At 44.6% G+C, this 144,179-nt stretch overlaps 2 protein-coding genes across 2 annotated transcripts; one reads left to right on the top strand and one right to left on the bottom strand.

Annotated features, from left to right (window-relative positions):
- Positions 1–7,088: 7,088 nt before the first annotated feature.
- Positions 7,089–9,993, bottom strand: LOC147629677 (pentatricopeptide repeat-containing protein At3g09040, mitochondrial-like). The gene is made up of 2 exons (XM_086811202.1): positions 9,694–9,993; positions 7,089–9,593 (listed from the first exon to the last, which is right to left on the bottom strand). Exons 1-2 carry the CDS (start codon positions 9,793–9,795, stop codon positions 7,653–7,655), a joined length of 2,043 nt encoding a protein of 680 aa, XP_086667328.1. The 5' UTR covers positions 9,796–9,993; the 3' UTR covers positions 7,089–7,652.
- A 29,927-nt stretch (positions 9,994–39,920) lies between these two features.
- On the top strand, positions 39,921–131,311 carry LOC147629676 (uncharacterized). Its single transcript, XM_086811201.1, has 8 exons — positions 39,921–40,340; positions 40,410–40,565; positions 41,364–41,591; positions 71,299–71,506; positions 71,601–71,737; positions 80,617–80,697; positions 111,167–111,233; positions 130,914–131,311. Exons 1-8 carry the CDS (start codon positions 40,108–40,110, stop codon positions 131,271–131,273), a joined length of 1,470 nt encoding a protein of 489 aa, XP_086667327.1. The 5' UTR covers positions 39,921–40,107; the 3' UTR covers positions 131,274–131,311.
- Positions 131,312–144,179: the final 12,868 nt, after the last annotated feature.

The following is a 144,179-nucleotide window of genomic DNA, read 5'->3' as shown; positions in this document are numbered from 1 at the left end:
AGGTACAATCACATAAGCGAGACCCCTAGTCTATGCATTCCATGTATTAGTTCCCTAAAAGGAGGCTTCTTGGCCACTCCCACCTAGATCTAGGACAGGTGGGAAAAATATCCTGGTACCTCTTCTTGTATTCTTTCCTCGCCTCAAATAATAATTTTGTTGAGTTGAACTATCCAAGTAGACTCAACTCAAAAGGATTCAGGTAGATTCCTAGCATTAAGCATACTCCTTGTCATCTCCATGATGATAGCATGATTCTTAAGCCCTCCCTACAATACCATTTTATTGTGGAGTGTGAGCAGTATAGTGAGCTATACACTATGTAAATAGTATTAAGCTACCTCTTTCCTTGCAAAAATCCAAGGATTTGTTAGACATGAATTTTCCTCCTCAATATGTTCTTACAGAAGGAAGATTTGGGTATTTTTTCAAAGAATGGCTTGTATTGGACTACAAACACCAAAAGCTCATACAAGTTGTTTCTCCAAATGTCCTTTACAATGACCTTGTCATCATCTCCATCAAGAATGACAACACCATTCTTCTTAAATTGAACCCACAAAGTCACGGTCCTTGATGGTGAGGCAGCCATCGCTTTTTCATTGCTTCACCTTCATTCAGCTTCTCTTGTTAAGGTAATTTTTGAGATTCTAAATCCTTCAGGGATTTGTGGTCTTGTATTCTCTCTACAACAAAACCCATGCTTCTAAAGCCGTTGTGGATGTTGAACCATGGTTAGCATGCTATCTTCCACACTAGTTACGCGATGGCATAGAGAGAATTTGTGCCCCTTCATCTCTAAGCTCAAACAAGGTTGGCGTACAGGGTTTCCGTCTATAGCCCTTGGTGGTGGGGGGTGAACGAGTGAACATCAACACCAGTGGATGGTGTCCCAAAGCTCTATAGCCCTTGGTGGTGGGGGGTGAATGAGTGAGCATTGACACCAGTGGATGGTGTCCCAGAGCTCAATCATCATAGGAGGAAAGAATATCCTTAAGCTTGAACTTTAAAAGAGGATAATTGATGCTTTTAAGCTTTCCATCATCATCGGGGTGAGGTCTTACAAAAAATACCATTTCTCCTAAAGGGACTAGTACTAAGAAAACAATTAGCAAAGAAGTTTTATACTGAGTCAAAGCTCTAATACCATGTAAGAGGATACAACGTACGGTGTATACAAGAAAGCGCTCACAAGAAGTAGGATCTTTCACAATGCAATATTTTTAAAACTCAAATTGTACGATAACAAAGATAGAGAAGAACATGATGATGTTAAGAATAATGTATTATACAATACATGGAAAAGCCCCACTATCATGTAGGGAGCTTCGATTGTTAGCTGTTGGAACTCTTAAGATGGATGTTGTGTGCTAGTAGAAGCTAGGGAGGAGTAAACTCATAATGATGTGACTGATGAGTTGTGTGGAATTGGTTGTACATAGACTAGCCCCTTCTCTACATACAAATCTATATATACATGGTGACCATTGAGTAGGTCTATGGTCATATCAGTGTGCCACCATCTCTACGATGTAGACTCGACCCATAAATATGAACTAGAGACTACCACGTAATGTCAGGATATGGTTTTACTGATCATACACAATGCTCTTTGGGCTTTCCATTCACCTTTTGGTGAAGCTTAACTTTACACCTTGCTTGCTCTTCAACGGGTGTCTCTTTATCATCAATTAAAATCCCTTCTTTGTCTTCTTCTTGAGTGCCTTCCATATGGACATTGTTAGCCTTAGTTCTTTCTCTCTAGTCCTATGGTGATCTCCAATAGATCCCTCAAAACCAATAGGTTTTTCATCTTAAATTTTCATATCTTGTAATTTTACCCCATCAACTTACTATTTTTGGGCAACATTGTGTCGGAAATAGTGTAGCACATTAGGGAAAGCTACGGAGGTTTGAAGGTTTTCATGGCCTACATGTAGAGAGAGAGAGAGAGAGAGAGAGAGAGAGAGAGAGAGAGAAGACTTTGATTGATATAATTTGAAGTATACCAAGTACATGCTTTTATAGGTTGCAAACCTTATCTTTTGACTCACATAAATCACATACACATACAAGCATATGACACATGTCATACACTTATCTTATCCTGTTTTATAAGAGTGTGTTCACACCTAAGCAAGTGTTCGCACACACATATACATGAATAAGGCTACACACGCATACGTAGAAACACATAACCCTTTGGGGGCAGTATACACACATGGATACACACACACGAGACTCTAAAATACCCAACAAACCCCCCTTCAAAGTGAAGGTGGAGTGACCCGAGATAACCTTCATCATCCAGACTGTACCATGTCTCCTACTAGACGTGTTTCCCATTTCAACTTAGAGGCTTAAGCTTGAGCATGGTTCAAAGGTTGAACTGAGCACACCACAGCTTTACGTTCAAACATGACCAAAGGCTCCAAGTCTAAGCATGAATGAATGACAACCCAGAGGTCTACGGGACCAAGGCAACTACATCCAAGAACTTCCCTTCCAAGTCTAATTTGTGGGAGCTCCACCCATAGTAGCTACATACTTCAATCTATAGAAACCCCCCTTACTCTCAACAAGGTAAATGCCTTTTATACAATAAGGTGTCACGAACATATAAGAGAGAAAACACACACATGAATTTATTTAACTCAGATTTTGGGCGACATCCGGAACAAAGAACCCATGAGTCTCACACATAAAACATACAATTTTTAGGAGTTTAAAACCCCCTTCTTCGAGCATATGTAGGCGAAGAACCTCTTGTGGCAGCACTGCGATGGACACGTGGGTCACCTTTTTAGGCTCAGGAGCCAAGGCAGAGGACCTACGAGTGCACAAATTGGAAGCAGTAGAGATGAAACCCCAAACTTTTGTCAACGCAACAGCTCCAACTTGATGCAGGATACCAATTTAGGAAGAAGCCCCAGATTTTAGACTTCATGGGCTTTAATTTGATGATTTTCCAATTTTACCGATTTCTGAAAAAGCCCAAAAATTAGGCAACCAACCCTTGAATATATATTGATGTAGAAGGCAGATTTTACCTAAAATTTAGAAGAGCCGCAATTTTTGGTTATACAGGAGGTTTAATTAAATGGATTTCACCTGATTTTTGAAGAACCCCCAATTTTTGTGATGGCAGAAACCCCAATTTGATAGTGGATTGGAAAATCGCACGATTGCAGTTCGGGCCTTGCGATGTGGTAGACGTGGAGCTCGTCAGTGACTGGTGATGAGACGATCGGCTGGACGCTGCATAGACAGACGTCCAAACGAAGTTTCTGTGCTACACAAGCACTTGTGGTCAAGGTTGAATGGAGCCACACAGAGCAGCGGAGGCTGTTTGCAGAGCCGACAGAGGCAAAGGTCGTAGGTCAGTGATGTTCTGTTGTTGGTGTTGAAGTCGAGCTCAAGGAGAGGGGCTACGGTGGTGGTGGTGGTGGTGGTGGTGATGGTGGTGGTGGATGGCTCAACATCATAGGTTTGATGGGCAATAGAGTGAGTCTCAGTTTTGTTTTTGTTTTTCGAGCCGGGTCACAAACGAGCAAGTTGTGAGACTCGAACAAAGAAACACTTTTGTCATTACCTTTCGCTATTTCTAAAAGACATTATTCCGGAAGACCTATGAGCATGAGCATGAGCATGAACATGAGCATGAGTTAGAGCACGTCGCAAAGCTGAGCGTGAATAGAGCCGGTGCAAGGACAAAGGCTCTGGTACCATTTGTCTCCTAACATAGTGTAACACAACAGGGCAAGCTATGGAGTTTTGAAGGTTTTCATAGCCTGCGTGTAGAGAGAGAGAGAGAGAGGCGAACTGTGGAGAGAGACAAGATGTAACAAAGCGAGAGAGAGAGAGAGAGAGAGAGAGAGGGAAAGAGAGAGAGAGGCGAACTGTGGAGAGAGACAAGATGTAACAAAGCTCAACAAAAGGACAAATTACACAACTCAACTATTTACTTTGATTGATATGATTTGAAGTACACCAAGTACTTGCTTTTGCTCACATAAATCACATACACATATAAGCATATGGCACATGTCATACACTTATCCTGTTATAAGAGTGTGTGTTTTCTACTCAAACCTAAGGCTTTTTTGTAGGCTATACTAACAATCAAACCTCTCCTTCTCTACAATCATCCCCTCAACTATTATGCCTACTTGCTCCTTGCACTCTTCATCATAATCAACATCATCTTCATCTCAATTTATGCAACTTAACATATCAACACTCCTGCTCAAGCTAAACTCCCATCTCCAAGACTCCAAGCATAGTGCAGAGTCTGTGTCATCTGGCCTCTTTGCTACTCTTGGATGCTCCTTCAATCTCGCTTATGTGTATAGTTCCCATGCTAGACAACTTTAACAGGCGCTTGTCAAAAAGCACATTGCTAACCCTGTGATCACAAATTGCAAGATAAACATAAGTTGCACGAAGATGAAAACTTGAAGGGCTAATCTTGCTAACCTCTTCTTCTTGTGTCTATGATCATCATCTCAACTATTATGCCTACTTGATCCTTGTGCTTTGCATCATCATCATCTTCATCTCGATTTATGCACAAGGTGGCGGTTGGCCTTTGCTACTCTCGGATGCATACTAGCCACCAACAATGCTCATCAAATATCGCATAGGTGCTCCATTCATGTAAGCTTGTTGAAAAAGCATGTTGGTAACCCTAATCACATATTGCAAGATTCACATAAGTTGCAACAATGAGATGAAACCTTCAAGGTGAATCTTGAAATAAAAAAAAGTGAAGTAGCTTAGAAATAGAATGAGAGCTAAGTTTGAACTTGTTCCATTTAGAATGTGTTGTATAAAACGAATAAAAGAGTTGTAGAGAATTTGGAGTAGAAAAACCTTGTATTTTTGGTATGTTTCTATTTGGCCATCTCGATGGCCAAATATGGGCCATCTTGTGGTGTTTTCTTACTTGGATTTACATGTTAACTTTTATAGCTTGAATTTGAATGTTGAAGGGTGTCTTTTGAGTGAGAGTGAGATAAGTCTGGTGTGATTGAGAGTGAGAGTGAGACAAGTCCTCTATGGAGACAGCATTTGAGGCTTTATGAGGTACAATCAAGGTTGCTTTTTGATGCGCGTCATGCCTATTTTTGGGTATAATATCACCATTATTTTGAGTTATCTTCAAAAAATAAGGTAAATTGTGAAAAAAATAGGTTTTATTTCCTCTAAACCCATCATTTTGGAGGGTGACCAAGTGAGAGAGTGAGATATGCTTATGGATGGTTCAAGCTCTTTCAAGAGCAGTTTGTACTTTGTTCTCCATGCATTGAAACAACATGAAGGATTTGATGTGGTTTAATTAATATTTCAAATTTTGAAGTGAGTTGGAGCCTCACTCAAAGCAATATAGTATGGGGATCAACAGGAAAAGAAGAAGATTCAAGAAAAGTCAGACACCTGTCAAAGTTGCAACTGAAAAACATATAAAAGGACAAAGATGCCAGTTTGTAATTTCTTCCAGATTTTGTAATCAATAAGGAATTTGAAGCTGAGAGCATCTTTTTTAGGATTTTAGTTACCTTTTTATGTCTGAGTTTTCTTTTTTAGGATTTTGTATTACACGTGCTGTTTATCTTTTTATTGCATTTTTGGCTATGTAATTTCTGCTTTTGTTGCTGCATCTCTCTTTCGAGTGCATGCTTGCTTAAGCCCAGTAGCAAGACTAATCTAGTTACCACGAAACAACCAGGGTTTTTCATTTGCTATTCTTCATTGCATTTGCATGCAGTTGTTTAATTCTTTATCTTCATTTTTCAATGGCCAAAGAGAGAAAGCCCTCTCCACGGCCTGCGAGAATCAAGGTACACTGGAAGAATGACATACTTTAAAGAGGTTGATCCCCAAGAGCAGAGAGCTAGTGAAGCATTTCCTGGTCGTTGTTTAGGGTATACATGCCTTTTGAGTGGATAGTTTACTCACACTTCTACCTTTCCCTCTTTCACAAGAAGAATGACCTTCCTTCACTCTTAAGAGTTTTTGTTCTAGCTTCACAATTATATCCCATTTGCCATATAACTATCCCATACTTGAAATAGCATTAATTTTTCCAAATTAAAAATTTATGAATTAGCCTTGGATTGTCCATCTCCTTGCTTCAAATGTAAGGACTCCACTAGCATACTTTCTTCTTCCATTAGCCATTTTCATTGGCTTCAAGGTCTCCACTATGTTTGGAGGTATGAAACAATGGCTACTACCCCAATCCATCAAAAACATCAATTTTTTATCCAAGGTCCGCTCCTTTTGCTATGATAATCAAAGCTTGTGTATGTGCTTTACCCAATTCAAATGCTGTAAAAAGATACATAAATGAATTTCTGAGATATCTTCCTCCACATGCTCTTCAATCTAAGGTTGTAGCTTTGACTTTCATCTCAAGCTTTAAGAAGCAGCTTTATTGGTGCATTCCCATGTTCGACGCCATTGATTGCCACACCTAAAGCAAAGTCCAAATGGCCATGTGAATTTCATGAGGATAAGAATAGAGATCAAGCTATCCACATATATGCCTTTGAAAGTGGACAAATTACTCAAACCTAGACAAATTCTCTAAACGTCACCAGAGCAAACACTCCCAACACAGCCTTTACCGATTTGTAGTTGGCAAGAGGACAAACTGAGGCCATGCATATTTCTCCATAGGAAGAAAGTGACTTATTTGCTGTAGTAGCATATCTCAAGAAAACTATTGAGAGCAAAGAGCCATGTACCCGAAAAAATTAATGGAATCAAATGAGCAAACTCTAGAGGCTTGCAACAAAAGTGCCAAGGAAATGGAAGCATGTCTAAATAGACCAGAGATGATGACGGTCAACGTCGATATACAGGAGGACTTACCTCAAGATGTGGCCCCTCTTCAAAAAGTTCACACACATATTTGCATGAGATCAGAGCAATCTCAAAGATGAGAATCTAGTTTTGTGCCAACACAGATTTCCTTGATCCCAGATGCTAGACCAATTTGAATGTCAAGGTATAGGATGAACCTTGACAATGTACAAAAAGGTAAGTTGACAAGTATCTAGTACATGTGGTGGTCCCAAGAAAAATGGAAAACTCCCAAGTATTTATAAACTATAGAAGTTAGATGCACAAACCATAAAAGATTTTTTCCAATTGCCACATGTTGCACTGTACACGAGGCTGAGAGGAGCGTCGAGACAGGGAAACCTAGTGACAAGGCTTTCCACTCTCAGCAATTGATCTGTATACACCCTGACAGACGCAAGAATGTTCAGACAGCCAATGCCTCTAGGTTCTTGATAAAGTTTGGCAGCCTTCGAGTCTGGAGCCATGTTCTATAATATATATAGACCCTCCTTCCCCTTCCCTGTCCTTTTTCTGATCTCTGTGTTGCACATGGGCTGCTGGTCCAGAATCAATAACATGCTTGGCAAACCTGCAAACAAATGCTCTCAGCTCACACTGGCCACCTGCTCTTGCCTGGACGCACCACCAGGTTTGTGCCTATCTTGTCGCTAGACAGCTTCAAGCCCTTTTAACTTAGATGCTTTAATGTGTCCCCCACCCATGTATGCAAGCTTGTCTTGATGCTAGACCATCAATACTCTCTTGCTCCAAGCCAGCTATGGCTTCTTGTGTGCATATGCTCTCTAGGGCCTTTGCATCCTCCAACTCGCAAGCATGTTGGACATCAAGATGAATGCTGGGGCATTGGCTTCATCCAACCTCACTGCACATTCAAAGGCCTGCCTTCCCAGCTCCACATCACCCCACTTTTGGCAAGCACCCAACACAGTACTCCATAGTGCAAGATCAGGTTGTACAAGCATATTGTCCACCCTGTCCACAGCCTCATCCAGTCGGCCTGCGCGCCCAAGAAGATCTACCATGCAATTGTAATGCTTAACATTTGGAGTGATCTCATACTCTTTGTCCATAGCCTCAAAGAACTCGTGTCCCTTCTCCACTAGACCCACATGGCTACAAGCTGTGACGACACTAACAAATGTAACTTCATCTGGTTGTACACCTGTCTCCCTCATTCTCTCGTACAACAAGAACACAAGTTCAGTCTCTCCTTGATGGGCATATCCTGCTATCAATGCATTCCATGCCATAACGTCCCTTGTAGGCATTCCATTAAATGTATGTTGTGCATCAACCATGCTCCCACATTTTCCATACATATCAATGGTTGCAGATGCCAGATTTACTTCGGTTACTGAATCACATTCAACAAATGTGTCCACGCCACCATTGTCGTATCCCTGTCTGACAATCTGAGCATGAATTCCATGGCCCCTGTCTATTGCTCCCAAGCTCCCACAAGCTTTCAAGCTGTAAACAAGTGTGGCATGATCTGGAGACGTGCCCCCAAACTGCATTTGTTCAAAGCAATTTAGTGCCTCCTCAAAAAGTCCATGCTCGGTATATCCTGCAATCAGCACATTCCATGATACTACGCCTCGAACCGATAGTTCATCAAACACTTCCTGTGCTTCAACAAGCGAGCCACACTTGGCATACATGTCCACCAAAGTGTTTCCAACAAAAGGATCCCTTTCAAATCCCTCTTTGGCAATCTCAAAATGTATTCCTAGACCCCTACGTAAGTTTCCTGCACTGCTACAAGCTTTCAAGCAACAAACGAATGCCACAGAATCTGGTGACAGGCCATTCACTTGCATCTGTTCCAAACAATTCAGCGCTTGTTCATCAAGCCCATGTTCAGCATACCCTGTGATTAATGCAGTCCAGGACACTACATCTCTGGCTGTCAGCTTCCCAAACACTTTGCATGCTTCTGCAAGGAAGCCACATTTGGCATACATATCCACCAAAGTGCTACCAACTAGACGATCGTGTTCGTAACCCTGTTTAGCAGCATCCGCATGTATTTCTCGGCCCCTCTCTATGTCCCCACTGCTCCCACAAGCTTTCAAGCTGCATACAAGTGTTGCAGCATCTGGAGAAAACCCTTCCAGTTGCATTTGTTGAAGACAATTCAAGGCTTTCTCACTAAACCCATGCTCAGCATAGCCTGCAATTAATGAGTTCCAGCAGACTACATCTTGATCTGGCAGTCCATCAAACATGTCCTGTGCTTCTAACAGAGAGCCACATTTTGCATACATGTACATCAAAGTGCTACCAACAAGTTGATCTTCTTCATGGCCCCGCCCAACAATCTCTGCATGCAGTGTTCGGCCTCTTTCCAGGGCACATATACTGCTACAGGCTTTCAAGCTGCAAATATATGTGACAGCATTTGGAGAAAGGCCCTCTTGTTGCAGCTGCTCCAAACAATAAAGTGCTTCTTCTGCATGTTTGTGTTCAGCATAACCCGTGATTAGTGCATTCCAGGAGACCACATTTCGGTCAGGAAGCTCCTCAAACACTTGCCGCGCTTCGGCGAATGAGTTACACTTGGCATACACATCCACGAGTGTGCTACCAACAAAAACATCTGCTTCACATCCAGTTTTGACAATGTCAATATGTAGGGTAAGGCCAAGCTCCCGGAACTTGAGTCTAGCACAAGCTTTGAGTAGGCATATGTAGGTGTGTTTGCTAGGCGAAACAGATGCGTCCTGCAGGTTTGAGTACAAGTTAAAAGCATGCTCAGCTTCTCCACAGTCAACGTACCCTTGCATGATAGAAGTCCAAGAATACTCATTTCGATGAACTAACCTGTTGAAGATGTGCTGGGCATGGAATAAGCTTCCACATTCGACGAACGTTGGGATGAGGCGGTTCCCGAGGGCTGGGTGAGCTTCCAGCCCGGCGCTGCATATGTGCACATGCAGGCGCTTGATAAATGACAGATTCTTCTCTTTCCTGCAATTCTGCAAGATGCAGACAAAGCCGTCTACAGACTGCAGCTCCAGACGAGCGATTGCATCCTCTGTGCTGCCCATCGCTTCCCAAAAACTCTTCTCCTGCCCACCCGCTGCTGCCATTACCAACGCTAGCTTTTTTACCCTCGCAGCATGGTCTGGATTTATTTATTTATTTATGTATTTATTTTGATTTGGATGAACAAAATGCCAATCTAGAGTAACCCAACATTTTTGAGTGAACCTGATATCAATCTTCTCACCCATGAAGAGGAAATTTGCAATTTTGAACAAGCATTATCTTCATTATTTCATCCAATTAGTACTTTTTTTTGGAGGCAGTATTTCATCCAAGGAACACCATTAGCCACATGATATATATACTGTCATTAAAAATGATAATCCTTGTACATATGATGTCTTTGCTAATGCACTACTATTTTCTAAAAGGGACGAATTCTTGATAGCCATTCCCTAACCCTTCTCGTTGGCATTCCGGCAGCTCATGGCTTACCAAACAACTTAGATACTCCTATTAATTTGGCCTTTGGGCTAGAAGATCACTATAAGATCACTACAAGTAATACTCCTTTTAATTTGTCCTTTGGGCTAGAAGACCTCATGCGTATGGAGTGTGTTGTACCTAGTCAAAGGAGAGTTTTTCGAGAATGCCTAACTGTAAGTGCTCTTTCTAAGAGACTAGTAGCACTTGAAAAGGTAGATGAAACAAGATCAGAAGGTGTACATGAAACGATTATTAAAAAGCTAAGGAAAAAGCAATGGTTTGTTAAGAGACAAGGAAATCAATAAGCGAGACATGGTTCTTTTTTGTAATGCAAGTTGACCCTTCATATTCACTGAGTTTACACCATAGGGATAGGTCTGAATCAAGACCTTGGATGCCATATTTCAATGGGAGTAAGTTAAAGTGCTATTATGGCTCTTTAATTGAAGGTATGTTGTTCCAAACCCACAAGAAAAGGAGGAAAAGGACGAAGACCTTGAACTTAACAAGAAGTTAGAGAGTGAGGAAAGAGAGTCTTCATAAACAAACCTCTCTAGGAATCAACATGGCATTAATATAAGACCCTAAGGAAGACAATTTTGTGGTGGAACCAATCAGTATACCACAAAATGGGGAAGTCAATGAAGTACCTACACTTCTAGATACAATGGCTAGTCACAACCTCGTGTCATTTAAAACTTGATGTAAGATTGGAAAGCCATAATTGATAAAAATGCAGGCTTTTGCAACATCCTTTAGTTGAGAAGCAAAAGGTTATATAATTATTTCATGTCGCATCATTAAATCTAACTCCGTGGTGGTGGAAGGCAAGTTCTATGGCATGAATATGCAGAAATGATAAATGAAGAACTACCTCTTAGAAAGAGGGTGGATGGCAAGACATCAATACCATATCCATTGGGATAAGCAACGAATAGCTCTCCAAAAGATGACTTGGAAGGTGTAATTGCTAATGGGAGACCATGTTGCATTCCAATTCACTTCCCCACTTCCTAATCATCATTGATTCCTTAACCTCTTCTCCGACACACCAATCCATAACAAGAAGCCCAACCACGGTGACCTAAAATCCCACGGCCTAACATACTATCACTTGGAATGAATCTCAAAGCTGCTAATGATACTAAGTGGTGAAAAGATGGATACCACAGCTTAACATGCCAAATTCTACCAAAGTCAAAGATCAAGTAGCCAACATTGGGTACCTACAAAGCTAGTGAAAGCACATGGATTCTATCTTAAAAATGCAAGTGTATGGGTACCTAGGATAAATGAACACTCCGTCTAGATTAAGTTAAATAAGACACAAAAGCAGTCAAGAAAATGGGCACAAGCCACAACAAAGAAAATCATTTGGGTACCACAATGACTTTTAGAAGCCCAAGGTGTTTATGAAGGTAACACATAAATTTGATACCTAAGGCACACGAGGAGGTTAGAGAATTTGCCAAAGAACAAGTAGGATGTCTAGGAAACCAAGATAGGATGTCTAGGAAACCAAGATATGATATAACAAAAGATACAACAAGAGAATACTGAAGAAACAAGGAGGACGACTCCCTCTATCACCAAGGCAAATGAAGAACTCAATGTAAATCATGATTTACCAAGGGGAAGCAACCAATGAAGGAAGATCAACCAATCGTAATGGAAAAAGGAAGCTTCTACATCAAACCATGCGTTCCTTCAACCTTTTAACTTTGTAATTGATCTAATGAAGGTGTCTCCAACATGGGCACACAAGGCAAGTATCTCAATTCTGCTAGTACAACATCTCCTACTATAATAGGATCTCAAGCATTGTAAACATAACGATGCCAAGATGTAGCAGAATGAAGGATGTAGCCCAGTAGACACAATCACTATTAGCATTCATGGTGCCAAGATGGAGTAGAACGAAGGATCAAGCCATGACTATGGTGGATGGAGGATAGCCATGGTGAGTGTGTGTGTGTGTGTGTAGGGGGCGGGGGAGAGAGAGAGAGAGAGAGAAAGAGAGAGAGAGAGAGAGAGAGAGATGTGATAGCAAGCACAAGAGAAATACATAACACAACTCAAATGATACTCTTATAATTAGAGAATCTCTCCCAAAAGTACATGCTTATATGGGCATCAAGCCTAATCTTCTAACCTAGACTTTAATAAGGGCTGTTCACAAAACAACCATAGAGGGTGTTCACAACAACTAACTCTGAAATACACCTTCAATACCCAATATGTACTTTAATAAGGGTTGTTCACAACCATAGAGGGTGTTCACACCAACTAAAATACATAATATGTACTTTAATAATAAGGGTTGTTCACAACCATAGAGGGTTGTTCACAACCATAGAGGGTGTTCACACCAACTAAAATACATAATATGGTTGTTCACAACCATAGAGGGTTGTTCACAACCATAGAGGGTGTTCACACCAACTAACTCTAAAATACATAATATGTACTTTGGAGTGATGGAGGTGATGCCTCGCAAACCTCCAATACCCAATATGTACTTTAATAAGGGTTGTTCACAACCATAGAGGGTGTTCACACCAACTATGGTTGTTCACAACCATAGAGGGTGTTCACACCAACTATCTTTGAAATACCCAATATGTGCTTCAAAGTGATGCCAACAAACCTTCAATAGTCTCTTTACTCTAAAAGTAGCAAAGAAACAAACTTGACTCCAAGGCTCATAAGCATGGCTCAGACACATAAAAGCATTGCTCGAAGGCTCACGTGTAGCATGGCTTAGTGCAAAGGATTCAGAGGTCAAGTCTCGCCTCCTCAAGAGACAAATATAGCCTACATCAATATACTAAAACAAACTCTCCTTGTTCTAAGCAGGGTAAAGAGGAAATGATGGAGCATTATAAAAAGAAACACAAAAAAAATCAAATTTTGGGGGACTTCCCTGGCAAAGAATCCATAACTTTCAATGTTCTTTGGGTTCTAGATATGAAGAGAAACCTCTTTTATCTCTCAGCCATCGCGGGCTGTGACTTGCGGATTGTATAAAAAGTCTTTTAAATATTCTTTGAGTTTCAGATATGAGGAGAAACCTCATTTCTATCTCTGCCATCAACGGGTCATGAGTGATGACTGGCAGGTTCACTTCCACAAAAATGATGTAGTCATTCTTGTGGAGATGATAAGCTCATTGCAAAGGGCATCCAGAGGAACAACTTGTATGAGCTTTTGTGTTTGCAATAGTTTAGACCGGCTTGAGTAGCAATAAACTTTGGCATGAGAGATATGGGCATCTCAGTATATATGTAGACTCTTTTCGAGATGTAGAAAGGTAAGCAAGTTGAGCATTTGCCACCAATTTTTGAGAATGCAGATGTATGTGAAGCTTGTATAATAGGTAAGAATAGCAGCGAAAACCCTTTCCAGAAGAGGCCAATTTTAGGGCCAAGGCTCCTATTTAACTTGTATATGACGCTGATCTCTGTTGAAAGATGAGTACAATTACACTTGGAGGTTCTTTCTATTTTTTCACATTGACAAATGATTACAGAAGGAAGATTTGGGTGTATTTTCTTAAGGAAAAGTCTTGGGCTTTTGGAAAGTTTACATTGGTTGAAACTAAGACATGAACGAAATTGAAGCCATTTAGAACAAACCGAAGAGGAGAATTCATGTCTAATGAATTCTTGGGTTTCTGAAAAGAAAGAGGCATGAAGTAGCAACTCACTACTGCTCACACTCCACACCAAAATGGTGTTGCATGGCACAAGAATCATGCTATTGTTAAGATGGAAAGGTGTATGCTTAATGGGAGGAATCTACCTAAATCCTTTTGGGCTTAGGTAGTTAACACGACTGTGTACATTCTTTAATGGGAAGATGGAAAGGTGTATGCTTAATGGGAGGAATCTACCTAAACCCTTTTGGGCTAAGGTAGTTAACACAACTATGTACATTCTTAACAAGAGTGCAACAAAGGTTGTCAAAGGGATGACTCTGTGTGACAAGCCTACTCAGGTAAGAAACCTTCAACTGCACACTTGAACGTTTTTTGGTGTGAATGCTATATACATATTCCAGATGCTTAGAGAACCTAATTGGATGCCAAAAGCCAAAAATGCATCTTCTTGGGTTATAGCATGGAGTCGAAGGCATATCGGCTCTATAACCCTCAAGCAAAGATCATAGTGAGTCGTGATGTGGTATTCCAAGAGAAGCCATGTTAGATGGAGAGAGAGCTTCCTTCTTCTTCATCATGCAACAAGGAAATCACCAAAGAAACACAACCTCCACATGGCAACATAGGCTTCCTCGCATTTTGATGGAGGGTAGCCCGCCCCATTTCCTATAAACATGGATTTTGAAGATGAAGAACCACAGCATGGTCCCACAAAAAGGTAAACCATTCCCTAAGTGGTACATGCAAATTTTGGATGGAGCAGGACCTTCAGCCCTTGGGATGTGCCTCAAGATGTTCACAGATCCAAAAGGTCAGAGGAGCAAAACAAGACTCTAGAGAATCTTGTGAACTTTTCTCTTATGAACAAAGGTACTCCTCATCAATATTCAGGAGCTTGCCACCTTGTTGAAGCACATGGGGATCCAAAGTGAACAGCCATGCAAGCATAGAGTATCCGAAGTGAACAGCCATGCAAGCATAGAGTATCCTAAAAACCCACAAGGGAGTCTAAAGTGGATAGCCAACAAGCAGAGTATGACTTTATCCTAAAAAACCAAACTAATCGTCTAAGGCATAAGGTAATTTGTCACTAAGTGGGTTTACAAAGCAAAATATAGATATGATGGTGCTCAAAGTACCAAATTGGATGCCAAAAGCCAAAAATTCATCTTCTTGGGTTATAGCATGGAGTCAAAGGGATATCGGCTCTATGACCCTCAGGCAAAGATCATAGTGAGCCGTGATATGGTATTCCAAGAAAAGCCACATTAGATGGAGAAGGAGCTTCCTTCTTCTTCATCATGCAACAAGGAAATCACCAAAGCAACACAACCTCCACATGTCAACACAAGCTTCCTCACATTTTGATGGAGGATAGCCCGTCCCATTTCCTATAAACATGGATTTTAAACATGAAGAACAAGAGCATGATGTGCCACAAAAAGGTAAACCATTCCCTAAGTGGTATAAGCAATTTTTGGATGGAGCAAAACCTCCAACCATTAGAATGTGCCTTAAGATGTTCACAGATCCAAAAGGTTAGAGGAGAAAAACAAGGCTCCAAAGAATCTTATGAATTTTTCTCTTATGGTAGAGGTACTCATAAATATTTAGGAGCCTACCACCTTTGCTGAAGTACATGGGGATTCGAAGTGAATAACCCTACAAGCATAAAGTATCCTAAAAAACCACAAGGGGATCCAAAGTGGATAGCCATGTAAGCAAAGTATGATTCCATCCTTAAAAACTAGACTTGGGACTTTGTAGATCATCCTCTACTAAGGCATAAGATAAGTTGGCACTAAGTGGGTTTACAAAGCAAAATACAAATCTAATGGTACTTTGAAAAAGTACAAGGCATGGCTAGTCGCTAAAAAGGTTTTGTACAAGTTAAAGGTTTTGACTTTTAGGAAACTTTTGCTCCTACAGCTAGGTTAACCACAATCTGCACCATTCTTACATTGGCAGTACAAGGGGAATGGCATGTTCTCCAAATAGATGTAAAATTCTATTTCCTCAATGGGAATCTCAAGGAGGAGATATACGTGGAACAACCCCTTAGTTTCATGGTTTTTGATTCCCGAAAGCAAAGTTTGCAAGTTACAAAAGGCACTCTACAGACTAAAATAGGCCCCATGAGCATGGTAGCAGAGGATTGATGCTTACTTTGTGAGTACTGGTCTCTTACAAAGTCCTTCAGATGCAAATTTGTATGTTATATGGTCATTGTTTTCTATGTAGATACTCTATGTAGATAACCTACGTAGATAACCTATTACATCCTCTATAGCTACCACCTTAGCTCAAGAGGGCAAGGAGCTCTAGTCACCACCCGACCATAGAGGAGAATGTGGATAACTCCACACTCCTAGGCACTTATAGGGGCCTACCTGCCCATAAGCCTACCTAGCCGCTCAAGTGCTCCGACTTGGGTGCAAGACCTCAGATGCACTCACCATCTACACTCCAGTGCTCAAGCTCCACATCCGATCGAGCTCCCATGTGCCGTTACAGGCTACATGACATTATCCCCCCTTCTATAGAGTTTTGGTCCATGAAAACAAACTGGGGAAAGCTTTTTGTAAGCACATTTAGTTGTTTTCACTTGAGACCTTTCCTAACCTATCCTTCCACTTACCAATTGTCTATCGGTACACAGTACACCTCGTGTTCCGATCTTTGAACCTAAGAATTATCCTTGGTTCATTTGGAAGTGCGGTAACTCCAAGGACTCAACTAAAACTTTAAGACAAACTATGTTGCCTTGGTGATACATTGTTTTCACATGCCAAATTAGATATACTAAAGAGCTTTCCGGCAACTCAAGTTTGTAGACTATGCTACTAGGTTACACTACCAAAGAGTTGAATATTCTCCTTTTATAGCTCTACAACCTTAGGAGATGTAGACTAGAATCCATGCAACAACCTAAATGGAATAAATCTAGTCGATAATGTTTGAACAACAAAAACCAAATTTAACAGGTGGTGACAGGTACTTCTATCAACCTGATTATTCTCTAGAACTTGGTTGACTTTTTCAATATGACCATCAAACACCAGACGATCGGCCATATACTCAAAGTAATATCCAAATTTTAAAGATTTCCCTTCAAAAGCAACTATCAAACCTCCTATCTCTATCCAGCACTATATATGCGGGCAAGCCATATAGTTTGTAGAGATTTTTTATAAAGAGCCTAGAAAGCTCAAATGTTTTCACATCTTTTTAGTTAGAAGAAATTATGTCAATCTATTTGCTCTTTCCTTCTTCAAGAAGAGTTTACGCTTGCAAAAATGGTTCAGAAAGTTGTAAACAAGTGTCTGTGCATAGACAAATGGTCATCTATGCATGTAACTCCCTAAGTACTACGACAAGGAATGCGAGATACACAACACATATTTTCCTTAAGTACCACGACCAAGGAAACATGCAACACTCGTACACATTTCAACTAAAACACCAAAATATAGTTAGTCAATCGAACACAAACTGCTACTAAGGCATCGAATAATATCATGCCTTTAGTATACACAATAAGAAGTTCTCAAATCCTCAAGAACTTCATAATGAGTGTGCTCTAACATTCAAGGAATTCCTTTGCATGTACTACGACATCAAATTTGTTTTTCTCTTATGGTTAGAAACCACATGGACTTTAATTCAGCAAATTTGCACAACTGTTAGTCTTTACCAAATTGTTCTACAATGTGGTAAAGTTCAATTGAACTTACACATGGTCTAAGGAAAGCTACACTTTCCTCTCTCCAAAAGTTATTGCATTCTTCCAAGAATAATTTGCACATCTTCCAACAACAAAGACGACTTCCACATAGACAGCATCTATGTGATGTATAGTGTCTATGCACTACTAGAAAATCAAGAGTAACGTGCCCCAAATGAGAGTACCACTCCCAGCCCACCACGAGTAGATACATGCTTGTCCACATGTCTACTCCTGCAACCACTTTGGTTGCTTGGCAATATATATCTATGTCTCTACGGCCAACCATGTCTCTAACGGACATGTTTATGGGCTATCTATGGTCACATCCAAAAGCACCATCCAGACACACCTCTACAAGTGTGGTCTCACTGGACACCTCTACTAGGTGAAACAATATCATAAACCATTTCAATTATGGGAAATGATTTGCTATAAAGCAATAAATGAGAAATTCTTTCCCACTTACTCAGTCTGTATATACATATACTACTTAGGTATGCCTAATAGACAAACAAAATCAATCTATGTACTTTTATACTGCTCTGACACATGAATAACTCTTTGTTGCCTCCCCATGATAGTGGCAATGCACTACCTACCCATAGGTGGCAATATACTCCCAACTATAACCAATGACAAAAAAAAAATAGTAGGTCCTTGTACGCACTTCATAAACATATTACAAAACATAAATGTGTATAATTTTTCTTTTTCCTAGCGAAGTAAAGAGGAATAACATCCACTTTACCCTATCCTATCAAAACACCAACTCTCTCTCTCTCTCTCTCTCTCTCTCTCTCTCTCTCTCTCTTTTTCTCTCTCGATTTGGTCGAGTAACTCCATACATTTCTATTAGTAACTTCATACTCATGGATATACCCTTCTGATAGAATGTGCAGCTGAAGAAGGGAAAGTGGAAACATAGGAGAGATAGTGAGAGAGAGAGATGGAGAGGAAACACAGGTGAGAACCTGCTCTCAATAACCAAAAGGAATACATGTCCCGAGCAAGAGGGGAGAACCTCGTAGGTGAGGGACTACAGTTAGACAAGCTAGGCAAGCAAATGAATATGTGAGGGAGGCATGCCGGCTATATACTACTACTACAAGTAGGCAGCCGATTGGAGCAAAAGACCTCCACGCTTGGGAAAAATACCCAGGACAATAAATGGGGAATAAATATGGGTAAAATATGAGTGAGGGGTGACCAGCCCCTCTAACTAACATGGTCAGCTCTAGAGGCTAAAATAGGACACCAAATAGGAAGCCAGCAAGTAGAAGATAATGTCTAGCACCCCCTCTCAGCACTGGATGCTGAGCAAACTCCAAGAAGCCAGAGATGCCGTCCTCGATCAAAGACGAAAGACTGCAAAAATAGGTACCAAGAAAGCTCCACAAGCAATCTCCTCAGCAACTCAGCTACAAAAGTAGCAGAACAAGCTGCCAGCAGGTACACTGCTCCTCTGGAAGAAAACAACCATATAGGCTGCGACGTGCTGCTCCAAATAATGGTTCAAACCCAAGTGTAAGAACACTCCTCGAAGTCGAATGTCGTGTATCCAGCCTGGAGAAGGTATGAAAAACCTCAAAACCAACCAAGATCAGATCATGTAGATAATCAATCCTGGGAGAAGCAAACCGCTCCTCACTGGAAACCTTAAAAGGAATAGAGTCAATATGCTCCAACTTTGTACAAAGAGTAGCCAAACGTTGTACAAAAGCATCGCAAAATGTAGAGACTCTGTAGCAAAGATGGGGTCCATCTGCTCAAACTCCATAACATGAGTTGCCCAATGTTGTGGGTACACGCCACTGAGGTGGGCATCACAAGATGAAAGGACTCCACATCCCCCTCTGAAAAAAGATATTGTCGGACTAATATAAGCCCAACCTAATTTTGATCTAAATCCAAAAAACTCTCGAAGTACCACTGTGCCCCAGACACAATTAGCAACCACAAATCCAAAGCATCCCACTAGGTCCAAAAAAGCATCCTCCAAAACAATAAGCCTACACAACTAGTAGGGGGAGGGACATCCTCAAAAGCATCACAAAGAGGCCGGTAGACTCCTCACAATGAGGAAGGGAAGCATGAATATAAACTGCAATGGTAACAAAGTCCTCAAAACCATCATAGATAGCAGAAGACTGTTCCAAAAGTAGAACCAGATCCCAAGAATTAGCCAACAACAAATAAAGGACCCATTTGAAAGGATCACACCGCAAGGGCAAAACACCCTCCTTGTTCTACAAATACTGCAAAGAACACAAGCTCGAACAAAATAAACTCTGCTCAAGATCTCTGAAAAGATCACTGCTCTCCTCCAAAAAACTGGAAACTCCTGTCAGAAGAAAGTCTCCACAAATACAAAACAGCTCCTGAAATTGATCCTCAAGTGAAGTAGCTGGAGATAGGTCCCCTCTGAGTGTAGAAAACTCCTGTGGGAAGCAAAACACAGCCAAAACACTGCTATCCAGCAAAAATAGCACTCCATCGCCAAACAGAAGGCAAGGAACATGTAGAAATCGAGAAACCATGTAGGCCAAGAACAAAACACAGGTATAGATGCTCCAAAATCAACAAAACGCTGACTAAAATCTAAAATTTAGAATCCTCCCTGAGTACCAAACTGCCTCCAAGGCCATAATCCAAACAAGAAACCCCCTCTGCAAGTGATCCGTGTCCATTGGAGGAGAAGAAAACGCAGCCAAACAAGGGCTACAAACCTAAAAATTCAAGTCACCTAGTGTCCACACCTCCTATGAGGAAAAATGCTGAAGAGAAGGTACCTTCGGGTGCAACAAAAGAAGCCCAGGTGAAGATGGAGCTACCAGCAAGATCGGTTTAGAAAAACGCAGCAACCATGGTTGCAAATCTGAAAATGCAGAGGTAAAAGGGGCTGTAGAACGGGCTGAATATGGAAACGCTGAAGCCATAGATCAAGAACTGCTGCAGAGAACAGTCAGGGGGGGAGGGATGGCACAAGAGAACCAGAAGGTACAGGCAAAAGGGAGCCCATAGAGCTCCAAGATCAAGGCTGGGAAAGCAAGCCCAAACGGGCCAAAAACGCAGCTTGTTTGGGACAGCTATGTTGCTGTCCATACCTGAAAAAAATGCATGAGAACCCCTGGAAGGTGCCACCAAGAAGGGCAGGTATGCTGTCCCAAAAAAAAATGCCCCTGTCAGGCTACCTAGAAGCTGTAAATTGAAGCCCTGAAGAGAGGAAACTGCAGCCCACTGAAGTGGTGATGATCCAGCCCTGAAAATCTGGAACACAAGCTTCAACTGGAGAAAAAATGCAGAACTGAAGTGGTAGAGGAGGGAGCATCTAACGCTGAGCAATCACCGACGCTCTGATACCATGATAGAATGTGCAACGGAAGAAGGGAAAGTGGAAACACATGAGAGAGAGTGAGAGAGAGAGAGATGGAGAGGAAACACAAGTGAGAACCTGCTCAATAACGTCACCAAAAGGAATACATGTCCCGAGCAAGAGGGGAGAACCTCGTAAGTGAGGGACTACAGCTATACAAGCTAGGCAAGCAAATGAATATGTGAGGGAGGCATGCCGGCTATATATACTACTACATGTAGGCAGCCGACTGGAGCAAAATACCTCCACGAGACTGGGAAAAATACCAAGGACAATAAATGGGGAATAAATATGGGTAAAATATGAGTGAGGGGTGACCAGCCCCTCTGACTAACATGGTCAGTCCTAGAGGCTAAAATAGGACACCAAATAGGAAGCTAGCAAGTACGGGATGATGTCTATGTCTAACACCTTCTACGTCAAAATATCCAAAAGAGCCATCTCTTACTAAACAGTTGATCCACTTAGTAACAAAGTGCTCACCTTAATTGAAGTAAAACCTTAATTGAAGTGCTCACCTTAATTGAAGTAAAACCTTTGGCACTATAGCACAAAGTGAGGGGCATTCTAGCACCCAATCCTTGTTTATCCAATGGCATATAATCAAGAACTATGACAATATCTAAACTCTACGGTTCATTATCTAGCTATGAGTCCTCCTAGGCCATGATAATAGCCGTAGACTCAACTTTCAGTGTGAATAAAAATAGCAAAGTCCTTCAAGAAATTGCCTCAAATATTTTGTGGATCCACCTCATGGCTATCTGCCATGCCTGAGTAATGTGAAACATCTCCACACCTACCCAATGATGTGTTGAACACTCTTGGCAATTTAGCCACACCAAATTGACAAGGTCAAGGCTTTATCTAGATATCAAGCACCTAAGGTATGTAACTTTCCATAAAATTTAAGCTCATTGGAAATCAACACCCAAAATTGGTTAACAGATACTCTCACTTTTTTTCTGATAAATTTTATCACCCCCATTTGACACTGGGTCAAGTGGGCATGAAGAGTCCACCCCTAAGCGCTATGTCTCAGTACATAACCCAAGAGACTCGTCTGATCACTCCAGATCAACATTCACTCTTCTTCTCATAGAAATCTCGGCTAATCTCTCCGAATCAGCACACCTTTCTAACAAGGGAGGTGATGATTGTTGAAAAGTGTGCGCACATATAGCAATATCATGCCTGAGTATAACAAATGATCAAGATAACTGCCAAGCACTCCGTGCTAGCATCAAGATCAAGATCTGCATAGTGTAATCACTCTAGATTATCACTAAATCTACTCTGATTTGCCTCTAATCTCTTTGGATTAACTCCAAACTTGGAGTTTTCTTTGAACCATCATCTTCAACCTTAAAACTCTAATATCCATGTCAAGAGACCCATCTAATCACTCCGAATCAACATCCTACTTGACATAGTAGACAACTACCAATAGTCAATCAAATAACATAGATTGTGCAGACATAATCTATGCAATGACTACACACCACAAAAGTCCATTTCTAGTGTTTTCCTTGGTGTCCCATACCACCAAGGTCACAAGAGTTTGCATAGAGCAGTTAATGTCCCATACCACCAAACGATCACGAAAACTATTGTGACAAAAAAAAAAGACCGTTCTTTCTTTTGGTTGAATGATTCCACATCTCCAAAACCCAAGAGTGATGCAAAATAGCACCATTTGTATAAGGCACAAATTTTTACCATGTGTTCACCGTTTAGGAGATTAAAATTCTAATCTCAAAATTCTACAATACTCACTCTGAAGTATACTTATAGATTAATCCGATAAATCTTAGGCTATATGTAACTCCAACCACTCGGATTCCAAATTTTACGGAGCTATAAAACACGACGAAATTCACCCCTCATATTTCCCAAGATGACAATACATGTCATGTACTTCCCAAATTTATTAAAAACATGGAATCTAACCCTTTTCCAAATAAACTGGAGCAACTGCATACTCAAATTAAGCACTATGAACCCTAAATAGTAAATGTCCTTATACTTGGGTTTTACATACTTGAAATCCTTTGATTCCGATCATGGGATTACTATGAACCCCTGAATTTAAGATCACCCCACGAATCTTTAAATCTACTTGACCCAGACATCTTTGTAACAAAACATTTGTTCCACATTGGGTCCATGTTCAAATTTTGAACATATTTCACATTTCCTGTGAAACATAAACTATTTAGCCAGTGAGAAGCCACGCAAGAGGGCATGAGTCTCTACAAACCAAGTTCACAACACTCTGGTTGTCAAATAACACAACACTATGGCTATCAAACAACAAAACACTATAGTTGCCATACTCCCAAGATGCTTATTTGTTGTCTATAGATAAGATATCTAACAAGAACAAGACCACTATGGGCACCAAGTTCATGGCAGCTAACAACCCCATGAATCCAATCTGAGCATGTGTACATGTGTTTAGTAGCACTACGACTACCCACAAAGTGATGTGCTAATATGTATCTGCAAGCATGTGCATCCATATATACTCAACAATTACAAACTGCATAACATTCTACATATTCACATGAGAATTATATGCATCTACCCATTCATACACACCATGCTAGGTATACCTCAAGTTCTGTCAATAATCTCTAAAGCATGTATAAATGACGAAATGACATTCTTGCCAAGAGAACCCCTGCACAAGGGCATGCATCCTACACCACACATACATACCATGCATACACACCATACATACACACCATGCTAGGTATACCTCAAGTTCTGTCAATAATCTCTAAAGCATGTATAAATGGCGAAATGACATTCTTGCCAAGAGAACCCCTGCACAAGGGCATGCATCCTACACCACACATGAAGGCTTGCTTCTCTATGGACCAAGTAAAAAACACTCTGGTTGTCAACTAGCACAACACTACAGTTGCTAAATGACACAATCCCACTATTGTTAATGTACCCAAAAATGCTTTCTTGTTAACTGGGGACAAGAACCATAGGCCACTTTGGTCTCAATCACACTATGGTGAATTTTGTAAACAGACACAAAAAGCAAGTTTTAGTTGGGCCAACCCCATTGTCTTAACCAACTAATCAAGACGTATAAACTTGTCAAATAATCATCTCCAAATAAGTATAGTTAAAAAGAACCATAAATTAGACCTAAGGAGCACATTTCCTCGGCCCAAGTCAAAACCAGTGTTGAACGAGACCAAAATTAAAACCGAATCTAACATCCGTGTGTACATACAACTACCAAATTTGCCAATCCCAAAAAGGCAATGGCAGCTGTTGCGGACGAGTTGCGTTGACTTCTACGATACTGCTGCTACTGTGTGTGGCTATACACTCGCGATTCCAAATCAATGCCAATGCCATGTGTAGCCACACACACATGGACACACACATGGAATCTATAGCAATAATGCTATTGCGGGTGGCTATGCACTCACATGACATGTATGTCAATGACCCTATCAATGCCCCTTCATGCCCTCCTTTGTGTGTAACTCTACACACATGAATAATCACTTATGGACTCACTTATATCCTTCCAGATGCCCATGGGAACTCCTTCGTCTAGAACATAATAGGAAACCTTATCCACTACATAGTCTACAGCAAGGATGGAGAGGATAGTGTGTGCAATGACCAAAGGAGGCTCCTTCATCGGGTCAACCGTACTCCACAAAGACATCTATTGCAGGTAGTTGCAAAGGCTCTCCTTCCCTCTCATATCGCAAGGAGAGCCTATCTAGGTAAGTTTCTAGATTGATAAGAAACCACTTTGGAAACTAGTCAAGTATCCACGAGAAAACAAAACAAATCTCGCATACAATGGATGTTAACCACAGCCTATGGGCATTAGCAACAGGGTTTAGAATGTGATATCGGAAGAAGAACCCCAGAATGACAAGACGAAGCACAATAACCATCCTGTAAGGATTGATCTTACTTGAGGCAATGCTCACTTTTCTAGAAAGGGGTTGCCTTGCTTCATCCACATCATAGGCAAATCTGGTCTAGTGTCATCCACATTACTCCATTTACTCCCATCATTTGGAAGGACGCCTTTAGTTGTTGTCATATTAACCTTTCTTGCCTTGTCTTCTAGCTTTCTGGGGCCTATGGATCAGTGGTGTAGAGAGGAGCCTAGGGCTCAATGGTTTAAAGCGACTTGGGCATATCATGGTCACCTCCACGGCCCTCGCTCATGTGCCCATGGAACATTTCCTCTGCAATGTGGTGCTTCTTGTGACTTTCTAAGTTGGTGTTGTAGTCAGCATCAAGATCTAGGTGAGCACCATCTCCAAGGGTGTTGTTAAAGCACCAACATCAAGAAACTCTTCGATGTTGTAAGGGGGGGCCTATGCCGATGTAGGGCTAGAACGCCAGGGCATACTGCATCACATAGTCTCTATAAAGAGAACATGGGAGCCATTGTGGGGGGGTTGGGCGGTAGTATAAACCAAGGTGTGAGGGGTAAATGTCACGTTACAAGTTACAAGTTTGTTTTCTCAAACCCCCACACCCTCCCATCAACCTTATCCACCTTATCCTCTTCCATGCATAGGCAGGCAGACACGCAAAGAAAAAAATAAGAGAAAAAAAATAAACAGTTGAAAGGTAAAATAAGGCTTGTCTCTTCCGGAGCTCAATCACGTGTGAGAAGAAGCGAGAGAGGACTACATCGGCTCTGATACCAATGTTACATCCTCCATAGCCATAACTCAAGAGGGCAAGGAGTTCTAGTCACCACCCAACCATAGAGGAGAATGTGGATAACTCCACACTCCCGAGCACTTATAGGGGCCTACCTGCCCATAAGCCTGCCAGACTACCCAAGTGCTCCAACTTGGGCACCTTGACCCCTAGACCCCGGATGTACTCGTCATTTGCACTCCAACATCATTCAGGCTCCACATCAGATCGAGCTCCCGCGCACTATTATAGGCTACTTGACTAACCTTATCTTGATAGGGGATCACCAAAAAAAATATCACACAAACATAACAGTAGGTGCAGAGTTTAAGATGGGAAGATCTTGGCCTCATGCATTATTGTTCGGGGATTGAGTTCTAGCAAAAACCAAATAACAATTTTATCTCTCTGCAAAAATATGCAAGTGAGATACTCAAGGCATTTGGCAGCATGACTAAATATAAGGCAGTTTTGGTACCCTAATGGAGCTATCTGTTGAAGACACCTCAGACCTTGTGGATGAGACCTTATACAGGAAACTGGTTGGGTATTCTTGGGTATTCTTATCTTCTTATGTAATACTAGACCTTATTCCAGAAACCGGTTGGTAGTCTTATCTTCTTGTGTAATACTAGACCAACATCAGTTTTGATGTTGATGTCTCTCTTCAATAAGCAGTAATCTTATCTTCTTGTGTAGACCTCAAAGAGGAAACTAGTTGGTAGTATTATCTTCTTGTTTGTTGAGATGTCAATCTCAACATGAGCTAACACTCAAGAGGCGCTTGCATGACCGTTTGACATTTACATTACTAGTGGGTTTGGTAGTAGTTGGCAGCACCAACATATCTTTGCCAAAGATTCTATAGCTGGACTACAATGACTAGTCCACACCTACCTGCTCCTCTTTAGCATTTTCACATTATGGACCGCTTGTATATACTCTAGTATGTGTGTTAGTCACTTTATCTCCTTTGTAGACCTCTTTTGTTGAAAAAAATAAGAAGAACAATTTTTAACCTCTCACCTTGTGTGTTCTCTTCTAGGGTTTGTGAGAGTGTGTGTGTGTGCTTGCAAGAGCTTAAGCTCCCTTCTCCCGTGCATCTTTTCACTTGTGTAATATTAAACCAAACATCAGTTTTGGTGTTAGTGTTTTGAGGAAGCTCTCCAGCAACAAGCTTTGGGATAATCATTGGAAAGTAGGTATGCAGGTGTTACGATACATCCAAGGCACTCAGGAGTATGGAAGACCCTCAGTGGCTTTTGTGACTCAAATTGGGCAAGTGATTGAGACACTAACTGGGAATTGTTTTTCTCTTGGTTTGAGATGCATTTCTTGGATCATTAAGAAACAGCCCACAATTACACTTTCATCAAAAAAGGCTAAGTACAAAGCTATATGCTTTGCATCATGTGAGGCATTGTGGGCTGAGGAGGATTCTACAAGATATGGGAGTGGTGTAGAAGTAGCCTACAAAACTGTAATGTGATAGCTAGAGTTGCATGGCCATTGCTCGGAATCATGTGTTTCATGCTTGCACGAAACACATTGAGATTCACTATCACTTTGTGTATGAGCTCATCATGTTTAGGAAGGTAGAAATGGTCTACTACCCACACGACGATAAAGAACTATGCAAACATCTTCACAAAGGCTCTTATCAGAGGGATCAAATGGACCAGCATCTTCATCTTTATTAACTCTACATTGGACCACATAGGCAGCTCACCTTCCGGTGGACATGAGGGGGGGTGTTGGATATCAATGTTCCACCCTCATATTGTATTTTCCTCCAGGAACGGGCTAGCTCATGTTTGTACAGGCCCCATTATGAGAAGTATCCATGGTTGAGTAGCCCCAGTGCACGCGGCATCCCTATATTCACACGGGAAGGTAGCCTATAAGGCCATATGATTTAAAGACGGCTTGGATTAGATTTACCACACTACCAAATAGCCTACATGGGACTGCTATCTCATAACAATCCACATATGAAGTAGGTAGACTTTACTCTTAGACACCCTATCTTAAAAGCTTAGGTTCGAATGGGGCCTAGGATGAACTTGGATGGGAGGTGGCGTAGTTGTGAGGTCATCCTATAACAACAATCATCAGATTTGTCGGCTACATGTTGGCTAGTATAGGGAGACCCTTTACTCTACTTTCACTTTATCTTTTTATTTTTTTATTTTTTATCCTATTTCTTCTTATAGATTTGAGCAAGCATGTCTTAGGTCAAGGGTCCATAATAGATTTTCAGCTTACTGCCATTGTTGTACTCATCGATCTCTCTATCATCAAGGGTCTCAATTTTGAACAACCCTTCTATAATTTTTGTTATCTTGAAGGGTCCCATTCCTCAAAGTTTCAGCTTTTTTCGTTGATTACTCTTTGTTCCAAATAGAGCATGAAGTTGCCCTCTTTAAGCTCCTTGTCTTAAACATTTTGGTCAAACCATTTCTTCCATTGGAGCTTTTCTATCATTGAAACACATTCCTTGCTAACAATATGGTCTCTTTAAGCTCCTTGTCTTAAACATTTTGGTCAAACCATTTCTTTCATTAGAACTTTTCTATCATTAATCCATACATGGCTAACAATCTGGTCTCTTCCAAATTTTCCAGGCCATTAGTCGCTCATCTATAGCATTTTTAGTCTACTATGTAGATAAACTGAAATGGGGTATACCCAATTGCCACTTTGTATGATGTTCGATATGCCATAGCTCTGCAAGCTTATGCTCCTAGTCCGTTCTACTGGCTTGAACAATATTTGTTGTTAAGATGCCATAAAAGATTTTATTTGTGCTCTTTACCTAGCCTGGGTAGGACTATGGTGTGAAGACTTTCTATAAAGTATCACAAAGTCTTTCATGGGGCAATCAAACACCTCATTGATAAAATGTGACCTAACATACGTCAATGGGCATCCAATCGGCTTTCCTAGTAGCCTAGGCTTATGCCCACTTTGTTATGATATAGCAGGCTTGGGTTTTATAATGCAACATGAATAATGAATCCCATACAGTCAATTGCCCGTTTCTCAAAAAGTTGATAGACTATTAGTAGACTGAAGGGCATCTTGTCCCTCTACTATGGTATAGTAAATTGTTGACACTTAGCGCAACCTTTAACAAATTTTGCTACATCACCAAATAATGTTGGCCACCATAGTCATGCTTGGAGAACCTTTCATGCTGTCACTTTTCCAACAAAATATCCTCTTGCAATTCATGAGTGAATCCTCCAATATATGTAGAAAATTAGTCCTCAAATAGTCCTTGAAAGTTGTGCACATAAGCTGTTGAAATGTTACGGGGGCATTGGTTAGTCCAAAGGGCCTAAGCTAATAGGCAAACATGCCACCCATAGTTGGTGAATGTGCGGCCTTATGCTAGTCTTCAAGATGGACACTTGGTTATAACCGAAGAAACCATCCAAGAAGATGTAGGCTTCCTCACAAGCCACTCTTTCTAAACGTGTTCAGTGTACAACAATGGGTAATGATCTTTATGTGTGGCTGCATTACCTTTTTTAACTCCATACACACATAGCTTTCTATATTTGGCATTGGTTAGTCCAAAGGGCCTAAGCTAATAGGCAAACGTGCCACCCATAGTTGGTGAATGTGCGGCCTTATGCTAGTCTTCAAGATGGACACTTGGTTATAACCGGAGAAACCATCCAAGAAGATGTAGGCTTCCTCACAAGCCACTCTTTCTAAAACGTGTTCAATGTACAACAATGGGTAATGATCTTTATGTGTGGCTACATTACCTTTTTTAACTCCATACACACATAGCTTTCCATATTTATTCGACATGATAATGGTTGATAAATGAATCTTATAGAAACAAGTTTGTCAACTTATACAATGGCTCTTGGGATTTGTTTGATAAGGTCTTTGCCTTGTTGGTCTTGATCCTTCGATGAGAGGGATTGTGTGTAATAGCACCTCAGGTAGTACTCCCTATATTTATAGGCAAAGTAATCCTTAAATTCTTTTAAAAGAACTACCATCTCCCTTTCCTCATCCGATGTGAGATCCTTAGCAATGAACATTGGTTTCGGCTCCTCTCCAAGTTTGGCCAAGTCCACCTCCTTGACTTCCATGGTGGGTCTGGTTGAGCTATGAGGCAAATAACTACATACGATTTATACTGCTCAGAAATTGGTCTTAGGTTCATTATATCATCTTCTTTTGCTTCAGTTTGGGCTAAAATCCTCTTGGCTTCTCATTTAGCTTTGGCCAAGGCTTTGTTTCTCTTGTACCTCTCTGATTCAGAAAGTCACGGCTCAACCTTCTCTGGAGATTGGGGTCTCACTTATATTTTACCAAGGATAGTGACTTTTTCTAGTTCCTTGCTCTAATTCTCAGAAAACTCCACATGCACCTGTGTAGACTTAACGTATCTTAGTCACTAGGCATCTGTCAATTGCTTTGTAGCATGTTGTTATGTCTAGCGTAATAATGTTTTCGTCTTATCCATTTTCCAATGTGCTTCCCTTTTGGCAAAGATTTGTTATCAAAGCTTGTTGACAACTTCGCTTTGGAAACATCAGGAATGGTTCTAACCCTCATCTCATATCCACATGTTTCACAAATGTCCTCAAAGATTTCCACATGATGGATGGGGTCACCATCTCCATTAAAGCTTCGCAATATGGTATCGTTTCATGGTGTTTTACATTAGGGCATAAACTTGAGCAACTCCCTTGCCACCCCTATCTATTTTTATTGCTATTCTTAACAAAGTAGATGGGATAGTTGTGGGGTTAAGATTAGGGCTAGCTCATAAGTTAGTTGTGTGAAGTGTGTATTTCCTCTGCCTCTTCCCCTCCCCCTTCCTAGGTTGGGGTCTCGATGATGCTTTTCTCTAGCTAAGGTGGGAAAACTTGAGACTTCCCTATTTGGGTGCTCCTAACCCATGAAGGGTGGTTGATTCCCATTCTCCCTTAGGATCTTCTTGGATTGGCTCTAAAGGTGGCATCCCCTATGCCAAAGCTTGTGCTAGGGCTTGGGCTAGTGCTGCACCCCTCCAATCTACCCCTTCCATGGGTGTCTAGCTCTAGGGTTTACATTCTTTCCTAGTCACTCTATAATGCTAAGGCCCTTCTCGCATCCAATCCTTGTTTCCTTTTATTTACGATTTGTATTTGCCTCTGGGTCTCTCTGAATTTCATTTCTCTCTCCATCTCCTCACTCGTTGGGAAAAGGATATCTCCCGTTCTTGTTGCGATGCCTTCTATATCCCTCTTGATCCTATGAGTGAAAGATATTTGCTCACGACAAGGATGTGTATAGGTTTCCCTTGAGGCAAAAGTTTCTAAGGGAGATGCTGCTTGCACAACTCCTCTTCCCGTTGGAAACCTTTGAATATTTCTCATTGCACGACCCTCATCGCTTGAGCACGTCTTTTGATCAATGTCGACAAAATAAACCCTTGGCAATGTTTAAAAGCCCACCATATATTATTGCGGGGGAGCACTCACTCATTAATCATTTGAGATTCTTCCATGGATTCTTCACTATTGATCTTGCTTTTGGACCTTTCTAGACAAACACACTTTAATGTGTGCTCACTAAAGGATAGCTAAAGGACTAGACCAAATACTCCTATGTTAGGAAGATCCTTGGTAGTTCTAGATGCACTATCCTCTAAAGCAATTGTGTCTCCTAGCATCTTTATGAGCCTCAAGTGCATGTAAAGATGTTTCAGCAAACTAAATCTCAATGTCTAGACTCATTTTTTGTTTATAACCCTTTGGTTACTCAAGGGTTGAGTTATTCACGTGGCATGAATAACTTTGGTTTTCACGTCACAAGATTTCACTTATCCTTTAAATTCAAGGTGATAATATGGACTAGTATTATTCTATCGACTAATTAGGCTAAGCACCATCCACAACGGAGCTATTCCAAAGAATATAGAAGATAGTCATGCGTAAATAACTAGAGATAGTCTCAGGACCGTGAAAAACTTTGGTTTTTCACACCATACAAGATTGGATTGAATCTCCCCTAGATGAATGTGGCCCGTCGTACCACTCATCCATATTTATAAGTACTTAAATCTTTCTTTTAAAAAAGATAACTTCAAAAACAAAGCATAAGTGCCTTTGAGTTTTTGAGTGTAAAAGCTCTTACAAAAAATATAGCAAGCTACAAATAGAAAGTCTTGGGCGTGACAAAAGTATAAAATACTAATTGGTATGTACAAAGGTTTGAGGCCTTAGCCTTGCAAAAATATTAATGCCAAAATATGAAACCATAAGAGGTATTCACATGTATTCCAAACTATCTCATAGTGCAACACATGTTCCATCCGTGAGATTAACACATTATTCACTTAATCATCACCCACATCCAAAATAATATTAGTCAGCGCACATAACCGATTTACACATTAGTCCTGACTATATCATACTAATACACACAGTTGATTTAACACATTAATCTTGGTAAATGATATCCATAAAAGTTGCATCCAAAATAAAATATTTTGAAATAAAAAAATGGGCATCTCCATAAATTTGCTTTTGAGTTTTTGAGTGTAAAAGCTCTTACAAAAAATATAGCAAGCTACAAATATAACGTCTTGGGCCTACCAAAGGTAAAAAATACTAATTGGTATGTACAAAGGTCTGAGGCCTTAGCCTTACAAAAATATTAATGCCAAATATGAAACCATAATAGGTGTTCTCATGTCTTCCAAAATATATCATAGTGGTCCAACATATGTTTCACTCGCAACAATTAACACATAATCCACCACTCAATTATCGCCTACATCCAAAATAATATTAGTCAGCACACAGTCAATTAAACACATTAATCCTTACTACATCATACTACTGCACACAGCTCATTAAACACATTAATCCTAGTAAATGATATACATAAAAGGTGCATCCAAAATAAAATATCTCGAAATAAAATAATGGGCGTCCCCATAGAGGTTATAACTAACATAAATCTTTAGCAAGACTCAAACAATAATTTTTTCATAGTTTTTGTGATTTTGGAAAAATGTAAAAAATAACGCAACACCTTGGTTTTTAATGTGAAAATAACAGAAATGTTGCAAACACAAAAATTATATAAATATTGATTGGATTGCTTCCCTCCAAGCTTCCCAAATACTCACAAACCAATCTTAAAAAATCAAACTTCTATGATACTAAGTTTGCCTGTTTTTTTAGATTGTACTCATTATTATTTAGCAAGTGCGATTGTTGGAATTAGGGTTACAGGAATGCACACACAACTTCAAGAAGATGAGGAAGCTTGAGCACAACACAGTAGTGTATTATGAGTGCCAAAAATGAAAGATAGCAAGCCCTAGAAGATAATGGGCGTATATACAATGCACGGGGGAAAAAACCTCCTAGTGAGGGAAAAAGTGCCCCGGCGGTCCTAAGTGTGTTCACACACATCACTACTATAATATGGTAACAAATCCCCCCTGGAGTGATGCGGTGAACAAGAGCTAGCACTCATGTATAGGGAAGTGTCTAGCTATGTGGACGAATCCACAAAAGGGAGTAAGCCCAAAGCTTTGCGAAAAGCTTCGAACTTCTCACGAGGCAGAGCCTTTGTGAAAAGGTCTGCAAGGTTATCCTGTGTTGGCACATAAGCCAAACTGATCTCTCCTGCAGAGAGTCTCTCCCTGACATAATGGTAGTGCACCTCAATGTGCTTCGTACGAGCATGGAACACTGGGTTCCGCGCAACTGCCAATGCGCTCTGACTGTCAGTGAAGATGGTGGTGGCAGATGGCTGCCCAACACCCAAATCAGCCATAAGGCGTCTGAGCCACACACACTCAACCGTAGCTGTGAAAGCTGCCCTGTACTCAGCTTCACAACTAGAAGTGGCCACAGTAGGCTGCTTCTTGCTCAACCATGATATGCATGAGCTTCCAAGCATGAAGCAAAAACCACTCGTGGACACGCGTGTGTCATAACAACCAGCCCAGTCAGAATCTGAAAAAACATGTAAATCTGGCAGCAATGATCCCCCCTTGGGATAAAACAACCCAAGATGCCGAGTACCACTCAAATAGCGAAAGATACGCTTCACTGCCTGCCAATGCTTAATGCCTGGGCTATGCATAAATCTGCTCACCTGTGAGACTGCAAACTGAATGTCTGGCCTCGTAATGCATACATAAATGAGGCAACCAACAGCTGTCTGATAGAGTGTGACATCAAAGTGATCTCCAGCATCATGAAGACTCAACTTCAAACCTGTCTCCATTGGAGTAGCAATAGGCTTGCAGTCTTCAAGGCCAAATCTCCGCAACAATGTTTCAATATACTTTGTCTGACACAAAGCAATACCTCCATCACACTGCTTAAATTGTATCCCCAAATAATGATGCAAATGCCCCAAATCTGACATCTCAAAAGAGGCATTCAAATCAGCCTTAAAATCAGCAATATGACTCTCATTTGGTCCTGTGAGCAGCATGTCATCGACATAGAGAGCAATGATTAGATGTACACCATCCACACGTTTAACATACAAAGTGCTTTCTGTTGGACTATTCTGAAACCCATGTGCAGTCAAATATGCATGTATTTTTTCATACCAAGCTCGTGGAGCTTGCTTTAAACCATATAAAGCCTTTTTTAACCTGCACACTTTGTTTTCCTGCCCTCTTTGAACAAAACCACGAGGCTGCGATACATACACCTCCTCATGCAAATCTCCATTTAAGAACGCAGTCTTTATGTCCAGCTGATGTACATTCCAACCATTATGAGCTGCTAATGCACAGATGCTACGAACAGTGGTCATACGACATGTGGGAGCAAAAGTCTCATCAAAATCAATGCCCTTCTCTTGAGCATAACCTTTTGCAACAAGCCTAGCCTTATGGCGATCCACTGTGCCATCAGGCTTACGCTTCAATTTGTATACCCACTTAGTGCCAATGGCCTTCTTGCCAGGGGGCAAGTCACATAAAGACCATGTACCATTCTTCATAATAGCATCGTATTCTGCTTGCATAGCAGCCATCCAATTTTCTGAACTTTGTGCCTCATCAAATGAAACAGGCTCACTTTCATCGCACATACTAGAAACAGCCAATGCATAACAATCTGACGCATAAGAGGCACCATGAGAGCCAGAACGAGTGCGACTAGACAAAGGGGCATCCAACTTGCTGTCACGCAAAGTCTGCACCAGCCATCTAGGCATATTCCTAGAGCCCTCAATCTCTTGTCTCTCATCCTCAAGTGCATCATGCACATCTGCATCAGATATAGGCTGATCTGTGCCATCATTTAAAACCTGCATAGGCTGAAAAACTGCCTCATGAGGTATTGCACTTGACTGTGCACCACTGAAAAGAGGCAACAATGTATCATAGACATCACGTGAGCTGATATCTGTCTCCTTAGTACATGAAACCAAGGGCTGAACTGCATCTTCCACAAACACAACATCACGGCTAACCAAAATGCGCTTTGTCTGTGGATGATACAAACGATAGCCTTTGCTCTCAGCACTATATCCAACAAAAATACATTTGACAGGTTTGTCATCCAATTTTCTGCGATGTTGCACAGGCACTAATGCATATGCCAGGCAACCAAAAACACGTAAATGGCCAACAGATGGCTTGCGGCTATGCCAAGCCTCATATGGAGTGACAACCTGTAATGCTTTGGTGGGACACCTGTTTAGTACATAAGTGGCACACATGACAGCCTCAAGCCAAAAACCATGTGGTAGACTTTGACTCTTAACCATACATCTTGCCATTTCCATGAGAGACCTGTTTTTTCTCTCAGCCACACCATTTTGCTGTGGTGTATACGGCACTGTACATTGGTGTTTTATCCCACGCTCAGCCAGAAATGCATTAAATTCTGAAGACATATACTCCCCCCCTCGATCTGAACGGAGGGTGCCCATCTTACTTTCTGACACATTTTCAGCCATAACCAAAAACTGTTTGAAGCACAAAAACACTTCGGACTTTGCCTTCAAAGGATATACCCATGCATGCCTGGTAAAATCATCAATGAAAGTCACGAAGTAAAGGTAGTTTCCAAATGATGGAGTTTGCATGGGACCACAAACATCACTGTGAACAAGCTGCAATCTGCGTTCAGCTCTCACTGATCCATCTTTGGGAAAGGAAGCACGCTGCATTTTACCCAATATGCAGCCCTCACAAACATGCTTGACAGGTGCCTCAAGCTTAGGCAAAGAAGACACCATTTCAGATTTCTGCAGGCGCAGCAAACTTGCAAAATTCAGATGACCAAAACGTGCATGCCACAGTTTTGCATTTGAAATAGCCTGCGTATCCATAATAGCACATGCTGAATCCTCTACACATTTGCCATCCATATTGAGCTTATACAGCCCTCGACATAGTGAACCAGATGCTACAATGATGTCACCACAAGAGAGATCATGAACAGCACATCTGTCATCCACAAATTTTACAACCAAACCTGTTTTGGCAAATGCGGAGACTGACAGCAGATTCTTTTTGATCCCTGGCACATACAATGCATCAAAAAGTGTAAAGGTGTTGCCATTTGCAACATTCAGCACAATCTGTCCAACTCCTTCAACGGGATAAGAGGAGTTATTGGCACAAGTGACAGTATTCCCTGTGGGAGCAGACTCAAGGAAAGTGAATAAACTGCGCTGCGAGGTGATATGCTTAGTGGCACCACTGTCAAAGTACCATACATCTGAATCTACTGCAGACATACATGTGTCATGCAAAGATGGGTCATAACTGCACTGCGCATTGAATGCCCATTCTGTATCTAGCACAACATTAGCAGATTCATTGTTAGAAGGAGAGGCATCTGCAACAGCCATACCAGCCTCTTTCTTCTTAGCCTCTTTCGCAGCCAGCTTAGGACACGCTTTGATGACATGATCATTTCCCTTACAGTACTTGCAAAATGTCTTCTGTTTGTCACCCTTCTTCTCATCTTTGTCTTCCTTCTTTGGTTGCGCAGCATTTGCAGATTTCTGCTTACTAGAAGAAAAGCCAGCTTTACCTTTCCCGCTTCTCTGACTAGCAACGAAAGCTTGATCTGCGACACGCATAATATTCCTGTTTTGCCTTGACTGGTCTTCTTGCAGCAAAACAGAAACTAACTCCTCAAATGATAAGGCATTGGGATTGCCTTTCATCATCAAGCGAAGAGTGGAAGCAAAACCCTGATAAGAATCTGGTAGACCATTCAAAACAGTCTGCACAAGTGAACTGTCTGACAGGATTTCATCTGCAGAAATGAGCTGCTCTTTGAAATCCTTGATCTTTGTCAAAAAGCTATCCATAGAATCACCTTCGTTCATATGCTCACTCTCCAACTGTTTTCGGAGGTAAGCAACACGAGCCTCATTTCTTGCCTGATACAATGTGGCAAGTACATCCCAAGCATCCTTAGAAGTCCTGCAGGAGCGAATATGTGGGATAATGGTACGTTTGACAGACAGCGCAATCAAGGCATGAGCCTGCGCATCTCTACCATCCCAACGAATCTGCTCTGCTGAAAGTGGTGGTTCTCGAACAGCTGCTACAGCACTTGTGCCTGCACCATCATCAACAGTACCTGTTTCTGATGTGTTTGCAGCATTCCCAGCCACAATAGGACGTGCATCAATACCCTGCACAATGTTCCATAACCCCTTTGCTACCAATACATGTCGCATCATATATGCCCACAATGGATAGTTGGTGCCATCCAACTTATCCTCAGCAGCCAACATGCGGAATACATCATTGTTGTCAGCCATGGCCATTGACTGTACTACTAGATGTAAATGCTGTCTGTAAGAGGTAAACCTGTATAAAATCGACCTGTGCTATGTAGCACAGCCCAAAACAGACGAATGGGCACCTGTCCTGCAGATTTTAAACTTGACAGAAAATCTGCACAGTAGGACGATTTTGCCTGCGCAGTACTTGGAATGCAAAAACGGAGGGCGAAATGACTTCAGATCAAAATTCTGAAACAAACAAGCCCTACAGGCTTTCCCACGGCATATACTAACCTGCACAGACGCTCGTGAAACCTCGTTGCAATCGGAGGAGATGAAGCGGCAGGTGCCGGTGATGCTGCCCGGGAGGAGGAAGCCTGCTCTGATACCAATTGTTGGAATTAGGGTTGCAGGAATGCACACACAACTTCAAGAAGATGAGGAAGCTTGAGCACAACACAGTAGTGTATTATGAGTGCCAAAAATGAAAGATAGCAAGCCCTAGAAGATAATGGGCGTATATACAATGCACGGGGGAAAAAACCTCCTAGTGAGGGAAAAAGTGCCCCGGCGGTCCTAAGTGTGTTCACACACATCACTACTATAATATGGTAACAGCGATATATTGTAAATGTGAAATTGAGGGATCATCACTTTTTCGATTGATTTTATTAACATTCACTTGCATCACATTCTTGTCAAGGTTTGAAATTTCAATCTTCATTAAGACTTTTCTAATAATTGTAACTTTAGTGTTAGTTCATTTTTTCAATAATAATCAATGCTAGTTGCACTTTCGATTGCTTATTATTAGTAGTGAAATTCTTGAGTATTTAAAATATTCATTCTTTTGGCATGAGTTGTTTTATATTGGAAAATAGTGTTAGATGTAACAAACCAAAATGTTTACTATTACTATTTAGATTATTGTAATATATAATATCTTATTTTATATATAAACTTTGGATTAGTATTAATTTTCATTTAGTGTTGGTTATATTTTTTTCTAGAATTAGATTTTATAATATTTTTTTATTTTTAACTGAGTTATATTTATGCAATTTAAGCATGTCTCTTTTTTTGTTAAATTTTTGGCATATAATGATTACTCTACATCATGCAACATACATACAGTGATCACTCTACATCATGCAACATACATAATACAAAAAAGAATATTACTCTAAACTAAATAAACCCTAAATAGGCAAGGTAGAATACCATTTACAAATGGCATACCAATCAAGACTTTGTATTAAATGCATTGGGAATGCATTTCAACACCCTTTCTTTAAATACTTTTGAGTTATGACACCTACCACCACCAGTCCCTCCTCTTTAAATGCTTTAAAAGCATTTCCCCACATCTTGGTTAGTTACTTTGTTAAACATTTAAATGCATTAAATGTTCAATTACTCATTACATTTCCATGCTGTGAAGCTTGCATCACACCTATGTGAAGCTTGCATCACACCTATGTGGTTAACCAAGTTCGTAAAGAGTTTTTTGACTATGCTGATTTTTGGCACGATTGCTTGGCCAAGTTTACACTCTGTTAAATCATTTAAAGCATTAAATGTTCGATTACTCATTCCATTTCGAGATTGCATCACACCTATGTGGCTAACCAAGTTCGTAAAGAGTTTTTCAACTATGCCGATTTTGGCACAACTACTTGGCCAAGTTTACACACATAAGCGTGTCACAAAATTCTTGACCAAGTTGATTGGGTAGTTGAAAAATAGAGTAACCTCCACTAAAGTCTTAATGCCTTCTTGGATGTTGGATCCTCTCTCAAAATCTATAGATTCTCCTTTATTTCTACATGCCTTCAATGTTGGGCCAATAATGGATTCGTTTAGAAAATTGTTTTTGAAAAAAATCCAAATGCCACTTTTCAATTCCCATGCCAAAGTGTGGAAAGTTAAGGGGTAAATGATGGAATCTAACAACTTTGGGCTGGTAAGTAGATGCATGTATAGTGAAGACTAACAAAAAGCTCGAAATGGTGCTCACGTGAGTCTAGGTGGCAAAACCAAGCTTGGAGGTTTTCATAAAATCAGATTCCAGGCACAACTGTAGTGTGGGTGGAAATTAGCTGAGAGTTTGAAAGTGAAAGCTTTTAGTAATAACACCTCTAGATATACAGAAGTACATGAATCATGAGAGACTCTATTGAACCTTACAGTTTACAAGCTTAAAATAATTATTCTAAGGTATCATAAACCTTAGACGTGTGCTCCGTTTTTATTTAATTAAATGCACAAAAAGATATTGGGTGCATATTATTTGGGAGCATTGATTGGGCGTAGCCAAGGCCAGTAAGAGTTGCTGTTTGAAAGATATGCTATTTTCCCTCCTTCTAATTAGGTGACACCGAGTTCCATTAATGAACGATAAGTCTAAAATTATCTCTTCCTTCTTCGTCTTCAGAGACGATTCCTGTGTGCAGCCACGCCGAGACCGGGGTTCGAAGCACAGGAAATCACAGTGAATGCTCGACTCCAGCAGAGACGGCTGCTCCTCCTCCTCTACCACAGCCACAGCCAGAAGAGATGCCTCCTCCTCTTCCACTACCACTACCACCACCACCACCACAGCCACGGCCAGAAGGGATGCCTTCTTCTCCTCCTCTTTCGTCTTCGTCTTCGTCCGGCGAGGAAGAAAGCGCGGAGTGGAGGGCCTTGGAGCGTTGCATTACGTCTTCTCTAAAAGCCTTTGCAATCGGGGCTAGCTTGCGAGGAGGGCTGAGCCTCTTCTCGATTCTAACGCGTCTGAAGAAAAAGCGGTACGCTTTCTCTGCTGCTTTCCCTTCCGACTATGTGTAGCCTCTCCTCTGATTCGACGGTCTTTGCAGACTGGAAGGAAGAGCAGCGCTCCAACAAAGACCAATGCCAGAACTGCTCAAGTCGGTGCTAAAAGAAGCTCTGCGCTACGGCCTGTTTTTGGGATCATTCGCAGGGACTTTCTCCACAGTGGATGAGGTTATAGCAGCTTTAGGGGGATTTAAAAGGTAAACAACATGATTCTGTCCATGACATTTTTAAATTGGAGGAGCAGAGGCACATACGTTCGTACATAAATGTCATTCTGATGTGTTCTCCTCGTGCATTAAGACCCCATGGTGCTTTTACGAGGAGATTTAGTGCAAGTGATTTCATGAACATATGCATAGTCATATGAACATATATGAGAGGTTCACCAAATCCTTTGTTTTCATAGATAGCCACGCTGGTGGGGCTCTACTGCTGGATGCTTCTCTCGACTTTAATGTCGTAAAGTGCTCTAGGAAACCGAGTGCTCCAGAAGGGAACGGGGCAGAGAAGTTTTGACACTGCAAGTTGTGCTTATCGCTGGAGGGTACAGGCATTAGGAATGGGAAGAGCGTGGAATCTTTGTCGCATGTAAAGAAAAATTATTAGGGTTGAACTCGAAATCGATGTTGAGTGTGACCTGTCATTCGTATTTCATTATCCTGTATATATGTTGTTGGTTGTGATTCTCAAGGCTTGTCTTTCAATGCTGCATCTTCACTAGAATGGAAATTAGTCTTCTACTTGGACTGCTCTTGCTTCTTCTTTGTAGCTTGTAACACATTTTTGATCTTGCCAGTGGGGTTGGCTGGTGAGTATGCACTCGTAAAACTCTGGAGATCTACTGTTTCTTGAATGAACACATTTCCTGCATTCTAGTAAGCTATATCAAGGTGCTTCGGGAAGGAAAGGGAGTCTGACAGGGTTAAATTATCACTAAGGATCTTATGATACTGCTTAGAAGCTATCATTCTAATGACAAAGTATCTGTGTCACAGGACTGCAGGCTGGCGGGCATTGGTTGCGGGAGCCATAGCCGGTCCATCACTGTTACTAACAGGGCCAAAAGTACAACATACAAGCATGGCTATTTACATTCTTCTACGAGCTGCTGTCCTTGCATCGCGATGTGGGATCAAAAGCAAACAGTTTGGATGGCTTTTTTGTCCACTTGCTTGGAAGCATGGAGATGCTGCCTTAATGTGCTTGTCTTCTTCACAGATTTTGTAGGTTCATCCATGTAACTTGGCTACTCTGACTCGTGTACATTTTCTTGAGATATTTTGGAATAGCTAGTGTATGGGCATCTTGATTTTGTTTGATTGAGTGCATGCATTTCTCTAGAGTTCATGTTTTGATTTCACATCTGGCTTGAAGTCTGGTGCAATTCTTAGTGTTGCTGCACGATCATTTTTCTATAAATTGGCATTGCATGGAATGGGAATTGAAGCAATTTTTTGTGGAAAAGACATGCTCATAATTATGTGGCAAATGCCTTATACAGACTTAATTTCTGGTTTATGTGTTTGATCTGGGCATATCACAAAGTTTGAGGAAGATCTTGCTCTAACCTTTAAAGTCAAATAAGGAAGCCTTGGCTGCTCTGTTTAGAATAAACTAACAAGGAAGTTAAAAAAAGTAAGAATGCATTCGCTGCAGACGTCATTTGTCTTAGTGAGAAACAGCCCTGTGGCTTCTCCTTGAGCTAGCCTTTTTAGCAAAGGTGCTTTTGAAGATTGAGAGCACTTCTTAGGTCATTGTGCACTTGTTTTCCTTAATCAGCTATACTTTGTTCATGAATTCTAGAGCTACATGATCTCCATCGACATTTTTGGCAACTCTCAGAATAGAATAAGTGTTCGTTCCACCTGAGGATCTAGATAATCCATTCTCCATGTGTTGGCTTGCCATATCAGTGATCCATACCTGCTCTAGGGCTAGGGCCATCTCTTGGCATCCTCTCCGCTTAAAACATACAATGTCATACTCTGAATCCTTGGTTTGCAGGATGCTGTGAGTCACGGAGATGTTTGGTTGGCCTTCATATGAGCACTGGCATGGGTTTCTGATAAGGGTGTAAGTATCACCTCCGCTTCTGGCCGTCTTAATTGAGATAGATACGTTGGTAAACAAGCGCAAAATATCCCAAGTTTCAGGAGCCATCACATCTCAAAACTTGTGGGCCACACTACTCACATGCCCTCATATTACTTTTTCGGCCTCTCTCTCTCTCTCTCTCTCTCTTCTTGTTTAAGGTTACAAGTTGGGTGCAAGTGTTTCCCCCCCCCCCCCACTCCCTTTCCTCGCCCAAATCCTTCTATAGTCACAATTTGTTAGCGGTCCGGAGGAGGCTTGGTCTTGTGACTGCAAGGCCACCACAATACCTGTGGCCCAAGTCACAAGCCCACACCACTGGGTTATGTGTCCGTTGGTGTTGGTGCAAGCGTTAATATGGATGATTAATGCAGTGGAGTAAACACAAACAGAAGCACTCACTAATAACCTACGATTAATCTATATTTCACTGGAGAAATAGGAGAAATGTTTATTTATCTGACGCAAAATCATCCCCAAATGTGACCAATCTTTGAGTAACCCAAGCTAGTGGAAAGCCCAGCTTTTCCCAAAGGCTAGCTGCTCCTGTTTCCACATGCATCCTGCTCTTGGATGTGATGTAGATATGATTGTATGGACAAGTGCAAGGCCTAAGGCTAGGCACTCAACATTTTGTGAGTCCTTGTTGAGGGGGACAAGTCGTCACTGCAGCACCAAGGCTATGTTGTCAAGCCAAGTCCTGCAAGTCCCATGGTGTACATTTCGTATTTTGTATATTTTGGTCAGAGTCTTTTGGTACAGGGTTTTGAGCTTCTGGTCATGTATCGCTTTGTAGGTTGCTTTGTAAAAGTGAGGCCTTTGAGCATATAAGAGGCTCACCTTAATGAGAAATGAACATTCACTTTAGGCGGGAAATTGGTAAAAGTGTCTAGAACTTGAGACTTTGGTCTCCTTAGGGTCAAGTGTAAAGGCGATGTGGACAAGGACACAAGGGGTTGGCTTGAGCCTCAAGCTACCTCAAAATCCTATAAATACCCCTTACCACTCATTTGCACTCTTAAACTCTTGTCCATTTGTAACTCCACTTTTACAAATTTGAGAGGCTAGCAACTTGAGTCCTCTCTTGTCAACACTTGCTTAATACAAGATCAGTGTGTTCTCCATGGATTAATTATGTTTTAGCCTATTTTCTCATTAATAAACCTACTAATGTTTAGACTTGGTTACTAATTAGGTTACTTAAGATTGTCATGATGTTTTTGTCCAACCCTAACCCGTAAATCCTGTACTCTCCTATTTTCTCATTAATCAACCTACTAACGTTTAGACGTGGTCACTAATTAGGTTAATTAAGACTGTCATGATGTTTTTGTCCAACCCTAACCCCTAAATCCTGCACTCTCCTAACAATTTTCAATAATGTACGGGGTTGGCAGATCTGTCTCTTTCTAATTCCCATACTCTTTCCCCTAAAAAACCCAGCCACTTACATTGACAGACTTTACTCTGTTCAAGCTCTTTTTCTTGGTTTACTAGAAAGATCTGTCATTTCAAGGCTGGAGATATGTTGGAAGTGCAGAGATTTGCAGATGCAATGACAATGGTTGTACAAAGTTTCTTGGCAGATTTTCAAGCAGTTTGTGATCTTTTGTGTATAAAATCTTTGATTGCACTTGCAACAGAATTGTTTTGGGGGACTTTTATGTTGTTTTGGAGCAAAAAGCAGATTGCGGAGGTAATTTCTTATTTTAGTTTTAGCATAGTTGTTTCTAGATGTTAATTTGCTGTTTTAAGTCAGGAAATCAGAGAGAACAGATTCATAGAGATGATTTGGATAAGGTGTTTAATTAAGAGCAAGCTAACTTCAGAGTTGTAGAGTTGATTATGAAAGGAATGCTTATGATCTTCAAGGCTGCCAGATCTGATCATAAGCAATAAAATCAAGGACAAATTTTAGCAAGAAGACAAGAGAGCATAAAATTTAAAAAATATGGAGGCTTTGAACGGAAAATAGACAAACTACTCTTTGGAAGACAAAGAGAATCATGGCAAAGGCAAGAAACAAGGAAAAGAGAGTGTAGAATTTAAGAAAAGATGGAGGCTTTGAACAGAAATTAGACTAATACTCTTTGGAAGACACGAATTTAAGAAAAGATGGAGGCTTTGAACAGAAAATAGACAAACTACTCTTTGGAAGACAGAGAGAATCATGGCAAAGGCAAGAAACAAGGAAAAGAGAGATTCAGATTTGATGATGTGTAAGGTTGATTAACTGGAGCAGTCCAGGATGTTTAGAGGCCAAAAGCAGTCGCTTGGATTAGATTTTTTGAACTTGAGGTTTAGTAACCTTTTGGTCACAACAGTAAGCCAGGGGTTTCCCAGAACAAGCAATCAATCTAGTCCAGTCAAGGAGCCCAGTAAACTTCTTGGAGAGCAAGGCAGTCAACGTCTTGATTCTGAGCAGTCGTTTGCAGGTACTTCTTTAGTTCATCTTGGGACAATGTCACGTCTCTCTTTGCGTTTTGGTCTGGGGTCAGTGTGTATGTGGTGTTGCAGACTTGATGCTATGAGTTCCCTTGGCCCCAGACCAGTCATGCCACCACTCACACGAGTCACCAGCTAGGTGACTTTGACACGACAACAAAAAAAGCTTCAAACTGATGAATTCAAGAATGAAGTTTGCAGGATCAAGCATACTATCATATTTACTGAATGTCACCTTTTTGGGGGAATGGATTGACAATACTAGGAGTAGTGGCGATAGCGAATTGCATGCGAGGGGGCAGAGTATGCTTTATGTTCTTCCGTAGTACAATGTTCCTCCTCTATCTGCTGCTGCTGGTACTCAAACGTCCTTCGACGTGCCTTTGCTTCTGAGGGAATTCTATCGATCTCTAGAACCCACTCATGGTGAATCCGATCTGCTGCTTAGCTCTATTTAAACTCCTCTGCCTGGTACTTCTAACGCAGTTCTTCCATAGCACATGCTCATGTTGTCGATCTCGCTCCAAAGAAAACTTTGGTCAAAATGCTAGGCCATCAGGGTAGGATGCTAACGAACTAGGGTAGGTTGCAGAGTCAGTAGCAACGGCAAGAAGAGTTGTATCACATTGCTCATCATGGCCTCAAAAGTCTTGGGTATATGCTCTACTACTTGGATCTATGAGAATGTTTCCATCGAGGAAGGTGCTTCCACCAGAGCAGTCTACTCCATTGTCTCCTCTTGTGGGTTCATAGTGGAAGGCTTTACCATCTTTCCAGCACAAGACAACCATCCACTAGAGAAATAGTGGCTCTATTGAGTCTTGGCTGTCACCCCGGAGCTCAATAAACCTTCGCAAAAAGAAAATTTTCGGGCTCTTCTCCACCCATCTTCAAGTTGAAATGTAACATGTGGAAGCTTATGGATCTATTTGTTAGTCTTGCAGATGGAACAATTATTTTCACTTGAATGCAATAGAGGAGAGATAGGTAGAGAAGATACTGCACAGTACACAGGATAGGGTCCCAATAATTCATTGAAGGCCTCCATCATGGATGGCGTATTTGCTTCATTACTGCGTTTTTTGCAACAAGTGCAATTGGGGCTGCATTTGGCCACTTTTGGATTGAATTGAGATCTATGCAGGAACACAAGGCTCTAACGTATGCAGGCTGCCGGAGGACTGCTGTTTTAACCCCCTTCAGTCTGCTGCCTACATTGACCTTACTGATGCTTGCGACTGCCTTCAATTGGGCTCTCCTACAGTGAAGGTGTTATGCTTGCACAAGAATGAGATGTGGGAGGAAGAAGATCCAATGGACCTTTATATTACAGTGCTGGTCAGCCTGTTTGCCGCTGTTGACCTGCCAATTGGCCTATATGACTGACGACTGTAGTCAAGGGTGGCAAAATTGCCTATAGCCCCATCTATGGGTTCACATCCGGGCGGCCTGCCTTCTGCAATTGGTCCATTGTTTGGGCTGCCCATACAGCTGTCCACAGCCCCCTTTGTGGCCTTCGCACTTCCCCAATCTCTTGGTTGTTGGCTTGTACCCATGGTGACAGGATTCACACACAGCTAGACCTTGCTCCATAAGACTGACTCTAATTGGGCTTGTCTTGGCACCCGACCAAGGTCTAAAAAGTGTTTGGACACCCTGTATTTTGCTACATTGCAAGTGGTTTACATATTCAGTGTGGGGCTAGCACCTGACTAGACAGTGCAAGGTCTAAGCAATATGGGGAGAGAAAAGGAAAAGTTAGCCAAGAGACAGATCTAATACCTGCTTGCTACGTATTGGAAATTGTAAGGAGAGTGCAAGATTTTGGGAATAGGATTTTAGCAGGAATAAATTTCCACTTATTGTCTTGTGGATGACTACCATGAGGTTATAAATTGCACATGGATTCATCTAGGTATATATATATATATATATATATATATATATATATATATATATATATATATATATATATATATATATATAACATGATTAATCCATGGAGAACACACTAATCTTGTATTAAGCCTTGTGATTCGAATTTGCCTTACTTTTATACTATTTGATGGTGTCTTCTATATATTTGAGGAGTTGATGAGATCTTCTTAGCTTCTTACTCCATTGCAAATAATTCCTCAACACATTCGGTTGCATGGCTTCTTCAACCACGAGCTTTGCATTGCCGGGGCCTTCATATTCTTGCCATTCTCCAAATTTCCTAACTTTCTGAATCATTCTTCTGCTGTGGGTTTACTGCACAGGAATATGGGCTTGAACAGATCAGGTGGGAGAAGGTTTGCTGTGTGGAGACGGGGGCTAATAATTGCAGTCTGAAAGAAGAGAAACAGAATAGGGCGTGTGAAAGGGACTAGAAAAGGATTTTTAAAGGGTGTGTGTCAAATCCGTCCAAAACCCTAATGGATGACAGGTTAATTCTTCTTCTTGAGGAACCTCCTTCTTTTACCCAAATCTTCTTCCCCATGGCTATGGATGCAATGCTCCAGAAATCCTTGGCTTTCCCAAAGCACAAGGTTGCAGCTTCTTGCAGTGGTGTTTTCTCCCACCGTTTGCCTCCCATGTCTGCCTGTCATTTGATGAGCCCAGTGATGTGTGAGTCAATTCTCTAAGCTGCGATTTTGAAGCTCACGTGATGATGGGCCCCTTTCTTTTTTCCTCCGGGCACGTTCAGGATGATTGGTCTTTTCCAAACGATTGGGCTGCTTCTTGATTGAACTAATCCTTAAAGTTTCTAGGGTGATTGAGATCCTTACCGGAGTCCCTTCCAAACTAGTCTTAAACTAGCCCAATTGACTGGATATTGGATTGGATTCTTTGCCTGGCCTTTGCTCTATTCTAGCTCCCAAAAAGTGTTTTGACCTCCTAGAGTGGCAATGTGTAAGTGTCTTGTCTGTGTGTGAACCACCTCTTAGAGGGGTATCAAATAATATCTAGATATTTGTGTGTGCCTGACATAAGTAGTGATGTCATTGGGGCAACCTATAAAGGTGGATGTACTTCATTGAAGAAATCAAGTAAACTATCACATCATTGAGTTGTGTACTCCACTCTCTCTCTAAGAGCTTTGTTCTCTTTATTCTCTCTCTATCTTTTTGAACACACACTCCTAAGTCAAGAAGATCTTTCAATCTCCATAGCTTAGGACATTCAACAAATTGTATGAGAGCACCAAGATGATATTGCCTTGAGCGTTAGTGACTTGTACGCACAGTGTGTGGCCTCAACATCTGCCAACTAGGCGCCCAGTGCAGTGCTACCCCATTTGCTCTCTTGCAACAATAGCTGCTCGCATTCGCTTCTGCTGTCACCTAGTATGTAACATGCGGAAGCTTCGAGGGAGATTGATAACTTCAATGCTCAGAAATCAGCACACTTTTCATGACGAGAATAATGCACAAAACTGAATATAGATGTGCAGGAAAATAGAGAGAGAGGGAGAGGGAGAGGGAGAAGAGGACACAATATTGGGTCCCGAATACCCTCTATAGGGCCCCCACCACGAATGGTGTATTTGCTTTTATTAGAATGATGCAAAATCTGAAAAAAAAGACTAAACTTGAACCTTCTTGGCTGAGATAGATCTTTGCCCTTGACCTTCAATCTCACCCTTGCGTTAGCTTCTCCCTTGGCTGTCCTGGCCCTTGAGTAGCTTCAGCACCTTGTGAATTATGAGATGTTGGACTGAATTATGCCTTGGGTTTATATACCCCTTTCCTAGACCTGGTCGGCTGGTTATGTGGGGTCGGTTTGCTGAAAAAGACCCACGACTAGTGAAAATAGCATTTTAATGCTATTAAAGCCAACATTCTCACACTGGCCCTTTAGACTTGGCTTGGCCGCCTTGTGGGCTGTTGTCCAGGCTTGCGCAGGCTGCTGGGCAGCCCCTGGGCACTGGCCGACTGGCTGCTGGGCAGCCCCTTTGGCCTGGCCGCCTGGCTGTGGGCTGGCCCATAGGCCCTGTCGGCTGCCTGGCCAGGCCCCTTGGACAGCCTGCCCAGCCCATACTAGGGCTGGTGCGCAAGACCTGGGGCCTTCCTGCCCCCCTTGGGGTGGCCCATAGCCTTCCCCATGCTCATACCTAATACAAACCTACATCTACACAGTCGTCTGACATCTGGTCGCAGACTAAACACAGAGCAACTGACATCATTCCAGAGGGAGACTCACAACGTGGACTGGCACTGCTTCATGTGCAGGACAATGCATACTTGACCTCGGACGAATGGAGTGGAACCCTAGCTGATTCATCTTGAATTGGGCTCACATGGGACCATATTTCCACTCCAGGTCCTGCACCTTCTTGTTGGGATATGTCCACGTGGCATCCAAGTGCGCGATGCACCTAACATCCCCTTTTGCTTAACTTGATGGAAGTTGCATAGCCTTCAAATAGTCCGTCAATAAAGCCGGATAGTCGAAGAACTCTTTGTCAAGCCATACCGCTTCGTGGGTCCCTCGGTCCTGAAACTTTGTGAGGAACTGTCTTTGTCTTCGGCTTGAGCCATGCTTGAAGTGGTGCAAAAGGATCTGTTCTGGAACCATCACTTCAGCTTCATCAACGATATCTGGTTCTGCTTCGTCTTTCACTTTTGAAGGTACCGGACCTGCATATGGTTTTAACCAACTGACATGGAACACATCGTGCATAGTCCAACTCGGAGGTAGCTTGAACTAAAGGCAAATATGATTTCCACTTACCTTGCTAATCGTGGACATAACACTTCAGCACATCAAAGCATAGTAGCAAGGGAACCCCGTTTCCCCCCTTTTCATGGTTGGAGAGCCAAATACTTCTCAGAAGCACTGGCCACCGTTTGGGCAATCTAGATGTATATCATCGCACAATGTGCGCCTTTCCTGATTGCCTGTTTAGCTTGCAAGTGGCTTATGAGCGGAAAGTTAGGAATTCCTGGCGCACTGTTAATGGTCACTCGGTAGTAAATATAGCCATACAACGGGCGCCCAAAACAGGGTCCAAACACGAAATTGGACCTCAAATAAATTCCATTGAGTATTACGGAATTTGCAAAAAAAATGTACACATATGTCCTATTAAGCTAACCTGTTAGATATTGATTAAGGATATCGCAAACAACAATAGCACGCATCAAAGCTCCCTCTTCATGATTCGCCTGTGATTCTAACCCCAGCGCATTTCCCTCTAGCTTTGTAATTCCTTCCTGGACCTTTGTCAACTCTGCCTGATCAACAAGCTCCATGGTAAATAAACAGAACACAAACTCTATGCAAAAGAAAGCTCATAAATACAAAATTACATCTGTTAATATTGAATTAAGTTAAAATTCTAAGCTTTAGTTAATAGTACCAAGCTTGCACACAAGGTAAAGAGTGCAGTGTTTATAAACAGAGAAAACATTGTGCATCCTTGTGTTTCGAAATGGAGAATTCTGACTAGACAGATTATGGGAATACATTAATGATATATATGCCGACTAATTTGGAAAGTGTGCTTTGTCCCATTTGACATCACGAAGGAACTTGTGAAACCACTGAATGCTCAATATTATGTTTGCTCCTACAAGAGGGGCAACCATAAAATCACGCACAAACTCTATGCCTTGAATAACTAATTTAGGACCTAGAGCTTCATACTAGACGCTCTTTGTCATGCCTGTGCTAAAACCCTCAACTTGCTTGTCCACCGAAGTCAGGACGAAACAGGCACGTCGAGCGGCCTGTTCCGTGACCACGTCCTTCGTGCTGCTGCTGTCAAACAAGACCACGACTCTCTGGCCACCTATGTAGCCAAAGGTCTTGAGCAATTCGTTGTGCTCATACTCCTGGTCATGGGTGCCCTTCTGCTTATCTTCGAGCTCCCGGCTAATGATTCTCCAACTGAAGCATTGGGATTTGAAGAACTAGGGACAACCATTGGGGTCTGTGTGGGAGTTGGGCTCACCATGGAAGCCGTGGGGACTGAGGCGGCGGTCTTTGGAGCGGTAGTCTTCTTAGGACACTCCCAAGAAGTGTGTTCTTTTGTATGACAAGAAATACCTACCCTCCTTCTTGTACTAAGCAATCTCCTCAGCACTCAACTTGCCACCAGTCTTACCTGCTTCCGCTTTCTAGTTTGGAGTAAGCTTGTGCGCATTGGTCGAGTTCTTGGAGCTAGAGGCTCCTGTGCTCTGTCCTGGGGAAGACCGCGTCTGGTTTTGGCCTTCTCCCCCCGAGGTGGTAACCTTGGGAGTAGCCGGCTGGGATGTCTTGGGCTTGCCACCATTGTGCTTCATTTCAGCACTCTGAGCAAGCGAGAGTGCGTCTTCGAAGGTGGCTGGCCTAAATATACGCACCTCCCACTGGATTTGCTGTCCAGGCCATACAGGAATTGCCCTTTCTTGTTCGTATCATATAAGCCTATTTGCAAACATAAGTTCGAAATTCTGTTGGCAAATTGAAGGACTGGTTGTGCCTTCTGACGCTCTCCCCTAAACTCGTCTTCGAGTCGCTCAAGGTAATGGGGCGGTAGAAACCGCTGCTTAAGGTCGCGGACAAACTCGTCCCAAACATAAGCTGCCATACCTAATTTGGTGTGGGCATGAGTCCACTGGGTCCACCAAGGAATGGCCTCACCTTCCAAGTACCAACTGGCTAAGATCACCCTGTCAGCTGTGTAGAGGATTTGGAATCTGGGAAACGGAAGGTGAGGGAGGAGGAGATAGAAAATGCGGCGCTGAAGAACGGGTGCACTCTTCCAGAGCAAGTATCTGCGCCTTTTGCTCTTCCAACTTGGTACTCTGGTCTGCGATGGCTCACATCATCTGTTGGAACATCTCTTTAACACTCATGCCTGATGTTCTAGCTGGGTTGCCTGGTGCACTTTGGTCCCAAGGTTCTTGGTCTCTCTTGTCGTCGAAGCTCGCCATAGCAGGAAAATGCACCTCCTTTACGGAGCGCAATCTGACCATCCACTGTGTGCGCGGGAGACTTCCGGAGGCTGAAAACCAACCGTCCTTCGAGGGACAGGAGTCGCTCCGAAAGGGGTGGTCCACCGGAGTCTGAAAACCAACCACATGAGCGAGAAAAAATTTCTGGTTTCTTGCTGAATCTTTACACTTGAAGTAGGCTCTGATACCACTGTGACATGTGGTAGCTATGGGGGAGATCAGTAACTTCAATGCTCAGGAATCAGCACACTTGTCGCGACGAAATTAACGCACAAAACTGAATGTAGATGTGCAGAAAAATAGAGAGAGAGAGAGGGAGAAGAGGACACAGTAGTGGGTCCCGAATACCCTTTGTAGGGTCCCCACCACGAATGGTGTATTTGCTTTTATTAGAATGATGCAAAATTGGAAAATAAAAGACTGAACCTGAACCATCTTGGCTGAGGAAATCCTCTGCTCTTGACCTTCAATCCTTCACCCTTGTGATAGCTTCTCTCTGGTTGTCCTGGCCCTTGAGTTCGCTTCAGCACCTTGATGAAATATGAGATGAATGAACTAATTTATGCCTTGGGTATTTATACCCCCTAAAGTATCCAGTCGGCTGGCTATATTTTCCCTCCATGACTTGCAAAAGCATTTAATGCTAAATAACTCCACGTGTTCATACTGCTGCACTGGCCGCCTTGTGGGCTGCTGTCCAGGCCTGCGCAGGCTGATGGCAGCCCCTGGGCACTGGCCGACTGGCTGCTGGGTAGCCCTTTGGCCTGGCCGCCTGGCTGGGCTGGCCGAAAGGCCTTTCCTGGCAGCACCTATGTAAAGGCCCATCGGTTCCTCTTCTGGCTACTTCAAGTGTCATATCTGTTGCTGCAGCCCTTAACTGTCCGTATACGGGTACTTGGCTGCTGTTTCTTGTGCAAGCATAATACCTTCAAGAGGTCTACGACAGCCCAATTGAAGGCAAATACAAGCATCAGCAAGGTCTATGCAAACAACAGATTGAAGGCGGCTAAAATAACAGTCTTCTGGCAGCCCATGTGCATGAGAGCTTGCATGTTCCTACAGACGAAACACAGATCTCAGTCCAGTCTAGAAGTGGGCAGATTCAGCTCGCAGCAATAAAGCAAATACACCATTTGTGGTGGGGCTCTCCAGTGGGTTATTGGGACCTTATCCTGTGTATTGTGTACTCTGCAATATCTTTTCTATATCTCTCTTCTTTATTGCATTGAAGTGAAGTGTTCTAGCTGCAAGTCTAAATAATAGATTCATAAGCTTGTGCATGTTACATCGTGGCTGTCTTCTACTTCCAATCACGCATTGTTGTGAGAGCAAAAGGACGAAAGGACCAGATGTACGAGAGATAAGAGCAAAACAACACAACATGAAATATGTGAGTGAGTCTATATATAATGGTGAATGAACATATGTACAAGTGATGTGAGGTGACTTTGAGTAGAAAGACCAGTGCGGAAGCAGAGATGATGTCGGAGCTGAAGCATGGTCGGTGATGGAGGCTCGTGCCGATGTGAGGCAAAGCATTCCGAGAGGTAGTCGGTGTTGAAGGCTCGCGTCGGTGGAAGCAGAGGCACTCCAAGGTGGTAGTGGCAGCGGAAGATGAGGTGATGCAGGCTCTGGTGACAAGGGTGCTGCTGTACTTGAGGTGGTAGATGAAGAGCAGAGAGGGCTGTCGTCTGGAGTGGTGGTGGTGGTGGTGCAAGCTCTGATGACAAGGGTGCTGCAAGACCTGAAGGGTGTAGGCTCTGATGACAAAGGGTGTTACGTACCTGAGGAGCAGAGAGGGCTGCCGTCCCGAGTGGTGCAAGCTCTGGTGACATGGGTGCTGCGTATCTGAAATGGTAAGGAGCAGAGAGGGCTGCCGTTCCGAGTGGTGCAAGCTCTGGTGACACGGGTGTTGTGTACTTGAAGTGGTAAGGAGCTGAGAAAATGCTGATGTGCTGATGTAAGTACTGATGTAAGGCTGAAGTAAAATGCTGATGTCTGTGCTGATGTAAGTGCTGATGTAAGCTTGATGTAAGGCTGATGTAAAACGTTGACTGTGCTGATGTAAGCCTGATGTAAAACGCTGAAGAATGCTGAAGTAAAACGCTGATGTATGCTGATGGAAACCGCTGAAGAATGCTGAAGTAAAATGCTGATGTATGCTGATTAGCAAAGAGGGCTGCTGTTCCATGGTGTGGCCTGTAGCAGAGAGTGGGCTGCTGTCCCGATGTGTGGCCAGACCAGAAACGCTGATGTGCTGAATGTCAGGCGAGGAGGATGAAGCTGTGTTGTGTAGAGCCCGCAAAAGCAGCAACAACAGCAACATATTGTACCGGATATGTGCAATGAAGTGGTACTAAATGAAGAAGTGATGAGGCAAGGCTATATATACCAAGGGGGAGTGCTGGTCGGTCAGCCTAAAGGCTGTAGGCCAGCACCCAAGACAAAAATCCCCAAATAAGACCAAAAATACCTTGAAAAATCCCCTTTTTAGGGCTGGGAAAAAAACTGTTTTCACACACCCCCTCTCAGTCCAAAAAGGGGACCATGAGAGAAGATGATGGATGCCGGGGTCCCACATTGACACATTGGCAGAAGGAATGTATCCCTCTCTCTCGAAACAAAATCTGATAAAGTCAGACAGGGCGATCGTGATGGCAAAGGTGGTGAGGATGAGTGGATGTATATGGGTTGATCGTCTCCCAAAGTAAGATCTTGAACGGGGCTCTCCACTGAGTAAGACGTCCCATTCCCTATGTGGTACAGATTAGAGTTTGGAGAAATAACTTCGGGAGAGAAGAATTGGTCCTCCGGGAGTGCGGGTAGACGATGTCAGAATACGCAGCGGAGATGATGACCAAATCTGGGAACACAAGAGCAACAACGCAGGCAGAAAAACAGCACAAGAGAGAGAGAGATGACACAAGAAGATCCCGAGAAATGATACAAATAAGGTATGGGGGCTGGGGGCCTATTTATATGCCCCCAGGTAGGCAGTCGGCCTGCTGAAGAGGCCTCCACGACTGCAACAACAGTCGGCCAGCAGCAGATCAAGCCCACGACTGCATACATCCAGTCGGCCAGCATAACAGAGGTCCACGACTGATGTCCAGGCAGTCGGCTAGCTACTGATCCTCCAGCCGCCTCAGGGCTGCCTCCCAAGCCTCAGAAAAATGGAAAAAAATAGGGGAAAAATACGGGGAGTGAGGAAAAATAATAAAACACCTGATAAGGGCGGGCACACCCACAACAAAGGCCCTGGTGTATAAATCTAGACAGGAGATGACTTCTAACACCCCCTCTCAGCTCCTGGCTGTGAAACCAACCACTGGGAGCTGGGGTGCCGCCTGAGCAAATCCTGAGAGAGCGACTTCGTGAAGAGGTCCACCGTACTGTCCTCCGTCGAACAGAACTCTAGCAAGATGTCATCAGCAACGATCTGTTCACGAACAAAGTGCCTCTGGATGACCATGGGTTCCTCCAGTGGAAGCCCAAACCTGCAATGTAACCTCCTGCTGCTCCGTAAAACTGCTCCTGGGCCTGAAGTAGATCCCCTCATGTCCGGATCTCCTCCCCAAAATGAGTCACTCCAGCCGTGGAGTCGGACTCCATCCAACAATCCCCCTCCTGTGTACAAGAGTCCATGATCCTTCGCATGCCGCAGAAACCACAGGAAACGCAATCCTGCCTCCCAAAGAGACATCTGCAACCATGAGCTCAACCGCCTCATCAGGAAGCTCCCGTCCAATCTGGTGTCCATCAACCAGATCCATGAACCATACAGCTTCTGAGTCACAGAGACATCACATTGCTCACAAGGATCACCACCTGTTACCGTGCACAAACAAGTCCTGGAAACCTGATGAAACCTGTCAATCACCCCCTCTGAATCCGGAACCACAAAGCCTGGAGAAACCACCTCCTTCTGCAAGTAAGCACCTGCCACCTGCCTGGCTTTCCGAAAGGTCCCCGTGGAAAGAACATCCTCAACAACTGGAAGTTCCATGTCCCGAACACTACGAGACATCAGAGCATAAGTGACCTGTTCAGCTTCCTCTGACTCACGAACACAAGAACTACCAACATCAGTACTGGAAAGTTCCTGCCAACTGCTGCCATCTACTGGCAAGCTATCCACCACCTGGTCTCGGAAAGCCTGCACCTGCAGCGTATCCACACTTAAGTGGCCATTACCAGACTGCCACTCATCACAAACTTGAGGACCTGGGAGAGAGAGTGCTGAAAGCCTATAAACTCCATTCTCCACTCTGCCTTCCCAAACCACCTGGCCTGTTGCTTTGTCCCGGAGAGCAACAAAATGCTCGTCAAACTCCACCCGTACGCCAGTCTTGCACACCTGATGCACTGACAACAGATGAAAACCAAGTGTCGGAACATACAACACCCGGGAGGAATGCTTCCCCCCTCTGCCATCGGAAACTATCTCCATCCTGTCCTCACTGTGAACTGGGATAGTGGACGTATCCCCAGTAAGAATATGACCAGAAAGCCTGCAGAGATCCTGTAAACCGGAACGGGAAGGAGTCATGTGCCTGGAAGCACCACTATCGAGAATCCACTCCCGAGTATCCGTTGCGGAGAGTCCTCCAATCTCCTCCCTGCCTGAAGAAAATGAAGCATCGGTGTCCATCACCTCCAGGTGCACAAAAGCCGGAGTCTTCATGATTGCTGCTGAGGAGTCTTCACCCCTCTCGTCTCCAATAGTGGCCTTTCTCGCCACAATCATTACAGGTCCTCTCTGCCTTTAGTTTCTCGCGCTCAGCGTCGGACTTCTTCTTAGAAGACTTCTCCAATGAAGCCTTCCCTTTGTCCGAGTTACGGCCTTTCGACCGTTGGCCAGTAAAGGCCTCCGAACCTCCACCCTGAGGAGGGTTCGTGAATCGTTCCTCCTGGTCCAGGACCATGGGCACAAGCTCCTCCCACGTGATGGTGCTGAGCCTGCCACTGGTAATCAAAGACGAGTAAAATGCTGAGTACGAAGAGGGCAAATGTGACAGCAACGTGATGGCCATGTCCTCTGACGATATCTCCTTCCCAGCCTGAAGAACTTCTTGCTGAAGAGCCTGCAGCTTGTTAATATGCTCCCGCATCGTCGACGACTTTGCAGGGCTCATAACCCGCATCTGTACTTCCAAGGAAATCCTCTTCATGGGCGATACCCTGTTGTAAAGTGAGGCCAAATGCTGCCATATACCTTTGGCCAGCGTCATATGCTTTACATGATTGATTACGTGTGGTGTGCAGTTGAGGAAAATAAACGAACGGACCCTGGCGTTGACACGATCCCACATTTGTGTCTGGGCCTCCCGGTCCTTTCGGGTTGACGGTAACTCCCCTTCCTCTACTTCCGGCCGTGGAACACCAACAGCGACGAAATCGGCGAGGTCGTACGCCTCCAGAACAGATTCCATCATCACCTTCCATATGCCGTAGTTGCTCCCGTCCAACTGACGGTCCACTGGGAACGTGGGGACTGTCGGGATCTTCACATGTCTCTCGGCCATCTCAAACAGATCTGCCATAGCGGGGATGTACTCTGAAAAGGGTGGGTGGGTGGGAACAAAGAAGAACTAAAACCTGCAAGTGGTTGTCCAGCAAATCAGCCCGCCTTCCTCTTGCTTCTCCTCCTGAACAGTCCAAAACAGTCCACCAATCAGCCACAAAACAGTCCCCCTCTTGCTCACACAAATCCCAAGACCTATCTAGAGCCTAGGCTCTGATACCATGTCAGAATACGCAGTGGAGATGATGACCAAATTTGGGAACACGAGAGCAAAAACGCAGGCAGAAAAACAGCACAAGAGAGAGAGAGATGTAGGCGTGTAACTCTGCTCTATATACACAAGAAGATCCCGAGAAATGATACAAATAAGGTATGGGGGCTGGGGGCCTATTTATAGGCCCCTAGGTAGGCAGTCGGCTTGCTGAAGAGGTCTCCACGACTGCAACAACAGTCGGCCAGCAGCAGATCAAGCCCACGACTGCATACATCCAATCGGCCAGTATAACAGAGGTCCACGATTGATGTCCAGGCAGTCGGCCAGCTACTGATCCTCCAGCCGCCTCAGGGCTGCCTCCCAAGCCTCAGAAAAATGGGAAAAAATACGGGGAGTGAGGAAAAATGATAAAACACCTGATAAGGGCGGGCAGGAGATGACTTCTAACAGACGATCCATGTTGTGTGCTCTCGAGGTCTTCAATCCCTTTGCTCACGATAGCTCTGATACCATGTGAGGGAAAAAGGACGAAAGGACCAGATGTACGAGAGATCAGAGCAAAACAACACAGTATGAAATATGCGAGCGAGTCTATATATAACGGTGAATGAACATATGTACAAGAGCCCTCTGATGTGAGGTGACTCTGAGTAGAAAGACCAGTGCAGAAGCAGCGATGATGTCGGAGTTGAAGCATGGTCGGTGACGGAGGCTCGCGTCGATGTGAGGCAAAGCACTCTGAGAGGTAGTCGGTGTTGAAGGCTCACGTCGGTGGAATCAAAGGCACTCCGAGGTGGTAGTGGCAGCGAAAGATGAGGTGATGCAAGCTCTGGTGACAAGGGTGCTGTTGTACTTGAGGTGGTAGATGTCTGGTGAAGAGCAGAGAGGGCTGCCGTCCCGAGTGGTGGTGCAGGCTTTGATGGCAAGGGTGCTGCAAGACTTGAAGGGTGCAAGCTCTGAAGACAAGGGTGCTGCGTTCCTAAGGGGGGTGCAAGCTCTGGTGACACGGCCCACGGGTGCTGCGTACCTGAAATGGTAAGGAGCAGAGAGGGTTGCCGTCCCGAGTGGTGCAAGCTCTGGTGACACAGGTGTTGCATACTTGAAATGGTAAGGAGCAGAGAGGGCTGCCGTCCCGAGTGGTGCAAGCTTTGGTGACACGGGTGCTGTGTACCCGAAGTGGTAAGGAGCAGAGAAAACGCTGATGTGCTGATGTAAGCACTGATGATCTGCTGATGATAAATGCTGATGTAAGCACTAATGGTGTGTTGATGTAAATGCTGATGTAAGTCTGATGTAAGGCTGAAGTAAAATGCTGATGTAAGCCTGATGTAAGGCTGAAGTAAAATGCTGATGTCTGTGCTGTTGTAAGCCTGATGTAACCGCCGATGTAAGCCTGATGTAAAATGCTAGGCTGAAGTAAAACGCTGATGTCTGTACTGATGTAAACCTGAAGTAAAACGCTGAAGAATGCTGAAGTAAAACGCTGATGTAAAGGATGTAAAACGCTGAGGAATGCTGAAGTAAAACGCTGATGTATGCTGATGTAAAGGATGTAGCAGAGAGGGCTGCTGTCCCGATGTGTGGCCAGACCAGAAACGCTGATGTGCTGAATGTCAGGCGAGCTGTGTTGTGTAGAGCCCGGCAGAAGGAACAGCAACAGCAACATATGGTACCGTATATGTGCATTGAAGTTGTACTAAATGAAGAATCGATGAGGCAAGGCTATATATACCAAGGGGGAGTGCTGGTCGGTCAGCCTTAAGGCTGTAGGCCAGCACCCAAGACAAAAATCCCCAAATAAGACAAAAAAAATCCTCTTTTTTAGGGCTGGGAAAAATACTGTTTTCACACACTGTCTAGTGGCTCAGTTACTGATGAAGAAGCCCAACTGATTGATTGTTGAACCTGATGGGTCTGTTTATCGGCAGAGCCCTCATTATTGTGCTGGTGGGCTGCTGGCATGCATGGTCATGGCTGCTTGGCTGATGCTTTTAATTGTGGCTGGTCGCTCAGCTTAAAAGGCCCAATTGAATCTCTTGCTTTTCACACATGAGCACCCAACAATCAAATGGTTTGCCAGTCCAAGTGGTGTCTACACTACCCACCCAAAATCTGGTACTTGGCACTGCTGCCCATGTTGTTGGTTGCTCTATTGCCTTTGCATGTTGGTTGCTGTTGGGTTTGTGTGTGCAGGTATGTCACATTTCCCCCCACCAAGACTGCAGTTGTGCTGTGTTGTACATTATCCATAAGAGTGCCATACTTCAAAGTCTTGTCCAACTTCATCCAAGGAACTGTTTGGATTGAGATCTGGGAGACCACTCTGCATTGACTTTGGAGGCAAACATTCCATCCTCGCTAGCCTCCTTAGCACCAGAAACCTGCAAACAGAGCTCCTAACAAAATCTCCAATCAACAAGCATTCCCTATTGAAGTATTGGCTTTTGATTAGAATCCTCTTGTTGAGAATGTTTCTGTTAGACTCCTGTTTAGAAGTCATGCAAAAATCTCCATCCAGGAGTATTGGCTTGATGAATCACCAAACTTTGCCAAATGCCAAGCGTTCTTGCAGGTGAAATAGTCGAAAGAGTGGAAGATATTCCTCAGACCCGCTGACTTGAACCTGTATCCGCAAGTACTTCCAACATAGTCACAGGGGACGGAAGGGACGGACTGTTGGAACGGAGGGACGCCAAGTCGGGACGGTGCAGCGATGGGGACGGCAGGGGACGGTCAGACGTCCCCCTGGAGGCGTCCCTCACAAGGGACGGGTACGGGGACGGCAGCAGGAACGGGGATGGCACAGTGGGGGGACGCAGGGAGCCGTTGCACACGCAGTCGGACTGTTTTTTTCCACCGGTTTCTAGCTGTTTGCAGGGCCGTTTCCACCCGTTTCTAGCTGTTTGCAGGGCCGTTTCTAGCCGTTTGCCTTGGCCATTTCTAGCCGTTTGGCTTGGCCGTTTGGGGAGGCCTTGAGCCTTTGAGGCTTGGCCCTTGAGCCTTGGGCCTTGCCTCTCTCTTGCCTTGAGGCTTGGAACTTAGCCTTTAGGCTTGAGCCTTGGGGCCTTGGGCCTTGGGCCTTGGCCCTTGAGGCTTGGCCCTTGCCTCTCTCTCTCTCTCTCTCTCTCTTACCCTTGCCTCTCTCTCTTGCCTATCTAATATCTATATAAGAACAAGGCTACAAGGCTACAAGGCTACAAGCACACACACACCCCTTCAACTTTCAAGGCTTCAAGCAACTCTCTCTCTCAACTTTCAAGCCTCAAGCCTCAAGCTACACTCTATGAGACTTGAGTGTATCTAGTACCTACTCTCTCTAGTCTCTCTCCCTCAAGCTTCTTCTAACTTAGTAGCTTCCAACTTCCAAGCCTCTCACCCAAGGCCCTACTCTCTACTATCTAGACTCTTTTTTTTTTTTCTTGAAATGGTGTTTTATATTATATGTAAAATGTACATCAGCCACATGGCTCACACAGAACCTATGGCCCCAAAAAAACCCTCACAAAAGATCCTCTAAAGGATCATGACCGTGCAAACCTGTATACTAATAAGAAAGCCTCCTAGCCAAATAAGCATCCTAGATAAAAGCATCAAAGATGAGCCAGCCGAGCCGCCGTAGACCATAACGAAATAACATCTGCATCCAGTAGCTGAGCTGAGAGAAAAGAAGATAACTGCCAAAGCAGCAAACCGCGGATACGTAGAATGTGCCCATGTATTCCAGACAAGGAATCAAAGATGAACCCATTCCGTGTAGTCCAAATATGCCAAAGTCCTGTCCATCTAAGGAAATGGAATGTCGCAAGGTGACTGTCCGAAGTAATGACTTGAGGACAAATCCCAAATATCCACTGATGAGCCGAAACAGTAGACCTCTCTACTGCTTCCCAAACGCGAGAGACAAAAGACCAAATCTGACGGGCCACTGGACAACTCATGAACAGATGCATAACTATTTCAGTGCATGTCGTGTAGAAGAAGCAAGAGGCCAATGTAATTTTACGACGGCTGAGCTGATCCCGTGTAGGTAACCCTCCCACCAACATCCTCCAAATGAAAACCTTACCTTGGTAAGGGAGTTTAGACTGCCAACCACGCATAAGAGTTTTCTGCCACCATGATTTAGACTTGTGCAATCCCCACACCTTATTGGCCTTGGGTGAAACCCAATCTTTCTCTGATACGAGCTTATGATAGACTTGGTTAGCTGAAAGTGATATCAAGTCACTAGATTTACATAGTGCTCAAGGCTGATCTGCAGATGGCCGAGGCAATGGAGTAAAAGGCCAATCTTTCTCTGACACGAGCTTCTGGTTAGCTGAAAGTGATATCAAGTCACCAGATTTACATAGTGCCCAATCAAGCCAAGGCTGATCTGCAGATGGCCGAGGCAATGGAGTAAAAGGCTCAATTGCATGCATGATGTCAACCCATAGTGGTTGAAATGTCCGAGGAACCCTAAAGTGCTGCCGAATACGACGAAACGAATATGGCCTGTCACGACCAGGTATCACATTATCTCGGATTCTAACCAAGCCTAACCTGACCATGCGGTTGAGTCGTATGCTTGAAGCATCTCTGTCTCGCCAAACAATGACACGCGACTCCACAAATGTTTCGAACTGCAAAGAGTTCAAAAGTAGTCTTTCATGACCAGGATCCCACTGAGCCAATGTAGAACTTCATGCCAAGAAAGGAGAATATGCGATAAAATGTGAGATGAGCAAATACGGACAGGATGAGCCGCATTCACAATGTCCCACCATGAAGCCTGCACACGTGTCCGTCCATGTGACAATCCCTCCAACTCAATCAAGTCACGAGCCATGAATACCCAAGGCTGCTCCTGCAAACACATATCCTGAAAAAGCGCCCACCGACGCGCCACCATATGCAAGCGGACATCTAGTAAAGCAGCCCCACCCATTCTTTTGGGCGTCGTAATGTGATTCCAAGCTATCCATGTTTGACCCATAATATTTCCTTGCCTCTTCCACAGCATAAACCGAATGGGAGCAACCAAACGGAGAAGAGATTTGTGCGTCCAAGGTAGCAAAGGCAAAAAATAGGAAATCATGTTAAGCATAATAACTCGAGGTACCTTAACCCTCACGTGCATAGGCCACCCTTGAGCTTTCCAATACACAAATTTACCCGAGATCCGAGCAGAAATCCAAGCAAGAAGCACTTGGGGGTCCACATCCACACCCACCGGATACCCAAGATGACGAACAATGTCTCCTGTATGCAACATACGGCCTTGCCACCCTAATGCCTCAAGATCAAATTCCGTGCATACAATGAGGGCTGATTTTGTTGAATTTATTTTCAGCCCAGAAGCCAATGCAAAATTATTCCAAGCTTCCATTGCTCGATCTATATTGGCTTTTTCGGCCCTGAGAAACATAAAAGTGTCATCCGCAAGGGCTTGAGCAACCAATTGCTTGCCATGAGGGAGATGCAAACCAACCACTTCACCATGCGATGCCATAGCATCTAGGCGAGATAACATAGGATGAGTGGCAATGGCAAAGAAAAGAGGGCTAAGAGGACAGCCCTGCCGGAGAGAACGGGTGAGAGAAATACCATCCGAAAGTCTTCCATTGAGCATAATCCGCGTGATAGAGCCAGAGCCAAGTAAATGCACCAAATTAGCCATTTTGGGACCAAAGCCATGGCTGTCATTAACTGAGAAAAGAAAGACCAGCTGACATGATCAAAAGCTTTTTCAAGATCCAGCTGCACCATCACAATCTCTTGCTTCTTTGCCTTGGCATAATCCACTCCAATTTGAACATTAAGAATATTATGCAAAATATTCCTGCCATGCACAAATCCATATTGATATGGAGGAATAAGAGTAGGAAGCACCTTCTGCAAGCGATTGGCAAAAATCTTTATAAAGATCTTATACATAATACCCATAAGTGAGATCGGACGCCATTGAGCCAAAGAAGTAGGCGAAGGGACTTTGGGCAACAAACGAAGTATGCCCAACTTCCAATCGGCAGGCATATATCCCTCATCCCAAACCCTTTGACAAATAAGCGTCAAAGGCTCTGCAAGCTGATCAGCATATTTTCGGAAAAACTCATTTGTCAAACCATCCCAACCAGGGCTCTTTCCCATGGGAAGTTTGGAGAGAACAGCTTCCACTTCCCCTTGAGTAACAGGAGCATCAAGCTGAACCGCCACATCAGGGTCAACTTGATATCGTACTTCAGCAAACAATGACTCTCTTGCAGCCAGGACAGCCGGCGAGACATCCTCTCGAGGGGCAAGCAAATCTTCATAAAACCTGATGTAATGCTGAATAACCTCAGAAGGTTGAGTAACAAGGTTGCCTTGGGCATCCATCAGCCTAACAATATTCTCACGCATATGTTTTTGATGCAGCTTATCATAGAAGCGATGAGATTGAGAGTTAGCATCCCGCAAAGCATCAAGACGTGCAAGTAGTTTAAAGCGAACATATTGTGCTTCCTGCACCCTAGATAGCTCCTTTTTCAGCCATTCTATGGCATCCACAACTTCAGCATCCATAGAGTCAGTAAACATGAACGCTTGCAAGCCCTTTAAAAGCGACTCAAGAAGAGCCACATGCTGTTTTTGTATAGAGGCATTAGCAAGACCATAATGCCGCGCTAATTTTCGAGTGTTGGTAAGGAACACTGGCCAAGCATGATAATCAGCCATGGACACTCTTGTGGAGAAATGTCGTATCAACTGACGCATATAAACATCAAAAACTTCATGCTCCAAAAAAGTGTGATTTAAGCGTAAAGGCAAGCGTCCCAACAAGCCTTTATATGCATCCACAGGATGATAGACCATTTCAAACACAAGCGGCCAATGATCCGAGAAAACCTGTTGTTGATCAACCATCATAGTAAGAACCTCTGGCAAAAAGAGATCTTGATGTAAAATATACATCCTATCCAATCTAGCATAAGTGCCCCGAAACTGTTGTGAGGCATAAATGTAACCCCTTTCATCTGGATGCAACCAAGACCACATGTCTTGTTTTAGCGACCTTGCTGCAAAAGCTTCCCACGCCATTCTCTCTGGGCCATCCATTACAGAAGGAGGCGACGTGGCTTGCTCCCTGGAGACACACATATTAAAGTCTCCCATCACAAAGCCAGGATGAGAGATTGAAAGAGCACACAAGTCATTCCACAGCAAACGGCGTGCACGAGCATTATTTGGAGCATACACCCCTAACAACCATAAAGGCGTATCATCCCAAACAATCTGTATCACTAGAAATCTTCCATATGAACATCTTGAATCACAAGAGAAGGCTGAAACTGCAAACTAACAGCAAACATAACACCTGACTGCGAAGCATGATGTCCGTTGTAGAAAACATGAAACCCCTTATATATATAGGCTTTGTCGGCCAACTTATGCTGCTTATGTTCAACTGCACACAAAACATCCCAACCATGACAAAAAGTTGTACGCCAAAGCCTGAACTGCTTTTGGTGCGAAGAAATACCCTTTACATTCCATTGTACAATTTTCATAAGCCTTCCCAGAAAAGGAATCAACAAGGCCGTGTCCTAGGCCTAGGACAATCTGCCAAATCACGAAGCTTTTGAAGCATTGCATTTTTAGACATGGTATTTGTGATCTCAGACTGCCCTTGGAGTTCTCGAGCATGTGCCGAAGGGTAATGACCATCCCATGGCGAGATGACCTCACCCTTCGAACCAAACACAAGAGGCAATTGTTGTTGTGCTTCTTTTGTTAGGCGACTTCTAATAGGCTAGCGTTCTACTCTATCCACCCCAAGAGCCCCTGTACCCTGAGAAAGTTGGCCTCCCGGCCTCTCAATCCTGGTCTGTTTGCTGGGCACCTGAACCCAAAGGGCGACGAGCATATGTATGTAAGGGCCCTTGATGAGTACGCAAAGGCCTCCGCCAAACAGCATCTGAGAAATCCCCCCGCGGGGCAACAAATCGTGTCTTTTTACCACGTACTTCCACCCATGGTTGCTCAACCTCATTCTGAACATCCACATGTACATCCATGTGTTGGGCATCATGTAAAGGAGCATCATGCTCATCTTCCACGGGCAACTGCCCATCAACGATATCCTTGGTAGCAACAACTTGTTCTTTCTTAGGACATTCGGAGACAAAGTGGCCCATCTCACCACATTTGAAATAGTGGCCAGCAAATGTATCCCACCTCAATTCATACATTAAAGGTTGCAGCCCAGCCATATTGACACGCAAATGTGTCGGCCTAGGTTTCCCAGTATCCACAACATGCATAGACGATTTTGGTTTCTAGATGTCATTCGAGGCACCACCAAGACATCACCGATACCTCGCATGAGACCTGGTAAAACACGCCAAAACATTGGTGGGAATTGTTTCACTTCAACCCAAACTGGCGCAACATATCTTGGTACTCTGCCATAGGCTTCCACGGAACCACAGGAACCAACTACCCATCCAAAAAGAGTGGCACCTGCTCCAAGACTGCCCTACGGGCTTCCGAAGTGCAAAAAAGTATTTCATAAAAGCCTCTCGGACCATCGTAAATCTCGTGCCTCAGGTGACACCAAGCGGCCCAACCATGCTCTAAGACGAGGCAACAACGGATACGCCCAGTAAAGAAGAAGATAGCAGCACGATCATGAAAATCTACTAGCTGTTGTAGCAACAAAGGAGTCTCCATGCATACATCAGCCACACCACCATTATCTACTGCAGCCATTTGCACGCTATTTGCCTTCACATATTCTTGCAGAAGCTCACGAGTGATCTGCAGCAAACGTGCAAACTCCGGAGAAGGTACCTGAGAACTTTCCTCTGCATTCTCTCCAGACTCCAACATTCACCGAAGTGTACCTTGCATCAACATCAAGCCTTTGACGTTTTTGTTGCTCCGAGGCATTTGAAGCATAACCCACATCCTTCTCGATCATCTCCTCAATAAGATCCATGTTAAGGCTATTGGCAGCCATGCCACCAACAGCAGCAGCCGGGTCATCCAAATCCATGTACAAAAACAAAGAAAACCCGTTCTCTCAAACCCAAATTCAGCACCTGCTGTAGTGTTGGCTGGAAACTCTTCTGTACCTGCAGTACTTGCTGAAACCCTACTGTACCTGCAGTACTGGCTGGAAACTCTTCTGTACCTGCACCACCTGCTGAAACCCTACTGTACCTGCAAGTCACCTGCTAGAAACCCTACTGTACCTACAGTACCGGCAGCTTGAAACTCTTCTGTACCTGCAGTACTTGCAGAAACTATTGTACCTGCAAGAACCCCTACTGTACTGCAGCACCTGCTGGAAACCCTACTGGACGTGCAGTTCTTGCTAGAAACCCTAGTGTACCTGCTGTACTTACAGTAATACCTGGTTAATTCCGGCCCACAAAACTCTCTGCGATGTATCAGGCAACGGCGATGGGAGTGCCTTGGAAGTCCTCCATGTTCTTTCTTCTCTCTCTCTCTCTCTCTCTCTCACACACACACACACACACACACACACACACACAGAGGTGAGAGCTACAGCCAGAGGGGAAGCGAAGGAGAATCTGCTCTCTCTCACACAAGTGCGCAGGCAAGCAGGTCCACAGGCGAGCAAGTCCACGCCATTATCTCTCTCTCTCTCTCTCTCTCTCTCTCTCTCTCTCTCTCTCTCTCTCTCTCTCTCTCCCCCATCTAGCCATCACTTCTCTCTCTCTCTCTCTCTCTCTCTCTCTCTCTCTCTCTCTCTGCTTTGCGCCTCTGTGCGTAGCCGCCCAGTAGTCCTTCCGCCGCTTCTGTTCCTTGTTCGCTTCTCCCTCTCTCTCTCAAAATCTCTCTCTCTCTCTCTCTCTCTCTCTCTCTCTCTCTGTGTGTGCTCAAGATAAAAGATGTTTCATGGTTCTATCTCTTATCCTCATCTAGACTCTCTCTCTCTCTCTCTCTCTCTCTCTCTCTCTCTTAGTGTAAATTTGTGCTCATTTTGATGTACTTCTAAAGTAGAATAAGTGTAGAGTAGAAAAACTCTAAAAGAAAAAAGTATTTTTTGAGTGCCGTTCCCTCCCCCGTCCCCGTTCCCTACTTATGGTCGTCCCCCGTCCCGTCCCCGTCCCCCATTACCGTCCCCCATCCCTTGTGACTATGACTTCCAAGAACTTGACGGAGTGTGACACTCAGTCCTCCCTATAGATACTTGGCTGTGGAACATACTCTAGGAAATAGACTTTATGATACATCGCCTGGTGAAGACACATCCATTGACAAATCCTTTGACATGCCTTAAGTAGATGAAGACATATCCAATGACATGTCCCCTTGGTGCAAGTGTTAATACAGATGGTTAATGCAATGAAAGACTGAGCAAAAAACACAAACCCGCACTGATAGCCTACAGCCTGCTTTAGCCCCCTCAAAATGCTGTTTTGGTTTCTTGCGACCATGCAAACGATGTTTATGGCCAAGATACATCCTCTCTGGTGGCCATTGGGATAAAACATTGATTGTTGGGAGCTGGCTGTGACATGTGAGGGATTTGACCGCCGTAAACACAACCTTAGGCTAACTAAACTGCACTTAATGATGCTTAAGAAAGACAGATAGTGTCAATGCAATACAATGCAGCTATATTAGATGAATGGGTTACAATGAGATCTGAATAGATCTATGATGCTGTTCTAGATGAATATCCTTCTCGGGATGAGCAGAATAGGCTGAATGCTGATGCTGAGGAGTGTTCCTTGCTCCAATGCTGAGGTCCACCCTTCGATGGTGGCTTCCCTCTATGTAGGAGATAGGAATGATGAACTATATGCTGAATATGCTGCCTATGTGCTGAATATGCTGATATACTGAATGAACTGCTGTCCCACTGTCTTTCCCTTGTCTCCTGGGAAGGAAATGCTGAAGGGATGGCTTTGGAACTTATGCGATGATGATCTGGTGATGAAACGCAGATGCTCTCTTGTTGCCTGGGAAGGAAACACTGAGGAGATGGATGCGTTGGCTGAATCTGATGGATTGAACTGGATTGAATGCTGCTGAACTGAACTGGATGATCTATGCGTTGATGCTGGGATGCGATGATGGACTGAAAACGGTGATCTGAGATGCGATGATGGACTGAATGGTATGCGCCTCTATTTATATGAGTGCCTGGTGTTGGTCGGCCAGCCTTGCTTAGCCTTGCTGCAGTCAGCCAGCCGTGAATGCTCACGACTGGCCATAAATGCCATAAAATGCCAGTCGGCTGGTTATAAATGCTGTCGGCTGAGTAACATTACTGACTTGATGTAGCTAAATGCCTTACAATGCTCATGAGGACGAAAGTGCTAATTTTGGTGATAAAACACCCCCATGCTTATGCTGATAAATGCCTGACTAATACTTAGATGTTTGATTAATGCTTGATGATGCCATGCCACTTGTACACGTGATGGGTGTGCACATGACATTCCCCTCTGCTAAACTATTGCTGGGTGGTATACCTGGGAACCTTTCGACTTCTCTGTTGATCCTTCTTCATCGAACCATTGCCCCCTTCTGACGTCTTCTGCCGGGACTGAGGTTGTCTGTAGGAGTGGAATCCTTTGAGCCAAAGACTTATCTATTGCGGGAACTGAATGGCAAATGCTGCTAAAATTGCTTGGAAATACCTGAGTCACCCCTGACCTGTTTGTGGAATCCTTTCACCCACCATCTCCGTTGTTCCTGAACCTCTGAACTTCCTGAGGCGATGTTGGAGCCAACTTCTGTCTTCTTCTGTGGAAGAGAACCCCTTGCTGCTGCCAGTTGCAGTCCAAAACTTATGTACTCCTTTGATGATGGATGCCATTCTTCCCCAGAGAATTCATGGGCAAACATGTATGCCTTGCAGATGCAAGACTGACTGCTAAGATGACTGCTATGCAAGCCATGTGCAACCCTATATGCTGTGCAAGAATGTAGATGGATGGGTTACTAATGCATACTAAGGGAAAATCCCTAAGGGTGGCCTGCAAGATTTTGAGAACTGGGTTTAACTGTGCGGAAGCGATTAACATGATGTCTGACTGAATGACTGATGGAATGAAAATGATCTAAGGCTGGTTACCTTGTAACGCTCTGATACCAATGTGACATGTGAGGGATTTGACCGTCGTAAACACAACCTTAGGCTAACTAAATTGCACTTAATGATGCTTAAGAAAGACAGATAGTGTCAATGCAATGCAATGCAGCTATATTAGATGAATGGGTTACAATGAGATCTGAATAGATCTATGATGCTGTCCTAGATGAATATCCTTCTCGGGATGAGAAGAATAGGCTGAATGCTGATGCTGAGGAGTGTTCCTTGCTCCAATGCTGAGGTCCACCCTTCGATGGTGGCTTCCCTCTATGTAGGAGATAGGAATGATGAACTATATGCTGAATATGCTGCCTATGTGCTGAATATGCTGATATACTGAATGAACTGCTGTCCCACTGTCTTTCCCTTGTCTCCTGGGAAGGAAACACTGAAGGGATGGCTTTGGAACTTATGCGATGATGATCTGGTGATGAAACGCAGATGCTCTCTTGTTGCCTGGGAAGGAAACACTGAGGAGATGGATGCGTTGGCTGAATCTGATGGACTGAACTGGATTGAATGCTGCTGAACTGAACTGGATGATCTATGCGTTGATGCTGGGATGCGATGATGGACTGAAAACGGTGATCTGAGATGCGATGATGGACTGAATGGTATGCGCCTCTATTTATATGAGTGCCTGGTGCTGGTCGGCCAGCCTTGCTCAGCCTTGCTGCAGTCAGCCAGCCCTGAATGCTTATGACTGGCCATAAATACCATAAATGCCATAAAATGCCAGTCGGCTGGTTATAAATGCTGTCGGTTGAGTAACATTGCTGACCTGATGTAGCTAAATGCCTTACAATGCTCATGAGGACTAAAGTGCTAATGTTGGTGATAAAACACCCCCATGCTTATGCTGATAAATGCCTGACTAATACTTAGATGTCTGATTAATGCTTGATGATGCCATGCCACTTGTACAACTGATGGGTGTGCACGTGACACTGGCTGCTTGCCATGTTCTTTAAACATGATTTTTTTAAACAAGGAAAAGGAAACCATGTGGGTGGGGGTGTGTAAGTCTGCAATTTTGCATGCCTATAAATAAAGGTTCATGAAAGCCACTGAGAATACTTTTGAGTCGTTTCTTGGCTGTAGTACTTATGTACACTGTAAGTAGCAATCTGCAAGCTAAATTTAAGGGTTTTAGCTGCAAGGAAAGGTTTGCAAAGCTAGCTTTTTACTTATTTAGGTCAAGTCTGGCTGGTCCTTTTTGTTTAGGGATTGTGTATTTGATCTATAACAGTCCAGTCTGCATGGTCTTCTTTCTTAGGATTAGAGAATGCCATGGTGTTTCAGGAACTGGTGAAGTGGGAAGCTGATTTTGCTGCTAAGAAACACCATCCCCCATGGCATTCTTGGCTGTCTTCTTGATAGCCTTCAGCGACATGTGATGGCTGGTCCGACTTTCAATGCCAAAGTTATTTTCTTGCTCCTCTTGAAGATGCCCTCCTTAAGTTGAAGGGATGGGATTAGACGCTGGCCTGGAACTTGAGTCTACCTGGTAAATATGCGAATTGCAAGAGAGTAAAATTGGGGAAGATATTCTTATGGATGCTCAATGTATTCACAACTCCTCTGCAGGTCTACTTGTTTTTTTTCATTCAGTTGTGATCAAGGGCTTCTGTTTTGCCAGGTCAGCATGGATTCTCAAACCTGACAGCTTGCCATCATCATACATTTCCTTTTTGAATAAGCATGGAGGGAAAGACACCTCCATCGTGAAAACGCTCCAAGAACTAGCCTTCAGTAATCAGCTGACGAAATTGGGGACAGTTGAAGAATATTTGAAGTCCATGGGTATGGATGTTCAACTCGATCCAAACATGAGCATTCCTTGCAAGGTGAGTGCTTCCAAACAGGCTGCTTTAGTGCTTGGATTTATGTAACTCAGAAGAAGCTTTAGTTGTAACTCTTGTTGTCTCTTTGTTGTAGCAGGTGGTGCATGGAAATCAAGGATGCATGCCGCATTTTTTTGGGTTTCTGGGCCAAGCTTATATGAGATCTCTGCCCGTCTATTTACCTGTCTATCTTATCCCTGCCTTCATTGTCCATAGACGAGGGATTCTTAAAAAGTAGGTAAAAATCTTAAAGGTCTACAGGAAACATAATGTTTTTCTAAAGAGACAAGCTTTTTTGTTCATTCTTGATTTGGATGTGTGCATTACACTGCTGTATTATGCATTTCTTTTGTTTAAAACCTCTATATATGGAGAATAATAAAGCATACAAGAATTAGGAGTCATCCAAAATAAAGAACCACTTTTGTAGAAGCCAGCAAGGAAGTTGAAAATGCGAAATGATCCCTGTGGCAAAAATATTTAGAAGTCTGTTGTGAGGATGTGGCTGCTCAATGGCTGGCCAAGATCTCCTGAATCTGGAGCGGATGAGCTAGGGATGGCCGGGGTCCGACGGGACGAGGATGTCTAGTTGTCTGGAGTGCGCGTGCCTGATCTGATGTGACTCCCATCATCCATGGGCCTGCTTCGAGGGGGCATTGTGGTATAGGCTCCCGTATCCACTATGATGGGCTGAGGTGCCTTGCTATCCACCCCTCTAGGCTGGATAAAACTGGTGATGGTAAGTTGATAGGAGGACTGTTGGGGGCGAGGATCTTTGAGTAGTGACTTTCTATGTTGGCTGAGCGCCAATAGGAAGCTCTGATTTGGGTACTCCATGATCTGGGATAAGGGTCCAAAGCCCTCTTTGAATAGATAGTGAAATGTCCCTCTGATCTCATAGTAGACTGGGCATTGGCAAACATAGTGCTCCTATGACTCAACCCCCATTTGACAAGGTCTACATGTCCTGTCCTCTCTTGGTATCCGCTTAGCTCTACTAGTCTCTATCGTGAGTCTATGGGATGATACTCTAAGCTGGCCAATGGCTTTCCTCATAGCATGGGACATGAAGGCATTGAGATAACTTGGCGTCTGTATGAAACCATCTGCCGTGAATCTCATGAAATGATCCATGTAGTATTGCATATTGATAGGCATAGCATGGGACATTGAAATAACTTGGTCTTTGTATGAAACCATCTATCTGTGAATCTCAAGAAATGATCTATGTAGTACTACATATTTGTAGGCAATGGACACGAATCCACTTCTAGGAAAATAGAGTAAATAGAGACTTGCAAGAAATATTTTATTGAACCAAATTAACGCATCAAAAACTACAAGTTCAACATATTCAAGAATTAAATAAAATAACTTGCAAAATACTTAGCTCATGAAAACTACATAGTAATGGATGTAATCTTCCTCTCTCATGTGTGTGGCCTATCCTTGCACATAAGTATTTATATAATTTTATTTGAATAATAGGCCATAGCCTCCAAAAGTACAAAAAGTATGCTTTTTCTTACACGGCACTCTCTTATGCTCAAAATAGAGTGTCCATAAATTGAGTCTAGGATTACAGTCTGTAACGTTTTACAAAAATATTAAAGTTGGAATGTTCATGTCTAAGCTTGATAAATCTAATGCATAAGCTAGCATAAATATATACAAAGCTTGTTTCCAAAAATGTCTACCATCAAATAATAATGTATGCATTCTCCTCAATCTTCTGAATTCTCTTCATCTATAAAATATCCAATAAAAAATTGGTAAACAAATATTCTATAGGTATAAAAACCATCACTACATATGCTCATCAGGCGTAAGGATTTCAGGAATCACCCTACCATATAAACCAACTGCAATAAACATAGACGGCCACAAGCATATGTCATAGTATGCACCAAATGTATTAATATTTAAAAGGCTATCACTATCCACGTATTAACATAATGTGGTATAATGCAAAGAAAATCCAAGTGGCTCCGAATTATCTAAGAGGGTAGAATAATATTTTTAAGAGGGCTTAAGATATATTCTCATAACATTACCTCTTACTTGAGTTTGTAATTGCTCTCAATTGCGGCTTTGTTGAAAGAAATAGAGAATCTCAGGGAAGGCACATAAATATTTCTTAGGTATCCAGAAAAGTCATTAATATTTAATTAAGCAGGGCAAGTATTGACCTACTACATGGAAGAAATTTCAGAAACTTTTAAAGAATCATTTTCTTCTTTCGCAATACAAACCTAAAGCTCGTCAACGATGGGATACTTTACGCCAAGTGGAGAAAGAGAATGTCCAAGCTTACATCGATAAATTTTGGAATATTCCGTTGTAGGTTCTAGTGATCGAGAAGGTCAAAGAAAGAGAGCAAAGAAAAAAATTTATTACTGGTCTCAAGCTTACTATTAGGACAGATGTTAATATGTTTCGTTCTCGTAATCTCAGTTTTGCTATCGATCTTGTTCTCAATTCTGAACGCAAAACTTCTACTTCTAGAGATTCTAGAATGCAGGAAAATTCTTATGCAAAGTCTTTTAAACTATCTTTTTGTTCAAGCAATTTTAATAAATCCAAGATGTATAAGAGTAAAGATGTAGCCAAAGGAGATGTTTGAACAAATAATAATAACAAATCCTCAAATGGCAAGCTAAAGAATTGTATCATCTAGTGTTACAAATCCACGAGGAGGGGCACATTATACTAGAATGTCCAGAGAAGAAAAAGAACTCAGTGCGCTTGTGGCTCATGTTGTAGCATGCGTTGAGGCTTGAGCTAGGACCGTGTGAAACAACAGGGTCTCTTCTTTAAACCTGAGTTTAGTGAGTTTAGTAATCCTTTAAAATAGCATACATGAAACTGAAAATAGATGTAGTAGAGTCGACACTAGATGGGGTCCCGAATTACCCATTAAAGGGCTCCCTCCTGCAAGCAGGAGTATTTGCTTTATTTCTTCTTGTGGAGAACTGAAAGCAAGTTGAACTGTGTCCACAAGATTGAACGGACAGACTGACAGACTGACCGCCAAATGCAAGGACAAAGCGACCAAACGTTGGGCAACAGTGTACATAGGCTTAGGCGTCTGTGAAGTTATCTTCGAGAGTAATACACCGGCCCGAGGACTGAGGGAAGATGTGCTGCAAACTCCTGAAGAGACTGAGCTTCTATCTCTTGGGCTGAGAGCACAAGTAGGTTGAAAGTATGCACAGGCACAGACCTAAGCATACATGCTTGAGTGCTAATGTTGATCTCTGAATTTTCTGATTGAATGAATGATTTGGGACCGAACTGCCTCTTGCCTTTTATATGGCCTATAGATGCTGGTCGACTGCCTGAAGAGGCTGTCGGCCTACAAATAATGCTCACGATTGGCTGATGTTGGCATTAAAATGCCCTAATTGTTGGTCGGCTGGTGCAACTGAACCCTACTAGCATCTAATGCTGAGTCCGCTGCTGTAAATGATTACGACTAATATCTAATGCTGAGTCGGCTACTGTAGCATGGTCGGGTGGCTGCCAGCCTTGGCCGATTGGTGCCCAAGACCTCACTAAGTATGGCTGATTGCTCCAAAGCCTCCCAATGGCTGGTCGGCTGAGACTACAGAATGGCTAAGGGGTTTAGCTATCCCTTGCAAGGCTAGCGGGGCTGCCTTCGGGCTGGCCCTCTTCTAAATGATATGCAACTACATGCTCCTAGTGCAATCTACTACTATGGCTGACCTTTGCATGCTCCTGAATGATGAATACTTGCTGAATTCTCCACAGTGGGTTAAGAGGACTGACCTGACACTCAGATTGACCTACGTAGCTCGTGCCTGACATGTCCTGGATTGGGCTCACAAAGGGGTCATGACATACGACAAATAAACCCTAAAAGGTACTACTTCTGTACATGAATCTTGCACTGTTGATGAGCCAGTTTGTCACAGTGTACCATAGGGCATGGGTGCACGTGACATTCCTTCCTGCTTAGCTTGGCAGCAGGTTCATAGGTTTGAGGTAGTCCGCCAATAATTGTGGATACTCGAGGAAAAATTCTTCATCTAGGCAAACGGCTTCATGGGTCCCTCGATCTTTGAACTTGGTGTAAAATTGGCGAAGACGTCATTCAGAACCATACTTCCAGCGGTGTAGAACGATCTGCTCAGGCTCTATCACTGCTGCTTCATCAACCATTTCTGGCTACTGCTCTTCTGGAATATTTTGCAATGAAGGTCCAATATAAGGCTTTAACCAAGAGACGTGAAAGACATTGTGCATCGTCCGAGTGTCTGGCAATCTGAGTTGCATGGCGACATGGCTTATCTTCTTTATGATGGAAAAAGGACCAAAACTTCTAACGGACAACTTTGGACAGCGCTTGTCCACTTGCTTGAGTCTTTGCTTCATGATCCTTAAATAAATCCATTCACCTTCTTTGAAATTGACGTCTCTCCATGACTTGTTTGCCCGTCTGGTGTAAGCCTCCTGAGCTTTCGTAAGACACTCTTTAACAAACTCATTGATGTGGCTGAAAAAGTTTTTGTCATCTTGTTGGCTTCCAAGGAAGGAGAGATCATCCTCGTGAGAAGAGATGAAAATCTTCGACCATAGGCTGCCTCGTACGGAGTTCTGCCAACAATGGATGAGTGAGTCATTGAGAATCGCTTGTACCAATGGGAGATGAAGCTCCCACTTCGACTGCTGATCATGGCAGCACACGTAAAGCACATCGAAAGCCAACTGATTGTAAATCTCGGTTTGGTGATCGGTATGGGGATGGAATGAACTGGACAATTATAATTTGGTACCAAAGTTGTCAAACAGAGCTCGCCAGAAGTGAGATGTAAACTTTGGGTCCTGATATGAAGTAATGGTCCTTGGCAAACCACAAACTGGATACCAATGTCGGAAAAAGAGCCGGGCTATATCTTCTGCTGTGGTCGTTTGTTTGCATGGTATAAGCATACAAAAGTTATTGAACCTGTCAACTATCGTCATACACAGAGTATTCCGAGATCCAATAGATGCGAGTAGGGGTCCAACAAAATCCATCGAAATGTTGTGAAACGGATCCTTAGAAACGGGCAATGGTTGAAGCAACCTTGCCTGTTTGGTACGAGGTACTTTCACTTTTTGACATTTGGGACACTGAGAAACATAGTTGTACACATCCCTGCGCATCTGTGGGTACCGCATTCAAAGCGGCCGAAAGCTGAACAACATTGGTGGTTGAGGGTGGGGGTGGTATAGCTGTGGCGGTAGCCACTGTAGAGGCTGGTTGTTTGCTCTTTTCCGCCTGCCATTTGGTACAATCCTTCTTGGCATGTCTTGTGTGGTGGCAGAAAAAACAACGGTTCTCTTTGAAGTACCGTTCCTTGTCATCCGATTGCAAGAATTCTCCCGTAATGTTCTCCTTGATCTTTTCTTCAGGGGTCTTCTTGGGCGCCATCCTATCACTCCTTCCCAGAGCTATTCGGACCCTTCTTCTTTTGATCCTTGTTGTTGTTGTTGTTGGGAACCCCCTTACCTAACTGCTGGTTTGCCGGTGGGCAAAATGTTCCGCGCGTAGATCCTAATATGTGATACATAGGCGATGGCGAGGCAAAAATACCTCGGAGCATGATCTCCGGGTGCGAGTGTAAGTGAGCTAGCCGCTCTTGGATATGGTGCTGATGTCGAGCCCGTATCTCTGTGATCTCCCTCTGATGTAGTCTTGGAGTCTGGTAGCCTGGTGCTCTCGGTCTCCGTCTGGCTCGGAGGTCCGCAACGCGCTGAAGTGTAACCCCCCCCATTATGGTACTGGTTGGAGCTAGACAGATCTGCATTGCATTCTTGTATACCCTGCGCATATAGGTTGCATATTGAGCCTCTAGCAGTAGTGCTCCATCCATCGCACCCCCCCACTAGCTCAGTACTTTCATAGTTTATTTCATGTTCATTTTGTCCTTTTTTTCCCTGGACATCCAGAAGACATTGACAGTTGCACATTGATTTGTCTCATAGGTCGAGTGGGAGGGGGAGGGGGGGGGAGGGGGAGGGGGAGGGGGAGGGGGAGAAGAAGAAGAAGAAGAAAGGCCAAAATGATCTATGAGACCAAAAGGTTACATCATATCCATGAGATACATCATCCTGGGTACAAAATGGTAATAAAGAAAGATAACAAAAAATCTAGAAATTTAAAATCTGATCTAGGTACATGAGCACAGAGCTCTCATATCACCCTAATTCATCCTCATGGGCCGCTGTGACATGGTGCTCAAGGTGTTAAAACTGAGCTGGTGCAAGAAGGTCTTGCGATGATGGCCCGGATCTTCCTGTGGTGGCGTGGCTGTGGGCGAGGGCCATGGGGTCTGGGGCGTCGAACTTTGCATAACTCAGTGGCTCTGTCGAGTGTCACACCTCTCAGCCGAGCTCCTACACTAACCTGTGGTCTGGGTATGATGGGCGGATCAGTCCTCGAAGTGCTAGTATGGAAGAAGTCAGTGAGAGCTCTCTGTGCTGGTCCTCGAGCAAGTACAGCTATCTGGATCTCACTAAGGACTCCCTGTGAGAGAGAGCGAGAGAGAGAGAGAGAGAGAGAGAGAGAGAGAGAGAGAGTTGTATTAACGTCTACAAAAGGCCGAAATGACCTATGAGACCAAAAGGTTACATCATGTCCATGAAATACATCCTCATATCACCCTAAAATATCCCGCATAGGATGCTGCAACATGGCATGCAATGTAGTTAAGTTGGGCCGGCGGGAGAAAGTCCTCTGGTGGTGGGAGATGATGGCTCTGATCCTCTTGTGACGTGGGCGTGGGTAGGGACCACGAGGTTGAGGGCGTTGGGCTCTGCATAGCTCAATGGCTCTGTCTAGTGTCACTCCTCTTGGTCGAGCTCCCGCATCAGCGTGAAGGTTAGGTGTAGTGGGTGAATCTGCTCTCGTCACTCTGGTTTGGAAGAAGTCCGTGAGAGCTTTCTGTATTGGTCCTCTGACGGGTACTACTGGTATAGGCCGCAAAAGGGACTCCCTGTGTCTGCGAATCTCCGGGAGGAAAAGTCCCAAGCATCTATGGTCTGGGAAATCCATGATCTTGGAAAGTGGTCTAAGTCCATATCGGAAGAGGTAATGGAATCTCCCCCTATTCTCATAGTATACTGGGCATCAGTGGGCCTCTGTCTCAGCCTCTATGTGACAAAGTTGACATATCCTCTCCTCTGGTGCATTTGCCCTCGGCCCATATCTGGCTGTCTCCACTCTCAACTGATGGGATGAGGTGCGGATTTGTCCAATCGCACATTGCACCCGAAATGATAGATGTGTGTCCATGTAGTGCGGGCGTGGGATGAAGCCGTTCTCTGTTAGGCGAAGGAAATGGTCCCTGTAAAAGGCCATCTTCGTCCTAAGGGGCTGGACGGGTGGGTGCCAAGTCCTCTGAGTATCGAGTCTCGCAGTGTCCTTCCTGTTGGCCCTATGCAGCTCTGTGCGGCTGAGAGAAAAGAAGGACGCCTCTATACTAAATTGGAACGGAGGGAGTGCCTCCATCTGCATGCCATGCATACCAAACCAAGTGCTCACCTAGGCATATGAACACATTCGCATAGAGAAACACGGTCCGGTGATAGTGATCCCAAGGTATACATAAAGAGGTCACATGCTCCACTGGCTCCCCACTATATGTAAACTGTGGTGCAGATAGCCGAAACTTAATGAATTATAGAGAGATGGTTGCACGACTCAATGTAGATTGATTGATGTTATAGAAGCCTTAGAGTACATGCCTTTTTGTAGGTATAAAACCTTATCTTTTGACTCAATCACATCACACACACTAATAAGACAAGTACACATGGCATCCTTATCTTATTTCCATTTAAGGGTGGGTTCAGAGACACTTACACATATAAACACACAAACTTAGGTACATATACAAAAGGTGGACACAAACGAGATTGGCACACACACGAGACTCCGAAATACCCAACAATCACTTCCTGTGTGCCCAACTGCTCCTTCAATGTTCCGCCCAACTCGTCTTCATTGCCACCGTTGCCGCTTCGTCGCCAATTGTGCCACTGCCTGGCCGCCAACAGCTCTGCCAGCTCTTGTATGCTTGCTTAGACCGCCTCCGCTTCTTGCGAGCCCAATCATCGCTTTTCCACGCTCTTGTGATGTGGCTGGAGCCTGGCATGCATTGTTATGGCCATGACAAATTATTTCACTAGACCACCTAGTCATGGTCAGACATTTGGGATATCCATTGGTATGGTATATATCTATGTAGAATGCCATTCATTGGGTATTGAACAAATTGAAGGCCAAGCTAGCATATTGGAAGCTTTCTACATGGCCTTTACATGTGCGTCTCAGAATTGTTCAATTGATCATTATGGCCTATGTGCAATTTTATTTGCCGTTTGGCATAAAATTGATATCGATACTTTTATGTCTGATGCCTTGGAATTGTTGTGGAAAACCAAGCATCATACGAGAGCGTTGCGTCTTTTGAGATGATCTTTGGTTTGCACACCTAAAATGCATGGTGGACTAAATATACTTGATCTAAGGCCACCATGATTCTCGCTTTTTTTCAACTTCGGCAGCCATGGGCCATAATGCTTGCAAATGTGTGTGCTTCTATCAAGAATAGAGCTTATGGCAATTGGCACATTTCTTATTGGGATGCAGTGCTTAGTAAATTTGATGGATGAATTTTGGGATGCCCTTATGCATCTTCCCTTCTTTGTGATTGGAAATTAGCCTGGTCTTCTATTTCGTGGCATGGTAGAGATGTATTGATTGGGAATTCTCTTCGATTGGAAAGCATTCATTGGTCTTCCATGTTTCCTCAACCACTTGCAATATAGGATCTCCTAGTGCTACGCTTTGGCACCACTTTTCTCAATACCCCCCCTTGATGTCAACTTGTCCACCTTTTCTTAGCTCAAAGGTTAACTAAGGAGATCTTCACTTGTCTTGCATCTATCACCTCTTTGAAACGTGTTTGACACCTTGTTTGTTTGACTAATATGCGGTGCTTTTTGTAATGTTTTCTCACAAAATATTTTTAAACTAGACATGGCCAAAGTTTTTAACAATATTAATAGAGTTTTTAACAATATGCTTCCTCATCTTTTTACAGGCCTCTTTCCATTTTTTCAAAGACTCTTCTTGGAACAGCAAGATCTAGCTTATTTCTTTCCGTCTATTGTGCTAGTGCATGGTAAGTCGTAATTTTCAGCTTATTTTCATACTATGCATGTGGGAAGCGCAGATAAACATGGCTTGCATTGTTTACACAATATTCTGCTCGTGGAGTACCCAAAAAACTGATTTGTCAATGAAATGTTAAGTGGTTTTCCGAATTAAGAACAGGTGAGCATCTTATTTATAGTGCAACTTCAAATATTGAGATGGTACAGGATAAATTTTTTCTTGACAAAAGGCATGAAGATCCTCCATATTTTTATAGAAAGAAAGAAAGATTTGATTAATGTGTGCAAAAAACCCAATGGGTCTATGAGACCAACCCATGTTACTTGTGTGTGTGCCCCCTCCCGTGTGTGAAACCCTGTTTTTGTGTGGTGTGCGAGAAGAGTCCCTAAAAGGGTTAAGTGTGCTTGTAGTGTGTGAACACTCTCTTATGAGTGGATGTGGCACTTGCTTAGCTTCTCTATCCTTGACCACATCTTCATCCTTCGTCCCATCATCGAGGAGGGTTGAGCACGACATCAAAGGATTTGCTACTCCTTTGTGGATTTTTGCAAAGCTATTGATTCTCTAACCCCGAGCCTGCCACCTACAACGTCTAGAGGAGATAGGAGTCCCATCTGACATGGTTTGGAACATCATCGCCCTCTATGAGTCCATTACTGGACAAGTGAGAGCCCCATGAGTTACATGCAAGATATTTCCAGCACTATTGAGGTGAAACAAGGCTGCCCTCTCACCTCTACATTGATGAGATCTCGAGCTTCATTGACAGATTAGGCAGGGCTGGTCGCGCACTGGGAGGTGTATTGATCCCCCTACTACTTTATGCAAACGACATCGTCCTCCTTTCAGATTCAGCCAAGGGGCTTCAGAGACATTTGGATGTCTTACATGATTTTTGCACTTAGCGGGACCTCATTGTTAACGTTGGTAAAACAAAGTTCATGGTCTTTAATACCTCCTGCCCCTTCACATCCAGATTGAGCTTCACATACAGAGGAGATCTTGTGGAGATTGTTCATCCTATGTCTACCTCGGTGTCACTTTTAGTGGCACATGCTTCACCTTGCTCCCCGCAGCACATGCTAGAGTGGCACGGGGATATCAACCTTGAGCTTACTTGAGTGGTAGTGCTTCCAGGCACATGTCCAAGAGCGCAGGATGAACGGTTGGCTTTTTGACACCTTGGTCACACTAGCCTTCATGTATGGAGCAGCCTTCTGGGGGCACGATTTATCCGATGAGGATTGGGAGCGACTTGACAGGTCCCAGGTCATGATGGTCTTCCTTATAATCCGCAGCAAACCATCAGTCCCACACCAAACTATCTAGGCAAAGTTTGATGTAGTCCCAATGATAGTGGATGCACTCTTCCAAACAGTCACGTACCTCCATCCCATGAGTCACATGGATTCCCAGTGATCACATGTCCCATGCCATGTGGATTGTGATTGGCGAGATGAAGGGTTCATCCCTCCGCCTCAGAGTGGAGATAGGGAGAGCTGAGTGCATCTTCAGAGCCGGGTAGATCTTATGGAGACCCAGCCACACATAGTTTGAGACAAAGAAGCATTACATATGTCGCTGCCTAGTATTAATATGAGATCCGGAGGAGGGTTCATCGTCTATACCACGAGGGATTTTGTCCACTTTCTAGGATCACTGACTTACCGGACCAACGTTGCCTAGGGCTTTTCCTTCTTGAGCTTTGTAGACACACGTACACTTTCTTGAGAGAGCTTCGGTCCCACCTGGTAGAATTATCTGAGTCTTAGTGGTGTGAAAGGTCTTTGGTGTGAACACATTAGGTGTGAACCACCTCTATCTAAGGGTCAAAGGAAGGCCTAAGTGCCTATAAAAGCATGTACTTGGGTGGTTCTTCTCATAACATGAAAGTATCATTTGAGTGGTGAAATCTCTTACTCTCTTGAGCTCCACTACATCTCTCTCTCTCTCTCTCCTTCACCCTTTCATTTCTATGCAGTCACCCACCATGCTTTCCAACAAGGTATTAGCGCTTGGGTAAAACCTCATCCTCCTTTCCTTTGTGTGACACATATCCACACTATGGTGATCTTCAAACCACCATAGCCCCATTTCATCTGGGGTTTCTCTCTCTGATGGTCCTCTGTGGTTCCTGGACTGGACCATCGTGTTTTTTTTTTCTTTTCCCTTTGCGTTTCCCTTTCATATCATCCCATGAACCCCACAACAGTATGCTCCAACCACCATAGCGGTGCTGCCCCTGTGAGCAAGCACCTCCAAGCACTAGTAGGAAGCCATCGCGGGTGCCTGTAGAAAACGCAGGCTGTGGTCACTCGGATGCTCCTCCACATGTGCAGTTTACTTGACAGCCATCCCCAGTGTTTCTCTGCTCCGCTCTTCTCTGCAACAAGTGAGCCACAGCCACCCTACAGCACCATACCCACCATTGGGGCGCTTTGGTGCGTTATCACTGCCCACGTCAGTTAAGCCCTCAATGTTGCGTTATGCCTGCAGTTACCAGCCCGCATATTGCCTACGACCACCACCGCCACGGCTACAGTCACTTTGCTGGGTTTTTTTCTTCTACTCGCCATGTAGCACCTTCTACTCGTCGTGCTGTGGCATCGGTCGTCTCCATCTCTGCGTCAGACGCTAGCCAACGACCACCACACACCAGCCTCTCCAGCAGTCGTCTCCTACTGTGTGTTTTCAGGCTTTTCTCCACAGCATCTCTTGCCACCTTACCTCTTGATCATCAGCAGCAGAGCCACAGTGCCCCCCATATACTGGCTGACCGCCGTTGAAGTGTTGTGTGTTCTGCTTCTTGCATGCAGCAATTCACACGGGGACTTAAAAAATCAGCAGTTTTTTTTTTGAGGCATCTCCTGCAATAATTATCATCAACAAAGGATATTCTACATCATCATCATCATCATCGTGTGCATTGACCATCAGATGATCTTTTGGTAAGCAGTTACATGGATCACGACTTCTTTCAACATTTTCTTTCTTTCAAGGAGAAAGCACAAGTTTTACAGGGATTGGTCATAGAAGAGGATATATTGTATGCATTAGCTGCTGTATTTGACTCTGCCATGAATATGTTTGATATAATAGAAAGTTTGCTACACAACCATGGCATTCAGAAAGGCGAAGAATTTGGTCTTAGCTATTGGCACAACCACATGGGCTACATCTTGTGCCTTTTTCATGGAGCTATGGAATCTTCCAAAGTCAGCACTGATGTCTATGTCAAGGCATATGTGGTATGCATTGGCTACTTCATTGATGAGATGTGCATCATCAACGTTTATTGCTTCATTGAACACATCTACCTCGGAAATCATGCTTGGACCTCAGGTCTCTTCAGCATGGAAACGACGCCGCAAAAGGGTCTTCATTGGCATCGAGGGGAAATTCTTTCCCAAGTTTTAATCTATTTTCTATTTTATGTATGAGTCTAGGGTTCTCTGCCCGGATTGTTCCCTAAAATCTGAATATTTTTGGATCCTTTTGGATTTTGTAACGCCTTGATGCCATAAAAGGCAAAGATATATTCTTATCCCAGTTAGGAGTTTGGGGGGGGGGGGGGGGTGACTAAGTAATAATCTGAGCTTCGGTCATAAGCTGATTGAGGGAATGGTTATGGCACGGGATGTGTGCATGGCTAGGTCGCCTCTGTGCAGTGATGTGATGGAGTTGGAGGTTGGTTGCTTCTATTGCGTTTGGGTCTCACCACCTTCGCTGTGAGGGGGGGTGTTAGAATTATTTGAGTCTCAGTGGTGTAAAAGGTCTATCTAAGGGTCAAAGATAAGGCCTAAATGCCTATAAAAGCATGTACTTGGGTGGTTCTTCTCATAACATGAAAGTATCATTTGAGTGGTGCAATCTCTTACTCTCTTGAGTTCCACTACATCCATCTCTCTCTCTCTCTCTCTCTCTCTCTCTCTCTCTCTGTGTCTCTCCCCTTCACCCTTTCATTTCTAAGTACACACCCACCATGCTTTCCAACACCACCCACCTCAACCCCTCCCTCACCAACCAACCATCACCAGCTTTTTCTCGACACAGGAGGAGAAGGACAGCCGTACAATGGATCCCGTGGACCTTTCTTTGGGTGATGTGGACCCACCTTGCTTGAGGGAAGTTACCTCGAACCATAGTCACAAGAAACGTTTCGGGGTTTTTTTCATTTCAAGGTTTTTCGGGTTTTGTTTTGAAAGGTTTCGTCCCTCGGTGGCTAAGAAACCGCGAGGTTTCGAAAAATCAATAATTTCATAAAGTATAAATAATAAAAGAACTTTTAGTAGCCATCTAAAAACATAGTGTAACAATGAAAAAATGGTGTCTTCTCACACATCTCGGGGAACCATCCTTATTTTGGTGAGGCATTATGGCAATTTTGCGTGATTAGATGCAACAAGTGGTTCAATCAAGGACTCTTAGGAAATTGGGAAAGAGAAGGTAGAAATTGGGAAAGATTTAAGACATTGAAGGATGGTGTATGAAGAGAAAGGGGAAAGAAGAGAGGAGAAGAAGAGCAAGGGAGAAGAAGAGGAGAAAGGAAGAAGAGAATGAGGGAAGGAGTAGAGGTGAAAGAAGTAGCAGAAGATGGAAAAGGGAAGGAGGGAGGCAGGAGAAGAAGAGGGTAGGAAGGTGATGAGGAGGATATGGAAGAAAGACAAAAATAAAAAAATCCCAAAAAAATCAAACAAGGGGGGGGGGGGGGGGGGGGGGGAGGGGGTGGGAAGAAACCTGAAATTTGGGTGAAACTACTGGACTGGAGAGGTTTCGAGGTCTTTAAAAACCTTTTCGAGGTTTCAAAAGCTAGAAACAAGTTTTTTTGTTACCATGCCTTGGATCAAGGCTCCGCATCCAGCATGCATGACGCCTCAGGCTCCTCGGGTGTCGGCCACGATCCCCTCATCAACTCCAGATCGAGGACATGCTCCATTGCCAACAAGCTACCTTTCCATGTGATGTAGCTAAGGGAGATTTCTCGGCCATACTCTTTACCCCTAGGCTTGATTTTTTGGAGAGTGGTATACCATCTATTAGCGGGTGATGCTCCTCTCATGTTTCATGTTTCATGCTCCTAGTATTCCATGATGAGATTTTCAGATAGTTTTGCTTTGTTCTATTTTAATTGCCGTTCCATGATGAGATATACCATGGACATTATTGTATCACTTTGGTCTCGTAACGCATGCACATTCCTAAAAGGTGAATTTGGGCATGTTCCGCGATTCATCTAGGTATATATATATAAGATATGCCATGGACATCATTGTATCACTTTGGTGTCATAGGCCCATTGGGTCTTTAGTAGACGCTTGCTATATCGTTCTTTCTTTTCTCTCTCTCTCCAACCTAAAGGAGTGAGACTAGACAAAGCCAGAAGCCCGACCTAGAGGAGTGACACTGGACAGAACCACCGAGCTATGTAGAGGATAACCTCGACCTAGAGGCCACTGCCCACACCCGCGCCACCATAGGAGGATCGGGGCCATCATCTTACACCATCATAGGACTTCCTCACGTCGGCTCAGCTTTTCCATTTTGAGTGTCATGTTGCAAAACCCCATCCGGGATGTCTTAGCATGATATGCAAGCCTTATGCTCTTTGTACATGGATCAATCCTAGCATCTCCGCTTTAGCATTTTAGCTTTGTCATTTTCTTTCATTTTAGTACCCATGATGATGTAATCCATGGACAGGATGTAATCCTTTTGGTCTCATAGGTCATTTTGGCCTTTTGTAGATGTTAATATTAACTTTCTTTCTTTCTTTCTTTCTCTCTCTCTCCAATCATCCACACATCCGCCATCAATAGTTTTCCACACATTTGTGAGTCCACCGCCAAAGCCCACACAAGTATCATGCGCTCGAATTGTTGGTATGATACTATGACGACAAATGCCGTATCACACATGCACGTCTTTTGTGTGAGTTAGCTACTGGCCAAATCTTGAAGTGTGAAGCTTAATAGACTAACCGCTACCTTACTTGCCCGCAAAAAATGAGCACATTGTCGTAAACAACATGAGGACTTAAACCAACTCTTCCTGAGCGGGAATTCTGACGAGGCTTGGTGTAGGATTCGGGAACTCCCCTATCACAGACCCACACATCTGGAACTTATATGCACACGCATTATACCACATACCCATCAACGCTTCCTCCCACATCCACGTCACACTCTTCTTGAGCGGGAATTCTGACAAGGCCTGGTGTAGGATTCGGGAACTCCCCTATCACAGACCCACACATCTGGAACTTATATGCACATGCATTATACCACATACCCATCAACGCTTCCTCCCACATCCACGTCATGCACGCCCCACCACATCCACCTTCTTCACATGAGACATGGTGGTAAAGGCTATATGCAGGCTTCAGAATGGTCGATCACAAGATCACGAGGGGCTCATGATTGAGCTTCTCTCTGATTCAGGAGACAGCTTGGCACCCCTCCTAACCCATATGTTTAATAGGGCCCTCTTAGAGGGCTTTCCCTCCACTTGGTCATCACACATTATTGCGTCTATCCTTAAGGCGGGAGACCCCATGGATCCTAATAACTACAGAACCATCATGATCGGCCATAGCTTGGCAAATCTATACTTGAGTGTGAGCTTAGCACATAGGCAAAAAGAAAGAAAGTTACATTTACGTATTACAAAGGCTCGATGGGCCTATAAGACAAAAAATGAGTACAAGTATCCTTGGAATATCATCGTCATGGAAAACTGCAAAGAAAACTTTGAAGCTGAACCTGGAAACCTCGTAATGGAAGCCGAGTTCTAGAAAAATGCACATAACAAGCGTGGGAGCATGCTATAAAGTATGCAAGAATGATCATAATGCACTCTATCCCAAATCTATGTAGGGGAGGAGTCTCTGGGCAGGAGACGATGGCCGTAAGATCTGAAATAGTGAAGAGAGGCTGAGAAGAGGAGGCTCCATCGTGTGTCGGTGACGTGTAAGGATCACATGGATCTGAGTCTGATGGGCTGGTGGTGCTTGTGGTCTAGGGGACCGAGGTTTTCTCGCAGCTCGGAGCATTATGGCTCGTGGTTGAATGACCCCTATGCTCCTGGATATTGCGTACAACGATCACTTACATGGGTAGCAAGGTTGAGGTGGTGCACTCATATGTCTATCTCAGAGCTACCTTCACTGGTCCATGCTTCTCTATGAGATAGGCAGCAGAGGATAGACTCACTAGAGGATATGCAGCTTTAGCTTCATTGGAGAGGCAATGTTTCTAGGTGCATTTTGAGGAGCCGAGGACGAAGGGTTGGCTTGTTGACACTTAGTCACCTCGGCACTTATGTATACATCTCCCTTCTGGGTACCAGATTTATCCCTGGCAGTTTGGCAACGCATAGGGCGTGCTCAAATCATGATGCTATCATGGATGATACGTAGCAAGCCATCTATTCCCCACCAGATTATCCAGGCAGAGTTTGTTGTGGCTCCTATGTTGATGGAGGCCCTGTTCCAGATAGTCACCTATATACATAGGGTGAGGGGGATAGATCCACTTTGACTCCCCCGACTTGCACTACAACTATCACAACAGATAGCGGCCGGACAAGAGCATTCATCTTGGTATGGCACAGTTTCTGGTGGTTTCAAGTACATGGATTACAGATGAACCAGCTCCCTCCATTTCAGTATGATCTAGATTCCCTATACATTAGGCTTACACATGAGGAGAGGAACTAGGAAAAGCAGTCAAGTGCACATTCTGCAAGAAGCTGGGACACATCGAAGAAAGATGTTACAAGCGGATGGCAAGAGAACATGAGCAGAATTATGCCAATCTAGTGGTAGAAGAAGAAGAAGAAGAAGATCATGAAGACCAGAGTAGTTGTAAACTTCTACGACAATTCTAGAAAAAGCCTACATTGCAATTGTTGCTAATCCATCTCTTTATGAGATAGGTACTGATTGGGCTTTTTAGACAAATAATATCCATGTGTGTTGAGTCAATAATGGGTTCTCTACCCGGGTAGTCCCCCGAAATTTGATTGTATCTCGTGTGTGTTTTTCTCGTGTTTGTTATATGTTTGTACTGTCGTATGTTATAAAAGGCTCCACTCTCTCAGTCTATCCCTGTTTAGATCCAGGGGGTTTGACCTTTGAGTAGACTGATGTAAGTTAAAGTCATGTGTGGTCAAGCTTCATTTGCAGGCTTGATTGTGATCTGTTGTATCACGTCAAGTATGGCCATTGTGATCTTTTGCATCAGGTGGTGCCAGTGAGTCCAAATACTGTGCCTATTGAAGGTCTATCTTGAGACATCTCCACATTTGGTTTGTTGGGTTTCTGAGTCGTATGTGTGCGGGTCCATCTCCGGTGTCTACTTTGTATGTCCACCAATGTGTAAGTATATGGGTGTGAACACCTTTCCAGGTATGACCACCCCTTATATGTGTAAACGTGTTTTGTATGTGTGTGAACACTTACTTATGTGAGTAAGTCAGTTATTACACGTGAACCACCTCTTGTAGCCACGTAAGTGCTTGTGTGTGTAAGCAATGATGTCATCAGTTGGCCATGTGTCATTGCCCCATAGTTTGTGTGTTGAGAAAGATAAGGCATTTTGCCTATAAAAACATTGTACCTTGTAAGCTTCATATCACATCAATGCAGTATTACATTGTACGTGCAATCATTCAGTATTAACACTAGTTGATGCTCCTATGTCTACCTTGGTGTCACTTTCAGTTACCCACACTTCACCATGCTTCCCGCAACACATGCCAAAGTGACACGGGGATATGCAGCCTTGAGCTTACAGTGCTTCTAGGAACATTTCGAGGAGCCCAAGACGAAGGGTTGGCTTTTTGACACACTCGTCACACTAGCCTTGCTGTATGGAGCAGCTTTCTGGGGCTAGATTTATCCGATGAGGATTGGCAGCGACTTGAGAGGCCCCAGGTCATGATGTTGTCCCTGTATGATCTGCTTTAGCATCAGTCCCACACCAGATTATCCAGGCAGAGTTTGCTGCAGCCCCGATGGTAGTGGATGCACTCTTCCACACAATCACATATCTCCATCGCATCAATCACATGGATCCCCACAGGTACCTGAGGCTTGCCTTGGAGTCCTCAAGACAACTACCACTTGAGGGCCACTTTGGAGTATGGTATGCACTAGTTTCCACTTGGTTCTTAGTATATGGGCTCCGCATGGACCGCCTACCTCCCCTTTCAGTACAGTTTGGACTCCCCTTTTCTCCGGCTCTCTCACGAGGATACCAGCCGGGTTATCCGGTTAGATCTTCTTAGCCTCTACACCCATTGCACATGGATCACACCTCCGGAGCTCCCCACGAAGATGCACTTCTACAGAGATCACTTCCTCACACTCATTGAGAATGGATTCATCTAGCAGCCGGGATACTTGAGTGTTCACATGTCCCATGCCATGCGGATTGCGATTGGCTAGATACGGGTTTCATCTCATCACCTCAGAGTGGAGATAGGTAGAGCCGAGCACATCTTCAGAGCCGGGAAGCTTATACGAAGACACAGAGAGGAGAGGACCTACCGATTATGCCCCACAGAGGTTGAGACGGAGGAGCATTACATATGCCATTGCCCAGTATACTATGAGATCTGCAGGAGGTTTCACTGTCTATTTCGCGAGGGATTTGGTCCACTCTCCAGGATCATTGACTTCCAGGACTAGCGTTGCCTAGGCCTCTTCTTGCTTGAGCTCTGCAAACACAAGGACACCTTCTTTTAAGAGAGCTTCGGCCCCAACCACCCGGTCCCCAGCCTGGCCAGCCAACCATCACCAGTTTCTTCCGGACCCAGGAGGTGGATGAGATCTTGTGGACCCTCCACGAGTTGCTCCAAACCTACCTCGCTCAAGAGGAGTTACCTCAGACCGAGCCTCCGCACTCCAGCGTGCCAAACGCCCCTGGCCGTCAGCCACGATCACCTCATTAGCTCCAGATCCAAGACATGCTCCACCGCAGAGACCTCTCGGCCATACTCATTAGCCCCATGCTTGATATTTTGGAGAGTGGTATACCATCTACTCGGAGTTGATGCTGCTCTCATGTTTCTATGTTCTTAGTATTCCATGATGAGTTTCCATGGATAGTTTTGTATCACCCCAATGAGAGAGAGAGATGTTGTTAAAACAATGTTTTCTGTATTTATGTATCAAGATGCACATAGATCCTAGCCAATTATGTCCTCCAAAAGGTACCACTCGGATCTCCGCTGACGGAGGAGCTGACAACACTGGATATGAGCGAAATTTGCTGGAGCTTGGGGCCCGACACCATCTCGCTATTTATAACGGGATGACTCAGTGGCCAGATTCAGGTGGGTTGACTTGCTTTCCAGTGGGGGGCGGCAGCAGTACAGTGGACTATGTGATGGGATCCTGGAAGGCAGCAGATATGGTGTCTCACTTCACCGTACCACCATGCCCCATTGGGGCGGATCATACATATCTATCCCTCACTTTCAGGAGCTTACTGGAAACCCACCCACCCATCATACAGCCACCACACACTATTTTCCACTTCACTCGGGACCTAGCCGATGTGTATGACTATCATGTTCATGATCAGCTATTTGCCTTAGACCCATCGGCACCCATGGCTATGCTCACCTCCCAGCTCTCACATGTACTGCACTCGGTAGCCGCGAGGAGTTTCCCATACCACATAGAGACAGGACAGCCACCTACATCTGGGAGCACGCCCCAGAACCGATGGTATGATGATGAGTGCAGAAACCTTTACCGCAGTCTCCGAGTGCAGAGGGTTAAGGGGAGATCACCCAGAGACAGGCAGGCAGGAGGATGCATACTCTCACCCGCCGTAAGCGGCGAGCTTATGAGGAGACTCAGTACTGGGACACACATCACATGCTCATGAGCAGCGATGCTGCTGCTGCTTGGAGGAGACTCCTTAGAGAGCCTCGTCCTCCCACACCTATTACCGATCCTTAGACCTGGCAGACATATGCAGAGAGACTCTATGATGTGCCTGCAAAGCCCCCTATACAACAGCCCATAGAGCCATGCTCCAGAGTCTCCACCTTCTTCACCCCACCTATGGTTAGGAGGGCCATATGCCGACTCCAACATGGACGGGCGACAGATCATACAGGATTACAGGGAGAGCATCGCATCTATGCTATTGATACATTGGCACCGTTTCTTGCTCATCTCTTCAACAGAGCTCTGTTAGAGGGGTTTCCAGCTGAGTGGACAATGCATACTATTGTGCCGATCCATAAAGCGAGAGATGTACTAGACCTCGGGAACTACAGGACCATCATGATTGGCCATATATTGGTCAAACTATACGGGGCAATTTTGGAGGCAGAGCTGAGCACTCATGCAGAGGTTGGGGGATTGAGAGCAGCAGGCCAGGCAGGCTTCCGACGAGCCTTCTGGACCATCGACCACATTTTTACATTGAGGTGCCTGATTGATTAGGCCAAGGCACGGAGGCAACGGCTCTATTGTTGCTTTGTAGATTTCCGCAAGGCATTTGATACTGTGCCCAGAGAGCGCCTCTTTGGGCGACTACAAACACTAGGCATACCCTCAGACATGATGTGGGGCATATACAAGCTATATGAGCAGGTCTTTGGGAGAGTCCGATGCCGAGGAGGCTTGTCCGACACAGTTGCTAGCACCATTGGTGTGAAGCAGGGGTGCCCGCTCTCCCCCACGCTCTTTGGGGCTCTGTATTGATGAGGTGGTTGATTACATCACACAGGGAGGAGGCTCTGGGGTTGAGCTATCAGGTATTACTGTCCATGTTATGCTTTATGCTGATGACATCGTCTTGGTATCTGACACGCAGGTTGGGCTTCAAAGACACCTTGTGGCTCTTGATGACTTCTGCGCACAGCAGGGTCTCACAGTGAACCTTGGGAAAACCAAGGTTATGATCTTCCACACCTCACCCGCAGTCAGGAGCCACACTACTCTCGCATTAGTAGGAGGGCGGGTCGAGGTGGTGAGCTCTTATGTTTACCTTGGCATCACATTTACTAGCTCAGCTGGATGCTTCTCCATGGCTCAGGCAATCCGAGACAGAGTGACCCGGGGGTATGCAGCTCTTGTTGGCCTTGAGCGTCAGTGTCATCAGGCACATTTTCAGGAACCCCGCATGAAGGGGTGGCTCTTTGATACATTAGTGACAACAGCCTTGATGTATGCAACAGCGGTTTGGGCACCAGGGCTTGCAGCCTCCACATGGGTCAGCTGGAGAGACCATAGATCTTGATGCTCTCGAGGATGATACGCAGCAAACCATCCGTCCCGCACGACATTGTTCGAGCTGAGTTTGCTGCACCACCTATGGCAGTGGAGGCATTGTTCCAGACGATCTCCTTTATATACAGGATGAGGGAGATTCCCATGGAGAGATTATCCCACCGAGCTTTTGAGGCATCCAGACAGTTGGCCGAGGCTGGACACACTGGATCTTGGTATGCACAGATGCTACAGTGGTTCTCACATCATGGGATAGACACTGAGCGGTTGCCACCTTTTCAGTATGATCAGTTTGCTCCACGAGACAGGACATATGGCAGCGCCACATACAGAAGACATGGACAGCACCAGAGGGCCCACTACCACCGAAGATGCTGTATTACAGAGACCACTTTATGAGCATCTCAGGGGATGGGTTTATACAGTGACCGCGGTATATGGATGTATACATGCCACACAGCTCTCGCGTTGCTATTGGACAGCTGCGAGTCTCATCACATCAGCTAGAGATAGAGGCTGGGAGAGCGGCACAGGTTCCCAGAGCCGAGCGGATATGCAGATTGTGCCGTGAGGAGGTGGAGACTGAGGATCACTTTGTATGTAGATGTAGAGCCCACCAGGGGGTCAGAGATAGATATGCAGGATTGTTTGAGGAGCACTCTTCACTACATCAGTTGATGGAGGCCTCGGACCAGCGACAGCATGGCAGACTACTACTAGAGCTTCATAGTTCTCGAGAGAGACTCCTCCAGACACCCGCTCCCACTAGGGGTGGGAGACAGTCCCAGCTCACAGATTTCTTCCAGAGAGCTATGCCAGTGTTAGCTGATGTACCACGTGGGGTGACCGCACAGAGAGCAGAGGAATTGAGAGCCAGGAGGAGACCTAGACAGACTGGACATAGAGCACCCCGACTCCGTTACTGAGAGATAGCAGCTATCCGGATGAGACACCAGATAGCAGCTATCCGGATGAGACCAGATGGAGACACAGGAGAGGCTAGCTCGCTTTCATTCAGACTCAGGGGACATGTTCATGCCATTCACAGCCTCAGCATCGGCGATGTATGATATCTTATATCCCTCTTATGGCACTGGATGGAGTTAGACATAGATCTGCATAGCATGCTTGTACTACCCCTTCAGCAGATAGAGATGCATCTTGCCTTAGCACTCCATCCACATCCCCATCCCCCTTTTATATTGTTTGTATATGGGCTCCACCGATCCATGATGATTCACAGTTGTATCCACACACATGCACACTTTTCTTTTCTTTCTTTTCTTCCGATGACCGGAAGAACACAGTTGTATTATTTTTTGTCTCATAGGCCGACTCTGGCCTCTCGTAGACGTTAATATATCTTTCTTTCTTCTTTCTTTCTCTCTCTCTCTTAAAGTTTGAAGTGAGAACGTGGATTGCTAAAGACTCACAAAACTCAGGATACAGAAGGCGGTGTGAGACTTTGTGTGACAGGATCCTTCATCTACGCATAATTCCGCTGCATGTTACATTGGTATCAGATTCAGTTTGTCTTCTCACACTGCATTCTAGAGGCGTGAGAGCATCCTTGGATGGTCAAAGTTCGCTCTGGCACGACCACTGACTTTAGCAAAATGTCTACAAAGAAGAGAGCACATAATTAGGAGGAAGACGTCTCCCTCGAAGGAGACCATACTCTTCCATGAAGAGAAGATATGATAGCTCTACTTAGAGCTCAGAACCAACTTCTCATGGAGCGTTTCCAACTCTTGGAGGCCACCGCAGCAAAACCCACGTCACCAACTACCCTTGACTTCATCTCTCTTTTCTTTCAGATGGAACAACAAAGGCGAGAAGATGAGGCCAGATGGTGGGAAGAGAAAGTTGGAGCAAAAGCAAGAAAGCAACAAGAAAAATCAGAAAGACGGGATTATGATGAAGCCCAACATAGGCTTGAAGAAGACTGGCCCTCGCAGCTCGGGAGCACCAACGAGAGCTCAAGCATGAGCGAATGATACTCGAAAACAAGCGGGAAAGGGAGGCCATGCATTTGCAGTTTCATCATACCCTCTCTTCAGTCTCTCTGCCCATAGGTGCCATCCGCCAGATTCCCGACTGTCATCGAGACTTGGCCAAATTTTAGTAAGTATGATGGTAAGGGTGATCATTCAGTTGTCAATCAATTTATTCATCAGTTTATCAATTTAATGCGTATTTTCCTTTGGCTAAGCTGACAGATGCACAAGATAAAGTCCACGTAGCGGCTCTTCACCTTACAGGTGAGGCATAGTTGTCTGCTGGACGTGTACTGCATCAATCGCACGTAAAGCACGAGACGAACCGAAACGACTCTGGAACGGGTTTTTTTCCGATCGGTGTTTCACTCCTGGCGTATGAAACGAAACGTACGTTTCGTACTGTACTGTACGAAACAGTAGCGAAGCAAACCTGTTTTAAAAAAAATTGTGCCATTTTCCACCGTTTTTTAAACCCGTTTTTTATCGTTGTTTTTCTCCCGTTTGTTGTAGCCGTTTGGGGCATGGCTTAGGCTCCCTTAACCTTGGTGCTTGTATGAGATCTCTCAAGTGTGAACCTTGGAAAGAACAAGGTCATGATCTTTAACACCTCTGCACAGTGGATAAGTAGATCTGCAGTACAGTTAACATACAGTGGAGAGCCTTTGGAGTATGTTACCTCATATGTATACGTTGGGATCACTTTTGCTGGACCTCAGTTCTCGATGCGGAAGGCGGCCGAAGCTAGATTGATGAGGGGATATGCAGCCCTTGGCTCTCTAGAGAGACAATGCTCACAAATACAGTTTCAAGAGCTGAGGACGAAGCCTTGGCTATTTGATACTCTATTTACACTTGCACTACTGTATGGTTCCCCCATCTGGGGTCCTAGCTTCTACCACAGGAAGAGACAGAGGAGAGAGCCAGAGGAGGTATATGATGGGTGAAAGCTGATGGAGAGGCCCCTAGTGCCGATGATCTCATGCATGATTAGGACTAAGCCATCGGTGCCACATGAGATTGTGCGGGCAGAGATGGGGGCTGCACCGATAGTGACAGAGGCTGTATTCCAGACAGTGACATACTGGCACAGGCTATGGGAGCAGCCATTAGTGCCACATGAGATTGTGCAGGCAGAGATGGGGGTTGCACCGATAGTGACAGAGGCTGTATTCGAGACAATGACATACTGGCACAGGCTATGGGAGCTTCCACTTGATAGATACCCCCGGCTAGCCCTGGAGTCCTTGAGACAATCGACACTTGAGGGAGATACAAAGTGCTAGTATGCATAGGTAGGCACTTGGTTTGGCATGCATGGTATGCAGATGTAGGCACTCCCCCCCTTCCAGTACAGCATAGAGGCCCCGTCATTTGCTCTCAGCCGCACAGAGCGGAACAGGGTTATCAGGAAGCACATTGTCAAACTGGATACTCAGAGGACATGGAATTCACCTAGTCATCCACTAGGGACGAAGATGGCCTTCTACAGAGATCACCTCCTATGCTTGATAGAGGATGGGTTCATCATCTGCCCACGCTTCATGGACACACACCTATCCTTTGGGATGAGATGTGCGATTGGCCAGATCTGCACCTAGTCCCACCAGCTGAGAGTGGAGACTGCCAGCTATGGGCCTAGGGCGGTCGCACCAGAGGACAAGGTATGCCAGCTCTATCACATAGAGCTTGAGAGAGAGGATCATTACATATGCCGATGCCCTGTATACTATGAGATTCGGGGGAGATTCCACTGCCTCTTCCGAGTTGGGTTCGGACCACTTTCCAAGATCATGGACTTCCTGGATCAAAGATGCTTGTGACTTTTTCTTCTAGAGCTCCGTAGACACAGGGAGTCCTTAGTGAGATCCAGATCAACTGTACTTGCTCGAGGACCAGCACAGAGAGCTCTCACCGACTTCTTCCATACTAGCACTCCAAGGGCCGATCCACCCATCCTACTTAGACCACAGGCTAGTGCATGAGCTTGGTCGAGAGGTGTGACACTCGATAGAGCCACTGAGTTATGCAAAGCTCGACGCCCCAGACCCCATGGCCCTCGCCCTTACCCACGGCCACGCCACCACAAGAGGATCTGGGCCATCATCACACATCATCGCAGGACCTACTCGTGGCAGCTCAGTTTTACCACCTTGAGCACCATGTCACAGCGGCCCATGAGGGATGTATTAGGGTGATATGGGAGCTCTGCTCATGTACCTAGATCAGATTTTATAGTTCTAGATTTTTGTTATCTTTCTTTATTGTTATTTTGTACCCAGGATGATGTACCTCATGGATATGATGTAACCTTTTGGTCTCATAGGTCATTTTGGCCTTTTGAAGACATTAATACAACTCTCTCTCTCTCTCTCTCTCTCTCTCTCTCTCTCTCTCTCTCTCTCTCTCTCTCTCTCTCTCTCTCTCTCTCTCTCTCGTTCGTATCTGGTCGCCGCCCTAAGTCTCTGCGCCCCTTTCGCCCCTGCCCGCCTGTTCGTATCTGGTCGCCGCCCTTAGTCTTTGCGCCCCTTTCGCCCCTGCCCGCCTGTTCTTATCTGGTCGCCGCCCTAAGTCTCTGCGCCCCTTTCGCCCCTGCCCGCCTGTTCGAATCTGGTCGCCGTCCCTTTTCTGGTCGCCGCCCTTAGTCTCTGCGCCCCTTTCGCCCCTGCCCGCCTGTTCTTATCTGGTCTCGCCGTCCCTTCCCCCACCCACCCTTGCTCAGGCCCCCAAGGCAGCAACATAACTCTCCCCTGAACCTATAGCTGAGCATCTTGTAGGTCGCATTTTCTAAGTCTCCCCAAAGGGGAGAGGGTACCCTTGAGGGGAGACTCGTTCCACCGACAGCCCTCTCCTTCATCAGCAGCAACACATGGGAAGTAAGAAGTCTTTTGCCTCAGTAACCGCTTCACGATTACCGCCCATTCCTCCACCCGTGAGCAAGCCGACACCATGGGAAGCCTACCTCATGCAAGAACTGAAGAAACTTCAGGGAGAATTAGCAGCACTGAAACACGAGACTATCAAGAAAGATGAACAAATCAACGAACTGAAAGTGCAAGTGCAAGCCATGAAGACGAAGCAAGAGGAAGCACGAGAAGGACCCATATCTACAACACTACAAACAGAAACGACAAACCATGTTTCAAAGGTAAATTCAGTTAACTCACAAGATTTTGCTAAAGAAGTCATATCAACAGTCAAAGAAAAGGAACGAATGGAAAGTAACAAAAAGGTAATTAGAGTCGGTGGTCTTCCTCAAGGCTGGGATAGGGCAGACATAGCTCAAGAGCTTCGAGAAGACTACATATTAGATACAGATGTACTTACAGCACAACTGAGCAAAGTAGTCCCCTTCGTGGACTTAGGAGACCCTATCTCTATTATAGTAAAGGGTACACGGGCAAAAGTCTCCTATATGGACAACAATGAGAAAATAGCAGTGATGATGCAAACAAGGTCTCTCCAAGGGACAAAGGTATGGATAGCTGATGAACTCACCCCGCTACAACTCAAGAACAGATCGGCAGAGCTGAATAAAGTTAAAGAAGCAAGAAAGAATGGCAAATGGGCAATATACAGAGGAGGACAAGCAATCATTAAAGAATTCCGTACCCTACCCCCCTCAAGAGCAAATCCATCCATGGATGAAATATAGCTATTTTTATTTTGAACCTCAATTTCGAACTAGATGCAATAGAACCCATTGTAATTTAAACTCTTAAGAGTCTTAAGAGTTCATTTTGAGTTATTTTTTTTTTCAGTTTTATGCCTCTTTGGCATCGATACCCAGAGTGAAATGTAAATGGATGTATCTGATCTGTCCCATAGGTCGGATTCGGCCTCCCGTGGACGTTAATATAACTTTCTTGCTTTCTTTCTTTCTTTCTCTCGTAAGGCTCAATCCTCAAGCGTCAAGCTCTCTCTCTCTCTCTCTCTCTCTCTCTCTCTCTCTCTCTCTCTCTCTCTCATCAAGGCTCAAGCTCTCAAGCTCTCTCTCTGTCTCTCGTCTCAACTTTCAAGGGCCAACCCTCAAGCTCTCTCAAGTTGTCTCTCTCTCTATCTCTCAAGCTCTGTTTCGCTCTCTCTTAGGAGTGGATACTCTACCTTGGATCACATCTTCACACTTCGGGCCATCATCGAGGAGGGTAGAGCTCATGGGAGGAGAGCATATTGTTGCTTTGTGGGTTTCCACAAGGCCTTTGACACAGTACTACGAGGGAGGCTGATGCAGAGGCTACAGGACATGGGGGTGCCTGCTGAGATGAGATGGGGAGTCTTAGCATTGTATGAGTCAGTCAGAGGCCGGGTGTGGGCTTCGGAAGGGATGTTAGAAGAGATCACCAGCACTATTGGGCAGAGTTACCCGCTATCACCCACACTCTTCGGGCTATACATTGATGAGAACTCCAACTACATTGACAGACTAGGAGGACTTGGAGCTAGCATGGGAGGAGTGTTGATCCCTCTGTTGCTCTATGCCGGCGACATTGTACTCATCTTAGATACACCAGAGGGGCTGCAGAGACACCTAGATGCATTACGGATCTTCTGCCAGCATAGGGACCTTACAGTGAACCTTGGGAAGACCAAGGTAATGGTGTTTAACACCTGTTAGCAGTGGGACAACCGGTTGCCTGAGTTTACCTATGGTGGGGAGACATTACAGAGAGTCACGAGATATGTCTACCTGGGGTCACTTTTATTGGACCACGCTTTACCATGAGGAGGGTGGCGGAGGACAGATTGACTAGAGGATATGCTACACTCGGAGCTTTGGAGAGCCAGTGTGCACACACCCAGTTTCATGAGCCTCGGACGAAGCTCTGGTTATTTGACACGTTGGTTACACCAGCGCTTTTGTACGACGCTCCCATCTGGGGGTTGAGTCTCTATCACAGGCAAAGGAGTGGATCTGCAGAAGCTGAGCAGCCAGCCTTGAGTGGAGGGGAGTTTTATGATGGGTGGGAGCAGATGGAGAGACCACTAGTGATGATAATCTCCCGCACGATCAGGAGTAAATCATCAGTACCACATGAAATAGTCCGGGCAGAGATTTTAGCCCCACCAATCGCAGCCGAGGCCCTCTTCTAGACGGTCACTTTCATACATAAGCTATGGAGCCTCTCCAGGCATAGATACTCTAGACTTGCGCTAGAGTCGTCGAGACAGCTCGCATCACACGTTTACACGGAGTGCTCGTATGCCCAGATTAGCACATGGTTACAACTACATGGTATGCATATGGACTGCCTTCCACGTTTACAGTATAGCCTGGACTCCCCCTTCTTGGAGTTGAGCCGGAGTGAGCTCAACAAGATCATCAGGATGGATATCATTTAGCTACACATAGCATGCACATGGATCATACTGGCTGAGCCACTAGGAATTAAAAGGGCTTTCTACCAAGAGTATCTTCTCCACTTATCCCCTGATGGTTTTGTTGTCCGCCCGAGGTACATGGACATTCACCTCTATTATGGAGTTAGATGTCCTATTGGCCAGATCCACACGTCTTCACATCAGTTGAGGATAGAGACCGGTTGATATGGAGCCGTCTCCCTTGCCCACGAGGATCGGATTTGCCAGCTTTGTCAATTGGAGCAAGAGACTAAGGAGCACTACATAGGTCGGTGCCCAGTGTACTATGAGATCCGGGGGCGCTTTCATTGCCTCTTCCGAGATGGATTTGGGCCATTGTCCAAAGTGATGGACTACTCAGACCAGCGTTGCCTTGGGCTTTTTCTCCTCGAGCTGCGCAGACACTAAGACCACATCCTACGCTCCAGTCAAGGGGGGGGGGACATGTCCAAGACATAGGCAAACTCACCTTTATCGACTTCTTCAAAGCAGAAGTGACCTCGCGCACCGTTGGCCACACGTTGAGTGGGCCCACACAGCCACCTCGAGGAGTCACCCTGGACAGAGCTAGAGAGCTATGTAGAGCACAGCTTCCACGACCCGCTGGGCCGCGGCCCCAACCAAGACATTATCAGAGGATATAGGCGATATTGGCACGACGTCGTGCGGCACAACCTCGGTGCTTCAGCCTGTCTATGCTGGATCGACCTATGCGTGACATTATGGAATGAGTCTATCTGAGCTGCTTCCCATAGTCTACCATTTTTCCAGTTCCACACTTTTATCAGATATGCCTTTTTCTGGCAGTTGTATCAGGCCACTAGTTCCTCTTTGGCCACATGTTATAGCTAGTTGTTTTTCAGTTTATGCTTTTCATTTTCTACTCGGACATTTAGTTTCCTTGAGTTTTGGATGTATTGGTACTTTTGTCTCATAGGCCACTTTGGCCTCTTATGGACGCTAGTATCTCTCTCTCTCTCTCTCTCTCTCTCTCTCTCGACTTTGGCAATGAGGTCCGGACGAAAGGAAAGGCATGAGGCTTTTGCCTTATATACCACCACCGGCGAGAAGCCTATCGATAATTCGGGGTCATGGAAATGGACGTGTAACTTTTGCAGGAAGGGTTACACAAGTAGCGCCACAAGGCTGCTTGTACATGTGTCCAAGCTTGGTGGGGAAGTGGCACCATGCAAGGAGATTTCTCAAGAAATTGCCAATGGTGACTAGTGCAGATGAGGCCCGAGCCATTAAACGGCTATGCATGAGGGAGTCCTTTTGGCGCAAGGTGCGTGGCATTGTCATTGTGGTGACTCTATTGTATAGGGATTTGCGCATGGCCGACATGGAGAGCCCCACATTGGGGCTACTCACCCAGTTTATGCGAGAGGCTCTAGCGGAGATTCGTGCCACCACCGAGCTTGATGATGACCCTGACATTCCTATGGAGGGGATTAGATAAACCCATGTCCCATGTTTTCAAATCTCGTTTTCACATCTTTTCTCGTTCCTTAAAGGCTTAACCTTAAAGTGACCTTTTTGCATTCTAGGGATTCCAGCGATCCTCCATCCACTCCACGACGTGATCCGATTGTGGCGCTTGTGGAGAGGAGGTGGCGATGGATGCATAGACCTATCCATGGTCTTGCGGCCTTGTTGCATCCGACCTACAAAGTACCAAGGCTCTTCGCCCCGATGAGGAGCTACTTTCCGATCGAGATGCCTACTTGCCAAGGATACTTTCCGTCCACGAGCAAAGAGACTTCCTCCAAGAGCTCATTCGGTAGAATGATCATAGGGAAGCCGCTTTCATGAACCCACTTTGCTTGAGTAGGGAGTCAATGGTCTGGTCACTTTTTTGGTGGGAGTCGTTTGGTTATCAAATGGCTCACGTACAAAAAGTGGCTTTGAGAGTCTTGTTAGAGGTGACTATTAAATATTTAAGACTTAAGTTTTAAAGTTTATAGTATATACTCTAGAATAGTAATTACTAACTAGTTCTTACATTCTAACTCTCTTATTTTTTCATAGGATTGCTCTTCGGGGGCATGTGAGAGGAACTGGAGTTCCTACTCACTCACACATACAAAGATACAAAACCGTCTCAATACCATGCAGTTAGAGCGGCTTGTATATTGCCGTGATAACATGCGTATGGTGGAGAAGATGCATGACATGGAGATCTCCAAACAGGTAGAGATCTCCAGAGTTCAAAGTTCGATTCATTAATGATGATTCATAGAATGTCATAAATGATGAGTCGTGACTAATAATTTATAAATGTTTGAACTTTGTTTTCAGCAACGAGTTCAAGTTGATAGGGGACACTCTTAAGAGTGTCCACAAGGAGCGAGATCTAGATGAGGAGGCCATATATGCCGATCTCTGCATGGAGCTAGAGGAGATTGACCGTCGAGTTTCTCGTACTCGGTACTCGTAGAGGTCGCGCAGCTAGAGGTGGCATACGAGTAGAAGGCCGCGGATGCACTGTTCGGCACCCTACTTTGACTGTGGTGGTTTCATATGTGAGGCATGGCTTTGGCTCGACTTTGAGGAGCATTTTAGCATTTTAGCATTTTAGCACCTTTTTTGCTGAGGAAGAGGATGCTCCTATTACAGGCATCAAAGAGTCCAAGTACGATGATGAGGGCAATGTCCTTATTAGTGAAGGCAATTTTGGGTTGGCCTCCTCCTCTGATGGGAGCACCTCTAGCGAGGGCATTCCTTCCCCTAGTGATTTCTTTGAGGAGGAGGACTAGAGTCTAGACTCTAGACTCTAGACATTTTAGTACTTAGTGTTGTGACACACTTTTTTGTATTTCCTATTGTAGGCCGCGGGCCACTCTTATTTATGGCATGCTGCATATGGTCAATGTTCATTGTTCACGACTCTTGAGTCTTTCTAAATATTACTATATGTTTTGCCCCGAATACAAGGTTGCAGATAAACAATGCTGAAAATCTCCAAATTTTTGAGCACCAATGGGCTGATTTGTGTGTCAATTGCACATAATTCCGAAAAGCCCCAAAAATCTGTCTACCAATGAGCTTTGATTGTGCAATTAAGCAGTGATTTTCAGAAAGCCTCGAATTTCTCTGTCATGTAAGGAAATTCTGAAAAATCCTTGAAATTTGAAAAATCTCCAAATTTTCCCTATATCTTGCACTGAGATGTTGCCCTGCACTGCTGCCTGTACCTGATTTTTGCAATGAAGCAAGAAATGTACAAAATCCCGTTGAATTGAACCAAAAAAGTCAGTTACCTGTTGGAACCCTGATTTTGCAGAGATGCCTGTTGAAGAAGTTGTGTGCAGACGGCCTCTGGCCAGTAGATGTGGCGACTGTAGAGGCAGAACCGGCGGGAGATGCAGCACGTGTTGCAGTGAGAGATGGCAGGATGTCGTGGGAGACTCGGCTAAGTGCAGACGGCGACCTGAGAGCAACTGGCATGGCGAAGGGCGACGGGATGAAGAGGCGACGATGACGTGTAGGTTACCTGTTGGCGACGACGTCAAAGCTCTCAGAATGGGTGATGGCCATGGGGCGTTGTTGATAGCGACAGAGTGCCGGATGGATTTGCGAGAGTTGCCGGATAGAATCGAGATGGCGAAATAGCTGGATGAATGGCCCAAGTTTGTGGCTGATTTCTGTCCTATGCCACGTAAGCCCAAGGTGTGGCTGAGCGTGTCAAGGGTCGCCTGCCAAGGTGCGAACGCCGCTCATGGGCGGGGCGGTGGTGGAGCCCTCGGCACTAGCGCCGCCCCCTTTGGAAGTTGAAATGGGCGGCGGAGCTGTGGACAGGTAGTTGCGAAGCGGTGTTGAAGAGTAGACAAAAATGCTGGTGACGGCTAGAAGTGCAACGGATTGCTGGATCTGCGAGCGATGGAAGTGCAGCGGACAGAAGGTGGGCCGGTGACGGAAGTGCAGTTGGAAGTGAGGCGACTCTAGCTCTGATACCACTGTTAGGTTAGGGTTGCAAAGAAACAGAGATACACAGAGAAGTACAACAACAAGCACACTCAAAAGAGGGAGATGGTGATTGATGCTTGCACATAGAAGATGCATAGAATGTGTGGAGCAAGAGAGTTGACTCCATAATATGAAAATACAAATAAATGTGGTGTCCTTTTACATCTAATATCCAAGGGAAAAAACCAAAGGGAGAAAAGTGCCCTTGGTTAGCCCATGTCACATGTGACACTACTCATAGCATATGTGGCATAACTCATAGCATATATGCCAATAATTTATATATGATAGGCATTAAAGAGATAGGATGCCAATCCGATATGGCTTCACATAGCTGTTTTTTGGGCAGTAATTTCAGCAAGCCTTCTTTCCATGAGCATGACAACTGTCCCAACATTCCAATAGTGATTGACCATAAGTAAAATTGGCGATCTCAAAATATTCCAAAACATCTAAAAGAACTCCACAATCAAGTCATCCCAGCCTAGAGACTTCGTTTGCCTAGACCTTTTATAGCATCATCCATTTCTACAACGGTGAAGGGCTCACCCATATTGTTAGCCTCTTGGCGTGTAATGACAGGCATAACCCGTTGTAAGAAAAGTTCTCGCGCGTCAAGAGCCTCCCTCGAAAGTGGGAGAGGGGCAGCAAACATGCGAGAAAAGTATTCATGGCAAGCATCTACGAGCCTCGTTTTTGTGCATGTCCAGGTATCATATGTTCTTTTGACTCTTGCAATGCATTGTTTTTTTCTGGAAGCATGCATGCCTTTGAAAAAAGATTTTGACGAGCAGCCTTTATCAAGTAATGTTTTCTGTCTCACCCTAGTTTGCCATTTATTAAGCTTACGTTCATCATTATGGTGAAGACAAATTTCAGCTTGTGTCAACAGTTGCTGTTCACTCTCTAGAGTGGATGATTTCAGTGTACTCTTGCATTGCAATTTTCGCTTGTTCGATTTGTCTTCTATTCTCTCCCATGTACCACCCATCGTAGTCTTGTATCACAGCTTGCGTTCGTTGTACAAAGCTAAATCAAGAGAAATCTATATCCTCTTGCATGTGCATGAGAAGAGGATGTGTAGCTGAACGTACCACATCAACGAAAACAGCATGCGACAAATAACTATTATTAATCATAAGTAACCTTTTATGAGGTAAGGGACAATCATTGTCAACCATGCCAGAGTACAGACCAAGCCATATTGGCGAATGATCAGGGGCGAATGATCAGAGAGGCGCAATGTATGATGAATCCATATTTTACATGTGTATGCATCATATTTAGCAGCATTTAGAAGGTACCATCTGTCCAAACGTGCTCGGTAATGCAAAATAACATTATGATGAAAAGTATAACCCTTTGAATGTGGCATAAGCTGTGTCCACAAATCACATGCATCCAAAGAAGTCATTGTCTAAGTCCAATCTTGCCTTCAGAGGACATCTTATGAGAGCGGTGAGAGGTGTTATCATGAAAGTCAGGTGAATTATTGAAATCCATGGCTATGCGCGTAAGGAGCTCCACCTCTCAGCTCTATATGCAGAAGTTTGTGATGCATAAACACTCGCAAATTGTAGAGCTCTCCTACAATCATACATTGCACCACAAGCCAACTGCCAAGTTCCTGCATTGAAAATTTGATATCCAGAGAAGACTCCTTGTCTTCCAGCAAAACTATGTTGATTATGTTCTTGCAAACAAACCACATGGGGATGCATAGTACTTACACATGACCAAAACACCCTCCATTTATTTACATCATAGAGGTCTTCTATATTGTAAGTAAAGCACCTGATTGGTATAGACATATTTACAATGCGAGTAATGTAGAGGCTACACCTCTACTTGCATGGCAGCCTGACTGCCCATGTCACCATGCAAAGAGCGTTATGCAGTTTGAACATCAACGATATTTTTGTGCATCGAATTTTCTGCATCACGTGTGAACAAAGAATCACCTCTCACTACTGTCGCCCACATCCTTCCTACTCCTGTAATATTCCCTGAAGTGTCACTCGCCAGGGTAGTTGAAGTAGATGTAGAAGCTCCCTCTCTCCAGTTACGAGAGGCCAAAGGCCTCTATCTAGTAGTTATTCTTTTGGTGGGAGTGTGCCATGTGTCAGAGTTAGGTTTATCTTTATCTTTCACATTCATCGCATGAGAGCCTGTCAAGGGAACTTTTTCTTTTCCTTTATCTAGACTTGCATGCTGTAAATGATTTACATTCTTTCCCTTTTGCGTTTTTATTGAAGGCATAGGAGCGGTTTGAGGAGAGGGCATGGCTGCAATAAAAGTGACGGACATTCTGATTGCATATGTCTTAACTTTTCACAAGTGAAGCAAGAATCTACAAAATTTCTCCATTTAAGCTCAAAGAAAACATCTTGTGTGGGGATTTCTCGCATTTCAACATCAATTGCTCCCCTATCAGGGGTTTGTTTATTTGTATCCCCAAGAATACAAAATCTGTTTCATTGCCAGAAGTTCTGGGAGGGCATACAACTTTACCCAACGATTCAGCCAAAATAGGCAATGCAGGGCACATATAATTTGGGAGATCCACCACTTCCACCCACACAGGGCACCTGTGTTTAAAATTCAGATAGTCCTTGGTGGGCAACCAAGGGTAAACATGCACCATTTGTTGCCCAAAGAACAAGGGCGACTTTTCTAACAGCATTTGTTTATACGTGGATTGAGTGAGACTCACTTTAGAAACCTCTTGCTTCTGCAGAGTTAATTCCTTTCACAAAATATCTGCCAAGCATGGCTTTTATCCATTGACCAACATTTGCCACAGCAGGAATTTTGCCAAGGAAAAAATAAATCACCATGCTAGTTGGATATTTGCAAAGCCTTCCTCAAGTGTGTCGCAAAATTGCTGCAGTTTAGGATTGTTACAACGGAGAGGCTGCAAATCAAAATGCAATTGTCTACGTTTGGGATCAACAGACAATTCCCTTCTATGGTAAGTAGCTACAGATTTGGCCATGAAGGCAGAGAGAGAAAAAACACAGGCAACAGACACAAGAAACACAAAAGACGAGCAGATACAGACACACAAAACCAAAAGAGAAGACAGGGATAGAAACAAAGAAGAAGAGGAGAGAGGTGAAGCAAGGAGGAAAAAAGAAGCAAAAGAGAAGGCAAACTATTAAAGTGGACGCACACTCACACACTCCCTGGGGATAGAAGACCTTGATCTTATGGCCATCCCTGAGTTCCGGTCACTAGATGAGTTCTTGCGATGGCTCTACAAGCCTATCGGGCCTTGTTTGACATATCATGCCTGTGTTATTTGTTGATTTTTGTTTGGAATACCTTTGATTTTACATCTTTTTTCTCTCTCATTAAGCTCTGTTTAGGTAATAGGGGAGGCCCTATGCATCTCCCACCATAGTATTCCATTGGTCTCATGGGCTGCCCCCCGCCCCCCCGCCCCCCCCCCCCCCCCCCCCAACAAAAAAAAGAAAAAAGAAAAAGAAAAAGAAAAAAGAAAAACCACCACCATCACTGAAGACATTATAAACCTTGCTCTTTCTACACCCATCATTCATTATTTGGAGGAGTCAATAAAATCTCCTGATTGTTAGCCTCACATGCATGGTCCCAAAAACAGCACATGAATGAACCTTGCCCACACTAAAAGGTTAAAATTTTTTCTTTACCTTTGCTTGTTTGAATGCTATCTAAACATGGAGCAATTTTTTTAATCTTTTTTTTTGGTCTGAAAAAGAGATCATCTTGTTAGTTACCCCACGCAGGCTAAGTACCAACTCAGCTCTATAGACGAGGGACTGCATTGGGCCAATGCTCAAAGCTCTCCCATGACATGTGCGGATTGACAAGAGGGCTTCATATCAATGGCTGTCGGAGGCGCTTCTTTGTTGAAGCTAGGGAGGACTACTGAGGGGTCGGTGTGAGGTGGTGCCAAGCTCGAAGGAGGCTGGCTGCAATGTGTCCTCAAATGTTGAGCTAAAGCCATAGCCCCACATATCGGTGAAATCCATGTTGGACTCTTGGGCTAAGGACCACCCAATCTAGGGGTGCAGGTTTGAGATCCGGGCCAAGAGAAAGTCATTCTAGGGTTCCCCATCTAGAAGAAGTCCACGAACGATCAACTTGTCCAGTACGGCTCGACTTTAAATAGAGGGATCGATGATGCCAAGCTGGCACCCCCCCCCGCGGTGGAAAGTTGAACGATCACTCTCCAGGCCACCTTGGCCTATGCGGGCCTCATGCCACAAGCAGCCCAGAGGAAGTTGCGGATTAACCGCTGAACCTGACCAATGCATGCTCGAGAGAAGGCCCAATAGGTAGTGATGTACCACATGGTGGCCAGAAGAACCTGGTTTGCCACCATGAGTTGGCGAGCTAAGGAAAGCATGGCTGAACTCTAGAATAACAACTTCCTTCAAATGCTCAAAAGAAGAGGGGCTAATTGTTGCTCCGGGGAAATGTCAATACTAACCTGGCATCCAAGATAATGAATAGAAGTGCTGCTATGGATCCGCTGAAGGCCTCAGCTGGCCTCTAAGTTGGAGCAGGTGAGGAGCAAACCCAAAATCCACACGACTTGTGCTAGTTGATGTGTGTACCGGGATGCACAGGAAAAGATCTCTATCGCATTAGCGAATATCTGGAGATTCGTCACATATGCTGCTATGTCATTGGCAAACTCTGAGTCAAGCCGGTCCTCCTGTGAGTGGATAGGTAGGGTCTAGGCGCAACTGGTCTTGTCGGCAGAGAGGAACGACTCATGGCCTCAGCTACAAGTAAGAAAAGGAAGGGCGTGAGAGGGCAGCCCTGCAAGACGGAGCGAGAAAAAGGGAAGTTGTTACCTTGGGTCCTCTATATTGGCAGGTTGTTTCCTCCTCTGCTAACATGTGGCGTGCTTTATCCCATATATATGAAAGTGGTGATGCACACCATCGTATAAAGGGTCAAATACCCTTGGGGCTCTCTCATCCCTCCAACACACCTATGGTGTGAGTGGACACACTGGATAGGAGGGAGAGAGAGCCCCCGGGCTCAGGTTGGCTGTGACCCTTCGTGGTTGTTGTTTGTGGTGATGTGCCGTCTCCAACAGTGGTATCAAAGCCAGTTCCCGCTTTCGCCTCTATGTGTCCTTTCTTGTACTCCCTGCGTGTGTACATGCTGCAAGGTATGGCCAAGGATCAAGCCAAGCCCGTTCATGCCTCTGAGTGAAGCCGTTCGTGCCTCTGAGCCCAAGCCTACTACTGTGACCTCTGAGCTAAGCCATTGTGCCTTGGAGCCAAGTCATCCTCATGTGCTATGGCCTCTGTTCGAATTCTACATTGGGAGCCGTGTCAGACGACAAGGGGGGTGTTGGCAGGGTCGTTTCCTCCTCGGCTGACATGTGGCGTGCTTTATCCCATATATATGAAAGTGGTGTTGCACACCTTCGTATAAAGGGTCAAACACCCTTGGGGCTATCTCATCCCTCCAACACACCTTTGGTGTGAGTGGACACACGGGGTAGGAGGGAGAGAGATCCCCTGGCCTCAGATTTGCCATGACCCTTCGTGGTTGCTGTTTGTGGTGATGCGCCATCTCCAACACTCTAGATGAGCCCCTGACTGTGAGGGGCTGAATAGAGTTCAGAAACACCACTCCACTGGAAATCCCATCTGGCACATAGTCCCTGATACTCTGATCTTGAACAAAACCTGTCTGTGTGCCTTATATCAAGCTGGGGAGGAAAGGGTGAAGGCGGCAAGTGATGGTTTTCGCTAGGATTTTGTCAGGGGCCCTAGGAGGCTGATGTGTCTCCACTACCAAATCTCCAATCTGTCTCCACCCTCCTTGGGAATCAAATGGATCAAACCCTCAGTCAATCACTATTGGTAAGAGTTGCTCACTGATGGAGATACGTACCCTGCCCTATATCCCGGAGGACTAGAAGGTGTAGCTTGTGCCGTGGAGAATTATCCCGCATATATAGGTGTGACTCTTGGTGAGATGGTGCTCTTGAAGGAAGAGTATGTCAATAGGTCCACCGACTACGGCTCTGTGAAGCTCCTTAATGAGGATCCCGTGCCGCCTCAAGCATTGTGGTCCACCCAAACCTTGAATGTTTCATGGGACAATCCGCATGTCCAAGCACGGTGGGAGGTGGAGTTGTTGAAGCTGCTATTGCAACCCCACAGATCTCCTAAATGCGAAACACGAGTGATTAGTACAAACCTCCTAAGAGGACGCTCACCACCCAACTGTAGGTTCGTGTTCGCAAACCTCCCCCAAGCTAGAGGCTAAGGCTCCAATCCCACGAACCATGCTACTCAGCATCACCGCCTGCCTAGTGAAGCCTTTGGCATGACCGTCCATGACCTGTCAAATTTAATCATGTTCGCGACGGTAATCCTGTCCATCATAGACCATAGAGTGAATAACTCTCTATGAACATTAATAACCCAAGTCTCCCTTGTATAGTGGCTACTGCTGCTATAAATAGTGAGTATACTTGATATTATTAACCATGAGCCTTACCCGTGTGTCTGAACCTGCTTCCTCTAATCCAGGGCTCCCCTAACCCTGTTGGATCAGACCACTAATCCTAAAAGATTAGTACTAGGTATGTAACAATTGCCCTCCACTCTGAGAGTCTTGGGCGTGGGTTTGGATGGTGAATACATGGAGCAACTTACCTATTCACCAATAGTTATAATTTTATAACTCAATGCTTGTAGATGCCTTGTCATATCTCCTAAAAGAAAAATATTAGTTCTACTTTCTATCATGTTTTAAAAAGAAAACTATTAGTTCTACTTTCTATCATGTTTTAAGGTCTTTGATTATGTGCAACTTGTAAAATTCTGCTTGAATGTTTTGTTGTGGAAAATTCTACTTGAATGTTTTGTTGTGGAAAATCACTTCAGGTTTTGGACATGTATGCTGTTTCAAGCTAGTGGGAAGTGTAATCCTGCATTGATCGCGTTGGGCACGGTATGCAGCTCTGTTTTCTTCAAGTTTTTTAAAAGAGTTATTATGTTATATTAGGTTTGTGGCTTGAACTGGGGATTGTTGTGTTTTAATTTCATATTTTCTTTCTTATCATAATTTTTTCAATCAAAAGTCAGAATCCCTTATTTTAAGTTTGTGCTGAAGAGCTAGTCCATGGATTTGTAGGCGAGGTGGTAATGTTATGAAAAATGGGGAAGAGACAAAGATAAAACTGAAACTGAAATGAGAGCATAACTAGAAGGAAACACAAACCATAGACATACCTTGAGATGAGTGTAGACAAGACACAAGATTGATTGATTATTGATGTGACACCTACAATTTATAGGTGAGAAGTACAAGATTGAGTAGACTCACTTATGGGATAAATGTAGAGGTACCACATGGCACTAGACTCAAGACACAAAGACTCAACTGAAACTAGACTAGAGAAATAGTACACCTAGTGTGCACTTATTTCCAACACCCTCCTTAAGTGGACACTAGGAGGAAGACAAAAAGACAAGACTAGAAGACAGACATAAAGACCTATAGACTGAAAGACAAGACAGACAAAGATCCTGAGACACCCCTCCTCAAGTGGTATCCTCATATGGGTTCACAAGGGTAGGGACAAGAGTGGATCATAGACAGACAGAGAGAGAGACAATCAGCCAGTAGAGTGGTCCCACAGAGAGAGAGACTTTCAGATAGACATGAGAGAGACTGACAAATAGAAGATAAATGGGGACATAGACAAAAAAATGCCAAGAGAATGTGGGTAGCTAATTCACAAAAGAGAGGCGTATAGACTGATAGACAGAGTGTCAGAGACATGTGACTGTAAGATCACATAAGATAGACACATAGACAGAGAGACTGACTGATTGTAGATAGACAGAGAGATGGACCTTGATAGATAATCCCTCCTTAAGGGCAATCCTCCTGCTAGAATGAGTAATGCAGGGGTGCCTCTTGGATAGGGACAAAGATAAGTCCATGTAGACAAATAGACATGATATTACCCCATGATCTACATCATTGGTGATCAATGGTGGTAGATAGCATGAAAAACATAGATAATTATGAGAGAGATGGGAAGGTCTTACCAGATTTGGCAGTGTCTAATCCCGTACAAGATAGAGAAGTAAATGAAATTCAGAATTGAGATTTTTTATTTTTCAAGAGATAGAGAGTAGACTGAAAATAGAACACAACATACACTTGATTTCTGCTTTAAATTTGCTGCTGCAGGTCTGGCTGGTCCAATGGACAGCTAACCCACATGTGAAGATGAAGAGGAAATGGGAAATAACAAAGGGGGAAATGCCTTTTGCACAGATGTTGCAAATCAGGTCCAAAATTAGCATTGGAGTTTGCCTTCACAAAAGGAGGTGTTGAGCTGATGTCGAGAAGACTAGAGATCCAAAAATGACGAGTTGTTGCATGAGTTGAATGTCCAGGAGGTCCACGACTTGAGAAGACATGTTGATGAAGAAGAGAGTGCGGGGGTAGCTGCTGCATGTGCAGTACTAGAGGACAGGCCAGTAAGCTCAAGTAGAGAGGCAGCAGCAAGAAGGAGAAAACGGGCAGTTGTTGGCGCAGATCTGGAGTTGCACGCTGGAGCAGAATCAACAGGCCGAGCAGAGACAAACGGGGCAGGTTGGTATGGCGGGCAGAAAAAAACGCAGCTATGGCTGCAGCAGACTGTGGATAGGCTGAGGGGAGAAGCGGGCAGATGCAAATGGCGGGGCAGATGCAGGAGAAGATGGCGCAGAGAATGGCGCTGCTGACTGATATGACGGGCTGCAGAAGTAACATGCTGGCACGCTGCTCTGATACCATGTTATGAAAAATGGGGAAGAGACAAAGATAAAACTGAAACTGAAATGAGAGCATAACTAGAAGGAAACACAAACCATAGACATACCTTGAGATGAGTGTAGACAAGACACAAGATTGATTGATTATTGATGTGACACCTACAATTTATAGGTGAGAAGTACAAGATTGAGTAGACTCACTTATGGGATAAATGTAGAGGTACCACATGGCACTAGACTCAAGACACAAAGACTCAACTGAAACTAGACTAGAGAAATAGTACACCTAGTGTGCACTTATTTCCAACAGGTAAGTACTTGAACTCTCGAGCTGCGGGTATCGAGGTCAAATTCCACTCGCCTCAATCAATGGACACCAAGGTCCTTTGTTGCCTATGGACGAACCTGTCAGAATACGCAGCGGAGATGATGACCAGATCTGCGAACACAAGAGCAAAACGCAATGTAGAAAAATAACAGCACAAGAGAGAGAATGGTAGAGGCGTGTAACTCTGCTCTATATACACAAGAAAATCCCGGGAATGATACAATACTGACCAGGGGACTGGGGGCCATTTTATATGGCCCCCCAACAGTAGTCAGCCTGCTGTAGGGCTGCCGACTGGACACCCACAACTTGCAAACAACAGTCGGCTAGCACAGAAGGTCCATGACCTGTCCAGTCCAGTCGGCCAGCTCCAAAATGAGAACATAAACATGCTGATGCAGTCGGCCAGCAAAAACTGGGTCCTCCTGCCATCTCAGGGCTGCCTCCCAAGCCACAGAAAAATGGGAAAAAATACGGAGAGTGCAGAAAAATGAGAAAACACCTAATAAGGGCTTGCACACCCACAACGAAGGCCCTGGTGTATATGTATAGACAAGAGATGACTTCTAACACCCCCTCTCAGCTCATGGCTGTGAAACCAACCACAGGGAGCTGGGGTGCCGCTTGAGCAAATCGAGATAGCGACTTCGTGAAGAGGTCCACGGTACTATCCTTCGTCGAATAGAACTCTAGCAAGATGTCATCAGCAACGATCTGTTCACGAACAAAGTGCCTCTGGATGACCATGGGTTCCTCCAGTGGAAGCCCAATCCTGCAATGCAACCTCTGCATCCTCACCACCTCACAAGCAGCCCGGTACTCTGCCTCTGTCGTCGACAAGGCAAAAGATGACTGCCTCTGTCGTCGACAAGGCAAAAGATAACTGCCTCTGTTTGCGTCGTAAAATTGCTCCTGGGCTTGAAGTAGATCTCCTCGTGTCCGGATCTTCTCCCCACACTGATTCACTCCAACCATGGAGTCGGACTCCATCAATCAATCCCCCTCCTGTGTACAAGAGTCCATGATCCTTCGCATGCCGCAGAAACCACAGGAAACGCAATCCTGCCTCCCAAAGAGTCATCTACAACCATGAGCTCAACTGCCTCATCAGGAAGCTCCCGTCCAATCTGGTGTCCATTAACCAGATCAATGAACCATTCTGCTTCTGAGTCAAAGAGGCATCACACTGCTCACAAGGAACAACACCTGTTACGGTGCAAAAACAAGTCATGGAAACCTGCTGAAGACCACGCAAGGCCTTCGGAAACCTGTCAACTACCCCCTCTGCCTCCGGAACCACAAAGCCTGGAGAAACCACCTCCTTCTACAAGTAATCAACTGCCACCTGCCTGGCTTTCCGAGAGGTCCCCGTGGAAAGAACATCCTCATCTATAGGAATTTCTTTGTCCCGAGTACTACGAGACATCAGAGCATAAGTTACCTGTTCAGTTTCCTTTGACTGACGAACACAAGAACCACCAACATCAGTACTGGAAAGTTCCTGCCAACTGCTGCCATCAACTGGCAAGCTATCCACCATCTGGTCCCGGAAAGCCTGCACCTGCAGCGTATCCACACTTAAGTGACCATTACCAGACTGCCACTCATCACAAACCTGAGGACCTGGGAGAGAGAGTGCTGAAAGCTTGTAAACTCCATTCTCCACTCCGCCTTCCCAAACCACCTGGCTTGTTGCTTTGTCCTGGAGAGCAACAAAATGCTCGTCAAACTCCACCCGTACGCCAGTCTTGCAAACCTGATGCACTGACAACAGATGAAAACCAAGTGACGGAACATACAACACGTGGGAGGAATGCTTCCACTCTTTGTCATCGGGAACTATCTCCATCCTGCCCTCACTGTGAACTGGGATAGTGGATGTATCCCCAGTAAGAATGGACACCTCACAGAGAGATAACACGGATTTCTTTGTGGTGCATACATCCACATTGGAATCTATTGCCCACAACAGTTCGTCTACTACAACATCAGAGCCCACCACCCGTACCCACGCCCCAGAGGAGTTCTTAGTGAGAGAGCTCGATCCATTATGCGAGCCAGACGTCCCCGACCCAGGGCATCAGGACCCTCCACCACACATAGACGGATTCGTGAGGTTCTCCGCCGACATGTCACGCTCCCATCACAGAGGCTTGGCATTCACTTCACCATCGAATCGGTTCTGGCCGAGGCGGGTATCGACATTAGCTGATCACAGCATCTCTCCCTCTACACAGGATCATCTGTTGATCACATGTACTGTCAGATGTTTTCATTTTTAATTTTTCTTTCAGTTTTCCATGGCTCAATATATCCATGGTGCCATTGTATTACTTTTGGTCTCATAGGCCCTTGGGGTCTTCCGTAGACGTTAATATAACTTTCTTTCTTTCTTTCTTTCTCTCTCTATATCTTCATCTCTTGGACACGTGATTGAGTCTGTCACTGCACACGCCTCGTTGGGCTTACAAATGGCCTTTCTTGCCCCGAAAGGCAAGTCAACTAAATCCCAAGTGCCATTCATCATATTCTTACTTCATGGTGTGCATCCAATTCTGATCCTTTTGTGCTTCATCAAAAGAGATTGGCTCTTCTTCATCACACAAGCTTCTCACCAACAGAGGGAGAGAACTAGGCCGTGTTCTACTTGCCGAAGGAGCTGCTATATTGTTGTCCCACACAAGGTTTGCAACAGCCAACGAGGACCAATTTAGCTTGCTGAATTGCTATCCGTTCTTCTTCCAGTGCATCAACAATGTCTGCTTGACCAATGGACTTGACATTTGGCATTTGTGATTGCTGATTTTCAGCATCTGTGGGCTGATTTCTAGCTATAGGCTGAGTGTCCAAATGCCCAACACCTGGTAAGTGTGTCCCATATAAGGAGAGGAGAGAAATCTCCACAAAAAGGTCATCTCGGCTAACCATAATCCGCTGAGAAGTAGTGGTAATGCTTGTCTCTTTCCAATACCAATATGATGGCCAAGAGAATATCTGGTCTCTGTGATGTAAGCATGCCATGGCGTTGGAGAGCATCTTGGATGTATATCTGTCGGGATTTTATTAGTATCTACGCAAGACCCAATGGGTATGTGAGACCAGAAAGTGTTACATATGTTCCATGTGTAAACTAAAGATGATAAACATGGAGAAAAAGAAATTTGTATTAAACTTCTTCAAAAAACCCCATGGTTCTATGAGATCAAAAGTGATACAAGAGCTCTGTGTGGTACGGGGCCATGGAAGAAGAGACTAAACGAAATTGAAAAAAACTCATACAAAAAGATGGACTAGATCTCATGAGAGAGAGAGAGAAAGAAAGAAAGATATATTAACGTCTACGAGAGGCCAAAGTCGGCCTATGAGACAAAAAATAATATAACTGTGTTCTTCCGGTCATCGGAAGAAAAAGAAAAGAAAGAAAAGAAAAAGTGTGCATGTGTCTGGATACAACTGTGAATCATCATGGATCGGTGGAGCCCATATACAAACAATATAAAGGGGGGTGGGGATGTGGATGGAGTGCTAAGGCAAGATGCACCTCTATATGCTGAAGGGGTAGTACAACATTGCTACGCAGATCTATGTCTAACTCCATCCAGTGCCATAAGAGGGATATAAGATATCATACATCGCCGATGCTGAGGCTGTGAGTGGCGTGAACATGTACCCTGAGTCTGAATGAAAGCGAGCTAGCCTCTCCTGTGTCTCCATCTGGTGTCTCATCCGGATAGCTGCTATCTCTCGGTGACGGAGTCGGGGTGCTCTATGTCCAGTCTGTCTAGGTCTCCTCCTGGCTCTCAATTCCTCTGCTCTCTGTGCGGTCACCCCACGTGGTACATCAGCTGGCACTGGCATAGCTCTCTGGAAGAAATCTGTGAGCTGGGACTGTCTCCCACCCCTAGTGGGAGCGGGTGTCTGGAGGAGTCTCTCTCGAGAACTATGAAGCTCTAGTAGTAGTCTGCCAAGCTGTCGCTGGTCCGAGGCCTCCATCAACTGATGTAGTGAAGGGTGCTCCTCAAACAATCCTGCATAACTATCTCTGACCCCCTGGTGGGCTCTACATCTACATACAAAGTGATCCTCAGTCTCCACCTCCTTGCGGCACAAGCTGCATATCCGCTCGGCTCTGGGAATCTGTGCCGCCCTCCCAGCCTCTATCTCTAGCTGATGTGATGAGACTCGTAGCTGTCCAATAGCAACGTGAGCTGTGGCATGTATACATCCATATACCGCAGTCGCTATGTATAAACCCATCCCCTGAGATGCTCATAAAGTGGTCTTTGTAATACAGCATCTTTGGTGGTAGTGGGCTCACACACACAGAGAGAGAGAGAGAGAGAGAGAGAGAGAGAGAGAGAGAGAGAGAGAGAGAGAGAGAGAGAGAGGGACACAAGCAGCAGCGAAGAGAGGCGCAGAGAGAAAGGGCGGGTGGAAACGGGGGGCGACACCAGGCAGCAGCGAAGAGAGGGAGAGAGAGAGAGAAGGCGCACGTGAGCGTGGAGGTTCTCGTCTCGTCTTCCTTTTTATTCTGTACACAGCACAGAAGAGCAGAGAAGCACAAAAGCAACAGAGGTTTTTTCGTCTGTGTGATCTCTAGAAGAAAACGCAGATGATGGAATCTTCTCAAGGGTTCCGGCTCTAGGGTTTCAGGCAGCAGTGATTAAAAATAAAAATAATAATAATAATAATAAAATCAGGTTTGCAGGTTTTCTCAAGGGTGCAGCAATGGTTCAAGCAATTATTTAAGGGTTTGCAGGTGCTGAATTAGGGTTTTCAGGTGCTGAATTAGGGTTTGAGAGAAAGGGTTTTCTTTGCTTTTGTACATGGATTTGGATGACCCGGCTGCTTCTGTTGGTGGCATGGCTACCAATAGCCTTAACATGGATCTTATTGAGGAGATGATCGAGAAGGATGTGGGTTATGCTTCAGATGCCTCGGAGCAACAAAAACGTCAAAGGCTTGATGTTGATGCAAGTTACACTCTGGTGAATGTTGGAGAGAATGCAGAGGAAAGTTCTCAGGTACCTTCTCCGGAGTTTGCACGTTTGCTGCAGATCACTGGTGAGCTTCTGCAAGAATATGTGAAGGCAAATAGCGTGCAAATGGCTGCAGTAGATAATGATGGTGTGGCTGATGTATGCATGGAGACTCCTTTGTTGCTACAACAGCTAGCAGATTTTCATGATCGTGCTGCTATCTTCTTCTTTACTGGGCGTATTCCGTTGTTGCCTCGTCTTAGAGCATGGTTGGGCCGCTTGGTGTCGCCTGAGGCACTTGAGGAGATTTATGATGGTCCGAGAGGCTTTTATGAAATACTTTTTCACACTTCGGAAGCCCGTAGGGCAGTCTTGGAGCAGGTGCCACTCTTTTTGGATGGGCAGTTGGTTCATGTGGTTCCGTGGAAGCCTATGGCAGAGTACCAAGATATGTTGCGCCAGGCTTGCCCAGTTTGGGTTGAAGTGAAACAATTCCCACCAATGTTTTGGCGTGTTTTACCAGATCTCATGCGAGGTATCGGTGATGTCTTGGTGGTACCTTGAATGACATCTAGAAACCGAAATCGTCTATGCATGTTATGGGATACTGGGAGACCTAGGCCGACACATTTGCGTGTCAATATGGCTGGGTTGCAACCTTTAATGTATGAATTGAGGTGGGATACATTTGCTGACCACTGTTTCAAATGTGGTAAGATGGGCCACTTTGTCTCCGAATGTCCTAAGAAAGAACAAGTTGTTGCTACCAAGGATATCGTTGATGGGCAGTTGCCAGTGGAAGATGAGCATGATGCTCCTTTACATGATGCCCAGCACATGGATGTACATGTGGATGTTCAGAATGAGGTTGAGCAGCCATGGGTGGAAGTACGTGGTAAAAAGACACGATTTGTTGCCCCGCGGGGGGATTTCTCAGATGCTGTTTGGCGAGGGCCTTTGTGTACTTATCAGGAGCCCTTACATACATATGCTCGTCGCCCTTTGGGTTCAGGTGCCCAACAACAGACCAGGATTGAGAGGCCGGGAGGCCAACTTTCTCAGGGTTCAGGGGCTCTTGGGGTGGATAGAGTAGAACGCTATCCTATTAGAAGTCGCCTAACAAAAGAAGCACAACAACAATTGCCTCTTATGTTTGGTTCGAAGGGTGAGGTCATCTCGCCATGGGATGGTCATTACCCTTTGGCACTTGCTCGGGAACTCCAAGGGCAGTCTGAGATCACAAATACCATGTCTAAAAATGCAATGCTTCAAAAGGTTCGTGATTTGGTAGATTGTCCTGGGCCTAGTACACGGCCTTGTTGATTCCTTTTTTGGGAAGGATTATGAAAATTGTACAATGGAATGTAAAGGGTATTTCTTCGCGCCAAAAGCAGTTCAGGCTTTGGCGTACAACTTTTTATCATGGTTGGGATGTTTTGTGTGCAGTTGAACATAAGCAGCATAAGTTGGCTGGCAAAGCCTATGTATATAAGGGGTTTCATGTTTTCTACAGCGGACATCCTGCTTCGCAGTCAGGTGTTATGTTTGCTGTTCGTTCGCAGTTTCAGCCTTCTCTTGTGATTCAAGATGTTCATGGACGATTTCTAGTGATACAGATTGTTTGGGATGATATGCCTTTATGGCTATTAGGGGTGTATGCTCCAAATAATGCTCGTGCACACCGTTTGCTGTGGAATGACTTGTGTGCTCTTTCAATCTCTCATCCTGGCTTTGTGATGGGAGACTTTAATATGTGTGTCTCGGAGGAGCAAGCCACGTCGCCTCATTCTGTAATGGATGGCCCGGAGAGAATGGCGTGGGAAGCTTTTGCAGCAAGGTGGCTAAAACAAGACATGTGGTCTTGGTTGCATCCAGATGAAAGGGGTTACACACAACAGTTTCGGGGCACTTATGCTAGATTGGATAGGATGTATATTTTACATCAAGATCTCTTTTTGCCAGAGGTTCTTACTATGATGGTTGATCAGCAACAGGTTTTGTCGGATCATTGGCCGCTTGTGTTTGAAATGGTCTATCATCCTGTGGATGCATATAAAGGCTTGTTGGGACGCTTGCCTTTGCGCTTAAATCACACTTTTTTGGAGCATGAGGTTTTTGATATTTATATGCGTCAGTTGATACGACATTTCTCCACAAGAGTGTCCATGGCTGATTATCATGCTTGGCCAGTGTTCCTTACCAACACTCGAAAATTGGCGCGGCATTATGGTCTTGCTAATGCCTCTATACAAAAACAGCATGTGGCTCTTCTTGAGTCGCTTTTAAAGGGCTTGCAGGCGTTCATGTTTACTGACTCTATGGATGCTGAAGTTGTGGATGCCATAGAATGGCTGAAAAAGGAGCTATCTAGGGTGCAGGAAGCACAATATGTTCGCTTTAAACTACTTGCACGTCTTGATGCTTTGCGGGATGCTAACTGTCAATCTCATCGCTTCTATGATAAGTTGCATGAAAAACACATGCGTGAGAATATTGTTAGGCTGATGGATGCCCAAGGCAACCTTGTTACTCAACCTTCTGAGGTTATTCAGCATTGCATCAGGTTTTATGAAGATTTGCTTGCCCCTCGAGAGGATGTCTCACCGGCTGTCCTGGCTGCAAGGGAGTCATTGTTTGCTGAAGTACGATATCAAGTTGACCCTGATGTGGCGGTTCAGCTTGATGCTCCTGTTACTCAAGGGGAAGTGGAAGCTGTTCTCTCCAAACATCCCATGGGAAAGAGCCCTGGTTGGGATGGTTTGACAAATGAGTTTTTCCGAAAATATGCTGATCAGCTTGCAGAGCCTTTGACACTTATTTGTCAAAGGGTTTGGGATGAGGGATATATGCCTGCCGATTGGAAGTTGGGCATACTTCGTTTGTTGCCCAAAGTCCCTTCGCCTACTTCTTTGGCTCAATGGCGCCCAATCTCACTTATGGGTATCATGTATAAAATATTTATAAAGATTTTTGCCAATCGCTTGCAGAAGGTGCTTCCTACTCTTATTCATCCATATCAATATGGATTTGTGCATGGCAGGAATATTTTGCATAATATTCTTAATGTTCAAATTGGAGTGGATTATGCCAAGGCAAAGAAGCAAGAGATTGTGATGGTGCAGTTGGATCTTAAAAAAGCTTTTGATCATGTCAGCTGGTCTTTCCTTTCTCAGTTAATGACAGCCATGGGCTTTGGTCCCAAAATGGCTAATTTGGTGCATTTACTTGGCTCTGGCTCCATCACGCGGATTATGCTCAATGGAGGACTTTCGGATGGTATTTCTCTCACCCGTTCTCTCCGGCAGGGCTGTCCTCTTAGCCCTCTTTTCTTTGCCATTGCCACTCATCCTATGTTATCTCGCCTAGATGCTATTGCATCGCATGGTGAAGTGGTTGGTTTGCATCTCCCTCATGGCAAGCAATTGGTTGCTCAAGCCCTTGCGGATGACACTTTTATGTTTCTCAGGGCCGAAAAAGCCAATATAGATCGAGCAATGGAAGCTTGGAATAATTTTGCATTGGCTTCTGGGCTGAAAATAAATTCAACAAAATCAGCCCTCATTGTATGCACGGAATTTGATCTTGAGGCATTAGGGTGGCAAGGCTGTGTGGTGCATACAGGAGACATTGTTCGTCATCTTGGGTATCCTGTGGGTGTGGATGTGGACCCCCGAGTGCTTCTTGCTTGGATTTCTGCTCGGATCTCGGATAAATTTATGTATTGGAAAGCTCAAGGGTGGCCTATGCACGTGAGGGTTAAGGTAGCTCAGGTTATTATGCTTAGCATGATTTCCTATTTTTTGCCTTTGCTACCTTGGACGCACAAATCACTTCTCCGTTTGGTTGCTCCCATTCGGTTTATGCTATGGAAGAGGCAAGGAAATATTATGGTCAAACATGGATAGCTTGGAATCACATTACGACGCCCAATAGAATGGGTGGGGCTGCTTTACTGGATGTCCGCTTGCATATGGTGGCACGTAGGTGGGCGCTTTTTCAGGATATGTGTTTGCAGGAGCAGCCTTGGGTATTCATGGCTCGTGACTTGATTGAGTTGGAGGGATTGTCACATGGACGGACACGTGTGCAGGCTTCATGGTGGGACATTGTGAATGCGGCTCATCCTGTCTGTATTCGCTCATCTCACATTTTATCGCATATTCTCCTTTCTTGGCATGAAGTTCTACTATTGGCTCGGTGGGATCCTGCTCATGAAAGACTACTTCTGAACTCTTTGCAGTTCGAAACATTTGTGGAGTCGCGTGTCATTGTTTGGCCAGACAGAGATGCTTCACGCATACGACTCAACCGCATGGTCAGGTTAGGCTTGGTTAGAATCCGAGATGCTGTGATACCTGGTCGTGACAGGCCATATTCGTTTCGTTGTATTCGGCAGCACTTTAGGGTGCCTCGGACATTTTAGCCACTATGGGTTGACATCATGCATGCAGTTGAGCCTTTTACTCCATTGCCTCGGCCATCTGCAGATCAGCCTTGGCTTGATTGGGCACTATGTAAATCTGGTGACTTGATATCACTTTCAGCTAACCAGGTCTATCATAAGCTCGTATCAGAGAAAGATTTGGTTTCAGCCAAGGCCAATAAGGTGTGGGGATTGCACAAGTCTAAATCATGGTGGCAGAAAACTCTTATGCGTGGTTGGCAGTCTAAACTTCCTTACCAAGGTAAGGTTTTCATTTGGACGTTGGTGGGAGGGTTACCTACACGGGATCAGCTCAGCCGTCGTAAAATTACATTGGCCTCTTGCTTCTTCTGCATGACATGCACTGAAACAGATATGCATCTGTTCATGAGTTGTCCAGTGGCCTGTCAGATTTGGTCTTTTGTCTCTCGCGTTTGGGAGGCAGTAGAGAGGTCTACTGTTTCGGCTCATCAGTGGATATTTGGGATTTGTCCTCAAGTCATTACTTCGGACAGTCACCTTGTGATATTCCATTTCCTTAGATGGACAGGACTTTGGCATATTTGGACTACACGGAATGGGTTCATCTTTGATTCGTTGTTTGGAATACATGGGCACATTCTACGTATCCGCGGTTTGCTGCTTTGGCAGTTTTCTTCTCTTCTCTCAGCTCAGCTACTGGATGCAGATGTTATTTCGTTATGGTCTACGGCGGCTCGGCTGGCTCATCTTTGATGCTTTTATCTGGGATGCTTATTTGGCTAGGAGGCTTTCTTATTAGTGTACAGGTTTGCATGGTCATAATCCTTTAGAGGATCTTTTGTGGGGGGTTTTTTGGGCCATAGGTTCTCTGTGAGCCATGTGGCTGATGTACATTTTTACATATAATATAAAACACCATTTCACGAAAAAGAGAGAGAGAGAGAGAGAGAGAGAGAGAGAGGGAGAGAGATTTTATTAACGTCTTCCAAAAGACCGAACTCGGTCTATGAGACAAATCGGAGTACCTGTATGGGGTATCCTCTGGGTGTGCAGGGAATCTGGGTGTGCAGGGGATGGAGCTCTACTACTAGGAGAATGCAAAGCTACATGCATGGAGTATACAATCATGTTATGCAACCTAGCTAGCTCCATCCTGTACCATACTGGGGGTATAAAATGGTATACATCAGTGAAGGGGGTGTCCACAGCTCCCTGAAGAACATGCCTGGGTGTGCTCTGAAGCGAGCCACTCGCTCCGCACCCTCTCTGAGAAGTTGAGCTCTGATCTCTGTCATCTCTCTCTGGTATAGGCGTGGTGTCCGAAAGCCAGGTGTCCTCTGTCTCCTGCGGGCTCTAAGTGTCTCTGCTCTCTGGAGAGTAATTCCCTACCGTGTAGGGGCTGGGAGGGGGATGGATCTCTGAAAAAATGTAGTAATCTGTGTCTGTCGCTCCCCCTCTGGAGCCGTCTGAGCCTGTAATAATGTCTCTCTGTGGCGCTGTATGTCTAGAATGAATCTGCCCAGTATGCACTGGTCTGCTGCCTCAAAGATCTGGCGTAGTGAATGTGGCTCTCTGAATAAAATGGGATATCTCTCTCTGATGGTTGTATATGCTCTGCATCTGCATACATAATGCTCCTCACTCTCCACCTCCTCTCTGCACAATCTGCATACCCTCTCCTCTCGGGGGATCCGTGCTGCTATGCCAGTCTCAATCTCCAATCGGTGTGATGAAACTCTAAGCTGACCAATAGCCACTCGAGAGCCGTGTGGTAAAAGGCCCTCCATGTATCTAGGCCTCTCTATAAATCCATCATCAGTGATACTCATGAAGTGATCTCTATAGTATAGCATCTTCTGTGGAAGAGGCTGTGTAGGCGATATCCATGTCTCTCGTGTATAGAGCTGCCATAGATCCTGTCTCAATACTCTGTTCCTCTCACTATGAGAGAGACGGATATGTGGTGCATCCCTGTCATACTGGAATGGTGGTAGATGATCCATGTCTAGGCCATGCTGTGAGAACCAATGTGTGACCTATGCATACCATGATCCTCTGTCTCCTGCCTCAGCCAGCTGTCTAGATGCCTCAAAAGCTCTGTATGACAATCTGTCCTGTGGCATCTCTCTGAATCTGTCTAGCAGGCATATAGTCTGAAATATGGCCTCTACCATCATAGGAGGCGCAGCAAACTCTGCTCGGATAATGTCATGAGGTACTGACGGTTTGTTGCGTATCATGCGTGCCATCATGAGGGCCTGTGGTCTCTCTATCTGTGTCCACCAATGGGTAGCAAGGCCTGGCGCCCATACTGCTGCTCCATACATCAATGCCGGTGTGACTAATGTGTCAAATAGCCACCCCTTCGTCCGGGGCTCCTGAAAATGCGCCTGGTGGCACTGTCTCTCTAGCATAGCCAATGCTGCATATCCCCGTGTCAATCTAGCTCTAGCTGCTGTGAACCCATGGTGAAGCGTGTGGCTGCTGCAGAGAAGGTAACCCCTAGGTACACGTATGATGTCCACCACCTCCACCCGGCATCCTGCGAGAGTGAATGTCAGCTGACTCCTGCCCTGTCTCGATGTATGAAAGACCATAACCTTGGTTTTCCCAAGGTTCACAGTAAGACCCCTCTGTGTGCAAAAATCATGGAGTGCATGTAGATGTTGCTGTAGACCACCTGGAGACTCAGACACTAATACAATATCATCAGCATAGAGCATAATATGTACTGAGGTACCTGCTAAATCAACTCCATCTCCGCCTCCCCATGTAATGAAGTCAGCCACCTCATCAATGTATAACCCAAATAGGGTGGGGGAAAGTGGGCATCCTTGCTTCACACCAATGGTGCTAGCAATGGTCTCGGACATACCTCCTGGACATCTGACTCGCCCAAAAACCTGCTCATATAATGCATAGATGCCCCATGTCATATCTGCTGGTATGCCAAGAGACTGCAGGCACTGAAAGAGCCTCTCTCGTGGTACTGTGTCAAATGCCTTGCGGAAATCCACAAAGCAGCAATAGAGCTTTCTCTTCCTCACTCTGGCCTGATCAATCATACATCTCAAAGTGAATACATGGTCAGTGGTAGAGAAAGCTCTCCTGAAGCCTGCCTGCCCTGATGAGCGTAAACCTGCTCGCTCAGCATATAAGCTAAGCTCTTGCTCCAGCACTGCACCATAGAGTTTGGCTAGCACGTGGCCAACCATAACCGTCCTATAGTTGCTCGGATCGAGCATATCCCCTGTTTTGTGAATCGGCACAATGGTGTGCATCGTCCACTCCGCGAGAGAGAGAGAGAGAGAGAGAGGAGAGTTAGAGTTAGAGTTATATTAACGTCTACGGAAGACCCCAAGGCTATGTAATCCGAGATCTCGTCAATGTATAGACCAAATAGAGTAGGAGACAAGGGGAAGCCCTGCTTCACCCCAATAGTGCTGTGTATGATCTCTCAGTCACCTCCTGGAGCCCGTACTCTACCTGTGATTGACTCATAGAGTGTAATGATCCCCTACAGCATCTTTGCTGGCACTCCCATATCCTGCAGTATGTTCATCAGTCTGGCCTGTGGGACATCCACAAAGCAGCAGTATATCCATTGCCCATGAGCTGTCCCCTCCTCAATGATCCCCTGTAGTGTAAAGATATGATCTAGTGTGGAGTGTCCTCTCTTGAAGCCTGCCTGCCCTGGTGCTCTGAGTCTCTGCTCCGCGGACCATCTAGTAAGCTCATGCTCCAAAATCGAACCATAAATCTTGGCCAAGGTGTGACCAATCATGATAGTCCTATAGTTGTTGGGATCCATGGGGTCACCTGCTTTCAAGATAGGTACAATAGTATTCGATGACCAGCTGACGGGGAAGCCCTCATATAAAGCTGTGTTAAACATGTGAACCAGTAAAGGGGCTAGCGTGTCCCTAGCATGGAAAAAATGCTCGGTGAGGAGTCCATCATGATCTTATGCTCTCCCTGTCTGCATCTTGTCAATAGCATCTCTCACCATGCTGAGGTGAAAAAAGGAAGAGTGTGGGGCAAGAGGTTCGGGTGGATGGGAGAGAGGTGGGTGCTCGGGGACATGGTAGAGAGAGGTGGCATAGGTGTGTCAAGTGTTGGGTGAAGTAATCGGAGTTGGAAGGCGATGATCTTGGAAGATCCTCCAGACCTCCTTACAATCCCTTCCAAGGGTATAGCTCCTGCCCCAGCCTGGCTAGGTAGGCTCTCTTCTTTCTATGTGTGAGACGTCGAAAGATCACTCGCGCCCGCTGGTGAGTGGTGGATCCTAGTGCCATCTCCTGATGTATACGGGCTCAGGTATCACGACATTCCTCGTCGTACCAGCTATTCTGTGGGACATTCCCTCTTGGTGATGTAGGGGTTGCTCTGGAGTGTGGGGAAGGTGGCTGCAACGGACGGATGGAGGGTGGCTGAGAGGTGTGTAGTAAGCTCATCAAGTGGGATGTGGGGGTCGAGGTCAGAGAGGATGCGGTAGACATGACCAAAATAAATGGAAGAGGTCTCTTTGGTGAAGTGGTATCTCGGACGGTGATGGGGCAAAGCAAGTGGTTGCATGGTGTATCGGCATGTGAGGGAGAAGGCCAGGTATGCATGGTTGGCTGTAACACCGATGGGGCGAGGAGAGATGGTAAACTCCGGAATGAGTGGGATTAGAGAGAGGGATCCCATTAGATAGTCCAATGTACTAGCTCCATGTCCGAAGGGGTAGGAGGTGAAGGAGTTGGATCTAGGCCATCTAGCCAGGCATTATAAATGGGTAGCCTATGAGCCCCGCCGAGGGCTAAGAGATACTCTCCATATTTTGTGCGGGCTGCTGTATCCTATGATGTCTGCTCCAGATCCATACCCACCGTGTCAATCTCCTAGTACATGGGCTCATTTGTCTCAATGAAGGGTACTTGTGCACGTGCGGTGCAGGCATTGAAGTCTCCAGCCAGGAGGATGTCCCCTAGACTGGAAAACTTCATAATGTCACCATAAAGGGGCAGGTACAAAGACTCTCCATGGGTGGCATATTTAGAATTGGAGGGTGCAAAGTAGCAAACTGCAAGGTAGATTTGGGCATGTTCTTGCATTTATCTAAAATATATGGATCATCATTGTCATCCTCATCGTGGAGGATCACCATTCTCATCATTGTGGATACAAAGTGGGTGTAGAGGATATGGGGGTGTGAGTGTGGAGAGTTAGCTATCCATCAATGTGGTAGGGATCCATAAAGGATGTACAATATCGGCGAGGCGGTGAGGAGGGCCCCTAGATCTATAGGGCCGAGGAGGAGCTGGGAGGAGGTAGTAGCTACAGATCGTCGGTGGTGGTCGAGGATCTCATCAATTTGAGGCTAGTAAGCTTGGTGTGCTCGAGGTTCATGAGGGTAAGGCCGTCTGGCTCTCTGAAGCGCGGTAGCATGAGGCATGGTAACTCGAGGCGAGGGCGAGATGGTGGGCCCCTCGTTGCTATTGTGTGGCCTTGTCCATTTGAGTGTCCTCCTCCTGTGGGCGGAAAAACTCATGAGGATCTGTGAATAGTGGCGCGCAAAAGTCACTTATAAATTATGACCGCTTCCAAGTTCACACTCACTGAAGTCCCGAGGCGGACAAGACTCAATGTCCAAGACCTGATCCTCCCCTTTTACTCATAAATGGGCATCTCCCCATGTCCCTTCACCTGATTGGACCCCAATTCCCTTACCTATCAAGAGAAAATTCGTGTTTTCTCTTCATGAAGATTTTTGGAGGCTGAAAACTCTGTTTTTCCACCAAGTGTTTCCCCTATTTTAGAAGGGGGGAACCTTACAATTGGTATCAAAGCCAAGTTAGCTCCTAGGAAATCACTCTCCTACTCACTCCCAATGACTGAAATTCAGCAAAACAGCTCTCATTTTTGCTGTAATTTCTGGTCTTTTTGCTGAAAACCCTAATTTCAGCCTTTCTTTCTCAAGTTGAACCATAGGGGAAGCTTTCCCAAGGTTCCCTTTATCCTCTTGAAGACTTTTGTCGTGAAGAAAGGCGACAAATCAAAGATCTCAACACTCCAAGGACTTCCATCGCAAAGACTTCTGCTGTCATCAACTCTACTTGCTATTTATGCTTAAATATGGGAGCAAGTAGCAGGAGGGAGGAACCGGATTACAAGATCACATACCCTGTGTAGTGTTCTCTTGTCCTACGTGCTCTCTTGCAGATTGTTGCTACCATGTGTTGGTGGAACAATAGAGAGCAGATGGTAGGGAACATGGGCACTTGAGAGGGTTGTGTGGGTTGCAAGTCTACATCGACAACCACTTGTTTGCAATACTGTATTCATATGCATTGGTATGGAAATCTGGTCAGAAATGCCCATGACACTATGTACTTGATTCTGCCAAGATTAATATACTTTATTTGAGGGAGGGGTCGGCCGTTCCGGCTCATTGTGTGTCTCTTGTCAATTCAGCAATTTACTTCTTGTATTTGAGCAAGTGTTCATCAAATCTTAGTGTATTTAAGTGTATTGATTAGCATTGTGTTCAACCAAGTTACAGGTAGAGGGGATCCCTTGGGATAATCCATGTCTCTCGAATGTTAATTGTAGCAAGTCATATCGAATTACCCTATTGCTATCCACATGTGTGAGGTTGGTGTAGGGGGGGTCTTGGTCATACTAAAATGGGGGTAGTTAGCTCATCTGTAGCCCATGTGTGGTGAACGTGTGAGGACGGAAGCATACCAGGATAAATGCACCCATCTCTCCGCTATCGCCCGAGAAGACTGTAGTGCCAGGTATGGTAACCATGATGAATCCATTGCCAATATCCTCTGTATGGACATGACAGTCTAGAATAAGGCCTCTACCACCATAGGTGTTGTAGCAAACTCTGCTCGAATGATATGGGGAGGGACAGATGGTTTGCTGCGTATCAATTTGGAAAGCATCTAAATCCAGGGACGTATGTGCTGCCAATCTGCCGCTGATAAGCCTGGTGACCAGAATGGGGATGCATACATCATTGTTGGAGTCACTAATGTGTCAAAAAGCCAGCTCTTCATCCTGGGCTCTTGGAAGTGTCTGGTGGCACTGTCCCTCTAGGAGGGCAAGTGCAGCGTATCATCTAGTCAATCTGTCCTGTGATGCCCGTCTCATAGAGAAGTGGCTGCTGGAGCCTGTGAAAGTGACCCCCAAGGAGACATATGAGTCTGCTACCTCCACCCGGCTGCCCATAGAGGTGATCTCTGTATGTTTCCTCACGCTAGGGGAAGTATAGAAGACCATGTCCTTGGTCTTCCCAAGGTTAACTGACAAGCCCCTCCACAAACACAAGTCCTGTAGGGCATTCGTGTGCTTCTGTAGCCCCTCTTGTGAGTCTGCAATAAGCAGGGAATAGAGACAAGTATGCCTGCTAGGGATGCCCATCCACCTCCCACTCTGTCAATAAAGTCTGAGATCTCGTCAATGTATAGCCCAAAGAGGGTGGGATTTCGTGGGCAGCCCTGTTTCACCCCAACAGTACTAGATATCTCCTCTGAGAGTTCCAGGGCATCTCACCCTCCCAACCACAGAGAGAGAGAGAGAGAGAGAGAGAGAGAGAGAGAGAGAGATTGCAATGAAACTTGTTTCATTCCCTGGTAATGAAACGTTTTATACACTTTTTTTTGTTTTCGTTTTTGGGCCGCGTACATTCCAGACTATATTGAAAAAAAGGCCTGCTAGTGAGAGGATTATTTGTTGTCATGCACTCCCATTCTCCCAAATCCCAGTGTAGGATAGAGCTTCCTCCAGTCTAGACACTCGAGTCTGGAGCCTGTACCCTAGTCGTTGTAGACCATGTTGTAGGCAGCAAGCTGCATGCCTATGGTCCTATTCATTGTTTCAAGTGCAAAAAATGCCTATTTCATAACGTCTATGTTTTATACAACACTGTAGCATAAAATAAGCATCATATATAGGTGCTACCTCCCTCCATGTATGACCCTGTTTGAAATACGTTTTATAAAAGTGGTCAGACGTATGAAATGTTTTACGGAACGCATTTCATGATACCCCTGGCAACTGTGTGTGTGTGTGTGTGTGTGTGTGAGAGAGAGAGAGAGAGAGAGAGAGAGAGAGAGAGAGAGAGATTAATTGGTTTCTTGTGTTGGTTATTTGTAGTTTCCCACTGGTCTTGCAGTTTTGATTGAGAAGAAAAGTAGACGTATGGAGATAGCCCTTTATTGCTTTGCACGAGCTGTAGAGAGCTTTGCTATCTGTTTTAGTGATGGAGATTTTATGCCTTCAAATTTAAAGGTGAAAACCCCGAAGCGTCTTGATGTTGTGCTTTTTAGTATTGCAACATCAATAATTATGCATTGCTATGCTCAAGAAAGGGAGGTTTTTCGATCGAAGTACTTAAATGTACTTGACTGGGTCTTTGGAATTCCACATGATGGTCCTCCAATTATGCAACCCCCTATTGTAAAGGTCTCTTCAATGTCTCATCTTCTTGGAGGTAGGCAAGGGTTGTCTTTGTAAGCTTTTACTTTTAATAAGAGCACATTATTCTTTTGCTGGATATGTTAATTCGACTTGTTCCTTGTGACCTTGAACACATTTGATCAAGTGTTTTTATCTTATTAAACGCTAGTTTTTCTTTTTCAAAATCTCTTTTATGGAGTGGGAACTAGGCTAGAAGCACAAGTTTGAACCCACAACGTTTGTGTAGGGTGGCTTGTGAGCTAACCACGTGAGCAAGAGCCGACCAACAATGTTGGAAAGTCTTTAATGAGCTTCTTTTAATAACCTTTAAAAAAAATTTAAATTAAATTTTTTGTTTTTAGTGAGATTTCATATATATTATAGATGTCCGACGGTCTCCGACAAAATTAAGGGAAGGGTCTAAATGATGAGTTTTTTTCTTTAACGTGTTTTTCCCGGGGATGCTGCTCTGCCACACTTGATACTCCTTAAATTTACATTGTCGATAGCTGATATAATTTCTTATCCGACACAGGTTTTGCATAGGACATGCGTATATAGAGGAGGGAAGGAAGGTCACCGACGTGCCATTCTACATTTTCTTATTTTAGGTGTACTTGCTATCTTGAAGTTGTCGCCTTCTAAAGTTACATGATGAGAGGCAAAGGATTCTCCAGGTGAATCCTTGACATTTGATATCAAAATCAAGGGAGGTTTGTACAAGAGAAGCCTTGAGGGCAGGTTGGGGATCATCAAACAGGTGTCACGAGCATCCCGCACTTGGATGCTGTGGACATGGCTGTAGAGGAAAAGTGCAATTCCTGTGGCTGTACACCTAGCCCCTTGTGAGCCCTTGTTTGGGGATGTGTCTAGTTGTGTGGCATCGCAGGAAAGTCAGGGCCAGTTGTGCATGTCCCACACTTGTTCGTTGTGCTTGTCCAGCACACTGACATAACCCTCTTGAATGATGTATTGATGTTCCGGGCACTTATTAGGCTACTAGCAGTGTGAATGGGCATCTGTCAGAGTTATAGGTCTAGGTAGAGGAGTACATGTGTGTGTGAACCCCATCTTGGGAATGGAAACTAGCCACACATTGCTGGGTTTATTGTGGCCAAGGGGCCTAGGGGTTGTGGACAGCCCAAAAGCCAAGCCTAGTGGGTCTGCTATGGGTTAGGTACCCAGACCATGTAAAAGCATTTTCTTGTCCTCTTTTCAAGTTGACCTGGCCTGCATGCTGATTGGCCAGCTTCTCCAGCCATGTAGCCCGTATATAAAGGTGCTCCAGCCTCATTGTTAAGCATCGGACGTCTTTGCATGTTGACCACGTTTTGAGTCTGCCACGGGCAGCGCACAGGCCAGAAACGCAAGGAAAGGTCCAGCAAAGGACAACCAGCAGTGTTTTCCCCAAACGCACCTTGTAGAGGTCTCGAGGAGGATTAAAGCAAGCCAAAGGTGCTGCCCGGCAGTAGAGCAGGAAGGCGGCCAAAACGCCCTCTTTCGGGTGCTTTGCACGGGGCCATCAGTGTCTTATGCTGATTTGCATGCAAGTAAATCATCCAAGATGCTCTTACAAGATGTCCTGGAGCACTAATAAACCATCCACACTACAAGAAAAAATTTCCGGTTCAATTGTTTGACCAAGTGTCAAAGCTCTGATGCCAATGTTACATGCATGGGCTTTTAGTAGAATGTCTTGTGATGGTAGAAGCTATTGGTAGCAATTCTTGTAGTTCTTTCTTGAGATTTTGTCCCAATCTAGCACTTACTTTGACCATGTGGGTCTCTTGATCATCACACCCATATTGATTTTTGTTAGCTCATCCTCCACTCTGACATTGTGCCTTTTTCCTTTTTTCATCCTGCTGTTTGAGTGCAAGAGTGGTCTTGTTCTGCTCTTGCATCCTCCAATAGTGTCTTGCGGATCTTGTGGTTCTTCTTCATTTACTTCTTCTTGATTTTCTTTGGTAGGTAGCTTTTCAAATGTAGAAAGTAACACAAGCAATGTAGAAACCTAAAGATGTTCTTCACAAGTTCTCTTTTTCAAGTGCTTGGATGTTAACACCAGACCATCCATCTAGGATCACTTAGAACACTCGTCCTCTTATGTTTACTATCGTAATAATGTACTTTCTCCACACTAATGTAGTCTTGGAACTAGGGATTCATCATCGAACCTTGGAAGTTCCACCACCACCTCTCTCCAAGAGTATTTCCAGAGTAGTTTTTGCCTATAGTTAGGCACTAGGTTTAGAGTGATATTGAGCTTCATCTTGCTAAGATCCTCCAATAGCTCATATTCGTCTCCAGTTTCATCACTCGTGTGTTTCGGAAAGGGCTTGTTGCTTCTCTTGCTCGACTCTCCTTGTTCCTATTTTCCTTTTCCTTGACCATTTTCTATCATGGTTCTATTTTGTGTCTTGCCCCTAGTCCCCACTTGGGGTTTCTTGCAAGAATGCTTCCTTGTTTTGGGTTTCTCTGGGCTCTCTGTGACACTCTTATACCCTTTTTAACAAATTCATGTTACCTTATGACTTCTTTCCCGTAGCAATTTATACATTTTTCTTGTCCAGAGTGATCTTATTTCGACTACAGCTTGCCCTTGTAGGCGTCGGTTCTCTTGCATTGTCCAAATCATTCCTTGTGCATTCTTCACAAGCTTGGTGGTGACTTGTTCATAGACCCTCTCTTTTCCCACCCATTGTTATGGCTTCTACCTATTGGTCTTTCAAATCCCTTCTCGACCAATTCCTTCATTGTCCTTTGCGACCTAGTTACTACCAACACTCCTGGGGACTTTTCTTGTAATCTCTCGGGTGCATCATCCACTTTTACCTAGCACCTTATAGACCTTGTTATGGCCAAGGGCAAGGTAGAGGAAGAGGTGGCATTGGGCAGTCAGACGGGTTCCCTCCTAGGGGATTTTCTTGTAAACTTGGAGTGCAACATCCACTTTTTGTGAGACTATGTGAATATGAAGAGAAAGCAAGTAGAGATCAAACAGGAGAAAGTAGATAGCCAACATTTGAGCCAAGAACTGAAATATTGAATGAATTATGAATGAACAATGTCCATGCTTATATACATATCTGTCGAGCCAGTCGACAGTAGTAAAAAAGCTAATAATTTGGACAACTAGTTAATGCCTAAAATAGCCTAAAAATAAGCTATAAAATAGCTTTAAATTATAAAAAATTTCCTAATTACATCGACAATTATCTGGATAAAAAGTGGCATAAAATGGGCTGAAGATGACATGTCCAACACCTCCTCTTAGCTCCAGCATGGGGGTTGGACTCCCATACGGGTAAGGAGCTAATAAATAGTATCTCGAGGAAGAGGTTTGGTGAAGAGATCAACAAGGTTTTCCTAAGAAGGAGAATACTGCAGTGTAATGATGTCGGTGACCAACTCACGAATGAAGTGAAAGTGGAGCTCAGTATATTTGGTCCTGCCATGGAAGGATGAAGTTCGAGCTAACGCAAAACACTCTGGCTGTCTGTAAGAATATAGATCAGAGAATCTGAGAGTACATCAAGATTACTCAACATCTGGAACAACCATAACAACCCACAGCAGGTATCTAGATAAGCACAATACTACTCAGCCTTAGTAAAAGATAGTGGACCTATATTTTGCTTATTGGATCTCCAAGAAATAAGATTGAAATCAAGAGTGAAGCAATAACCAGAAGTGGATCCTTGAGTATCTTGATCACCTGCGTAATCAGTGTCAGAGTTTCCAACAAGCTCAGTGCCTCCTCTGAAAGAGAGACCATAGTCCTGTTGGGATTAGGGTTGCAGGAATGCACACACAACTTCAAGAAGATGAGGAAGCTTGAGCACAACACAGTAGTGTATTATGAGTGCCAAAAATGAAAGATAACAAGCCCTAGAAGATAATGGGCGTATATACAATGCACGGGGGAAAAAACCTCCTAGTGAGGGAAAAAGTGCCCCGGCGGTCCTAAGTGTGTTCACACACATCACTACTATAATATGGTAACAAATCCCCCCTGGAGTGATGCGGTGAACAAGAGCTAGCACTCATGTATAGGGAAGTGTCTAGCTATGTGGACGAATCCACAAAAGGGAGTAAGCCCAAAGCTTTGCGAAAAGCTTCGAACTTCTCACGAGGCAGAGCCTTTGTGAAAAGGTCTGCAAGGTTATCCTGCGTTGGCACATAAGCCAAACTGATCTCTCCTGCAGAGAGTCTCTCCCTGACATAATGGTAGTGCACCTCAATGTGCTTCGTACGAGCATGGAACACTGGGTTCCGCGCAACTGCCAATGCGCTCTGACTGTCAGTGAAGATGGTGGTGGCAGATGGCTGCCCAACACCCAAATCAGCCATAAGGCGTCTGAGCCACACACACTCAACCGTAGCTGTGAAAGCTGCCCTGTACTCAGCTTCACAACTAGAAGTGGCCACAGTAGGCTGCTTCTTGCTCAACCATGATATGCATGAGCTTCCAAGCATGAAGCAAAAACCACTCGTGGACACGCGTGTGTCATAACAACCAGCCCAGTCAGAATCTGAAAAAACATGTAAATCTGGCGGCAATGATCCCCCCTTGGGATAAAACAACCCAAGATGCCGAGTACCACTCAAATAGCGAAAGATACGCTTCACTGCCTGCCAATGCTTAATGCCTGGGCTATGCATAAATCTGCTCACCTGTGAGACTGCAAACTGAATGTCTGGCCTCGTAATGCATACATAAATGAGGCAACCAACAGCTGTCTGATAGAGTGTGACATCAAAGTGATCTCCAGCATCATGAAGACTCAACTTCAAACCTGTCTCCATTGGAGTAGCAATAGGCTTGCAGTCTTCAAGGCCAAATCTCCGCAACAATGTTTCAATATACTTTGTCTGACACAAAGCAATTCCTCCATCACACTGCTTAAATTGTATCCCCAAATAATGATGCAAATGCCCCAAATCTGACATCTCAAAAGAGGCATTCAAATCAGCCTTAAAATCAGCAATATGACTCTCATTTGGTCCTGTGAGCAGCATGTCATCGACATAGAGAGCAATGATTAGATGTACACCATCCACACGTTTAACATACAAAGTGCTTTCTGTTGGACTATTCTGAAACCCATGTGCAGTCAAATATGCATGTATTTTTTCATACCAAGCTCGTGGAGCTTGCTTTAAACCATATAAAGCCTTTTTTAACCTGCACACTTTGTTTTCCTGCCCTCTTTGAACAAAACCACGAGGCTGCGATACATACACCTCCTCATGCAAATCTCCATTCAAGAACGCAGTCTTTATGTCCAGCTGATGTACATTCCAACCATTATGAGCTGCTAATGCACAGATGCTACGAACAGTGGTCATACGACATGTGGGAGCAAAAGTCTCATCAAAATCAATGCCCTTCTCTTGAGCATAACCTTTTGCAACAAGCCTAGCCTTATGGCGATCCACTGTGCCATCAGGCTTACGCTTCAATTTGTATACCCACTTAGTGCCAATGGCCTTCTTGCCAGGGGGCAAGTCACATAAAGACCATGTACCATTCTTCATAATAGCATCGTATTCTGCTTGCATAGCAGCCATCCAATTTTCTGAACTTTGTGCCTCATCAAATGAAACAGGCTCACTTTCATCGCACATACTAGAAACAGCCAATGCATAACAATCTGACGCATAAGAGGCACCATGAGAGCCAGAACGAGTGCGACTAGACAAAGGGGCATCCAACTTGCTGTCACGCAAAGTCTGCACCAGCCATCTAGGCATATTCCTAGAGCCCTCAATCTCTTGTCTCTCATCCTCAAGTGCATCATGCACATCTGCATCAGATATAGGCTGATCTGTGCCATCATTTAAAACCTGCATAGGCTGAAAAACTGCCTCATGAGGTATTGCACTTGACTGTGCACCACTGAAAAGAGGCAACAATGTATCATAGACATCACGTGAGCTGATATCTGTCTCCTTAGTACATGAAACCAAGGGCTGAACTGCATCTTCCACAAATACAACATCACGGCTAACCAAAATGCGCTTTGTCTGTGGATGATACAAACGGTAGCCTTTGCTCTCAGCACTATATCCAACAAAAATACATTTGACAGCTTTGTCATCCAATTTTCTGCGATGTTGAACAGGCACTAATGCATATGCCAGGCAACCAAAAACACGTAAATGGCCAACAGATGGCTTGCGGCCATGCCAAGCCTCATATGGAGTGACAACCTGTAATGCTTTGGTGGGACACCTGTTTAGTACATAAGTGGCACACATGACAGCCTCAAGCCAAAAACCATGTGGTAGACTTTGACTCTTAACCATACATCTTGCCATTTCCATGAGAGACCTGTTTTTTCTCTCAGCCACACCATTTTGCTGTGGTGTATACGGCACTGTACATTGGTGTTTTATCCCACGCTCAGCCAGAAATGCATTAAATTCTGAAGACATATACTCCCCCCCTCGATCTGAACGGAGGGTGCCCATCTTACTTTCTGACACATTTTCAGCCATAACCAAAAACTGTTTGAAGCACAAAAACACTTCGGACTTTGCCTTCAAAGGATATACCCATGCATGCCTGGTAAAATCATCAATGAAAGTCACGAAGTAAAGGTAGTTTCCAAATGATGGAGTTTGCATGGGACCACAAACATCACTGTGAACAAGCTGCAATCTGCGTTCAGCTCTCACTGATCCATCTTTGGGAAAGGAAGCACGCTGCATTTTACCCAATATGCAGCCCTCACAAACATGCTTGACAGGTGCCTCAAGCTTAGGCAAAGAAGACACCATTTCAGATTTCTGCAGGCGCAGCAAACTTGCAAAATTCAGATGACCAAAACGTGCATGCCACAGTTTTGCATTTGAAATAGCCTGCGTATCCATAATAGCACATGCTGAATCCTCTACACATTTGCCATCCATATTGAGCTTATACAGCCCTCGACATAGTGAACCAGATGCTACAATGATGTCACCACAAGAGAGATCATGAACAGTACATCTGTCATCCACAAATTTTACAACCAAACCTGTTTTGGCAAATGCGGAGACTGACAGCAGATTCTTTTTGATCCCTGGCACATACAATGCATCAAAAAGTGTAAAGGTGTTGCCATTTGCAACATTCAGCACAATCTGTCCAACTCCTTTAACGGGATAAGAGGAGTTATTGGCACAAGTGACAGTATTCCCTGTGGGAGCAGACTCAAGGAAAGTGAATAAACTGCGCTGCGAGGTGATATGCTTAGTGGCACCACTGTCAAAGTACCATACATCTGAATCTACTGCAGACATACATGTGTCATGCAAAGATGGGTCATAACTGCACTGCGCATTGAATGCCCATTCTGTATCTAGCACAACATTAGCAGATTCATTGTTAGAAGGAGAGGCATCTGCAACAGCCATACCAGCCTCTTTCTTCTTAGCCTCTTTCGCAGCCAGCTTAGGACACGCTTTGATGACATGATCATTTCCCTTACAGTACTTGCAAAATGTCTTCTGTTTGTCACCCTTCTTCTCATCTTTGTCTTCCTTCTTTGGTTGCGCAGCATTTGCAGATTTCTGCTTACTAGAAGAAAAGCCAGCTTTACCTTTCCCGCTTCTCTGACTAGCACCGAAAGCTTGATCTGCGACACGCATATTATTCCTGTTTTGCCTTGACTGGTCTTCTTGCAGCAAAACAGAAACTAACTCCTCAAATGATAAGGCATTGGGATTGCCTTTCATCATCAAGCGAAGAGTGGAAGCAAAACCCTGATAAGAATCTGGTAGACCATTCAAAACAGTCTGCACAAGTGAACTGTCTGACAGGATTTCATTTGCAGAAATGAGCTGCTCTTTGAAATCCTTGATCTTTGTCAAAAAGCTATCCATAGAATCACCTTCGTTCATATGCTCATTCTCCAACTGTTTTCGGAGGTAAGCAACACGAGCCTCATTTCTTGCCTGATACAATGTGGCAAGTACATCCCAAGCATCCTTAGAAGTCCTGCAAGAGCGAATATGTGGGATAATGGTACGTTTGACAGACAGCGCAATCAAGGCATGAGCCTGCGCATCTCTACCATCCCAACGAATCTGCTCTGCTGAAAGTGGTGGTTCCCGAACAGCTGCTACAGCACTTGTGCCTGCACCATCATCTACAGTACCTGTTTCTGATGTGTTTGCAGCATTCCTAGCCACAATAGGACGTGCATCAATACCCTGCACAATGTTCCATAACCCCTTTGCTACCAATACATGTCGCATCATATATGCCCACAATGGATAGTTGGTGCCATCCAACTTATCCTCAGCAGCCAACATGCGGAATACATCATTGTTGTCAGCCATGGCCAATGACTGTACTACTAGATGTAAATGCTGTCTGTAAGAGGTAAACCTGTATAAAATCGACCTGTGCTATGTAGCACAGCCCAAAACAGACGAATGGGCACCTGTCCTGCAGATTTTAATCTTGACAGAAAATCTGCACAGTAGGACGATTTTGCCTGCGCAGTACTTGGAATGCAAAAACGGAGGGCGAAATGACTCCAGATCAAAATTCTGAAAAAACCGAGCCCCACGGGCTCTCCCACGGCATATACTAACCTGCAGACGCTCGTGAAACCTCGTTGCAATCGGAGGAGATGAAGCGGCAGGTGCCGGTGATGCTGCCCGGGAGGAGGAAGCCTGCTCTGATACCAATTGTTGGGATTAGGGTTGCAGGAATGCACACACAACTTCAAGAAGATGAGGAAGCTTGAGCACAACACAGTAGTGTATTATGAGTGCCAAAAATGAAAGATAACAAGCCCTAGAAGATAATGGGCGTATATACAATGCACGGGGGAAAAAACCTCCTAGTGAGGGAAAAAGTGCCCCGGCGGTCCTAAGTGTGTTCACACACATCACTACTATAATATGGTAACAAGTCCAAGGTACTGGATAAAGTATTGGAGAACCCTCAAAGCAGCTTGCCAATGAGAATGTCAAGGAGTAAAAGAAAACTGACTAAGAACACTGACACTATAAGAAATGTTGAGCTTGGTGAGAGTCAAATAAATAAGAGAACCAACAAGCCTCTAGTACTGTGTACTATCCTCAAAGAGGGGAGAGGGATCTTCAAGGTAGAGCAAAAAGTTAGGATCCATCGAACGAAAATTGGATGGCACTCGGTCATCCTAAATGACCGAATGAGCTTGGAGTTAGGATGCATCGAACAAGAAATTGGATGGCACTCGATCATCCATTTGGTAAACTGGCCAATGCCCATGAGAAGAAAGAGCAAGAATTGCTCAGATGGCGCTGTATCTGGCTATAGGAGCAAAAGTTTCCTCATAATCCACAACCTCAATCTGAGAGTACCCCTTTCGCAACCAATGAGGCTTTGTGTTTGTCTAGAGATCCATCAACATGAAACTTGGTCTTAAAGACCTACTTGAGTCCCCTGACCTGTCGATGCAAGTTGCCCCACAAGCTCCCATGTACGATTCCTCTCAATGGAATCAATCTCAACCTCCATGGCTGCACACCACTCAGGAAGAGAAAGAGCCTCTTTAGCTATAGTAGGCTCATATGACCATCACGGTACTTATCAGGACGCGGTTACAAGAATGATGTAGCTGTCGTAATCTCTGTGCCCGTATCAAAGGTTGTGCTAAAGAATTAGCAAGCTGATGAAGTTTCATATTAGAAAGATGAGAATCACGAATAATAGTGGCTTCCAGCCATCATGGAATCTTGGGGGAAATCCTCCGTTGCATAGGAGGAGGAGAAGGTAAAGAAGTTGATGATGGAGAAGCTGGTGTTGGAGTGGGGGTGGCCGAGGAGGGAGGAGGGACCTAGATTGGTAAGCTCAGGATGAGAGCAATGAGGGTTCAACAAAGTGAACATCACTAAATCACCAAGGATCGCCATTCCGGATCCCATAATTTTTAAGCTTTGAAATGAGAGCTATATCCAAGGAATTTGCACTTCTTGGACTTGGGATCAAATTTAGATCTGTCAAAATCAGGGATATGAACATAGGCATCACAACCAAAGACCTTGAAATGAGAGAAGGAATCTTGGGGGAAATCCTCTGTTGCATAGGAGCAAGAAGAGGAGGAGGAGAAACCAGCGAAGGGGGAAGTGGGGGTGGAGAGACAGGGGGTAAAGAAGTTGATGATGGAGAAGCGCTGGTGGTGGAGTTGGGGTGGTCGAGGAAGGACGAGGGACCTTGATGGTAAGCTCAAGATGAGAGAAATGAGGGTTCAACAAAGTGAACATCACGAAATCACCAAGGTGCTCGACTCCAGATCCCATAATTTGTAAGATTTGAAATGAGAGCTATATCCAAGGAATTTGCACTTCCTAGACTTGGGATCAAATTTGGATCTGTCAAAATTAGGGATATGAACATAGGCATCACAACCAAAAACCCTGAAATGAGAGAAGGAATGTTTTTTTCCAGTAAAAGCCTCCTCTGGAGTCGTATGAGAAACTGCCTTTGTAGGAGAACGGTTGATGATGTAATAGCAATGATCACAGCTTCTCATAAAGAGGGACGGGCCATCTCTTGAGCAGTCTTGTTCTTACGATCAACCACACCACTCTATTGAGGAGTGTGATGTGTGGAAAATTGACGTCTTATACCTTTTTCTGAGCAAAAATTATTTGGAGACTAATTCTCACCCATTGTCAGAGTGGACTTGTCGACGAACCTTCTATGTGGTTGTTGTAGTCTTGACCAAAGTCACCCACTCTTGGACGTGGGAGAAAGCTTGAGGTATTTCTACCAAGATAAACCTGAGGGTAGTAGTCCGCATGGGCCGCATAGGTCCATATGAATGAGCTCTAGAATATGAGAAGCCTGATGAGTAACGCCATGAGGAAGGGCATCTCAATGTTGCTTGCCATGAAGACAAGCCACACAAGTAGAGTGGGAGGGTTTCAGTGGTGGATATTGATGAGTTCATTTTCTTCATTTGAAGCCAAATCCTTTCTGATGTACACACTAGCTTTGGATCTTTACCATGTCCATTAAGATTAACCCTGGACTCCATGCTGTATAAGCTTATGGTCAAGGGTCCTTTTAACTTTCTCAAAGTGCACAAAGTGGTATATACCACATCATAGGTTTTGAAGTGCTTTGTCCAAGATCTTATGCCTCAGTGCCTTCTTTTAAAATATGCTTAGCCTCCTTTTCTACTTGGCGAAGGCTTTGTTTCTTGCTCTTCTTATAGAGTAAGAGAGCTTCTTAGCTTTGAAGTGCTTTGGTACCTATCCAAGATCTTACCTTAGCACGTTATACTAAAATTTGCTTAGCCTCCCTTTCTACTTTGGCGCAACGTTTTTGTTTCTTCAGTGAGAGAGCTTCTCGGCTTGTGGAGAGTTCAAGGGGAAGAGATAGAGGGGAGCTTGAGGGCCCTTTCCTTTGAGTAGTAGTCCATAGCTTGACCGAAACATGGGTAAAGTTGAGCTGTCTCTATAATTAGTGGTAGAAGTCTACGTGGGAATCAACATAGCTTCAACATATCAAAGACATTACTCTTTGTTCCCACCATCTTTAAAGAGATGCACGTAAACAGAAGCAAACTCCTTGCCATCCAAAGTGGCATAATGTTCACCTATCCTTGTAGGAAGAATATCCATGGTTTGTTAGGATAGGCTTCAAACTCTTGAAGTGGAGAAAACTCGAAGCTTTCACATTCTTTGTCCAATGTCTTGTGACATGTAAGCCACTTCCGTGGCGGTGGCTGAGTCTTTGGCAAAAGGCCTTCACTTGTGCGATGAGTCTTCCAAGCTTGCAGATTTAATTTCAAAGTTTGGTTCTTTTTCTAGATGTAAATGTGGTTGTTCCAATCATGGACCAATATGGCTTCTCTCATAGAACATTTACTACCTAAGATGCAACCATAAGAGTTTTTTGTTGCATGTTAACCACATGTGGTACCAAAGATGTTAAGCTCACTCTAACGTGTCGTGGGAAGTTACCAATCCGGCCAAGCTTGAGCTATTCTAAACAACTCTATCATCCCGTTATTGTCTCGTGTGGATAGCTGCTCGTTGCCCACGATCCTCCCGCACTCGTCACACCAAGGCAGTTCCTAATCCTATGGGCGGGGCAACCTCTCTCGCGAAGATCACGTGGAATCACCACAGGAAGTTGATCGCGGTGATAGCCTAATCACTCAAGCAAGAGGGACAGGGGAAGCGAGAGAGAATGAGCAATTAGCACTAATCACATATTTATCAAAAAAAAAACATTCAGTACGATCCGTGGTGCTCTGTGGTTTGATCAGTCCTAGTTCAGGCTGCGAGCGAGGCGATCCGCCGCAGGGATGCCTAGATTATTGCTGATCGTATCGTATTCTCAAAGCTGCAGCTGCGGTAATCGAGGCTTTGCTTCATATTCTTGAAGTTGCTGCCATTTCTTCCAGTTTTCTCTTTTTGAATGTCTTAAAGAGTTAGTGCCTAACGGCGCTTCCCTCGATTACAGGCGTTCGTGTAGTTGAAATAGCAGCCTAGATGATCACATCCAAACCCAAACCCTAAGCATACCACACATGCTAGATTATAGTTGTAAGACAGGGAGAGAGAACACTCCACTTCTATTGTATAAATGGGAGAATGTCTTACAAAACAAGAGAAATTGGCTTTTATAGTTCCAAGCCTTTTCTCACTAGGCTGCCCGAGAGTAAGTGACCCAAGACACCCAAAGCATAGTTACAAGGCTTTTTTTATGATTTGGCCGACTAACCGAGATCCTCTTGTCTGTCCTTTGAAGCTCAAGACTTGGGAGAGTCTTTAGGGCATTTCCCTTATCAAATGATGAGATTTATAATATAGTACGGGTGTCCATTACATAACTGTGTGGACATAGTTGTCAAGGAAATGTGTTAATCACATGTGGTGAACATACTCTCCTTCCTAAACTCAATCGTGTCCTCGATCAGTAAGAATGTCGAGACATGCTGGGAAGTGTCGCACTTGGTCGGTCCG

Source organism: Cibotium barometz, chromosome 17, assembly GCF_041138505.1.
Source record: "Cibotium barometz isolate CiBa-2024 chromosome 17, ASM4113850v1, whole genome shotgun sequence".
Lineage (NCBI taxonomy): Eukaryota > Viridiplantae > Streptophyta > Polypodiopsida > Cyatheales > Cibotiaceae > Cibotium > Cibotium barometz.
Note: the sequence above shows the minus strand (reverse complement) of the source record. Positions and strands in the feature narration are given on the sequence as shown.

Bases quoted from the DNA above. Each gene is read 5' to 3' on its own strand.
- LOC147629676 (XM_086811201.1), top strand. From the start codon at position 40,108: ATGCCTCCTCCTCTTCCACTACCACTACCACCACCACCACCACAGCCA. The intron at 41,592-71,298 runs GTAGGTTCATCC...CTGTTTTGCCAG, and splicing joins TTGTCTTCTTCACAGATTTT to GTCAGCATGGATTCTCAAAC. The intron at 80,698-111,166 runs GTAAGTCGTAAT...AAATCACTTCAG, and splicing joins GTCTATTGTGCTAGTGCATG to GTTTTGGACATGTATGCTGT.
- LOC147629677 (XM_086811202.1), bottom strand. From the start codon at position 9,795: ATGCAGCGCCGGGCTGGAAGCTCACCCAGCCCTCGGGAACCGCCTCAT. The intron at 9,594-9,693 runs GTTAGTTCATCG...TCAAACCTGCAG, and splicing joins GCCCAGCACATCTTCAACAG to GACGCATCTGTTTCGCCTAG.